General features: G+C 39.5%; 1 protein-coding gene across 3 annotated transcripts; it reads left to right on the top strand.

The window, feature by feature from the left end:
• The first annotated feature begins 22214 nt into the window (after nucleotides 1-22214).
• On the top strand, nucleotides 22215-125089 carry arid3a (AT-rich interactive domain 3A). 3 transcript variants are annotated; one of them, XM_072593923.1, is made up of 7 exons: nucleotides 22215-23129; nucleotides 93610-93682; nucleotides 102419-102602; nucleotides 103977-104221; nucleotides 105969-106235; nucleotides 116865-116951; nucleotides 122074-125089. In XM_072593923.1, exons 1-7 carry the CDS (start codon nucleotides 22416-22418, stop codon nucleotides 122223-122225), a joined length of 1722 nt encoding a protein of 573 aa, XP_072450024.1. In that variant the 5' UTR covers nucleotides 22215-22415; the 3' UTR covers nucleotides 122226-125089. The 3 variants fall into 3 exon arrangements, with proteins under 3 accessions (XP_072450024.1, XP_072450023.1, XP_072450025.1); XM_072593922.1 differs by having other exon boundaries at nucleotides 116862-116951; XM_072593924.1 differs by lacking the exon at nucleotides 105969-106235 and having other exon boundaries at nucleotides 116862-116951.
• Nucleotides 125090-127979: the final 2890 nt, after the last annotated feature.

Genomic DNA, 127979 nt, shown 5'->3' with positions numbered 1-127979 from the left:
TGGGTTGTAACCTCCAAAGGGGGCAAATGTGTCCAGCCCACAGTGAGCCCTCTCTCCACGGCCAGGTGGACCACCTGCTCAGTCTTCAGGAAAAACACGGCCTTCCCGTACATCCGGGCCGCAGCGACGATGGCCAGTGGGCCGAACACACTAGCCATGGCCTTGCTGCAGGCCTCGATGGACATATTGGGGTGGGGATAGGCCTTGACCCCCAGGCGTTTGGTTAGGTGCCTGAAAGGGGTTGAGGTTGCGGCTGGGATTGGGACAGCTGAACCTAAGGCAGCGGCTACCCTGGTGTAGGTGCGACTGGGCCCCACGACCTTTGGGCTCGCCATACTCTGCTGCTAGATGTTAGTAGGCCTCAGACAGTAGCAGTGGAGGAAATCTTGGGGATGTGCCCAAGGCGAGTCCCAGGCAGCGACGGTGGAGACCGGCCCCAGGCAACAGCAGCGGTGGAGGCAGGCCTCGGGCGAGTCCCAGGTAGGCCCTTGGTCGCAGCGGTGGGGGGGCAGACCTGTGGGGGAGGGTCCCCAAGGCAAGTCCCAGGCAGCCCCAAAATTGAGACCCAGGCAGCAGCAGTGTAGAGGTTGTGGGGAGGGGCCAAAGGCGAGTCCCAGGCAGTGGTAGTGGAGGTGGGCCTCTAGCAGTAGCAGTGGTGGAGGTCCTGGAGAGGGGCCCAAGGTGAGTCCCAGGCAGCGGTGGTGGAGGCGGGCTTCTGGCAACAGCAGCAGTGGAGGCAGGCCTCTGGCAAGACCTAGGCAGGTCCTCGGTCGCAGCGGTGGGGGAAAGACCCATTGGGGAGGGTCCCCAAGGCGAGTCCCAGGCAGCAGCAGTGGAGGTGGACCTCCAGCAGTGGCAGTGGTGGAGGGCCCAAGGCGAGCCCCAGGCAGCGGTGGTGGAGGCAGGCCTCAGGCAACAGCAGCAGTGGAGGCAGGCCTCTGGCAAGTCCCAGGCAGGCCCTTGGTCGCAGCGGTAGGGGCAGACCTGTTGGGGGAGGGTCCCCCAGGCAAGTCCCAGGCTGTCCCAAAATTGAGTCCCAGGCAGCAGCAATGGAGGTGGGCCTCTACCAGCAGCAGCAGTGGTGGAGGTCCTGGGAGGGGCCCCAAGGCAAGTCCCAGGCAGCAGCAGTGAGGCAGGCCCCAAGCAGCAACAGCTGAGGCAGGTCCAGGCGGGGCCCCAGGTTAACAGCAACACTCCCTTGACCTGGGTGAGGCCCAGGCTGCAGCTCCAAAAGTAGGCCCAGGACTCAAAACTGTCACCACCTTCTGCTTCTGCCTCTTCCGCTTCTTCCTTCCTTCCTTCCCTCCCTCAGCTCTCTGAATGTGGGGCAGCTGATCCAGGGACAGTCCCCTTCCTCTCAGGCCCCTTCAAGGAGGAGAGTCCTTGCATGTGCATGCACACACACTCACACTGAACCAACTCTCAAAAGGAAAACACACGAGTGGCCAGTGACAAGCAGTGCCTTTCACAAAGGGCAATGCTGTGTGATCAAACAGTGAAGGGGAAGAATCTCTGTTTTTTTTCTTTTTTATTAGCAGTGCCCTTCACAAAACAACTGATTATTTTTTTTTCATTTTCTTTTTTTCTTTCTGGGTTTATTTTTATAACCCCCACACTACCGCCTAACTGCGGTAGTGCTTATTTTTTTTCCCCAGCACCCATGGTGTGTGTGTGCAGGTGTGAGACACAGTGAGGAATCTGTTTATTTTTGTCAGCCAGGACTTCCTGATTGATGCTTTTAATTTGGGCCAATCAGGGAATTCATATTCATTAGATCCACCTGGCTGACCTCATTCGAATCCCTAACTTGCATTTATGCACAACCTTGCAGAATGTTTAAGCATGCATTATAACTAATTAAGTCATTTTGAAGTGTAGTCATTGTTGCAATGTAGAAAACCTGACAGCCAATATTTTTGTATTAAACGCTCCCACAAAGAAAATGCGATAATGACCAGATAATCATTTTTTTGTGATTGTGGTTGGGATAAATGTTGACCTGGATACTGGGGGGTAACCCTTCTGTTCCTCTTGAAATGGAGCCTTGATTTAATGTGACATGTAACAGTAAGCAACTCACTAGAACAGCAGTCTCTCAATATTATACTGGATTATCAGGGTTTTGATTTTCGTGCTCAAGTCCTGGAGTGAAATTTCAGCCAACAATTCAGAACCAAGAATGAAAACTGATCTGAGGCATAGTTAATTTGCAATGTCAGGGAGGTTGATTGGCAGCAATCAATTACTTCATATTTTTGAAGTGTGTTGAAACTTCAAGTAGCTAGACTTCACTTTCAGTTAGGAGATCAATTTGTATTTGCCATAGGTATACAGAATAAGCTGAGGCAGATGCCAGGATGCTTTTTTTGTGAGGCTAATGACAGTTCAAAGTTTGGTAGAAGATTTGTAGCTCGGGTGCTCGTTGTCGTGGTTCTGTTTGCCGAGCTGGGAATTTGTCTTGCAAACGTTTCGTCCCCTGTGAAGACACTTGGATAGTTATTTGAGCATAAAGGAAAAACCATGTTGAATCTAGTGTCAAACACAGAAATAAAAGCTGTATATTTATGATGTTTTATTTTGTAGCTAAATCTAAAGTTGAGTGAAGAATGATATCTGGTCTCCTCCTTTAACAACTGGTTATAAACAAACAGCACCATGTTCCTCTGTTCTTCCTTATTGCATCTCCATATCCCTTCTACCAAATGCACTATTTCACACTTTTCTGTATTAGATTCCACCAGCCACTTTCCTTCCATTCTGCAAGCCTATCTTTGTGCTCTTTGCAAGCAATGTGTACAATCTTTATTAATTGCCATTCCTCCAAGTTAGATATCATTGTAAATTTTTGAAGTTTTACTTATTCAGGTATATAGCAAATACAGCAATGAATCCTCTACTGACCCTTAATGAATACTTTTGTCCACCACCCTCCAGTCCAGAATCCATCAGTACTTGGTGCTCTGTGTCCTGAAATCTTTTTTTTTCCCCAAATTGGATTCTGACCCTACTTTTGTATAAGCCTCATATTTGTGAACCAAATTTTTGTTGTACGTTGACAGATGTTCCTTAAACTCTACATGGACAACATCCAATTCATCCCTTTCATCAGTTTTTTCCATGATTTGATCAAAACATTCAATTATGTTAGCCAAATACAATCTGCTCTTTACAAATCAGTGCAAGCTCTCCTCAATTAACTGAAACTTCTCCAAATGTCTATTGATTTGGATCCTTAATTATGGATTCAAAAGTATTAATGCTGACTAACTGCCACTTGTTTCTACTCTTTTGAAGTTTGGTGTTTCTAGGACTGCCCTATGCCTTTTCTTGAATAAGGATTTTAAACAATCCCACTATCTCCCTTCTACTTCCTTTGGTAACCTGGGATGCTGGCATTCTGACTGCATGACTTATCTATCCTAAACATAGCATTCCTTTCCAATACCTTCTCCCATCTTCAATTTGTACAGAATCTATTGTCTCCACCATTTTTGATTCTACTGATATTTGTCAGATTAGTCTTCTTTAGTAAACATCAAAATAACTTAACAGAGGTCAGTATTCCATCACCAAGTCACCCCTTATTTGCTTGTGCACAGTACCAGCTGGCCAGATCGGAGCCAGTCCCTGGCCTGAGGAGATTGTAACCCTCTGACTAATATATTTTATTAAACAATTCAGTTTACAAAACAATTAACATTTGCAGCTGTATACAGAGAAATAGCAATTTTACAAGGGAGAGGACTGGTAAAGCCAGGCCCCAGCCCCTGACATTCAACCGGTTTTCAGGGGAAATGAGGACAAACCTCAAATCCCACTTTCAATCATTACAAACAGTAACAATAACCCTCTGTTTAAATTGGATAGTCAGGGCTTCCTGATTGGCTAAGATTAACAATGCCAATCAAGGAGCTCATAGTCAATAAGATCCACCTGGTTCCAAACACTACAAGCACAAATTCAAACCTTATTAAGTTTTCCGGTCTTGTACTTCAAAGCATATAAAACACTCTTCCAGGAGGCTCAGATTCAAGTCTTGTTTTCTCCAAAGGTGTGTCATAACACACCTAAACAGGTTAATTAAAAATACCTATATCACCTTCACTGTACTGAATAGGAATGTTAGAACCCTTGCTGCTTTTAAAAAGTATTTTTGCTTTATTCTTTTATAAATTTTGGTTTGGAGCTGGGAACTATGAACTAAAGATGACTTTTGGGCTGTGAATAAAATCCTGTGTTAGAAGAGAAATAGACCAAATAAGTTTGTGAAGTCAAGCCTGGGAGCTAATTGCAAGTTAGTTCCTGATCAAGGTTCTGCAGACACTTGGTCATTGGAGAAGAGCATTAGGTTTAAACTGATGGCAGTAGCTGAATATTAATAAAGCACCGTACCTAGTAATTTGTTCCAGCAAGCCTGGAAAAGACCTTAAGCAAATCGTAGATGTTGAATGTGTGATGATGTTGCTGCATTTACAAAGTTATGTTGTCCTTGTTTTTTTTTTCTCAGGAGGTTGTAAAAACTGGGCTTGCATGGGTTTTTGGGCCAGTTTGATTATAGTTAACAGATACTACTTCAGGCAAAAGGCTGTCAACTTTTAAAAGAAACACTTGTACAATGAAAAGGGAGTGGCCAGTTCTCCCAGCTCAGCTTTTCTCTGGTTTGATTTGGTTTTTGGCAGTCTGGATATTCACTGAAAGCAGTCAAGGTGTTTTGAGGCTGCTGATCCATGAAACCACTGCATGGAAGAGGGTGTTCCATGCTGCCATCTCTCTCTCATCAGTAAGACTCTGTGTTTGATTTTACCTTTTGTGCCAAGGAGTGTTTATGTGGATTGTTGCAAGTATTGGGAACAACATCCTTAAATTGGTATGATCTGTTGGGTTTTCGGAGAGTTTAAGTTATTTTGTATTCTGTTCTCATTTGTTTGTGTTTCATTCCGTAATCTTGGAAATAAATTCTGTTTTGTTTAAAATTAAGTGGTTTGACCAGCTGTATCCTTCCTGGAATATTCATTTTACACCTGCTTAAACCAACCATCAAAGGTAGGGTCTGGGTTACTTCCTTGAAATGTTTTGAGGGGGGGTCTGGCCTGGTCCATAGCAAATTGGGGGCTCTTCGTGGGATTTGTTCTATAGTTCCAAATTGGGATTAGGCTTGCTGGGCTCCAGGGCAGCGAGTGGTAAGTCTTTTGTTCCGGGTGTTGAATTTGGTTGGTTTAAACAATGCTTGGGATAGTGATGGCTCTTTCAGTCACAGAGTGTTCTGGGGGTGGACTTTGGGGATGTTGCAAGAGGTGATTAAAGCCAAACTGCTGGAATTAGCAGACAAGCTGGAGCTGCCTCCTTCCATGAGGAAAGAAGAGATAATTACAGCAATAGCTTAGCATATAACTATGCTGGAAATGCCATCAGAATCTTTAGAGATCGCTAAAATTTAATTGAAACTGAAGTAGTTTGAGTTAAAGGCAAAAGACAAGGAAGGGGCAACAGAAATGAAACAGTTTGAATTATGATTAAAAGCAGAAGAGAGAGAAAAAAGGAGAGAAGAAAGAAAGACAAGGTTTTGAACTTCTGAAATTGGCACTTAGACAGTAAAGTCAGCTTAAAAGGATGGAGATGAAGACTGAAGGTAAGCTTAATGAGGAAGAGAGTGAGGATGAGCAAACCCATGGTAGCCAAAGGCCTGGTGAGAAACTGTTTAAATATATTCAAGCATTGTCTAAATTTGATGAGAAGAATGTGGAAGCCTTTTTCATCTCATTTGAAAAAGGTGGCTAAACAAATGCAGTGGCCAGTGAAAATATGGGTTTTGTGATCCAAACAAAACTTGTAAGTAGAGCTAGTGAGGTATTTGCATCTCTATCAGAGGAGGTATCTGGGGTGTATGAAGAAAGCTATCTTAAGTGCATATAAGCTTGTGTCAGAAGCCTTCAGACAATATTTCAGGAATCTATGGAGGGACGCTGTTCAAACCCACATTGAGTTTGAAAGGATCAAACAAAGTAATATTGATAGGTGGATAAGGCATTAAAAATAGAGCAAACCTATGACGCTCTCAGAGAGACAATTATTTTGGAGGAGTTCAAAAATTCACTTCCTGAAGTAGTGAGAACTCGTGTGGAAGAGCAGAGAGTTAAAATGGCAAGGTTAGCAGCTGAAATGGCTGAAGAGTTGGTCCATAAATCAAAGTTTGGCTTCCAAAATCAATTTTAACCTGTGAGGGATAGAAGTTGGGGAAAAGAGAAATCCTTGTGCAGAAAGAGAAAGGTAGATCTAAGTGAAGATAATAAGGATAACTTAGCACAAGGTAAAAAGAAAATCCTTGAAGGGGAAAGGGAAGTTAAAAAGCTCCGGTGTTTTCACTGTAATGAAGTAGGCCACATGAAATCAGTGTTGGTGGGTTAAGAAAGGCACTGCAACCCAAATGTAGGAAAATAGTGAATTTTATTGGAGTGGTAATGGAAAGCATGGTGGAGGTGAGAAAGCTGCATCAGAATGTATAAGCTGATCAGAGGTTGGTTAAGGAGGAAGTGCCAGATCTTCTTCTTAAACCATATACCTGTGAAGGTAAAGTTTATTCTCATAGGACAGGCGCAGCAGGCAAAAAGGTTACAATATAGTAAGAGATACAGGATTCTGTGCTGTTGAAAAACAAGGAGATATGCATCTCTGAACGACTACTGCCAGAAAAGGTGCTGCTAACGGGAATTCACGCTGAGACAAGAAGCACTCAGTTATGTAAAGTGAGGTTAGGATGTCCAATGAAGAGTGGTGAAGTTATGTTGGGAGTACTGGACAAACTCTCAGCTCCAGGAACACAACTTGTCCTTGCTAATGATATGTCTGGTTCACAGGTAGGAATGCTGCCTACTGTGGTTGAAAAGCCAGTGGAAACTCATGCAACTGAACTATTGGAGGACACATATCCTGGGATTTTTCCGGACTGAGTGGTATCAAGGTCACAAAGTCATCAGTTGAAATAGGAAGGATCAAAGATTACAGATGACAAAGTTGAAGTGGAATTAGCAGAGACCTTGTTTGATCAAATGTTTGACACAAACCAGGAGCAGATAGATGACAAAGCAAACATCTCTAGTTCAGGTAATTAGTTGAGTTACAGCAGAAAAATGAACGTTTGAAGCAACTGTATCAAAAGGCATACACAGAAGAAGAATCCAAATGTATCCCTGACTGTTATCTCAAAAATGATGTCTTAATGAGGAAAGAAGGTGTTGCGAGTGGCGCATGAGTTACCATTAGGGGGTCATTTAGGAGTGAGAAAAACTCAAGCTAAAATACAAAAATATTTTTTACTGGCCTGGACTGCACGAAGATGTAGTTGAATTTTGCCAGACATGTCATACATGTCAAATAACTGGAAAATCACAGCCAGTAATAATACCTATTCCTGCATTTGAGGAACCTTTTACAAGTCTTAATTGATTGCATAGGACCCCTACCTAAAATAAAAAGTGTGAATCAGTATTTGTTAAAAATAATGGAGGTCTCCACTAGATTTCTGGAGACCGTTCCGTTATGCAATATCACAACTAAAAGAATTGTAGAGAAGTCATTCAAATGTTTCACTAGATACGGACTACCCACGGAGATATAATCAGATCAAGGGTCAAACTTCACATCAAAATTATTTAAGGAAGTTATGGACTGTTTAGGAATAAAACAATTCAAATCTACTGCGCAGCATCCATAGTCACAGGTAGCGCTAGAAAGGTAGCGTCTGACATTAAAGACCACGTTGAAGGCTTATAGTCAAGACTATCCAGATGACTGGGATAAAGAAATTCCATTTGTACTTTTTGCGATCAGAGATGCAACAAATGAATTGACCAAACTTAGTCCATTTGAATTAGTTTTTGGGCATGAAATGAGAGGACTGCTAAAACTGATTAAAGAAAAATTGGTACGTCAAAATTCAGAGACCACATATTTGGACTTTATGTCAAATTTTCAGGAATGATTAAATAGAGCGGGGGAGTTGGCCAGACAACATTCAAAAGTATCACAGCAGACAAAGATACCAAATGAAACAGGAAACACAAGAAATTAAAAACTTGCAATTTTGCTATTGGAGATAAGGTGTTAGTTTTACTTCCGGTGATAATTAACCCTTTGAAACCAAGTTTATCAAGTCAAAAAGAAATTGAGTGAGGTGAACTACTTGGTAAGGACTCCAGACAGAAAGAAATCTGTGTGTAATGTGAATTTGCTCAAAAGGTATTTTGACAGGGAAGGAAAGCCACAGGAGACTGTTTTTGTTTGCAACATAGAGGGAATGATCATGTTCAGAGGATTCTGGATTGGACAGTCTTCAAATTAAGTTGGACAATGAGGAAGTTGTCAAAAATTGGGATAAATTATTGAGTTACCTTCCAGAGGAAAATTGAAATGACCTGAAAGAGTTATTGCTATCACAGGGGAGATATGTGGAAAGAGGCTGGGAAATACTAACCTAATTATGCATGATGTAGATATAGCAGATGCTGTTCTGATTAAGTAACATTCTATAGGCATAACTCTCTAAAGTTGGCACAGGTTGAACAGGAGATTGAATGCACGCTCCAAGACAACATAATTGAAGTGAGTTAGTGACTGGAACTCACCCAAAGTAATGGTGCCAAAACCAGATAGTCCACACATAACAGTTGGGTACCATCACAAGGTCAATGCAGTTACAAAGACTGATGCATATCCGATTTTGCATTTGGAAGACTGTGTTGAGAAGGTGGGACAAGAAACTTTATCTCTAAGTTGGACTTTCCCAGAGGACACTGGCAGGTATCTTTGTTAGAAAGAGCAAAGACAATTTCAGCTTTTATAACACCGAATGGACTGTGTCAGTTTAAAGTCATGTCATTTGGTATGAAAAATATGCCAGCCACATTTCAGAGACTAACCAATAAGGTCATTGCCAGGTTAGCCAATTGTGTCATATATATAGATGACCTGGTGATTTTCAGTCACATATGGAAGGAACATTTGCAACATTTATCAGACTTGTTCGATTGACTTTGGAAGGCGGGCTTGGTGATAAACCTAGCTAAAAATGAATTTGTCAAGTCACCTTCTTGGACCATGTTATTGGATGTGGACAAATGACCCCATGGAATGCAATTACAAAAGTAATATAATAAATTTTGCTATATGTGCCACGGACATTTTTAGATTACTTACAGTGTGGAAACAGGCCCTTCGGCCCAGCAAGTCCACACCGCCCCGCCGAAGCGCAACCCACCCATACCCCTACCTAACACTACGGGCAATTTAGCATAGCCAATTCACCTAACCTGCACATTTTTGGACTGTGGGAGGAAACCGGAGCACCCGGAGGAAACCAGACACGGAGACACGGAGAGAATGTGCAAACTCCACACAGTCAGTCGCCTGAGGCGGGAATCGAACCCAGGTCTCTGGCGCTGTGAGGCAGCAGTGCTAACCACTGTGCCACCGTGCCGCCCATGGGGAGTTTCCCATACCATCGACAATAGCAGTACTATGGTTCCTGGGATTGAGTGGATTTTATCGAAAATTTGTACCAAATTTTAGCAGTGTGGCTGCTCCACTCACTGGATTGCTAAAGAAAGGCAAGAAGTTTCAGTGGACAGCGGACTGTCAGAAGGCATCTGACAGTCTGAAAGCTGTGTTAACCATTGCCCTGGTATTAGCCATACCTAATTATGCAAAGACATTCATGGTGGCTATCGATGTAAGTGATGTGGGTGTTGGTGCTGTGCTCTTACAAGAAGACAACGAGAAGATAAAGACCTGTTGGGTATTTCTCCAGGAAATTGAACATTTATCAGCAGAAATATTTGACAGTTGAAAAGGAGACTTTGAGCTTAGAGTTGGGGTTACAACATTTCAATGTTTGTTATCAGTAATGTATCTGAGACAATCATATACACTAATTATAATCCATTGAGGTTTGTGAAGAAATTTAAGGACAAAAATGTCAGACTGTTTATATGGAGCTTGTTGTTACAGCCATTCAATTTGAAAATTGTGAATGTGGCAGGATGAGAAAATGTGATTGCTGACACATTGTTGAGACTTGATAAGAAACGGAGGTGTTCAGTGGCAGGAGTAAAACAGACTGAAACAAAATGTAGTAGTGCATGTTTGCATGATTATTGTCCATATAATATATATGTGTGTTGTAGAGTACTAACAGTTTATGATTAAGGGGTTTTAAAATGAAGCCATCTTTGGATATTGGTTTGTTTTTTTAAAGGGGGAGGTGTGATGATGCTACTCCTTTAACAAGGTTATGTTATCCTTGCTTTTTTTCTCTGGAGGTCGTAAAAGCACAGGTTCTGAAAAGTCGGGGCTTGCATGAGTTTTAGGGCTAATTTGATTATAACTAACAGATACTGCTTCGGGCAAAAGGCTTTCAAGTTTTAAACAAAAAGACAGGTACAATGAAAGGGGAGTAGCCAGTTCTCCCAGCTCCGCTCTACTCTGGTTTGATTTGGTTTTTGGCAGAGTGTTTTGAAGCTGCTGATCCAAGAAACAGCTACATGGAAGAGGGTGTTCCATGTTGCCATCTCCCTCTGTCTCTTGAAAGACCCTGTGTTTGATTTACCTTTTGTGCCAAGGGGCGTTTATGGGGATTGTTATAAGTATTAGGAACAACATCCTTAAGTTCGTATAATCTGGTGGGTTTTCAGATGGGTTTAAGTTGTTTTAGATTCTATTCTCTTTTGTGTATCATTTGTGTTAGAGATGAAATTAATTATGCAGTGGGTGACTCACTTGTAGCCGTCCAATTTAGGGGAACAATAAATTGCTCCATACAAACCTTGTGTTATTGGCTGTTTATTCGCGAGCTCACAAGGAGAGATATGCAGACCAAATGGTCACAAGTCGCTCTGAGAGATAGAGAGTTGCATGATTATATAGGTTACAATCATTTAACAATTAGCAAACTGTTAATTGCAGTATAATGAGCAGGTTAGGCACTTTGCCCAGTCACTAGTCTCAGTCATGTAGTGTCTGGACAGTGTTGGTTAGTAGCTGATAAGCAAGTGTCAGTATATAATAGGTTCTTTTAAAAGAAGAGCATTCCCATGCTGGGAAAGGATTCATTTATCAGGCATTAGTACAGCTGCAAGGCCAACCACCTCACAGAGCCTGGGAAAGTATGAGCTTAGCAAGCAATCACTAATGAGAATCAAATATGGTTTCCAGGCTTTTAATATGTGACAAAATGGCTGTTTCGGATGTAACAAATCTCCCACAATTTGATAGTTTTAAACAAAACAGATTTTTTTTAAGATTAAGTGGTTTGACCAGCTGCATCCCTTCTGGAACATCGGTGTTACACCTGCTTAAAACAACTAGCAAAGTTAGGGTCTGGGCTACTTTCTTGATATGTTTTGGGGGGGGTCTGGCCTGGTCTATAGCAAATGGTAACTGGGACCTCATGGAAGACACAGTCAATCTATCAGGTAGTGTTCAGAGTTTGAATTGGATTTTGGACTGTGAGAATGAGTCTGGTTATTGATGCAACAGCATGAAGATTTGAAAGCTCCCTCTTCAGTTTCTTGGAAGTTCAGAGAATAGAAAACTAAATTATAAGTATTACTGCCTTTAAGTGACCCTAATCGACATCTTCAGAAAATCAACCAAGATGTAACCATCTATGCTGATTAAACAATGCATTGTGAAAACCACTTAAGTAATATAGCCAGATCCGTTATTTTCTTTTATTAATCCATTAACTTGTGTTTTTTTTAACCTGTCTTTTCTATCAATTGGGCTGAAAAGCAAGATTTTTTGCATTTATAGCATAGAGTAGTTAGATTACTTTGTTGTGTAATTTTGCTCTACTAAATTTAGTATATTGTTAATAAAATGCTAAGTCTTTTGCTTAAGCTACAAATTGATTTTCTCAAAGTATGGGATTGGTTAATCAAAAGGTCTGGTGAGGAACCACTGGGGCAACTTAGGTTAAGAGTTTGGGCAATAGAGATGCAGTGACAAACATTTCTGGGGATATTCCATAAAGTACAGAATAGATATGTTTAAAAAAAATAAAATTTCTAAGGGATCCATCTGTGGTTAACTAAAAATGTCAATTATAGTATCAAACTCAAAGAGAGTACATACAATCCTGCAAAGATAGGTGACAGGTAAGAAATTTGGACAGGATATGAAAATCAGCAACGATTTACTAAAAAGTTAATAAGGAAGGGAGAAGAATAGAGTGCAACAGAAAGCTAGCTAAAAATAAAAAAAGGAAAAGTTTTTAAACAGCTGAAGAAAAGGAAGAGTTAACAAAGTAAGTGTTGATCCTACGGAAAATAAGTCTGGGGAATTAGTAATGGAGGATAAAGAAATAGCAGACAAACTGAACAGATATTTTATGTTAATCTTCGTTAGATAGCATACAAGTAGTATCTTAGAGATAAATCACAAAATCAAAGGGAGGAATAAACTCAAGAAAATTACAAATAGCATGGAGTAAATTGTTGTAATTGTGAATTGATAAGTCCCCATGTTCTGAAAGATTTCATCTTAGTGTCTTAAAAGAAATAGCCAGTGAAATAGTTGATGTTTTGTTTTTAATTTTCCAAATTCCATTAGATTCAGGGAAGGTTCAGTTAGAGTGAGTTTAAAAAAAAAACTAATGTTATTATTTTATTCAAAACGTGTGGGAGGCAGAAACCAGGAAATAACATTCCAATTAGCTCAGAGTCATAGAGATGTACAGCATGGAAACAGACCCTTCGGTCCAACTTGTCCAGGCCGACCAGATATTCCAACCTAATCTAGTCCCATTCGCCAGCACATGGCCCATATTCCTCTAAACCCGTCCTATTCACATACCCATCTAGATCTGGATGTAGGTTTGCTCGCTGAGCTGGAAGGTTCATTTTCAGACATTCCATCAACATACTAGTAACATCTTCAGTGAGTCTCTGGATGAAGCAGTGGTTGTGTAGCCCACTTTCTATTTATATGTTCGGGTTTCCTTGGGTTGGTGAAGTCATTTCCGGTGGTGACAGAATTTCCTGTGGTGATGTCATTCCTTGATCTTTTTCTCAGGGGGTGGTAAATGGGATCCAAGTCAATGTATTTGTTGATAAAGTTTCCGGTTGGAATGCCATGCTTCTAGGAAATCCCGCGTGTGTATCTATTTGGCTGGTCCTGGGATGGATGTGTTGTCCCAGTTGAAGTGGTATCCTTCCTCATCCGGATGTAACATATGAGGGAGAGTGGGTCATTGAGAATATGCCAGAATGTAGAGTTGAGGTTAAAATTAGATTAGCCAGGATAGGCTTGAAAGGCCAAGTGGCCTACTCATGTTCTTTGTTAGTATGTCCATAAGAAAAATGATAAACCATCAGGTATTTGAGAATCCATCAGAGATTTACATAAGCAGCACAAATTGCATGTTCCTGCCTGATGCAAAGTGACACATGATCCAATCTGCCTGATTTCCAATATACTTAAAATCCCCAGGAACATGATTCTAATTTTGAATTCAACCTTAAGCCCAACTATGAGAATATTTTCAAATTTGCTGCTCCCACCTCACAAAAAAAACTACATGCATAACCATGCTTGAAAGCTGTTCCTCATGGTTCCAGTAAAGCAGGGCAAGGTCAGCTTTTAACTGAAGACATTCCAACTTCAATAAAGCAGACCTTACTGAGAAGTACCAAAATCTAATGGCTATATACACTGGATGTAGGTTTGCTCGCTGAGCTGGTAGGTTCGTTTTCAGATGTTTCGTCACCTTACTAGGTAACATCTTCAGTGATGGTATAGCCCACTTTCTATTTATATGTTTGGGTTTCCTTGGGTTGGTGATGTCATTTCTGGTGGTGAAGTCATTTCCTGGTCCTTTTTCTCAGGGGGTGGTAAATGGGATTCTAGTCAATGTGTTTGTTGATAGAATTCCAGTTGGAATGCCATGTTTCTAGGAAATCTTGTGCGTGTGTCTGTTTGGTTTGTCCTAGGATGGATGTGTTGTCCCAGTCGAAGTAGTGTCCTTCCTCATCTATATGTAAGGATACTAGTGAGAGTGGGTCATGTCTTTTTGTGGCTGGTTGATGTTCCTGAAAGATATTGAATGCAAGTAGAGGCTGCACAGGGAGAGGAAGACTACAGAAGAGTCTTAAGCTATAACTAGAAGCAAAGGTCCTTAAGACTGTAAAGTTTAGTGGTTGCAAATAAACTGAAGGGTAAACTAGTAAGAGAAGCAAAGCAAAATGAATTATGTTTGGTAGGAATTCGAAATTAATCCTGAAGGAAGGTTGGTTGCTCAGGGTTTGGAAAAGAAATGGGAGATTCAGATGTTAGGATAGAAAACACCACAGTGGGAAATGGAATTGCAAATGTCTTTTAAATATTTTTAGCCACATTTTTATGCAAACATAGACCAATTTTCATTTCTGAAATTTTACGAGTGGTTTTCATGAAATTCCAATGGCAGGTCACTTAGGTATGAGGAACTTACAAAATCGAATACTATTTCATTTTTATTGGCTAGAATTTCATGAAGATTTGATCAGATTTACCACACACAAGGCATACATACATATGGTTTTGCTTTTCCTCAACAATTTTCAGCTTTAAGCATTGACACTTACTCTTCTGGAGGAAAGGAAGCTAATTATTTGGTGAGTATCTGGTAAGTGACTAAAATTTATTCTATTCCAAATGTTCAACAAAGTATTTGAAAACCTAATTAAATGTACAATCAAATAAAATAAGTAAACAGTTCCTTAGAACACATTATGTATGACATGACCCCAATGATGGGTCACAGTTGAAGCATGAGGGAGTTCACAGATGCCAGTTTGGTCTAGAGCAAACACATCCAAAACAAGTTTCTGAAGTTCAAGCAGCTTCAGGTCAGAGTTTATGAGCTATAATCACTGACGTACATTAAAGAGCGGGTAAAGCTACCTGGATTATTTGTACTAGGAGGCAGTTATACTTCTCAATGTTGGGTTACCTGATTTGGTCAGAGTTGAGGGGCAGGGAAAGGTACTCAGAGGACAGGACTCCCAGCTTTGCAACTACCCAACGGGTCTGAGCTGCTTTTAGCTCTAGTAAAGAATCATACTGGACTCCATATGTTCATTGTGTTTCTTGCCCTTAGATGCTGCCAAACTTGCTGCATTCCTCCAGAACCTTTGTTTTTTATTTGCATTTCTTTCAGTTTGTTTGGACGCAAATGAGAGTCATACAGATGTACAGCATGGAAACAGACCCTTCTGTACAACCGTCCACGCTGACCAGATATTCCAGAGCTGCAGGATGGATGAACCAACTGACCATGGCACTGTCGTACAGGAAGCCTTTCAAGAGGGAGATGGAAGAAGGAATGTATATTTGATCATACAAACTGGGAGCAGGAATAGGCCATTCGGAAGGGCCTGAGTCTTTCCAACTTTCTTCCTGAAAAGCTGGTGAAAAGAGTCCTGGAATATTTTTTAAGGCAGAGATAGATGGAATCTTGGTAAACAATGGGGTGAAAAGATATCCCAAGTAAGTAAGTATATTGATTTGTAGTTACAATTAGTCATTATCTTGCTGAATGGTGGAACAGGTTTGAAGGGCTGAGTGACTTAGTCCTGCTCTGAATTCATATGTTTTATGTATGTTGACTTAAAAGGGGACTGTCTGTGTGGAGTTTGCACATTCTCCACGTGTCTGCGAGGGATTCCTCTGGGTGCTCTGGTTTCCTCCCACAGTCCAAAGACGTGCAGGTCTGGTGAATTGGCTATGCTAAATTGCCCATAGTGTTAGGTGATTAGTCAGAGGGAAATGAGTCTGGGTGGGTTACTCTTCAGAGGGTCGGTGTGGACTGGTTGGGCCGAAGGGTCTGTTTCCACACTGAGGGAATCTAATCTATTCTAATCAAATCCTCACGAGGTCTGCTACTAGGAAACCAAATTTATATATCAGCCAGGATAGAGTCAGCAGTTTTCTGTAAAATTCCAGACCACATTTAACAGTGCCTTTGACATTTCAGTTAGCTTATACGGCAATTTATCTCTGGGCTAAATGGCTATCACCCCCTTTTATAGCCTCTGAAAAGCCAAAAATGAGCCTGTTTCAATTGAGTTGCAGTCATATACAAATGTCCTTCCTGGACTGTTGTAGTCATGTGACTTCTGGCTCTATTCTGCCCAGACTGCTGCTGTTTGAACACAGAACATCTGAGATTGTGTAGAAGAGTTGTACAAACAAAACTACTGACAGACTGACACAGGAAATTTCAGAGCTACAAACACTGCTAGAAGTAACTGAAATAAGCTAAAAAGGAACAAAGAAACAGGGCATAATGCTGAATTACTGGACAACAGAAAGTGGCTGCAGCTTTTCCCCTCAATTTCAGTCAAAATGAACAGTGATATGAACCAAAACTACACAACAGCAAAAGTTTTTAAAATAAAAACAATTCAGCTTAACAAGTCAGAACAGCTACACATTGATAAGAATATAGCACTATTGGGAAGGGACTGTTTCAAAGTGCATTTCTCCCTGAATCTCTCTGAAGAACCAAAAAAGCAAACTGCAGAAATGTTGAAAGCCTTGAAGGCACATACTGATGTCTAAATGAATGTAAAAGACAAACAGTAAGTGTCCAATAGCAGGACGTAAGGTGAAAAAGAATCCATTGATCCATATAATGACCTCATTAATTCAACTTGCATAATTTGCACAATTAAAAAACAATTGAAATCATGACTGTATTAGTATAGATGGTCCTGCAATGAGAACATAGCTACTGAGCGAAAAGAAGCTTATTTTCAGGAAAACAATTGATATTTGCAGGAGTGCTGAGTTTCAAATTATCAGCTAGAACATTTCATTGCTGAGCAGGCAAGCCTTGCATTAAACTAATAAATGTACCAGGCCCAAAGGACAGAACAATGATGGACAAAGGGCAGAATGCAAATACTACAGAGAATATCTCTCAAACAGGAAAGTATGCCCAGTGTGGTTAAAGCAGTGTTCTCAATGCATGAAGTTGAATTATTTTGCACACAAGGTGAGAAGGAAGCATCTTTGTGCAAAGCTGCCTCAAACTACTTGCAAATACTCAGTGCACAAACACCAGGTGTTACTAAACATGAGGTTTTACTTGTCCCTAATGTTATGAAGTAGAGGTCTGTTGACAGTGCTCCAGGTACTTGGGTTGTGTGCCTAAGAAAGGATATACATTGTAAAATAAAAGTATTGAAAACTTATCGAGGCACCTTAGAGTGAAATAATTGGGAGAGGAAAATTTTCTATCTCTTGCATTTTCCGTAATTTCCAATTTGAAATATTTTATCCTTAAGCTGTATACTGGATCTGGAATGTATTTTACAAATATGAAGACTATTACTATTATATAGGAGGAACATGCTGTATAGGGAGATGTAGAATTTTCTTGGACATTCACTAATGTCTGAGTCAAATATTGTGTAATCATTAAGTTAAATTTTATGAATAATGTATATGCTTGGAGAAAAGAAAATAACCAGAAACATACCCACATACTTGATGTAACTATAACACAGGTAGTGTCCAATATCTATAAGGTACACTTAGGGATGTGATGAAATACTCTCCTTTGCTTGCCTGTATGACTATAGCTTCAACAACACTCAAACAGCACACAATCCAGTTCAAAGCAGCCTACTAATCAGCACCCCATTCACCATCTTTAAATATTCATCATTTCCACTAGAGGCAGCAGTGTGTACGATAATATGAAATTCATAGCAGCAACTTACACTGGCTCCTTCCACAACGTCTTCCCAAACCTGTGAGTTTATCAGTCAGAGAAAGGGCAGCAGACACATGGCAAAACTTGCAACATCCCTTCAAAGTCACACAGTATACTGACTTGTACTCAGTTACTGGTTGGATCAAAATCCTGGAACTCCCGAACAGCATAACATGTGAACTCATAAAATAGACCGTCAGAGTTAAAGAAGTGGCTCACCACCATCATCTCCATGCCAATTATGGAAGAACTATACTCACCTCCTACAAATGTATATTATAGAAACATCACAGGTGCAAGAGGTCATTTGTGGCATCTCAGTTGCTGACTTCCTGAGATGAAATGCAGTCTGCTTCCCAAAATGAAAATAGTTTCGTGCAAACTTTAGAATAAATCAATGCTTTCTGCATTTAATTCCCACTTACTGTGTTACTTACATTACTAAAAGTGAATTATTGGATAATTCATCCTTTAAGAACAAAACTGGTTTTACATTATCAGGAACAATTCAGCATAAACCAGTGTTGGGGTAAATGGATTTCAAAATAATGAGTGCCTCTTACTGCCCAACAGATATTACAGGAAGTCATTTTTGTGTAACTTCAACCAAATTGTTGTAGATTTGTTGGGAAATGTTTGGCAGGCTGTCTTGAGACCTAAAGTGGAGATGTGCAAAGAGCACAAAAGCTATTTAACAAAAAAATGAATAAGTTATTGAATGAAATTTTTGGGTTCTGACTCGCCTTATTTTTCCTCTTTAATTCCTTTCCTTCACTGCTGACATACACCTTTACCTGGGAAAAGTGAGTCACAAAGAGTCGTGTCTCAGCACAAAAGATCTTTCATCTTGTTCAGTGTTCTGCTGCTGCGCAGGGCACCACCTAGTGATCCAACTAAGAATTGTTGGCATTTTTCAAACAACAGCTGATCATTAGCAGAAGACAGAAATCCATGAGGCTGGGGGTCAGTATGTTAGCTTTAAACGTTGTCGTAGAAAGACTTCATCTAATAATTTTTCAGTATTTAACTTCATAATTCAAATACTAACTTATCATTGATAACTATATTGCATCAGAACGGGTAGAAAACAAGAATCAAGGACTCTTATGATGCAGTGGCAGTGTCCTTATCTCTGAGCCAGAAGATGTGGGTTCAAGTCTCACGTGCTCCAGAGGTGTGTAATAACATCTCTGAACAGGTTACTAAAAAAAATCTAGTAAACAAGAATCTGGTAATTATTGAGTGGAAGACTTATGATTATAGTGGTAGCATCCATGCCTTTAAGCCAGAAGCTTTAGGTTTAAGTTCCACTCAGGACCTGACACCCAAGAAAAGTGAGTTAATAATCTGGCTAAAACAAGTTGAGTATCACTTTGGAGATGGTAAGAGTGAGAGAGATTTCTGGCCACCCATGTCATGGAAAGAAGTTGGAGATTCTACAATCACTATTCACAGTTCCAGGATTACAACACTTATCTAAAAATATGTTATTCTAGCAACTCTGACTATATGTTGGTTTGGTTTAGTTGGATAGATAGCCAATAAGGATCAGTTAGTACTAACAGCATGGGATATGATTCCTGATCCAGCTAGGGTGGATTTCTTGCCTTACCTGTGATGGAGGTTGAGGTGCTATGGGTCAGACTTGCCTATGGAGAGAGACATTAAAAAAAAACTTACTGATAATTCTTTCAGTTAATTCTTTCACAATTTTAAGGTGACAATTAAATTATTGGTATTATTGTGCCATGATATCTGCCACAATGTTAACTTGGGAAATATGAGTCCGCATTTCAGAGATCTTTCCTTCATCAGTATTCTTTGCCTATTTTTCCTGAAGGTGCTGACTGATGATGTGGTATTGTTCTATTGGTGCTGAATAACCTCTGACCTTTTTTAAACTTACAAAATGCTACTTTTCACATGAAACCTGACTGCATTTTGGTACAATATTTGATTATGTAAAGAATCCCAGCTAAAAGGTGTAAACAGATCTACAAGTCAGCAGTGTAATGTCTATGGAAAATAAATAATTTGTGAATTACATGTCAAATACTATCAATGGTCCACTCCAGAGATTTGAGCCCTATAAGCTAAGTTGACATACTGAACTGCTGGTGGAGTGCTGGACTGCCCTCTCAGGTGACTGTGAAAAAGCTTTTGTTTGAAAGCTCTTTGAAAAGTTTAGAATAATAAAAGCATTGAATGCTATTTATAGTCTCATTACATCTGCTGGCATGTTTATTCTATTTGCTGTAACAGAATATTTTTCTGCATTGTGCTTTGTTCAGCTGACCATTTAAAAACATCTTATGTATTAAGTAGTGTTAAATTTCACTTGTTGAGATAACTACAAAAATAACTTTAAAATGTTGCTTTTATTTGAAGAAAATCACACTCTTTTGATGTATTACATCACATGTTAAATATAATTATATTGAGAAAAATTGTGATAACAATCCGTCATGATGGTTTGTAGTTCATGACTTATGCGTTGAATATTAGAATAGATTCTCTACAGTATGGAAACAGGCCCTTTGGCCCAACAAGTCCACACTGACCTTCCGAAGAGTAACCCACCCAGACCCATTCCCCTGCCCTATATATACCCCTGACTAAAGCGCCTAACACTATGGGCAATTTAGCAAGGCCAATTCACCTAACCTGCACATCTTTGGACAGTGGGGGGAAACCCACGCAGACACAGGGAGAATGTGCAAACTCCACACAGACAGTTGCCTGAGGCAGGAATCGAACCCAGGCCTGGCGCTCTGAGGTAGCAGTGCTAACCACTGAGCCACCGTGTTCTCAAGTGGTTGGTTTTCTATAAACTATTTTAATGATTAGCTTATTTATAAACCATTAGATTCATTCATATTTTATGGGCCAAATATGATCAACTAACTTCTAGGAGAAACAGAAGACTTTTGACAGCTTAGATTGATTGTTGCTTTTATATTAAATAAAACAACAATTTATTTAGATGGCAAGCATTTGGCTTTACTTAGTTGACTAGAATAGAAATTCAGTTTAGGAAAAGATTGGCATTTATATAATGTCTTTCAGGACATCTCACAGCATTTGCAACAAATTAAATATCTTGAATTGTAGTTGCAATTGTAATGTAGGAAATGCAGCACTCAATTTGTGTCGAGTAAGCTCCGCGATCAGCAATATGATAATAGGTAACCTGTTTTATTTAGTGATGTGATCGGGGTGTTGATATTGGCAAGAAAATCAGGGATAATTTTGCTTCCCTCTTTGAAGTTTTGCCAAGGGATCTTTTACATTGTTTGACAGAGCAAGCCAGGTCTCATGTTATTTGAAAGGTAATACCTCTAGCTGATGTCAGTCTAGACTTTTGTGCATGGTAGACGGATCCTGTGCCCACAATCTTCGGTCTCAGAATTGAGAGTTCTATTTACTGAAACATAGCTGACTCAAATTTGGAGACAAAGTTGGTTTTATTTTCTCTGGACAAGCTTCCATTGTTTCTGACATTCACCAATCACCCTTTCACAGTCTTCAAGCTGAAGGCAAAATCATGTTTGCCTGTAATTCTACCACAGTCAAAAATATCTTTAGCAACATTCAACAGATAGAAATTGGTATAAAAGTAAACTACGACAGATATTTGAAATCTGAAATATAAACAAAACTTAGTAGGTCAAATAAAATTTCTGAAAATAATTTATGATTTGGATTGCAGTGACTTGTTTTTAAGGTAGAAACTGGACTTTCCTTGAACTGTGAAAACAGACAATTGAAAATTGAGTCTATTTTACATCAAAATCATTTTTCTTCAATTAAGTTAATGGAAACTAATCAGCTGTTGTGAAAAAAATATGCTGCAAATTTACTAATATCTACATCCATGCCATTGTTGAAGATCATTCGTACTCCCAATACTAGGTACATGTTGAAAGCATGACCAAAGTAATTGTAGTGAGCAAGTAGAACAGACTATTGTTCTGACAAGAATTATCACATTCTGGAAAGGAAAAATAACCAAAGAAATTCAAGATATGGGGTAAAATCGAAAAATGCTAGATATGAAATCCACGGGGAGATGGATTAAGTACAGAACCCTTTGCTTTTCCCGATCTGATAAGATCATAATCTCTACTTAATGTTAATGAACCTTGTATGTTGACATTTCGTTCTCATTTTTAACTTTGTATTTTCACCAGTTGCCGTTGTAACTTTATTTTATGCTGTGTTGTTTCCTACATTCAAATGTTATGTAGTATAGGTGATCATCTCAAGAAGCAAACTACAATTATGTTTCACCCTCAGTTTTTTTTCCCTACGCATTTTAAAAAAAAGTTAACGTTTATCTCTACCACGGATGTGTAATGTCTTACAACATTAATTCCAACGGCTTTTTCTGCCTCAGGGATAGATAAACACCTGAATGGCAATCTAGACGAAAAGTTGCGGAATCTCTCTGACCCCCGAACCCCTCCCCCTTCCAGTTGCAAAGAGTGGAGTTGAGTAGTGGCTGAGCAGATCAGTCCCCTCCGCCTGTTTCTTATTACTCTTTATCAATATCAGCCCCGTGCAAACAGATCGGCAGAACGTAAGCAAAGGATACTTACTGCGATTAGAGAGAGTGCGTGTGAGAGTGAGAGAGAGAGAGAGAGAGAGAGGGGCTGGGATAGCCATGAAGTTGCAGGCGGTGATGGAAAACCTGCAGAGGCAGCAGCGTGCGCGCCTCGAGCTCGAGGCCCGGCAACAGCAGAACGAGCAGCATCACCAGCAACAGCCCCAGTCCTCGCGTGCGCGCCTTCAGCTCCAGGCCCAACAACAACAACAACAGCAGCAGCAGCAGCAAATTCAAATGGAGCAGCGCGAGCCTCGCAGGCTAACGGCCGAGTTTTCCAACGACAACAAGATCCTGGTGATTGCGCAGCAGAGCATCGCTGCTCAGCAAACAGCAGCACTGGCCGCCATGAGAGCAGCGGCAGCAGCCGCAGGGGCTGACGTTTCAGCCCAACGAGTTCTCGACGAAGGAGACGAAGAGGAACTGGGTATGGAACGAGGCGATAGCCCGAGGCTTTCCGAAACCAGCGAGGCCTTATCTGGGGGAGATGAAATGGATCGGGGAGAAGAAGAGGAAGAGACCGCGGAGCCGCGTTATCCCGATCCTTTAGGGTCCGAGGAAGACATGGCTGCTGAGGAGGAAGAAGAATTCGAGGACGAGATGGCTGAGGAAGGAGGTAGCGGAGTAAAAGAGAGGGGAATGCACCACTCTGGTGAGGTGCATCGTTTGCCCGGGCAGCGGCGCCCTATAACCGGGCTCCCTTGCCAGCCACACCCGCAGATGCAGCAAGTCCAGGATCAGGCCGAGTGGACATATGAGGAACAGTTTAAACAGGTATTTACAAACTTGTAAAATCTAACATTTGCCAATTTAGTTTATTCAGTTCTGTCATGCGATTAGCGTCCTAAGTTCGCGCATATTAAAAATGGTTTTAACGTTAATTTCATATATGGGTTTAATTTTGAATTTAACTATCTGCACATTTTGCGAATCTTTCAATGTTAAACGCTGGGGAGAGGAGGAGGAGTTCGCAATTGACGTTTGACCCCAGGCATGTTAAGTCTGCAACAAATGCATACACGACGACGACCGGCATGTAATCCCTAGATGGCATTTGGTAATATGCTGAATGGCAACTGCTTTCGTCCCCTTGTTTGGATGAAATATTTATGACATAACCAGAGCAAATTTTTTTGGTTTGCAGAAATTTATCATTAAAATATTTAGGAAGGAACTGATAAATACTACAGTGAGATTTGATATTTGTATATAATTTTGTTTTTTAATACTTGTCATGTGGGTAATGTGAAAAAGTGGCAATAATTAGGTATGCACACATTTCACTTTGAAATACATTTTTCTTCAATTTTATAAACTGAAGACTTAGTCAAAATTTCTAAGTGCTTTGAAGCAGGTGATCCACTTGATTCTTGATATCTTTCTGTTCTACCTGCTTAATTAAACCAAAATAAACCTTTACTGAAGTGTAACTGAGAAATGTTGCGTATTCAGTTTTGTCTTGGATAATTACTGCTAAAAGCCTTTTAAATATGTTGAAAGTTTGAAATATTGTACAAGTTAGGTAACTGAAAACTTACAGTATGCAGAAGCTAAAATTATGCTTCAGTGAGAAATTTCAAAAGCTATTGGTTTTTGGCAAAAGATCAAAAATGAGTATGCTGGTTTGTTTGGATATCATCCAAACCATTTAGTGGTTTCTGTGTTTGGCAGCATTTAAGCAAATGTTACAGCATAAATTTAAGGCCTAGGAGATTATTATAATGACTGCAACAAAAATGTAAATACAGGGTGGACCCTTGCCAAATATTCAAAATAGTTTGCACTAATCTGAATCTAAAGTCATTAAACCCAGTGTAGTGGAATGTCTTCAGTTCAAAGATCTCAGCAATCCTAATGTTTTCAATTATTTCCTGTTGATTTTAAGTTAACATCTTGCATTTATGTCTGTAATTTTGGGTAAACGCTGCTAACGAAGGCAAAACCATGATGTGTACTGAAGTATGTCTTGTGTTTCATGATGTATACATTTTCACTTAACCATGGTACATATGAATGGAGATTAGAATGTTGATTTTAAAAACAATTGTATAACTGAGAAATTGAGATTTAAACATGAAATTTGTCAATTGTAATTAAATGCATAAAATAATTGAATTAGTGTAATCACTGAACTTTTAAGCAATGCCAGGAATTTGAGTTACTCGCTTTTAGTTTTGTTCTGTTATTTCAATTTAGTGCAGGAACATGTAATGAAAACTAAGCTTATACTGAATTTGTGACTGTCAACTGTTGATATACTTTTTTCTCTCTGAATTAATTTCTCACTGGCTGAGAACTGGTTTCCTGTCGTTCCATTACTTAAGATTGGAAGGAGGAAGAAATCGAGAAACTGTAGATCAATCTGTTTAAATATCAATTGTAGGGAAGTTCCCTGAGTCTATTATTGGTGTCCTGAGTAGCTGAGTACAGTATTTGAGCAGGTATGAACTAATCAAAGAGAGACAGCATGGATTTGTAACAGGTAGTTGTGATGAATTGATTCAGTCTTTTCAGGAGCTTCCTAACAAAATGGCCAGTCATTGTAATTTGCATTTAATGGCCTTTCAGAAGCTAATTGAGGCTTCATACTGAAAAATATAACTAAGTAAGCATAGAATAGTGGAATTTTGGAACTAAGATTAATTTCATATTGTCAAGCCTTTAAAACTATTGAGGAGCAAATTGGTTTGGTACCAATTTACCATATGAATGTCATAATGCACATGTTTAAAAATAATTATCAAAAAGGATAATAGAAAGTTTCCTTTAATCTTTAAAAGATTTGGAATACAGAAGGGAGGAAGTGATCCTTCAGTTGTAAGGAACCTTGGTCACTCCTCACCTGGCTACTGTGTCTCATGATATTTTCATTAATGAAAATGTAAAATGAGTTAAGTATTGAGGATAGTCTTTATAAAATTGGGTTGTATTTCGTTTAGCAGCTGCAAGTGTTGAATTTCATTTTTAAGTTGCATATAAGGCTCAGTTGCAATGCTGGATCGTGTTGATGCTTTGTGGCCACAGTTCACAAGGTATGTTAAGAGTGAGGATGACAATTTACTTCATCTTAATTCACAAAGAAAGAGATTCCAATTCTTCCATTTTGTTGTTTATTTTCCCTTCACTGTTCAAAATGTTAATCACGCTTTGTGTAAAAGATGTTTTGATATTTGTCCTAAACTTGCCTATTTTTAGTTTGCACCTGTTGAAATCTTATTCTATTCTTGATTGAATTTTTATTATTCCAGTTTTTCTCTCTCCCTCCTTTCATTCCCTTTTCACTGTCTTATATATCTCTCTTTATTAAATCCCTTCTTAGATGCCTATTTTTCAGCTTGGTAAGCCCAGGTTTCTCAAATATTATCAGAGCTGAAACTCCTGGCATAAGGATTCATATTTTCTCTACTGCTTAAATGTCTGTTGTTTCTCAGTGACCAGATCTGCACACTATACTCAAGGTGTGGTCTGACCAGTGCATTCTGCAAGGTTTGAACATTATTTCCTCTATTGTTTTTGTTTTAACTGCAGTTCTGATTTTATTTGCTGACCATTTGCAGATGGTATAGTTATTTCAACACTTCACTTAGGAAGGAGAAGTAGCAACTTATGAAGTACTTCCTGTTCTTTTTGCATAACTTATTCAATTGATTATCATTTGCAAATATTACCAGTTTACAAAGCTTTGAATCCAAATTAATGATGTCAAGGAAAACTCCTAGCAGAGTTTTTGTGCATCCTATTCAACATAGCAGCCAACTCCAAAATGATCTTCCAGCCAGTTTCTCATCCACTTCAAAATTTTATTGTCAAATCCCCTAAATGCAACCAAAAAAACCTTGTGGGGAGTTTTATTAAAGGCATTTTAGAAATCCAAGCACACCTGCTGTAAGGTAGTCCACTTAGATTGTCACATCCTTGAGCAAATAAATCAAGGAGTTGAATAGGAAAGATCTTCCGTTTATATAGAAATCTAACTGCTGCATTATTGCATGGGTAGACCTAAGTTCACACATAACTGATTTAATTAATCTTGGAACAAACAGAATATGCGAGTTGCCAATTTTTGGTTTTTGAATATGGCATTACTGCTTGCTTCAAGCTCCCCCGTTTTGATTCCTTCATACTAAAGTGACTCTCTTGTCTTCCAGCACTGAAGAAATACTATCAAACCCTGGTGAATTATTTGTTTTAAAGCTCTTCAGCTTGAGATTTTTTAATCTCATTTACATTGAAGACATGCATTTGTCTTTGATATTTTTGGAGAGAGAACTTATTTTTTCTTTTTGCCTTCTGCATGCTTTGAAGATTCATTTATTTAAAATAAATTTAGTATTTAACTTTCAGGAATATCTACATCCTTTTATTGCCCTTGTGATGTCAGCTGGTCCAGCCTCTGATCCACTTTGTGTCTCCCCTGATAATGGCAAAAAGGTATGGATTAAAATAAGCTCTGAAGTGTTGGTTCAACCTATGGAGTCTGGAGTCATTTGTCAGGCGAACAGAGTTCTCTTCTTCACCTACAACTTGAGATGGAGCACAACTTGATTGTTCGAAGATTTTCTCGCTCTGCATCTTTGTAGAGATTCTGCCCGTGCACATGCCCAGTTGGGCTTCAGTAGGGTAATTATGCTGCCAAAATGCACATCTGATAGTGGATCAAAGAAATGCTAAGCCAACAATACGGGAATGTGTGAGGTTATGCACTTTGGTTGGAAGAGTACAGGCATAGACTATTCTAAATGGATAAGAAGTCTGACTCACAAAGGGACTATGGAGTCCTAGGATAGTCTTAAGGTTAGCATGCAGGTTCAGTTGGTAGTTAGGAAGACAAAGGCAATATTAGCATTTGTTTCAAGAGGGCTAGAATGCAAGTGTTCAGGGATCTATTGCTGAGGCTGCATAAGTCACTGGTCAGTTTACATTTGAGATATTGAGAGCAACTTTGGACCCCGTATCTAAGGAAGGATGTGCAGGCTTGGAAGCGCCCACAGGAAGTTTACAAAAATGATCCTGACTATCAAGGGATAGTCATATGAGGAGCAGTTTTGCACTCTGGATCTGTACTCAGTAGAATTTAGAAGAATGAGTGAGGGAAATCTATTGAACCTTACAGAATAATGAGAGGTCTTGTGTAGAGTGGACATGGAGAGGATGTTTCTATTAGTAGAGAGGCCAGGACCTGAGTGAACACCTCAAGTGAAGGGACAACCCTTTAGAACTGAGATGACTCTTCAGCTAGAGGGTGGTGACTGTGTGGAACTCGTTGCTACAGAAAGCTGTGGAGGCCAAGTTATTGAATGTCTTTAATTCAGAGTGAAATAGGCTCTTGATTATTAAGGGGATCAGAGGTTACAGGGAGAAGGCAGGAAAATGCCTGATCTAATGGCAGAGCAGACTCAATGAGCCAAATGCTTAATACTCCTATTATTTTACAATCTTCTCTGGCGTGGATATGTGCAGCTTCAACAACAGTCAGAAAGCTCAACGCAGTCCAGGACAAAGCAGACCTGTTGATTGGCATGCAATCCATTGTCTTTTAACATTCACTCCCTTCACTATTGATGTACAGTGACAGGAGTGTGTACTGTCGACCAGATGCGATTAAGTAATTCACCAAGCCTTCTTAAACAGCACCTTCTAAATCTGCAACTTCAATCAGCTAGAAAGTGGAGGGCAGCAGGTGCTTGGGAACTTCGCCATTTGAAGTTTTCCTCTAAGCTACACACAATCCTGTCTTGGAGCTATATCACTGTGTTCCTTCTCTATCGCTCAGTCAAAATTGTGGGCACCCTTTCTAACAGTGCTGTGAGTGTGCCTCCAGTCCCAAGGATTGTAATGGAGAAAGCAGATAACCACCACTACCTTTGACAGGGCAATTAGGGAAAGGCTACAAATGTGTAAATCATGTGAAAGATTAATGTAGATTTTTGTGATCAAATCGTTTCTCTTTAGTTATGCTTTTCAAGTTTCCATGTTTTGTGTGGCATGTTTTGTGTGATCATTTATATGTCAATGAATTCATTCTCACTGCAGAATATGTGAAGGAAATTTTAATCCTTCATTTCATTGTTAATCAACTGATTACTCCCACCAATGTCTTTTTCCTAATCCTGACTCAAAATATCGATTAGTCTATATGCCTGCTGCTCCTTGGATGCTGCCTGACTTGCTATGCTTTTCCAGCTCCACGCTTTTCCAGCTCCACACTTTTCGACTGCCAATAGTAAGTGTTCTGCATGATAGATAATAATTTGAGCGATGCTAAAGGCATGTGAAAAAAGCAGTACATTAGCTCTGAGTGACTTTAATCTTCATGTAACTTGGGAAGTAAATTGGCAAAGGTAGCCAGAAAGATGAATTCAGACAGTATATTTGAAACCGTTTCCTAGAACAGTATATTGTGCATCTGACTAAGGATCAAGCTAATTTGGATCTTGCATTGACCAAAAAAAGGGTGAAAATAAACAAGGCAAGCTAGCAAGTAATATAAAAATGGGCAGTAAAAGCTTTTTAATATATTAAAAGGAACAATGAGGTCAAAGTGAATGTTGAGAACAAGGTTGGCAAAATAATAAGTAATCAAGATATGGCAGAGGTCTTTTGTAAAAAGTATCTTGCATTAGCCTTCATGGTGAAAAACGCTAATAGCATTCCAAGATACTAATAATCAAGGGACAAACTATCACTATTGGAGAAAGAACTCGAGAAAATAGTGGGGTTAAAAATATAAGCCCCTGGTCTTGATGGGTTGCGTCTAGGATTTTAAAGGAAGTAGCTACAGAGATGGTGGATGCATCTTTGAAAAATCCTTTTGATTCTGGAAAAGTCACAGAAAACTAGAAAACTGCAACCATAACATAATCAAGCAGAGTCAGCATGTCTTCATGCCTGACAAATTTACTACAGTTCTTTTGAAGAGGTAACAAGCAGAACAGATAGAGAAGCAGTAGACGCATTTGAATTTCCAAAAGGTGTTTGATTGGTTACTGCATAGGGACACTTAATGTTGAGAGTAATATATTAGTCTGGAAGATGTTTTACTACTCACAGACGTAGTTAGAATAAATGGGATATTTTTGAGGTTGATACTTTTCAACTAATGGAGTGCCTCTGGGATTAATGCTGGGCCAAAATAATTTACAGTGCATATTATAGATTCTGATCATGGAAGTGAAAGTGCTATCAGCAAGTTTGCAGAGGACACTAGAATTGGTGAGAAAGCAAATTAGGATGACGCAGGGAGTCTTCTGTGGGATATCAACAAACGTAGAAAAGTAGATGCAGAAGTAGACCCTTTGAGTCTGCACCATCACGCAATATGATCATGGCTTTCCGTATCCCATTCCAGCTTTCTCTCCATACCTCTTGATCTATTTAACTGCAAGGGCTACGTCCAGCTCCCTCTCGAATATATTTAATAAACTGGCCCCAACAGCTTTCTGTGGTAGAGAATTCCACAAGTGAAGAAATTCTTCCTTGTCTAAGTTCTGAATGGCCTACCCTTTATTCTTCGAGTGTGACCCCTAGTTCTTTACTTACCCTTCATTGGGAACATTCTTCGGCATTTACCTGTCCAGTCCCATCAGGATACTATCTGCTTCTGCGACCACCCCAAACCCCAATCCTTCTAAATTCCAGTGAGTACAAGCCCAATCCATCCAGTCTTTCTTCACATATCAGTTCTGCCAACCTGGAAATCAGTCTAGTGAACCTTTGATGGATTCCCTCAATAGCAAGAATGTCCTTGTTCAGACTAGGAAACCAACACTGCACACAGTACTGGAGGTGTGGCCCCTCCAAGGTTCTGCACAACTGCAGCAAGCTATCTCTACCCCTTAACTCAAATACCTTGCTATGAATACCTAGCCAGCTTGCCATTAGCTTTCCTTACCTCCTGCTGTGCCTGCATGCCAATCTTCAACGACTGTTCCACCATGATACCCAGTTCTTGTTGTACCTTTTCCTAAACTGGCGCCATTCAGATAATCTACTTTTCTGTTTTTGCCACCACTTTGGATAATCTTCCATTTATCCACATTTATATTGCATTTGCCAAGTTATTGCCCACTCAGCCAGCCTGTCCAAGTCATGCTGCAACTTCTTAGTGGCCTCCTTATAGCGCACATTGCCACCCAGCTCAATCTGCAAATTTGGAGTTAGTATTCAATTCCTTCATCCAAATCGTCAATGTATGTTGTGAAATGCTAGGGTCCCAGCACTGAATCCTACCCCACTTGTCACTGCCTGCCACTCTGAAAAAGGCCTGATTATGCCAACACACTGCTTCTTGTCCGTTCACCAGTTCTCTATTCACATCAATACATCACCTCTGTTATCATTTTGTTTACTAACCTTGTGGGATCTTTTGAAAGCCTTTTAAAGTTCAGGTACACAACATCCAATAATTCACCCTCTACTAATCTCCTCCTCAAAGAAATTCCAGATTCGTCAAGCATGATTAGTGAATCCTTGCTGACTGGGACCAATCCTGTTACTGCTTTCCAAATGTTTAGGTATTGCACCCTTATTAATTGAGTGCAGCTTTTTCCCCACCACCAATAGGCTAAGCAGCCTATAATTCTCTGTTTTCTCCCTTGCCCGAAACACCCCCACACTCCCTCCCTCTCGCGCACCACAGAGTGATGGAAGCGGATCACCATTGTGTCCACTATTTCCACAGCTACATCCTTAACTTCTCTGGGATGCAGAGGAAATCTCTGTGGACCTACTGGGTTTTCCCAATACCATTTCCTGACAAACAAGGATTTCCTACAGTTTGTCCTCCATGCTTGACATTGTGTTCCTAACGTTTCCTGAAGGTTATTTGTGTCCTCCTTTAGTGAAGATAGAGTTAAAGTATTTGTTCAACTGGTCTTCCATCTCCTTGTTGTCCATTATACGTTCACCTGATTCTAACTGTAAGGCACCTATGTTTGTCTTCACCAGTCTTTTCCTTTTCACAAGGTATGATAGTGGGCAAAGTCTTGGCAGATGCAATATAATGTAGGAAAATATGAGAGTATCCAGTTTGGCAGGCAGAATAGAGTAGCTTAATATTGTTAAGATGGAGAAAGCTGTAGCACAGAGGGATTTGGAGGGTCCTCGTGTATGAATCACAAAAAAGCTATCATCCAAATGTAGTGGGTAACAGGAAAGACAAAAGGATTGTTGGCCTTTGTTTCAAAGATAATGGAGTATTAAAAATAGGGAGACCTTGCTAAAACCAGACATTGCAAGCTGGAATACTGTGGATAGTTTTGAGTGTGATTTATTGTTGTCACATGTACCAAGACACAGTGAAAAGTGTTGTTTTGCAAGCCATACAAGCAGATCATACCAAACAAAGTGCATCAGGGTAGCAGAATAGAGTGCAGAATAATGTCCCCTCATTTAAGGAAAGATATACTGGCATTGGAGGCAGTCCAGAAATGTTCATTGGTTAATTCTGGCTGTGGAAGGATTTCTTATATAGAGAGGTTGAGTAGGTTAGGCTTATACATTGGAGTTTAGATTAGGAGGTGACCATATAAGATTTTTTAGGGGGCTTGATGGTATGGAGAAACTTTGTTTCCCCATTTGGGAGAACATATACAACCAGAGGACATGGTGTCCAGTGTACACAGTGGCCCATTTAAGCCATACGTGGAGGCATATTTTTCTCTGGGCATATGGAATCCATGGAATTTTTGTACTGCAGAAGACTGTTAAGGCTGGGACATTAAGTGTATTCAAGGCTGAGAAATTTTTAATCAGTAAGGGAATGAAGCTTTGGGGACAAAGGCAGGAAAGTAAAGCTGAGGATTAACGGATCAGGCTTAGTCTCATTGAATAGTGGATCAGACTTATTGTGCCAAATGGTCTATTTCTGCTCCTATATTTTGAAATTCTTACGATCAATAATCTTTTCATCTCCTGGTCAATGTTATTTTCTCATAAATATGTTTCACTCGTAATTTTTACTCCAACATTGGCAAGCTTTGGTAAAAAAAACTTTGCGAAAAACAACTTTTTTCCCCCTTAAATTCCTTTTACACTTTACTTACTGTTGTGCGGGGTGGGGTGTGGGGGGTGCCTATGAAAATGTCCTTTTATGGTATATCTAGCAAGAATTGATGTATGCGCACTAGGCATAAACCTTACATTTTTTTAGCCATGATGTTCATGTTGTTCCTATTCAAATGGGTGATGCTGACTCAAACCTTTATTCATAAATTTTTCATCTTAAAGTGAGTTTTTTTCCTCCTTTTCTGGGGTCACTAGATTATTCTTTTCTTGTGCTTTATCAAGGTTAGAAACATGCAGGACCATATACAGATATATTCAAAATTCAAAAAATAAGGTAGAAGTTGCCTTTCAGTATCTTGAGTACATTTACCTGCTGTCTAATTCTAACTGGAGTTAGAATTCTTCAATTTACTCCTCTTCACTTGTCATCAAACTTAAACTATATTCAAGGTTATCTAATTTCCTCTCAAATTGCTCTTTTGTTTTGCAAACGAAGCCTTTAACACTCGCCATTCATTTGGAAACCATTTTCTCTCTCACTTCATTTTCAAATCAGTGACTTCCTCCATTTATCATCCAGTCCTACTCAGTTCTGGTATTGGTTTTGTTCCTAATCTGTCAGTGTCTTTCAGGTTGTTCCTTTTTGCCAAACTTTCCAGTCTTTTTAAGGTCAAGAAGCTGAAACATTTTGCCTTTTGAAGTTCTTCATTACTTTTAATGAAGCTTTGAAAATCTTCTGTTTTTTTTAATGTCTTTTGTAAATCTGGCAGAGCTACCATTTCTTAACTTTGATTTTATGTTTAATCTTTTTTGTTCTTCGGATGTGAGCATCACTGGTGAGGCCAGTGGTGTCTTTTTAAATCTTTAGTGGGTTGACAGTTTTTTTTGAAACAGTAGGTTTATTATTATATGTCGTTTTTTACATATTTATAACATGCCTTTTTATGGTATATCCAGCATCACCTAATTGTCCTGAGTGCCCATGCAACTTTACATTTTTTAGCCACAGTGTACATTATAATGTTCGTACTTATTTGTGGGGGGGTGGTGGTGGTGGGAGTCCAATCCTAGAGGGCATAGGTGTAAGGTGAGAGAAAAAAAACTTAACAGGACCCAAAGGGCAACCTTTTCATGCAGAGGGTGGTGTGTGTATAGAATAAATTGCTGGAGGAAGTGGTAGAGGCTGGTACAATTGCATCATTTTAAAAGGCATCGGGATGGGTATAGTAGTAGAAAGGGTTTAGCAGGATATAGGCCACATGTTGGCAAATGGGACTAGATTAATTTCGGATATCTGATTGGCATGGATGAATTGAACCAAAGGGTCTGTTTCCGTGCTGTACATCCCTATGACTCTCTGAAGATTAGTTAAAAAGCTACAAATATTTTGAGTCAGTTGTGAGTGTAATTTGCTCCCGGATTTTTTTTGTTGTCGAATTTTTGTTGTCTCAATAAACTGTGGAACAGGGCTTTGCACATCACCTAAAACACGTATCCTTTTCAAAGTTTGGGAGAAGATTTGTAGCCCGGGTGCTCGTTGTTGTGGTACACCTACGGGCGAGAGACGCTAAGACAAGCCAGGAAATGGGAATCCTGTGCCAACCGCCTAAGCGCCACACATGAACAACTCCGGTTCCTGCACAAATGCCGAACAGAACCACAACATGTATCCTGGATTAGTGCCATGCAGAAACAGGCCATTTGGTTATTGAGTTTCTACCAGTTCTTTTGATAAACAATTCGAATAATCCCTTCCCCATATATCCAAATCCCTCTTGGAGGATCCTGTTGAATCCATACCCGTAATCCAATCAAATAGTGCATTCCAAACACTCACTACTTGTGTTTTTTTAAATTAAAAAATGTAGTTACTTATACCTTGGACAACCAATGGGACTAAGCAAATGTTTTATATAGGTGAGCATAATTATTTCACTTTTATATTATGTGCTAGCTTTATAAATCCTTTTTTAGTCTCTTCTATCACTTTCAACATTATGATGTAAAGGAATACTAGGAAGTAAGTTCTAAAGAAGAAAATTTCCGATTGCTGCAGATTATCCAAAGAAATAACCAAAATTCTTAACACCAATTGGAACTTCCAGTAGTGAACTTTTCAACTCCTAAACCTTGATTAGCATCTCTGGTATTTATTTAGGAGCATCTGAGTTTAAACAGATATAATGTTGTCCCTGTACTATTTCCATCTTGCAGTAGTGAGAGATGCGTGTCAAAGTGACCAAGTCGTGAGATTAGACTAATGGGGTGGAATCAAACAAAGTGTCCTTTAATATTTTACAATATTATTTGTGTGACTTCAGAAACTCGAATGAGAGAAAATGATACAGCATGGAAAGAGACCCTTCAGTCCAACTTCAAACTAAACTAGTCCTATTTGGTCATATCCTTGAAAACCTGTCTGATTCATGTACCTGCCCAATATCTTTTAAATGTTGTGACTGTACCCACCTCTACTACTTCCTCTCGCAGTTCATTCCACCCTCTGTGTAAAGTAGTTGCCCCTCTGGTGTCTTTTTAAATTTTTCTCCTTTCACCTTAAAGTTATGCTGTCTAGTTTTGAACTCTCCAAGCCTAGGGAAAACACCTTTGCTATTCACCTTATCTATGCCTCTCATGATTTTACAAGCCTCTATAAGGTTACCCTCGATCTCTTACGTTCCAGTGGAAAAATTCCAGCTTATTCAGCCTCTCCTTATAACAGACCTTCCACTCCCGGTAACATCCTTTTTAAATATTTTCTGCATCCTCTCCAATTTAATAATAATCTTCCTATAGCAGGGTGACCAAAACCGTACACAGTACTCCAAAAGTGGCCTCACCAATGTCTTGTAGAGCCACAGCATGATGTCCCAACTGCTATACTGAGCAATGAAGGCAAACATTTCAAATGCCTTCTTTACCACACTGTCTACCTGTAATGCAACTTGCAATGAGCTATGAATTTGAACCCCTGCATTTCTGTTCTTTAACGCGACCCAGGGCCCTAACATTAGTACTACAAGTTCTGCCCTTTTTCATCTTATCAAAATGCAACATTGTACATTTATCTAAATTAAACTCCATCTGCCACTCCTCCTCCCAAATCGCCCAATTAATCAAGATCCCTTTGTAATCTTAGATAACCTTCCTCACTGACAACTGTGCCACCAATTTTGATGTCTGATTAGGAGATCAGTGACAAACCATTTTGATAACAAAAAAAAGTTATGGCTTTTTAAAAAAAAAATTCCCTAATACCCTTCCCCCTCCCCACCCCCAGCAGCCATTTTATATTCTTTTAGCTGTTTTCCTCCAAGTAAGTGGGGTAATATCTTTTGTCTGTTGGAGTTGAATAAGTGAGGAAATGAACTTGCATCATCATTGTTATCAGTTATGATCTATTAGTTTGTAAAAAGTGTACAGTTTCTATTAGCATTTCATTTATCTCTTAGTTTTCACATTTTTAAACCATTTTTTGATGGCTGTTGCCATAAAATCCTCTTTCTGGCATTTTGTCAGCATTGTACCAAGACCAGAGTCTTTTAAATGTTTGGTAAAACTAACATTGTGTAATTCCAGAAATGTTCAATATTCTATTTGCACAAGAAGGCTGAGGTTGCTACAGTTTTATATGTTGAAATATGTGCAGACATTGTTTCAGTCGCTATACAGACAAAATGGAGAAAATAAAAAAAATTAAACCCACTCCAGACAGATGTTCCTACATGATCTCACGTGTGCCTGTTTAAAGACTTGACATGTTCACTTGCAATCTGAAGAAAGCTAAACTGAACATAAATCAGCATTTTAATTTTTCAATTGCATTAGTGTCTACTAATGGGTGTATAACTGTGTATTCTAATTTAGATTAAGTTAACAATGAGGCAACAGAAATGAAACTCTTTGAATATCAAAGTTTACAAAAATCAAATGTATCACACCATTGAGTAATTAATATAAATATGAGCTGAGCTGCTTTTCTTTTCAGTGAAGTTCTGAAGGCATAGAGACAAGCCTTTCAGCCTGTAGATTCTATGGCAGCAATTTTGTCATTCCCATTCACTTTCTGTATGCCAGGCATGCAGACTACTGTAAGGCTGAAACAGAGCTTCAGAGTCGATAGAGAGCAGGTCATGCTTGTTAGGCATTTATATTTGTTTCCCAGTGGATGTCGGTTTCTAGGTAGGGAAAGAGTCCAGATAAGAGAGAATCATAGAATCCCTATGAATCCAGAGAATCCATATCCCTGGGAAAACAAGTCATTCGGTCCAACAAGCCCACACCAAGCCTCTGAAGAGTATCCCACCCAGACTCATTCCTCTACCCTATTACTTCACATTTCCCCTGACTAATAGACCTAACCTACACATCTCTGAACACTGTGGGCAATTTAGCATGGCCAATTCCCCTAACCTGCACATCTTTGGACTGTGGGAGGAATCCAGAGCACCTAGAAGAAACCCATGCAGACATGGAGAGAATGTGCAAACTCCACACACAGTTGCCCAGGCTTGTAATCGAACCTGGGTCCCTGGCGCAGTGAGCCTTAAGTGTTAACCACGGAGCCACTGTGCTACACTATAGATTTACATTAAAACCTTTGCAAATCTTAGTCTTTTGTTGGCTAATTCTCCATATGGATATCAATTGTATAAAATATTCTTGTAGCCCTGCAGATTTTATTTCCTTCAAGTGTTCATCCCATTTAGTTTTGAAATAATTCATCATTTCCATCACCTTTTGAACAATTTCTTCACACCCATCCTCCATTCCTAGATCACTTACCTAGAACCTTAAATTAATGTCCCCTAATCCATGTACCATCAGATAATGAAAACATTTTTTCTTTGTCTATCTGATCTAAATCTGTCGTAACTTTTTGTACCTGTATCAAATCATCTTTGTTCCAGGGAAAACACCTGGATTCATTAAATTAACCTTATGACAAACATCTCACTTCCCTGGAACCATTCTGGTAAGTCTTCCCTACATCCTTTCGAGGTCCCACATAACTTGAGAGCTAAATATTTTTGAATCAGCCTGTTCAGAGATGTTATTACACATCTCTGGAGCAAGTAGGATTTCAACCAGGACTTCCTGGTCCATAGGTAGGAATGATACCAGAATGCTACATGAGCTTTAACTTGAGGACTAAGAAATATGGTATGTTGATTAGATGCACCTGCTTACACAACTTGCAGTCTTTTATTTTAAAGAACTATTGCTTACTGCACATGAGCAATTACAAAACAAAGTGTGATATAGGCCAAGTCTCTGAGAGCATCAGTAAAAACAAAATCAGAAAATAGTGATTAAATCAGGCACTATTTGGCTTGAAGATTGGCTTAGTTACATCACATGCTGAACTAAATTATATTCTGAAGGAAGAGATGAGGATTAGAAGGTCTGGTAATCTGTTCTGAAAATTGTTGGTGTAAGGTGTGTTTAAAGATTCTAATCAGCTAATTAAATCTCCGCCATAATGTAAAACGGTTTTAAACTATATTTCTTGTGAATAATTAATTTTTTAACAGCAGTGTCACTTGCCCATCCCTTATTTATTTTATATTGTTACGGTCTAAAACAACATTTTTATTTTGTAAGCCAGTAACAGTAAGCCATCACTCATGGCAGTAAGAATCGCTTGGAGCAGACCATCTACCTATATTGATATCTGATTTCCTTCCACAAAGGGTCTTAGTGTGTGAATTGAATTTTTATGGCCATCTGATTCTTTTGTCACTATGTAAATTTATTCCTCCATGAGAAGAATGAAGAATTTTGATGTTTGTCTTTTAATAGAAACTGAATATTGTATACTTGATATTAACATATTATTTACCTTCACATTGATAACTTTTTTGTTGAATCATGGTATCATTTTGCTAAATGGGACAAACTTTGAACAGATCTAACAACTCAAGGCATCCATGAGGCTCTGTGGGCGATCAACAGCTGCAGAATTATACTCTCAACGCAATCTACAACCACATATCCTGGCATATCCCCCACTGTACCATTGTCATCAAGCCAAGGAATCAGTCCTGGTTCATTGAAGCGTGAAGATGGCATGCAGGAGCAGGAACAGACATACCTAAAAATGTAGTGTTAGCCTGGTGAAGCCACCGAATGGGGGAACTTGCATGCCAATCGCAAGAATTGATAGGATACAAGCTCTGCAGTCCTGCCACATCATGATGGACGATTAATCAACTCACTGGAGGCAGACACTACACATTAGTGCTAAAGATAAGGCTGAAGCATTCACAACAACTTTCAACTAAAAGTACCAAATGAATAATTCATCTTGACCTCCTCCAGAGGTCCCCAATGTTACACATGCCAATCCTCAGGGGATCTATCCTGGTTCATTGAAGGGTGCAGGAGGGTATGCCAGGAACAGGAATAGGCATACCTGAAATGTAGTGTCAGTCTGGTGAAGCTACAGAATGGGGCAACTTGGTCCAATTTGATTCACTGCATATGATGTTAAGAAACGATTGGAGGCGGTGCTTGCTGGAAAGACTGTGGGCCCTGACAACACTCCAGCAAAAGTACTGAAGAGTTGTGCTCTAGATCTTAGCATTGCCAAACAGTTCCAGTATAGCTACTATACTGGATTCTATCTGACAATGTGGAAAAGTGTAGGCTTGCCTTGTATCCAAAACGCAGGACCAATCCAATTTGGCCAATTGCTGCCCCATCAGTCAACTCTCAATCATCAGCACGTTGATGGAAGGTGACATTAACAGTGCTATCAAGCAGTATCTGCTCAGCAATAACCTGCTCCCAACACATAGTTTGTTGTTTTGCTATGGTCATTCAGCTTCAAACCTCATTGCAGCCTGGTTCAAACATACACAAAAGAACTGAGCACCACAGCTGAAATAAGAATGACTGCCCCGACATCATATTTGCATTTGATCAAGCCTGGCATTATGAAGACCTAGCAAAACTGAAGGAGTTTTTGGAGATCACTCATCTCAGTTCTAGGACGTTTCCTCAGGAGTCCCTTAGGGTAGTGTCCTAGGCCAAACTATTTTGAGCTGCTTCATCTTCCCTCTAACATAATGTTAGACTTAGGGATGTTCACTTTGAGCAGTGTTCAGCACCATTTGCTGCACTTCAGACACTGTTCAAATGTAGCAAGATCTGGACATTATCCAGGCCTGATAGATGGCAAAAACAAATGTCACCCAAGTGCTAGGCAATGACCAAGAGACAATCTAATCACCAACCTTTGACATTCAGTGGCATTACCATCACTGAACCTCCCCACTATCAGCATGCTTGGGATACCAATGATCAAAAACTGAATAGGACTTGCCATATCAACACTGGCTACAAGAGCATTTCAGAAACTAGAAATACTGACTTCCCAAAGCCAATCCACTATCTATAAGGCATAAGTGAGGAGTGTGAGGAAATACTTCCCCACATGTTTGAGTGAGTGCAGTGCTAGCAACTCGCAAGCTTGATACCAGCCAGGGCAAAGCGCCCACATAATTGGCACCACAACTGCAAATATCCATTCTGTCCACCAGCAAAGCTAAGTAGCAGTAGTATACTATCTCTACAAGACGTATTGCAGAAATTCACCAAAGGTCCTTAGCACCTTCTAACCTCACTACCACTACACCTCAAAAGCCAAAGGCAGCAGATACATGGGAGCACAACCCACTTGCAATTTCTGCCCTAAGCTACTCATCCTTCTTTACTTAGAAATATATTGTTGTTCCTTAAGTGGTGTTGGGTCAAAATCCTACAATACCTTCCCCAACATCATTGTGGGTCTACCTGCAGTACTTGTTCATCCAAGTAAGTTTGAGAGGTTGGTCCCCTCAATGACCTTTCCAGGCAGTGCATTCCTGACCCCCACCACAGTCTGGGTGAAAACAATGGATTTGAGATGTTAGGCTTACTGGTCTATAATTCTTCAGTTTCTCTCTACCTCCCTTTTTGAATACTGGAATAACATTTGCTACCCTCTAGTCTGGAGGGTCTCTTCCAGAGTCTATAGAATCCTGGAAGATGACCACCAATGCATCCACTATTTCTAGACCACTTCCTTAAGTACCTGGAATGTAGATTATCAGGCTCTGTGGAGTTATCTGCCTTCAATCCCCTCAATTTTCCCAGCATCATTTCTCTACTAATATTGATCTTCCTCAGTTTTTCCCTCTCACTAAATCTTGCATTCTTCAACGTTTTTGGTATCTTTTTTGTGAAGACAGAGCCAAAATATGTATCAGTTGCTCAGCCATTTCTTTGTCCCCTATTATACATTACCCCTGTTTTCTGTCTGTAAGAGACCTACATTTGTCTCTCTAATCTCTTCCTGCACCTTTAGAAACTCTTAGTGTCAGTCTTTATGTTCCTTGCAAGTTTACTTTTGTGTAATATTTTCTCCTCCTTAATCAACCTCTTGGTCCTTTGCTGAATTTTAAGCTGATTCCAATCCTCAGACGTTTTGTTTTACTTTGCCAATCTGTATACTGCTTCCTTGGATTGGATGCAATCTCTAATTTCCTTAAATTCAGGTTGAGAGTGATTTTTAAAATTACTATTACGTTATGGTTGCTTATCCCCAAAGGGTTTCTCACAGCTAGATTGGTAATTATTCCCTTCTCGTTACACAGTACCCAGTCTAAGATGTGTAGTTGGTTTCTCCATATATTGGTCAAGAAAACAATCCCTTAGACAAGAATTCCTCCTCCACGGCATTGTGGCTAATTTGATTTGCCCAATCTATGTGTAGATTAGAATCACCTATGATCACCAAAATTCTGTTATCACATGCACCTCTAATTTCCTGTTCAATGCGCTCCCAACATCACCACTGCAGTTTGGGAGTCTGAAAGTTGTGTTTTCTGTATTTGCATGTTAAAAAGGCAAATGGAATGTTCGCATTTATTACAAGAGGACTTGCCTACTTCTTTTGTGTTCATATGTTTATGTAGGACTCTATTGAGGCCCTTCTGGAAATACATATAAGAGCATATCAATTGATGTTTCCCTTTTCTATTACTTTAATTATTCCTCAAAAATTAAGTCACTTGTATGAAACATCTACACATGTTTGTTCTTTATAATCAGCTCAAATTTCTAAATAGTCCATTTGCCTTTAATAAATTTCTATAACTTTCCCACAACAGCTATCATACAAATAGGTCTATAGCTTGGTAGTGTCGCTCTCTCTCGCATGCACCATGCTCCTCACAGACTTGCAACTTTCTTAAATGTTACAGTTACATTTGTTCAGTTCTTTGCAATTGCTTTTAATTCCAGCGAAGCTTTTGATTTTAAGTTGGTTCATGTACTGGGCTGTTTTTAAAAAATCATTTCATTGATCTTTTGTACTTCAGCCTGTAAAATTCCATTTAGTGATTTTCTGATTCGATTCTTCTTTTATAGGTGACTTAATTGACCTTAGTATGACGCGTGGACTCCTATATTTGATCTCAGTTCCCCACGGTTAAAAAGAGAACAAAGAAACCACCTTTCTGCACTTACCCGATCTAATATTTCGGGCGAAAAAAATTAGAAATGTTGAGTATTGTATCTTGATGGAACATGTTGGGATAAATACCAGGGAAAATATTATTATTGGATTTAGTCTTTTTTAGTTAAATATGATCTCATGGTCACAATTCTGTCCCATTGGATATCGGTGATCATTGTGTCATCAGAATTCAGTTGATTAATTTGATTATTCCTGTAGTATAAGGTAGTACAGTACCATATTTCAGGAATGTCCAATTTTTTCAAATGTATGAGAAGATTGTGGAGAGAGATTTTTGGAACATATAGCTAGGTGGAAGTAATTTGCCTATGGGGATAAAATGAATATTTAAGACTATATTTGTAAACAGAATTTGTTTATATTCTCTCAAAGAAATGGGAATTGCATGGTAAAGTGAAATCTAAAGTACTGAACAGAGATATTATACTGAACAGAAATTAAGAAATATTACACCAGATATTGCAGAATATCTCAAATATTCTGTATTATTATTTGAGACTCATGGTTGTCTAAGATAACTACCCAAAGTGATATAAAGGCTAGAAATAATTTATGGTGAATGTGGGTGGTGGTATGCTAATTTTCCCCCCCATTATATCAAAAGCGAGAAAATGAGGATGACAGTCGATCTTTGAATCTAGAAGATTTAGTTTTGACAACATGAATATGGCTAATTTGACATTTGTTTTATGATTTAAGTGATACTAGGGTGTTTCGGAAGCTGGGATAAGGGTTCCCCTAAAATCACTTCAGTAGAAATAAATGTGGTAACTATCTTTATCTTCAATTAAGTAAACCCATTCAAATTGAGCCACTTGAATAATATGCCATTTACTGTAACTTGTTGAAGAAAGTGGGATGTAAGTGTGTTATGAAAGTCATAAAGCTCAAATATGCAATAGATCTTTGAGGTCTGAATTAGTTCCAGTAGACTGGAGGGAAATTAAACGAGTCAGAAATTTAAGAAAAGGGGAACAGCTGGATTATAGACCTATTAATTTGAGGAATTTAAGAAAGATTCTGGAAAACATTTTAAACACCTGAGGTTTCACAGTTATCCAGAGAGGCTTGTTATTGTCAAAGAATTCTAACATAGCTTGGAGACCTTGTTTTACTAACCTGGTTGACTTCTTTAAAGAAGTGTCCAAATTAGTATGAGGCAACTGTCTAGTATCTTGATTTCTGGAAAGCTTTTGATGAAGTGTCATGTCTTTTTATTATGTCTTCGGTAAGATGATATTGTGTGGGACTGTCAGTTAGATATTAGCATTTTCCTGGATAGACTATGCATATTTTTCATAACATTTGAGATGTTTGAGTCCATATTATCTATAGATGGTATGAATTAATACTTATTTTGCAGTTAGAACTTAACAAACTTAATTTTTGGAAGGAATTATCAAGGAGCTGCTGTAAGATTTTTCTGAAGTTTTACATTTATAGAAATCTTGCAATGTTATGTCTGAACTGTTGACCTCAAAATAGTTTGTGCAGCTCTTCTATTTCCTTGTTTCCTCTTTCGTCTAAGGAAATACCTTCACTGGAGATATCATCCCTTCCTTGCCATACACCTCAGCAGATCTATCATTCTAGAGCATGTTGTCTTCCAAACCAGCCATAATGTTGTGAAATAACACTTGAAGCCACACTGGATCAGGGATGCATAAACTGCATCCATGGCTTATTTGATTCATTTGAGCAATGAGGCAACTGGTCTAGTTTATTCTGCTTACCCAATTGTATACGCAGATGTGCTGCAGAGGATAGCCACTTTAAATTGGTGGTTATAGCTGGCACCTGTCACTTTCAACTGGCTTGTTGTGCCATCCAGTTTAATGGCAGGTTCTGACTGAGCATTTTTAGCTCTGATGAAATATCAAGGATCAGCGTAAAGTTTTTGAGGGACCACTTTGTACCATATGCTATACATTGTTTTTAGTCAAACCTCATCTAGCCTTTTACTGCCCACTGGTAATCATACCTTTTGAGTCATGTAATATTCATTGGCTAAGGTATGAAATTTAAGATATTATAGAAACATCTTTGTCCCGTGTCCTTATGACTGGACCATGACATTGAAGCAATTCCTTCCACTACTAGTTGTCCTTGAAGTGGTCAGTCTTCTTTGATAGCCATGTTTTGATTGAAATGTATGCCAAGCATGAAGGGTATCTGATCTGTCTTTGCAAGCTGCATAAGCAACACCATAACATAAAGTTAGTAGTCATACCTTGTCTGCAAAATCATCAGGTATGTGTAGTGCATTGATATATAACAAAAGGCAGTACAATTCTGGAGAAGTTTTAAAGGTGCTCTTGGTGTCTAAAGCTTTTGTAATACAATAGACTTTTTTTGTACTGAAAAAACGTATTTTTTTTACAAAATTACAAAACTAATATAAAATAGTGCAACCGCTTTACAATATAATAACTATATAAATAAAGGAAACAGGCTACTAATCTACTCTACAAACTACTAAAACACAAAAGAGGATATATAAAAAAGAAGAAAGCTCTAATATATAAATTAGAAGCTACAGTACAGTAAATAGCTAACAAAAAAAGAAAAATAAATAAACTCGATGCACTCACATCGCAACTCCCCATCAGTGGGAGCAATAGTGAGTAGACCCGTATTTATAAGGGATTCTTCCTCCCAGGGGTCTCCGAACCGACAGACATCATCCTCACGGTTAGACAAAGGCCCTAGATAATATGACTGATACATCTACATCGATATAACTCCAGAAGTGCTGGCATGTTCTATAAAACGATTCCATTTTCTGGTGCACCATATTCGTATGGGAATGCAGGGGAATATGTTCCATGACTATCCTATGCCAGTTCGAGAGTCCTGGGGGATTTTCCGGTATCCAACTCAATAAACTGCTTTTCCTCGCACAAAAAGAGAGGATCGTAAACAGTTTCTTCCCAGGTACATCTAGAGAGGGAAAATTTTGGAAAACCCAAAAGGAGAGACATTGGATCCAACCCAGTCTCTGTTCCCAAGATCTTTGCCAAGGCATTCGCTACACTGTCCCAGTACCTGCGGATCTTGTGACCTGTCCACAAACAATGAGCGAGAGTACCGACTTCTATTTTGTACTTAGGGGACGTTCTTATCTTAAACTTTGCAAGCCATTCTGGTGCCATGTGGGCCCTATGATGTGTCGTCAATTGAATAGCTTGAGTCCTATTATAAATAGAGCTCTTTCTAGCATTTTCCCAGATGTCCTCCCACATCTGAGGAAATTTCTGCCCCTAATTCTTGAGTCCAGGTTTTATATAGTCATTCCATGTCTTTTCACACATTATTACCTAGCAAGTTATATAGAGTACAGACCAAGGGTGCACCCACTGGCCGAAGCACTTTCCCCTCCATATCCAATTTATAAGGATTAACAGTTTACGATCCTCTCTTTTTGTGCGAGGAAAAGCAGTTTATTGAGTTGGATACCGGAAAATCCCCCAGGACTCTCGAACTGGCATAGGATAGTCATGGACAAAATCTCGTTTGTGAAAATATCAGGTGCCCGAACGTCTGACGCAACTGTTTGAAAGTCATCATGACCTTCCCATCAAATAAATCTCCCAAACAGGAGACTCCTCTGGACTCCCAAAGTTTAAAACCAGCCTCTATCAAACCTGGCTGAAATCCCAACATTCCCATTATAGGAGTGAGGAGGGAGATTTTTTTGTAAATTACCCTCCCTCGTCGCATCATCTGTGTTTAGGACGATCGGGCTTTTACAATGATCCGTGACAATTCTCATCTTGTCCATAAACAACAGGTTGATGAGGGGGTATTTTGCCTGGGAAGCCTCTCTGTCCGACCAAATTGGGCCCCTCATGATCCACGATCAATCAGGCATGTATGATAGCAAGGAGCTCAGTTGGTACTTTCTAAAGTCTGGGAAATCTAGGCCCCATCCCCTTTCTTGTGAGAGCTGCAGTCTATGATGCCAAATAAAAGATCAGAGCCAGGCATAAAGCCTACGCAGCGCCTGCCTTGACAATATCAAAGGAAGCATTCTCATGGGGTGTAATAGGCGAGGGAGAACATTCATCTTGACCAGAGCTATTCTTCCCTACCAGGATATTGGAAGATCTTCCCAGCGCCGAAGGTCCTGCCTTATTTTCTCTAACAACTGCTTTATATCGCTGATCGAAAGCCGGGATGATAAAGATACCTAAGCACAGAAAACTTCCCTGTGACCACCGAAAGGGGAAATGAGTTCCATCCCCAAAGTTGGATATGCTGGTTAAGACCTCCCATCGGCATGGCTTCTGATTTCATGAAATTAATTTTGTACCAGGAAAACACACCAAATAAGTTAACCACTTGTATTAAGCGGGGCATAGATGTCAATGGATCAAGTTAAGAAAAGAAGGACGTTACTCGCACAAAGAGTAATTTTATGCTTGCCTGATCCTACCTCTGGGGTTGTTATGCTGAAGTCTGCCCGAATGGCTTCCGCCAGCAGTTCAATCACTAGTGTGAATAATAGTGGCGAAAGAGGGCACTCTTGGCAACAACCTCTGCCAACACTAAAACTATCTGATCTCATACCATTAGTAAGTACCACTGCTTTCGGGTCACTATATAGCACTTCGACCCATTTGGTGAAAACCTCTCCAAGGCCAAACTGTTCCATAATATAAAAAAGGTATGGCCATTCCACCTGATTGAATGAATGCTTTCTCTGCGTCTAGGGAAACAATCAAGCCTGGTCTTGCTCTCTGCTGGCATACTTGCACGATATTTAGAACTCTTCTAGTATTATTAGTAGACCTATGACCCTTAATAAACCCTGTCTGGTCCTCTTTTATGATAAATGACAATACCCTCTCCAGTCTTAATGCCAGCATTTTCAACAGGATTTTTAAGTCCACATTCAATAAGGATATAGGCTTGTACGAAGTACAGTCTTCTGGGGCTTTCACTTTCTTGAGAATGAGACAGATATTTGCTTCCCTCAAAGAGGACTGGAGACTACCCTGACTGAATGAATAGTTGTACATGTCCAAAAGCAGTCCAGCCGGTTCATCTATAAACTCCTTATAGAACTCAGTTTGAAATCCACCTGACCCAGGCGCTTTACTGCTCTGGAGCAGCCTCACCACCTTCTGCACTTCCTGAGTTGTCAAGGGGGCACTCAGAAAGGACACCTGCTCCAAGGTTACACCCGAGAGCTCCAAGTTCTTAAAAAAGAACTCCATCATCTTCATTATATCCTCATGGTCCTCTGGCTGATGCTCAAAATAGAACTTTCAAAATGCTGCATTGATCTTTTTAGGATCACAGATCAAAGTGCCAACTTGCTCTCTCACAGATGTAATAGATTGGAGCCACTGCTTTCTGGTAAGGTATGTTAAATACCTGCCTGGTTTATCGCCATACTCGAATAGTCTCTGTTTCACAAATAATGTCTCCTTCTTTGCTGTTTGAGTAAGTGCAGCATTCAGAGTAGCCCTGAGGGCTGTAATCCGCTGCAATTTGGTTATGGACGGCATATCAACATATGCTGACTCAGCTGCCATCAGGCGAGCCTCGAGCAGACTTTGTTGCTCTCCCTTCTGTCGTTCCCAGGTCACAGAATATGAGATAATTAAGCCCTGCACATAAGCCTTGGCAGTCTCCCATATCATTGAAAGGTTGCTGGCCAGACTTAAGTTAATATCCCAGAAAGCTTTAAATTCCTGCAAAAAGTATTCTATAAACTTTTACTACCTTTTCAGTAGGAAAGGGTCTGTAAGCCAGTGCCGGGAGTCCATCTTATCACCACCAGCCTTAACCTCTATATACACTGCCGCGTGGTCAGAAACAGCTATATTCACTATTTTGCAGGACAGTACTGAATTCAAAAAGATCGAAGGGACAAAAAATGTCAATTCTGGTATGGCACTTCTGTGGGTTAGTAAAATCTCTATCCTCCGGGTGAAGACATCTCCACACATCTTCTAGTCCCAACTCCCTATTCAAATTCACCAACTGTCTAGATTGCAGAGATATACTCGCAGAGCCCCTAGACATCCTGTCCACCTCGAGGTCAATGATACAGTTGAAATCTCCACCTATAATTGTATGACGTGCGCCAAGGGCCATCAATCTGGAGAGTGCACCCATTATGAATTTAAAAGGATATGCCTGAGGGCAATATACATTCAGGATCCTGTACTCCTCGCCATATATTAGAGCTTTAAGTATTATAAATTGCCCAGACTCATCCTTCACTTGGCTTAACATTTGAAACGGAAGATTCTTCTGGATGAGAATGGCCATTCCTCTACTTTTTAGAGTTAAAAGATGAGAAGAATACCTGGCCAAATTCACCCTGTTGCAGTTTCAAATGCTGCTTGTCAGTTAGGTGCGTTTCCTGTAATAGGGCTACATTGACCGTCTCTCTTTTCTTAAAGACATAATAGTATCTTTTTCCTTTTAATTGGTGAGTGACTCCCTTTAACATTCCAGGTGCACCACTTAAATGAATGCCTAGCCATGATCGTCCAAGAGAATCGGAGAACCCCCCCCCCCCCCTGCCGAATGAAGAACCCCACTCATAGAGTACTGAGTAAAGACTGTAAACAATTCACGTAGATTTAAAAATACAACCTTTAAAGCTACTATATCAAAACTGCTAAAAAAAAACTCTCCCTAAGAAGTACCAACGTAAAACATAACTAAAAGGAGACTTCCTCCTTGTCCACAGGAGACAGACGCTCCTACTATCCAATAATCCCACCATGACTCTTTCCCTCGCCTCAGGCAACACAAAGTAAGATAAGCAAATACCAATACTTATTATAAGGAAGTTAGAGGTGGGTACCCAACCCATCCCTTCCATACTACTACCCTAGGGATTCTTGGCAAAGCAGCAACATGAGGTAAAATATATAAAATTATAGTCCTGACATATATTAAAGAAAAAGTCAAAAAACACCCCTCCAACAACCCGGTAAACCAAACCGATTACAAATAAAAATAAGAAAATGAAAGGAAAAAAAAGGCTGGGGGTGTGAAGAAGGGTAAAATAGAATAATTGTCCATGTAATTCAGGCCATTCAGTGTATTTTAGAACGTCCAAAAATTCTTTTGGCCATCCAAAGTTAAGCACAGACCCTCCGTGGCTGAAGCGTAGTGTTGCCAGATATCTCATGGAGTTCTGAATATTCAGATACCTCTGACGCTTCTTTACCTCATCAAATGCCTTCCTCTTGCGGATCACGACCGGGGAGAAGTCCTGAAAGAGCGTTATTCTTAATCCCTGGTACACCATAGCCTGGGGATCCTTCCCCAGTGCTCTGGACGCCGCCAGCAGCATTTGTTTATCTCTCTAGTGCTGGAGTTGCACTAGGACTGGGCAGAGACGCTGGTCTAATCCGGACCTGCGCACTGTGATCAGGTGGGCCCGCTTGACCTGCACTCTGCCTACCTCAGACTCCAGCCTTAGTTGGTGGAGCCATTGCTCCAGGAAGTTAACGAGCTTGTCGTCTTCCTCCTGTCCAGCAACCGGGTATTCTTCTGATGACCTCGATTTTCAAGGTCGTCTACCTGATCTTCCAAGGCCCGTACTCGGCGCTCCAGGGCCTGGACCTGACTCATGGGAGATTCAGCCGCGGTCTCGGTGGCCGTGGCCTGTTGCACTGCCCTTTTGACACGCTGCCTGAGAGTCTGGATCTCCAGTTCATGCTTTTGCAGCATGACTGAGATCGACTCCCACCTTTCCTGGGTTTCCTCCATTGATGCTTCGATCCTCTCTCGGAGTTTTACAAACTTCGAGACCAAGCTCGCCTCTGTAGGTAAGTCCCCGGGGGTGGGGAGGGGGCCGCGGATGCATCTGTTGCTGCTGGGGTTGCTGTCATCTTGAATACCCCCATAATGGACTTTCAAACAAATATTAACATGGCTGACTGCACGATAACTTTATTGACATTAGTGAATATATTCCAAAAGTTGTTTTAGCTTTGGATATTGATCCCTTCTTCCAAATCCAGAGACTTTAGTGTACTTGGCCTTTAACTTGCCCTTTGAGTTCTATCAAAGCCTTACCATTGAATGCTATGCTACACTGTTAGAACAGTTTTCTGAAACTCTGATCACTTAAGTTTGAAGGCCTCTGTGCTTTCTCTGCCATGTTAACAGTTGGTAGAAATAATCCAGTCTTATGCAGCCACAAGATACATTTGGTCAATCAAACATGTGGGAGTTGACAAACTGAAGTGGAAATGGGTCCTGTTTGGTTATGGCTCTCATTCTACATATTGGACTTGCATATTTCAATTCAGTAGTGTTTATTTTACCTTTTATTACTGTTTTTAATTGCAGGATGAACAAAAAAGAAAACTTCAATGCATTTCTTTCTGATTATGGATATAATTGGATATGCTTCATCAAAACAATAATTCAATCAGAATTCTATGAAATATGTATAATGGATGAGAGAGCCAAAAATAGGGAGGGGAAGACAACTTTAATTTAAAATTAATCTGTTACATTTGTTGTCTTTTTATATTTAATGCAGAGGCTTAATCGGGTTTGCTCTTTGGTTTTTGTCAATTATACTTTGACCAGAATGTTGCAACAGTCTAATTGCATTTTATACCTGTACATGGTAATGATGTAATTTTGACCTTTCATTTCATGATAGTCTAGGAGCATGTTATTTGAGTGTGCGTTAAGTCTGAAATTTTGATATCTTAGATTGCAAGTTGTTTACCATCTGGCAAGCAGAGAATGTTGTTATTAATAGGAGTAAGATTTAAGTAGACTTGTAAGGCTTCATTCCAATGCCAATGCTCTATGAATGAAAAATTGTTTGAGTAGATTAGTAGAACTTTTCATAAGTTTGCAAATTACAAAATTGTGCATAACCTGGGAGGTTTAGATTAGGCAATTTGTAGCTTGGTTTTAGGTAAATTAGGGTAATAGTTTCTTTTATGGCAAACACCCTTCAATGTTGACATGCACTTTAAGTCTGGGAATCTCCAGTGAGTGAGTTTAATATAAAGACACTAAGTAATGGTTGCATAGCAGAAAAGGAACCTGGATCCTTTGGTGAAGCCATTTGAGGGACATTTAATGAAGTACTGGGAAAATTTATTTAAAATGAAGTGCTATACTTCGTATGAAGCTTTGGCATTTTGTGCTTGATCCCCATACATATTACACAATATACAGGCCTTGGACAAAGTGGCTGGGTAAGCAATTCAAAATTATCCCATGTCTTAGATATGAAGGTAGGTTTGAAGAGTTAACTAATTTCATAAAAGATGCATGGCTTTAGAGAAAATATGATTGAAGCTTTGAAAATCACGTAGCTATTTGGGATAGGGATTTGAGAACTTCATGAAACAATAGATCAGTGAATTTAAAATCAGCGGTGGGGGTGTCAACTGAAAATATGGATGTAGTCCAGAACATGTGTGGTACTCAACTTCTGCTTTTGAAAGCTTTATTATGTTTGAGAAATCTGATCAAGTTCATGTTGACCAAGTCTCTGAATCATTGGGTCAGGGAAATCCAGGAGACCATATCTGATTTGGAGTTCTGAAAAATACATTGATAAGGGACATCACAACGAACTTCTCAAAAGTTTAGACCTCGTGATCTAAGAAATGAAATATGAAATGTGGATCATAAATTTTGAACTGGATGTAATAAAGAATGGTTGATTGATTGAAAAATTAGTAGGATATTGTTGGTATTTAGGTTGAAGAGCATTTGTCGGGATGAACTAGGGATTATCCATTTTAGACTAAGGGATTCGTGTTTATGGTTGGATGTTTAGATGTTTTGCTTCATTAGAACTGTACTGCAGGATTTGGAAACCTGTAAAGAGGACTGAATCTTAGACATTTTGAAAATATCATAGGAGGGTAAAGAGTATTTCTTCTAGGAAATCATAACAGGTTTATTGTGTTATGGGGAACATTGGTAAGTCAAACAAAAATGTTTGGTGAGAGTTCTTGACGATGAGGGAGAATAATGCCAAAAAAGCTGAACAGTTGTGGCTATGTATAAAATTTGACATAACTGTGCTTTCAGTTTTTGTTAACTTTGTAATAAAAGATTTTTGTTCCACATAAGTATTGTCCTCTGCAGCAGTTTAAAGAAACATGCAGATTCTCTGCAGTCCTTAAAGTTAATGACAGAAGAGTATAATTTATGAAGGATCTTCTATGGAAAACTTGCATCCTTTTGAAACTTGCTTAATTTGGCTTTAGTGGTCATAGAATGAGTTCTTCAGGTTTCCTTAGATGTTACTGTGTTTTCTTCTTTTTGCAGTGTTTGTCAGTTGGCCAGTGAGTTGCATTATCAGTCAATGCAGTGGAGGGAGGGTGGGACTCATGACAATACTCATAACAGCAGCCTATTTTACAGCAAACACATTCTATTTGCTTATCAAACAAAGACTATTTTAATGGTGCCCCAGAACAAACTGTACATACAGTAGTCTATTTTAAAAAGGTCTGCACAACATTCAACAGACAGAACTACAGCAAAGTTTGATTATAAAAGAAAGTGTTATTTTTCCAGTAAAATGTAGCAACTGAAAGGAGCTACCAAATATTGTATGTAAAATCATTCCAATATTAACAAAGGTGTTATTGATGTGGGAATAAGCCAAATTCTTGCATTCTCACTAAATCTTGACATTTTACGTAGACCTTTTTGCCACTTCCAGTTCTTTAAAATTCAGCTTTATTGTCACATGTACTCAAGTACAAGGATACAGAAGTGCAGTGAAAAGTTTACTATGTCACCATTCACGGGGCTATCTTAGTTTCAAGGTACCTGGATACAAAATCTTAGGTAAAAAGTAGAAAAATAATGAAATAAGTTACAAGTTCAACATTTTCAGCTCTTCTCAATATAGAAATAAAGTTTAAAGATCCAAATTATAATCCTTCTTTAGCCATGCTTAGTTCGTGCTGGGCTTTCCCAACAAGGGCTTGGTCCTTTATCCACCCTGCCTGGCTTGGGCTTGCTCTGTCCTCCCACCCGCACTGGACTTGATCTCCATGCTGCTGTCCCACCGTTACCTGCTATCTGGGCTCACCAACTGCTTCACCATAGGCTGCCAGAGTCCCACTGCGGGCACCCAGCCACTTCCATGATGCTGCTAATCTGCAGACTAATTGCCTCATGGCAGACTACCAAATCCCTGCTCTGAGTCCCCAGCCACTGCTGTTGCCTCCATGACTCAGCTCTGTCAGAAGGTAAGTGGAGGAAAAAAAAGCAATCCGAGCAGACAAAGCTCCAGCTCAGGAGACCTGCTCTACCGCCATCTTGGATACCTACTAAGACAGAGATTGATTGTATTTGGAACAACGTTGTGTCATTTTGGAATGTGCTTGATAGAGTCTGATCTTCTGTTGTAATTCTTATTCATACACGTTTATGGATGTTAGTTGAGGAGAGGATTGATACTGTTGTAATGTCTAATTGTGAAATACTGTTGACACCAATTATCTTGATTTGTAGCTCACTAGCATGTAGTAAAATTATCCAAACATAAAAACATCAATAACGCCTTTTCATGTTGCTCTTCAACATCAAGTTTTTTTTTAAACCTACTGAGTGGGTGTCGGTAGCAAAGCTTACATTTATTGCCCATTTAACTTGTACTTGAGATCATAGAATACATAGAATCTTTACAGTGTGGAAGAGACTGTTTAGCCCATAGAGTTCATACCAACCCTCGGAAAAGCATCTCACCCAGACCCAGCTTTCTACCCTGTCCGTGTAACCCTGCATTACCATGGTCAATCCAAGTAACCGATCTTTGGACTGTGGGAGGAAACTGGACCACCTGGAGGAAACCCATGCAGACATTGGGAGAATAGGCAAACTCCACAGAGAGAGTCATCCAAGGGTTGAATTGAACCTGGGTCCCTGATGCTGTGAGGCAGCAGTGCTAATTACTGACCTACTGTGCTGCCCCAATGATGGTGTTCAGCCATCTACTTGGAACCAATGGTGTCTCTTTTGGTGACGATGCTCCCATTGTGCTGTTTGATTTGACACCCTGAAACTTGCTACCTATGACAATAAAGGAATGGTAATATATTTCCAAGTTGGGCTTTTTAAAAATTCTGTCACGTGTGCGTCACTGGCTAGGCCAGCACTTGTTAACCATCCGTAATTTCCTTTGAGAATATGATGGTGAGTTGCCTTTTCGCACTGCTTCAGTCCTTGTGGTGTGGGAAAATCCACAGTGCTGTTAGGGAAAAAGTTTCGGGATTTTTGAGCCAGTGACATTGGAATTTAGAGGTGACATTTTGATGTGCCTGCTATGTTTGCCTTTCTATTTAGTAAATGTCATGGGTTTGGATAATACTGTTGAAGATGCTTTGGTAGTTGCTGTGGTGTACGTTTTGAAGATATCGCTCCGAGCAAGATGATGGTTGAGGAAGTGAATGCTTTAAGGTCGTGGTAAGGCAGGTGCTTTGTCTTGGTTAGCATTGAGCTTCTTGAATGTTGCTGAGATTATATTCATCCTGACTGACTGAATATTCCATCACATTCCTGACTTGTGCCTTGTAGAAAATGGAAAGGCTTTGGAGAGTCTGGAAGTGAGTGACAAACTCAGTTTAAGCAGTCTCTGACCTTGTTTAGCAGCTGCAGAATTGATGTGACTGGTGTAGTAATGGTTCTGTTTATTCGTATTTCTTAGAATAATGATAGTGTGGATTCACTCATAATATCAAGGTGAAACGATGAGAAACTCTGGTTGGAAATTGCCATTAACTGCACTTAAAAATATGTTGCTGGAAAAGCACAGCAGGTCAGGCAGCATCAAAGAAACAGGAGAATCGACGTTTCGGGCATAAGCACTTGTATGGCTTGAATGTTACTTGTTGTTTATCATCCCAAGCCTGGTTATTTCGCAGGTTTTGTTGTATCTGTTCAAAAATGCTTCATTATCTGAGGAATTATGTTTGGAACTGAATGGTTGCATAGTCAGTGAGAACTGCCACATCTGAATTTTATCAAAAGAAGGTTATTGATGAAGCAGCTGAAGATGGTTTTTACTATGTTATATGTGTGGATAAAATTCTCTGCCCCTGAATCAAGTGGCCCAGGTTCAGGTCCCATCTGCTCCAGATATGCATCATGACCTAGCTGAACAGGTTGATTACAAGTATCTCAATTAGGATTAAAATTAGAGTTCTTGTGGCATTGTGGTAATATCTCAGCCCCTGGAGGCTCATGTTCAATTCTCATCTGCTGTAGTGGTGTGATATAACCTTTCTGAACAGTTTTTGATAAAAATATCTCTGGGATAAAATACTTTCCTAAGTTTCATTGTGACATAAATTATTATTGTTGGTGCATAGAAATGCACATTTACACTTTTGACCTTGCATGGGTTTTTCTGATGAACCAAGTGTTTTTGCAGCTTTTCCAAATAAGTAAACAGGAGCATACCATTTCTGCTGAAATGAATCTGCTGTTTGGGTGGCATGGTGGCTCAGTGGTTATTACTCCTGTCTCTCAATGCCAAGGACATGGGCTCAATTCCAGCTTTGGGTGACTGTACAGCATTTGCGCATTCCCCTCATGTCAGTGTGGGTTTCCTCCCACAGTCCAAAGATGTGCAGGTTAGGTGAATTGGCCATGTTAAATTGCTCAGGAAGTGAAATAGTCATGCTAATATGTGCGCTGGGCCTGGGTTGGATGCTCTTTGGAGGATCAGTGTGAACTTGATGGGCCGATTGGCCTCTCTGCACACTGTAGGGATTCTATAATTTTGTGTAATGTGTTGTATAGAGAGGAAAGTACAGATCCTGTATTTCTAAAAGAATGCCGTAGTTCTTATGGAATTATACCAAAGCTGGTAGTACTGCACTTTAATTTGCGACAGTATTTTTCTCATGCTTTGCGACTGAGGGAAGATATTAAACAAAAGGCATGTTTTGAAGTAGCAATTTACTTCAGCTGTCCTTGCATGCCTTTAGGAGAAGTAGCAGAGTGGAGGCACAGAGGTTGTTCACAGCTCTTTTATACATAGGATAGGGCGAGGGGTCACTAATGAGTGAAGGGAAAAAAGATCACATCTTGAAGAAAACAAAATCAACTTGAGTTCGTAAGTTTTGTGTCTGTTATAATGTATATGTCAATATCTTCATTTTGGTTTTCATTCTAAGTACTACTGGCAGGCAACATCTGTTGGGTATTTTTAGAACTAAAATTTTCATTTTGCATTATTATCTTATTATCTGCTTAGGGGGATTTTCGGTCGCACAAAAATAGCCGAGAATACTGATTTTAAGATCATTTTGTTTTTTACAAAATGAGTATCATAACTGTGGATAATCACTGGAGTGTGCTTTGTGTTTTGCAACTGAGTAATTTGATTTTCTTTTAGTTATGTCTCTCGACATCTAAAATTTAACCTATTTATTTAACCTTTTGCTACCTTAACTTAGTATATATACAAACTCAGTTTTATTATCTGACTTTTTAAAAATACTATATGTCTGAAATATATGTTCTCATCGAAAATTATTGGTATTCTCCAAAATGAAGTTGGGCTGAGAGACAGCATTATCAATTCACAAGGTTACATGCTTTCTTTACTTCTATATTTAAATTTACGTCTGAATTTCCAAGCATCTGATAGAAACTCATTAAACACCTTTTTGTGTAAAATTCACTTTAAGTGGAGTGGAAGGAAATGAAAATTGATTGGGTAGACTGCCCACATATGTAAACATTTCCTGTGATTGCATGCAGGACATGTGACCAACATATAAAATGAATGTATCTGTAAAGGCTTTTCAATGTACAGTAGCACCTCGACTTATAAGCTTAATCCATTCCAGGACCCAGTTCGCGAACCGAAAAGTTCGCAAACTGAATCAATTTTTCCCATTGCTTGGATAGCATAAGAATGCTTGGTCGGCTGTTCACCGCGCACGCATCAAAGACGAACTGAATGAGATCACGTGGGGCCCAAGAGCTTTTGCGTTCAACAAGGGCGTAGCAAAGCAGAACAATGAAACCACGTGGTTGCACACGGGCTTTTTGCGTTCGTACCTTGAATTTCGTACGTACGTTGAAGCAAAATTTTATGTACAATCCTGTTCGTAAACCGATCTGTTCGTGAACGGGGTCGTTCGTATGTCGAGGCGCTACTGTATCAGATCCTGGGTGATTTTTGTTGGGATTGGCAGGCAGCCATTCTTGCAGTTGCAAGGCTCTAAGTGACAGGGTATGCTTACTCAAAGTTTCCAAATGCCTGAGAACCTGTTTTCTCTTGGACTGCTGAAAAGGCTTGAGTGGAAATGAACAGGAGGAGGAAAGAAAAGTTAGTCAACTTAGTGCAGATTATTTGCCAAATGTCAGCTTTGCTTGTTTGGTAGCATTTCTGCTTGATTTAGAAGCTAGTAGGTTTAAACTACCCTTTCATGATTTGAGCACATAATTTAAACAGGCATTTCAATGTTGTATTTAAGGAGTGATGCAGTTTTGGAGATGTTAGACAAGATTTTATTATCATCAGTGAATAAAAAGTGTCTGCCACTCAGCACATTTACATTTGCCCATGGACTTCAGGAATTTTGTGATGAGAGTTTGCTGTGATAAGAAAGCCAGGTTGGTGCAGTATCCTCTGTAGGTAAATGGGCCATATAGTTGGGTATCTCTCTTTACGCTCAGATCGAAGAATTGTTAACTGCAGTGCAAAGTCTAAACCAGAAAATGTCAGAATATTTAAATGGAATAGCAATGAGAACTAAAAGCCAGAAGGTGAAAATAATTTAGTTTCTTTTAAACCTCATCACTAATAAATATTTAAGAGGAAAAACTCTACACATATTAATATTCAGTGCCAGAAAGGTTGCTTGGCACTAATAAATGCACTCTGATGCAGTTAAAAATGATCTTGCGCTAAAAGGGACAATCATTTCTTTTCGTATGTTTAGATTATAACACAAGTACAGCAAATTCATGCCATTCCAATTTTTTTCAATCTTCAGAGTCTCAGCAAGATACCCACGATGTTTTTGCACAAGCAGAGCTGTTCTGACACTGCTGCTTTATTCAACCGCAATTTTTTGGGGTTGCCACAAGACTGTTGGGCGATCTTTTTCTGTCTCCTGTTAGTCATGGATTTCTCATTCAATCCTGCTGCCTGTAAGTCTTTTGCCACCACATCCTTTCATCGGATCGTAGGCCTTTTCTCTTTTTAATAGTTAAACGTTCAGTTTGGATAATTTTTCTTTCTTCAGTACTCTCAAATGCTTCATTGATTCCTTGATCTGCTGGATGCTGATTTTTGACTTATTTTTCATCAGCATTTCATTTGTGTTCAGTCATTGTACCTCCTTTTTGATTTCTTTTAAAAGTTCATTCATGGGATTACTGGCTCACAGCACTATTGCCCATCCTTAGTCGCTCAATGTAGTTAAGAGCCAACCACATTGCTGTGGGCCTGAAGTCACATGTAGGCCAGGCCAGACCAGGTAAGAATGGCAGTTTCCTCCCCTAAAGGACATTAGTGAACCAGATGGATTTTGCTGGTAATTGGCACTGGATTCCTGGTCATCATCAGACTCTTAATTCTAGATTTTTAAAAAAATTGAATTCAAATTCCACCATCTGCCATGGCAGAATTCAATCCTGGATCCACAGAACGTTACCTGGGTCTCTGGATTAATAGTCCAGTGATAATACCACTATGCTTCCCTACTGCCCAAACTTCTGCACTATATAAGACCACTTCAAAGCTACCATATAGATTCTTCCTTTTAATTTTCAGCAATAATTTTCTATCACACAAAGCTGCACTCCAAATAAAGCTAATCTGTTTATTTTTCTTCTCCATACTGAACCAAGATACTTGAAACTCCTCACTTTTTTTTTCTCAAAGTTTTCAACTCTCAATCCTCTTGCCTAATTTAAATTTGGCGGGCTAGCTCAGACAGCAGCATCCTGGTTTAGCCTTTTGAAATGTGCAGGTTGTTACCCAAGGTGATTGTTAAAACTGCACTCAAATAACTGTGTGTTGATATCCTTGCCATTATCGTTAACATTCAGCTGTTGTCTTTCTGCTGAGATGTTTAGGTGACAATTCTGCTTGCTTACATCAAAGGAGTCAAAACGTGTGGTATTGGAAAAGCACAGCAGGTCAAGCAGCATCTGAGGAGCAGGGGAGTCGACATTTCAAGCATAAGCCTATCAAAGGCAAGCAGTTACTCCCAGTGTCTGACTACCACAAATAGCTGGCTATTAATCTTATTTATTATTGATGGGACTTCTCTGTCTGTTTGCGAGTTGGTTGCTGTAATTGCATACCTTACATTACCTGTACTTCTAAAGCTGTTTCAAAGAATTTCAATGAAAGATCACAATTAAAACTTCAGTTCTTTCTCTGTTTCCACATGCTGCCATGCCTGCTAAATATTCACATCATGAAATGTTTCCAACAACAAAAAATGGTTGTGAACTGCTGAGGTGTGACATGAAAAAAAGCACCGTGGAAGTGCGGGTTCAGTTTATTTTCCTACTGTTAAGATTCAAGATAAAACTAGCAGAAGAATTGATTATCTGCATGCTGACTGAATGGGGAGTGGACAAAGATGATGGAGTTACAAACATTGTAAACTTAAAATTGGGCCAGAGATGTGAAAAGCTGTAATGTATAGAGACACAACAAATCCTGTTTACATTAGTAACTACGCCCTCAACCTTTTAAAAGAATCTACATTTCAGCAAGTAGATGGTAATGAAAGTATTGCTTCAGTTTGATGTCCTACAGCATAGAGACAGGCGCTTTTGTGCAAACTGGTCCATGCCGAACAAAATGTCCATCCACACCCACCCCATTTTGCGACACTTGGCCCATACTCTTCTAAACCTTTCCTACCCATGTATTTGTCCAAATGCCTTTTAAATGTTGTTAATGTACACGCCTCAACCACATCTGCTGGCAGCTTATTCCATACGCGTACAACTCTGTGTAAAAAAAAAATTGCCCCTTGGATTCCCTTTTATTCTTTCCCTTCTAATCTTAAACTAATACCCTTTAGTCTTCAATTCCCCAACCCTTGGAAAAAGACTGAGTGCATTCGCCCTATCCATGCCTCTCATGATCTTATACGCTTTGTTTTTATTGAAAAGGTTTTTTAGTTTTTACAAAATCATAAAAATACAAAAGCTAGTATATCAATCTTATATTACAAAAACATTAATGATAAACTACTAACTACTATACAAAACAAATCAAAACCATCTCAAAGGTATGGAACAATCTTTTTATGTTATAATTTGATAACTAATTGAACTGAGTAAATTAGTTTAAATTAGCTTCACTTAATCTAGGCTAAAATTAGGTTAATTTAGTATAAATCAAACGAGACAAAATCAATTTAAATTTGGTTTGACTTGATTAACTTAAATTACACCACCCTGTGCACCTCCAGGAAAGCTCCCGTCCACGGGAGCATCAACTATTATACCCATATTTAATCAAGCCTCCTCCATCCCCAAGACCCCCAGACCACCAAACCTGGCCCTCACAATTATGTAAAGGCCCTGGTTAATATGGCTGACAAGTCCGTGTCTATGTAATTTAAAAAGGGCCGCCAAGCCTTTTAGATTAGTTCTGTTTTCTGGTGCACCGCATTTGTAAGAAAATCAGGGGAACATGCACCATCACTAATCTATGCAACCCAATTAGACCTGGGGGCTTTTCTGAGGTTCAGCTCATTAAAATGTTCTTCTTAGCGCAATACGTAAGAATGTTGAATAATCTCTTCCCATATTCATCTAGTGAAGGCAAATTCGGCCATCCCAAAAGGAGGGATACCGGATCCACCCTAACTTCAATTCCCAGGGTCTCTTCTACCTCATTCACTATGGCATCCCAGTACCGCCAAATCTTATGGCACAACCACAGGCAATGTGTCAGGGTCTCAGTGCTCACTTTACATTTACAGCACCCTGTAGATGCTCCTTTCTTGAATTTTGCTAACCGTTCTGGGGCCATATGGGCTCTGCAGAGAATTTTAAATTGCATAGCCTGCGCTTTATTGCATATAGAGATCTTTTTTCACGTTCCCCCATATGTCCTCCCATGCTTCGGATGAATCTATACGTAGTTCCTGATTCCAGACTCCATTTCTTCCAGGGTTCCTCCTCTCTGTAAATGATATGGAGTACTGACCGAAAAGTTTTCTGTGCAGCAGAGCAGTCTTCTCTGTGTCGGACTGGTAGGGCTGAGTTAAAAGCATGGTCTTTCTCTGTACATAATCCCTGATCTGAAAATAATGGATGAGGTCCCTACTGGGTAGCTCATACTTGTGACTTAACTGGTCATAAGACATCAGGATTTCTCCTTCAAATAGCTCTTCCAGACAAGAAACTTACTTGACCTCCCATGTTTTAAAGCCAGAACCCCCCCCCCCCCGCCGGCCCTGCCGCCAATACCCTATGCAAGTTGCCCTTGGTAAATTTAATAAGAGGGTGCCTATGACGTCAAATGAAGGATCCAAGCCAACCATTGAGCCTCCGCAGCATTTGTCTGGGCAACAATAACAGGCGCATTCTCATGGGATATAGTAGCCGAGGAAGAATATGAATTTTAATCGGGGCTATTCAGCCTAACCGTGATATTGGTAACTCCTCCCATCGCTGAAGATCTTGTTTTATCGTTTCAAACAATTGCACAAAGTTAGCTCTATACAGTTGGTGGAAAGATGGGTAGTAAAAATACCCAAATAAAGAAAACCTTTTTGCGACTACTGGAAAGGGAATTGTGATCCATCGTTCAGGTCAGGCACTCCCAACAAGACCCCCACAGGTGTGATTTCCAATTTTGTTAAATTAATCTAATATCCCGAGAACATGCCGAATAAGTTAATCTTCTGTATTAACTGCAATACAGACTTTTCTGGGTGAGCCAGAAAGAGAAAAACATCGTCAGCATAAAGAGTAATTTTGTGCTCTCCCATTCCTACTTTTTGAGGCAACAATTTGAGAGTCCTTCCGAATAGTCTCCGCCGGTGGTTTGATTACTAAAGTGAATAGCAATGGCGAGAGAGTGCACTTCCTGACTATAGCCCCAGAGAAGTCTTGGTTGCTTCTCTCAATGCTAAAATTATCTGAGTTTACACAGTTTGTCATGACTGCCGCCATATGGTCGTTATACAGCACCACCACCCACTTAGCAACCCCCTTCTCTCTTCCCCCCCCCCCCCCCCAAAGGCCAAAGTGTTCCAGGGCACCAGAAAGATATGGCCACTCCACCTGGTCAAATGCCTTTTTTGTATTCAAGGAGACCACCAACCTGGAGTTGACCTCTACTGACATACCTGTACTATACTCAGCATGCTTCTGATATTCAGGGTCGTAACTCTTCTAATAATAAAACCTGTTTGGTCTTCCTTTATGATAGTGGGCAACACCTTCTCCAAAGTCAAAACTAACATTTTAAACAGGATTTTGAAATTTACATTCAGCAATGCGATAGGTCAATACAAGGCACAGTCCTCTGGATCTTTCCCTCCCTTTAAAGTAAGGCACATATTGGCTTCTCTTAGAGTGTGCAGAAAGCAACCATGGCTGTATGAATGATTGTACATACCCAATTTTGCTGAGTCACAATTGTAAACAGGTCTTCCATGGTTAAAGCGCAATACTGCTGGGTACCTCGCAGAGTATTGGATATTCAGATCTCTCGACCACGTCCTGACTTCATCATCAAAAGATTTCCTCTTTTTGACTATAGCCCCAGAGAAGTCTTGGGAAAACTTAACTTTTGACCCCTTGTACACCAGAGCCTGAGAGTCATTTAACTTGGGTTATGGTGCAGAGCCCAGCACAGCAGACCTGTCAGATTGCCGCCATCTTGGATCCCCCCATCTTATATACTTCTGTAAGATTCCCCCTCAGTCTCCTCCTCGCTAAAGAAAAAGTCCTAGCTTGTCCAAGCTTTCCCTATAACTCAGACCATTGAGTCCTGGCAACATCCGTATAGATTTCTTCTGTACTCTTTCCAGTTTAATGACATCCTTCCTAAAGCAAGGTGACCAAAACTGAACACAACACTCCAAGTGCAGCCTCACCAAAGTCATGTACAACTGCAACATAACTTCCCAACTTCTAGACTCTCTGCCCTGTCTGATGAAGGCCACTGTGCCAAAAGCCGCCTTCACTGCCCTGTCTACCTGTGATTCTACTTTCAGCAAACTGTGCACCTGAACTCCAAGGTCCCTCTGTTCCACTGCAATCCTTAAGGCCCTCCCATTCACCAGGAAACTCCTACCTGATCTGATTTTCCAAAATGCAAGACCTCACACTTATCTATATTAAACTGCATTTGCCATTTCCCAGCTGGTCAAAGTCCTACTGCAATTTCTGATAACCTTCCTCACTACCAACGATACCATTTACTTGTGTCATCTACAAACTTACTAATCATGCCTTGTATATTCTCATCCAGATAATTAAAGAGATAACAAACAGTAATGGGCCCAGCACTAACCCTTGCGACACTCCACTAGTCATAGGGTTCCAGTCTGACAAGCATCCTTCTTCTATTATCCTCTGCTTCCTACCACCAGGCCAATTGTGTGTCCAGTTTGCAAGCTTGCCCTAGAATCCATGCAATCTAACCTTCCAGAGCAGCCTACCATGTGGAACCTTATCATAGGCCTTGCTGAAATCCATATAGACTATGTCTACCGCCCTGCCTTCATCAACCTTCCTGGTCCCTTCTTTGAAGAACTCTAACAAATTTTAGAGGCATGGTTCCCACTCAGAACCATACTGACTACTCCAAATCAAGCCCCATCTTTCCAAATGCATGTATATCTTATCTCAGAATCTTCTCAAGTAACTTACTTCCATAGATGTTAGCCTTACTGGTCCATAATTCCCAGATTTTTCTTGTAGCCCTTCCTGAATAAGGTCACAACATTCACTACCTTCCAGTCTTCTAGGACCTCACCCGTGACTAACGGTGATGCAAAAATATCAGCAATTTCCTCTCCAATCTCTTGCAGTGTTCTTGGATACATCTGGTCAGGACCAGGAGATTTACCCACCTTCATACATTTTAATATGTCCAACACCACCTCTACTGTGATATGGACTGTCCCCAGCATGTCACTACTAACTTCCCCAAGTTTCCAAATCTTCATGCCTTTCTCCACGGTACATTTCTCCAGAGGAGAAATATTCTTAGGGCACCTTGCCTATCTCCTGCGATACTACACATACATGTCCAGTTTGGTCCATGAGGGGTCCTATTTTTTCTGTGTCTCTGTCGCCCCCCTCCCCCCCCCCCCCCCCCCCCCCCCCCGCCCCCTGCTCTGTTGCTCCCCCCCATCTCTGTCACACACACCCCCCCCCCCCCCCCCGCCTCTCCGTCGCGCGCTCAATATTCTTTTTTCCTTTTAATATACTTAAAGAACCTCTTTGAATTGATCTAGATTTTCTCAGCCAAGGCTATATCATGCTCCATTTTCACCCTCCTGATTTCCTCCTTCAGTAAACTCCTGTATCCCTTATATACTTTCAGGGATTCCCTTGATCCCATTGTCTGTACCTGAGCCGTACCGCCTACCTTTTTCAGGTCAAAGCCTCATTATCTCTTGTCATCCAGGGTTCCCTATTCCTATGAACATTGCCCTTCACCGTCACAAGAACATTTTGACCTTGAACTCCAGCTATCTCACTTGTAAAGGCCTCCCTGTTGCCAGAGATCCCTTTGCCTGCAAACAAACTACTCCAGTTGGTTTTAATGCCATTAATGCTGATGAGAAGTTTCATTTACTGTGCTGCTATACTGTGGTTTTTTTTTCGAACTGCATGCAAAATTGTCAGTTTTTCAGCACTTGTTATACACTAGCTATCAACCATTGAAAACTTGTAAAGAGAAATCCAATTGCTACTTTTTTTTGGTTTCTTATTATTGAAGACAGCACAAATTATTCTATCCTGATGAAGGGCTCTTGCCCAAAATGGCTCTCCTACACACTCCCCCACCGACACACGCCCATGCTGATTCTCCTGCTCCTCGGATGCTGCCTGACCTGCTGTGCTTTTTCAGCACCACACTCTCTATTTTGATCTCCAGCATCTGTAGTCCTCACTTTCTCCATAAATATTATTCTATGTTATGTGAGTTTAATAGTTGTAGCAGATCCCTGACAAAGGCACTTGCAGGGGAGGTAGAGATCATGTCATAATGGCAAGCTAGCCAGATGCAGCCCCAATTGCATATCTTGGTAAACTGAAGGTAACATTGGGTGAAATGTTCCCAGGACCTGAATGACATGGATGACCGTGAGAAATATGGGAGAATCTCATCAGAGCTCAAGCAGTACCTTTCCTGACATCGAGAGCAACAAGTCAAATTTCCCAATTCAGCTTTTTTCTTTTTTCTTCATGGGAATCAGCCATCGCTAGCTGGGCCAGCATTTATTAGTTGTCCCCTTGAGAAGGTGGGGGTGAGTTTCTTGAACAGCTGCAGTTGACCCACAATGCCTTTCGGGAGGGAAATCCAGAATTTTGACCCAGTGACCGTGAAGGAATGGTGATATATTTCCAGGTCAGGATGGTGGTTGGATCGGAAGAGAATCTGCAGGTGGTGGTGTTCCCATTTGTCTGCTGCCCTTGTCCTTCGAGATGGAAGCAGTTGTGGGTTTGGAAGCACCTGTCACAGGATCTTTGGTGAATTTCTGCAGTGCACCTTGTAGATGGTACACACTGCTGCAGCTGGGTGTTAGTGGTGGAAGGAGTGAATGCTTGTGGACGTGGTGCCAATCAAGTGCACTCGGGTGCAGAAACATGAACTGGTATTGATAATTGGCCCTCAGTCCCACTTACAGAACAAAGGCTTTTAGCTCTCAAAGCTCAAAATGCTAAAACCAATGTGGGTTGATATTTGAATTACCACATATTGTTAAATAATGTAAAAGTTGACCCCCTATTTTTGGCCAAAAAATCTGGAAATTTTCCATATAACTTGCGTAAAAGTCGATCTTCGTTCTTCACAGATAACAGATCAACATTTGTGAGTCGAGGTATTATCCTGTACATATTCATTTCCTCATCGCAATGTTTAAGTTTTTCATGCTATTATGTGATTTGACTGTACAATTCACACTAATTTGGTGTGAAAGGATCAGGTGACAACCACCCTGCTGAAATTGAAATTTCCTCATTTTGTGTAAAAATACACTCCAGAAAATACAAAAAATATACAGTAGTGTTTAAACCGAAAGTTATTGAAGCTGCAGAGAAGACAAATAACTGTGTAGAAGCAAGAGAATTTTGAGTTTCAGAGAAACTTGAGAGACTGTAGAAAGATATCAAACCATCTTCAGACAATACTAAAACGAAAGTGTGCCAACAGAGGTAAACCTAGCAAGTAGCCACATTGGGGGAAAACAGTTGCTGAGTGGGTACTTGAAAATCTTCTTCAAAATGACACTATTTTCAAATCATTCAAGAAATGTGGAATTTTGAATGCACTGGATGATACAGAGAATGATTATCTGTGGGATGACATGGATGAAGGGAAAGAAGCGGACGATATGCTATCACTAACTATGGATGAAGAGGATCCATATGATATCATTCGTTCCGATGATTATGAAGCTTTATTTCATGCTAAAATGTTGAACAGTGTGATTTTGCAGGATTTTGATCAACTTTTGCATTTGGCGTGTTTAATTTAAGATGTAATGTACCAGTAATTGTGATTTAAATCTGTATGATATTTCAACTTCAGTTTCTGTATGTATAAATAAAAGATTACTATTGGTAATTACATTTTTGTTTCGTTGTCTTTATCTGGTATTTATCGTAATTTGTTTATTTTTCTTTTCAGTTAGAGATCAGTTGGACTTCTGCTGATTATGGTATGAATTTTGATGGACACGAATTTCACCCCCTCAAAAATAGTATCCATGTAACAGTAGACCCCATAAATTTAACCTTAAAAAGTAATCTAAAAATTTTGACTATTACCCGAGTATATACAGTAAGTGCCAAAAATGCACCATTTCTGCATTGCCAGCATTGAAAAATTTAGTATTATTACGAAGGGCCAAAACAATGTAAGGAAGAAGTTTACGTCAGTATCTTCCTTAAATCTCATGGGTTTGAATTCAGAGGAATGTTTCAATCTTCTTGATTATCCTGGGCATGGTGAAGGGTAACCATTTCTAAAATTAAGTAGATCACATAAGATATTTTCAGAGCTTAGTCTATGCATTAACTTAGTGTGTGCTGGGTTAAAATGTTCCCATTGCTGAAAGAATTGAGAAGCATAATGTATTTATTTCAGGTAATTGACAAAAAAGCAATGGCAACATGTAGAAAGTATTCCATGCATCAAATGGTCAGGATCTGGAATGCGTTGCCTGACAGTGTGGCGAGGTAGGTTCAAATAAGGCATTCAAGACTACAATGGATTATTTTCTGGAAAGCAAAATTTGCAAGGTGACGTCAAGAAGGGGGACAAATGGAACTACGTAGGTGTCTTTGAGAAATTTTTGACACATTTGCTGATTGGCCTCCTTATTTGCAGTAACCACTGTGGTTGTAATGATAACCAGTTCAATGATGCAAATGATGTTGTTCAAATATTAATCTGCAATTGTAGCCACCCAGTTGTTAGAACTGAATGTCAAATACTTACCTCAGTGTCTGTGTTTTAAAGTCTGGGTTCCCCAGAGCCATAGTTCCACTTCTGAATCTCCCAGTTTATTATTGCTCAGGTTCAGAAATGTTAGTGACTGATTTGTAGTGAGAGCACGGACAAGATCCTGTGCACCAATCCATGAGACCAATATTTGTGTGATAGCTATAGGACAGATGTCAGAGGTAGTTTCTTTACTCAGAGTTGTAGGGGTGTGGAATGCACTGCCTGCAGCAGTAGTAGGCTCGCCGACTTTAAAGGTGTTTAAATGGTCATTGGATAGACATATGGGTGAAAATGGAATTGTGTAGGGTAAATGGGCTTCAGTTTGGTTTCACAGGTCTGCGCAACATCGAGGGCCAAAGAGCCTGTACTGTGCAGTAATGTAATGTTCTATGCTTAGAGTCAGAAAGAGAAAGGAATATATAATGGGAATTAGTGAAGCAGGTGTGAAATTTGACATGAGCACCCTGATACTAATAAAAATGTTCATTTTGGATGGCAGAACAAAAAAAATTATTTAAATAGAAAAAACAGCAAAAAGTTGCAACAAAAAGGGACTTGGGAAAACCTGTGCATGAAACATTGGCACAGCAGGTAATCAGGAAGGCTAACAGAATTTTGGCCCTTTTAAGAAATTTGGAGTATAAGAGTAGGGAAGTTTTATTGCAAATGGTCAAGGCGCTCATGAGATCACATTTGGACTACTGTAAGCAGCTTTGCTCTCCTTATTTAAGGAAAGATTTCATTTCATTTGGAGGCTGTTCAGAGAAGGTGTACTAAAATGATCTACGGTATCAAGGGTTTGTATTATGAACCAAGTTTAAGTAGGCTGGGACACTGGGGTTTAAAAGAATAAGAGATGATCCAGTTGAAATATATAGGATTCTAAAGGGGCTTGACAGGGTGTTTATCCTCTTGGGAGAGTCTAGGACCATAGAACAAAGTCTTCGAATAAAGGAGCACCAATTTAAGACTGAGATGAGTAGGAATTTCCTCTGTGAGGGTTGAGAGACTTTAAAATTCCTTGCCTTACATAGCTGTGAGATGCAGGGCTTTTGCCCGAAACGTCGATTTTCCTGCTTTTCGGATGCTGGCTGAACTGCTGTGTTTTTCCAGCACCACTCTAATCTAAACTCTGGTTTCCAGCATCTGCAGTCATTGTTTTTACCACAGATGTGAGGGCAGAGTCCTTGCATCTATTTGAGGATGAGATAGATTCTTTATCAGACGGGGAATTGAGGATTACAGAAAGAGGCAGAAAAGTGGAAATGAGGATTGTCAGATCAGCCATGATCCTATTGAATAGCAGAGGTGTCTTGAGGAGCCAAATGGCCTGCTCCTGTTTCTATTTCTATTGGACTTGTATCGTAATAATAATTTACAATGTGGCACAATCTAATGTACAGTTATTTTAATATGGGATATTTAAAATTTTGTTTTAATTGCATGAATATTATGGTATTTATGAACACTACTGATGTATTGATTAATTTCTTTAACATAGATATTAGCAATAATGTACAAAGCGATTATTGATGACACTTCTGATAAACATTATAATGTACAGTGTTTATACCATTATTACTTCTGTTCATTTTTTTCTAATTACGCTATCACTGTTACAAACAGCATGCACCTTTATTAATGAAAGCCATTCCTGACACTGAAAATAATGTACAGCATTATTAATGATATGATTACTGAGACTCGACATCACATATAGTGTCAACTATCCAGTTCTTATAATCACAGTCACGCACATCTGGTACTTGCCTTAGTTTCTGTGTTTTACAGTTCAGGCTTCCCAGAGCCACAGTCAGTTGTTTCACTCCCAGATCTCAATCCAACACTGACCAATGTGCAGTGAGAGCAGAAATGTCCGGGATCCCAGAATCTGAGAGATTGACATTATTCAGGCTAGGAATTGGGTCAGACGAGAAATAATGGACAGCAGAAATTGGACCATGTTTAAATTCAATACGGACAAGAATACTGCAGATATCAATGGTACTGTACAATGTTTATAAAGGACAGTGTTACTGATGGAATTAGTGTAGGGTATATCAGAGCCACAGACTCTGATTTCTCTCCGAAATCTCTCAGGCCCTTGTTCTGGAAACTAAACAAAAATAGTGAGAAACACATTTAGCCAAAACAAAATTTATGCAAAATTTGTTTCTCCAATATTATGGAAACATGAAGTCAAATGAGAACTTCTTTTATGTAAAAATACAATTAAGAGGACAAATTGGAACTTTCTATTACACTTAATAAATGACAAAATAAAACCAATGCTCAATTACACATTACTGGAGGTATACCTCACCTGGTTTCATTTTCAATGGAAATTCAATATCCCAAGTCAATGGAAAAGAGAAACAAGACCAACTGGACTGGCTGTCAGTTCACTATCACTAGTCTTACGCTGTGGTGCAGTCTAATATCACTCAGAACCACAGAGATGCAATGGTGCAGAAAGAGGCCATTTGGCCCATCATGTCTGTGCTGGCTTGAAAATGAGCATCAATACCAGTGCTAATCTCCTGCTTTTTCCCCATACCATTGTCCAGTATTTTTATCCAAATGATCATCCAATGCCCTCTTGAATGTCTCAATTGATCCTGCCTCCTCCATACTCCTTGTTAGCGTATTCCAAATGCCAACTATTTGCTAAGTGAAAAATGCTGGCTTGGATCTTCCACAAGCAACAATCTATGGACTGTCAACTGCTCAAATCTTTCCGTACCCTGGTGTATTTGGTATTTCTTGTAGTATCTTTTGAGCCTGATGTCTTCAGAAGTGACAAGTGTAGCATCCGTCAGACATCTTTGTTGTTATTTTGTAGTTTCAAAGGAAACCAAAGACAGACCTTTTTGCACTAGCTACTAGTGTTTGTGTATGTGTCTGTGGATGAATGAATGAATGAATAATTGGACTGCAAAAGTTCAAAAAGGCAGAACACTAAAAACTTCTTGAAGGCAGTTAGGAATGGGCAATAAATCTTGGTCTAGTTAGTAAAGCCCACATCCTGTGAATGAATTCAGAAAAGGGAAGGGTGGGCACGTGGGTGAGACGAGTGGCAGGTTTGGTAATATGATGGATGTGGAGATGCAGGTTCCTGAGGCAAGTCATAGCTGGTCAGGAGATGGTCAGTTCAAAGGCTAGTCAAGTCTGGAAAAGGGGTGCAGTCAGATTGAGGATTAGTTCTTTTGTTTTGGGCGTAGGCCCCATTATCTAGAAGTTTGTTCACGTTTTCGTCCATACTGGTCTTCCTCTAACTGGTGTAAAGCTCAGTAAAACTGGGGAGAATAAAATAATCAATGCTTGGGATCTTCCCTGACGGGACTCATCAGTCCCTATTCCTGTTAGCTTCCCTCAGCCGTTTCCTGTGGTTCCCAGAGCCCCACTTTAGTCGTGATTTGTTTCAGCACATTGACACGTTCCTGCTGGAATTCCTCTGATAAACAATGGCTCTGCTCTGGGAATGAATAACATCACACCTCCTGCTGCTAGCCTGTGTGCGGGGATGCTCTTTGTCAGGGATGTTTGTGTGGGTGCTAGTTGTAGACACTGGGGCATGCCCACTTAAACGGTGTTGGTGTAAGAACCTTTGAGTCCTGGTTATGCTGCCTTTCTGCATTTGTCTTTGTTCCAATCTTATTCAGCTACCTTGCTGGTACTGTGATGACTGTCTTTGCACCATTCCAATTGATCAGCTCTGTGGAATAACTTCATCACTTTTTTGTTTCAAGTTTCCACCAATGCTTTTTATCCAATGGACCTTTTTCTTTGCTACTTTTCTCCTGTCTTCAATTTCTCTGATAGTGGTTCATGTATAAGCTCACAGACTCTGGCACCTATTATGTTCCTCACCCAATGCCCATTCCTTTGTCCTATTGATACTACTGTCCATGCCAGTGCTTCAGAAATATTCTCAGCCCCTTACTTACTCTTTGGTATAGTCGACAGGGTGATGAGCATTATCTAAGATTACAAAGGGATCTTGATCAATTGGAACAATGAGGAGTGTCAGATGGAGTTTATTGCATTTTGGTAAAATAAAGAAGAGCAGGGCTTATACAGTTAATGATTGGGCTCTGAATGGTGTTGCTGGGCAGACAACTCTGGTTTAGGCACATAATTTGAAAGTTGTGTCACAGGTGGACAGTGTTGAAGAAAGCGTTTAGCATGTTTGTTTTCATTGCTCAGACCATTGAGTGTAGGAGTTGGCATGTCATGTTGAGGGTGTACAGAAAATAGGTGGGCCACTTTTGGAGTATTGTGTACAGTTCTGGTTGCCCTGCTAAAGGAAGGACATTATTAAATTGGTGCTGGTTCCGAACAGATTTACCAGGATGTTGCCGAGAGTGGAGGGTTTGAGTTATAAACATAGGCAGGATAGGCTGGGAATCTTTTTCACTGGAGTGTCGGAGGTTGGGGGGTGACCTTATTGAAGTTTATGAAATCATGAGGGGCATAGATCAGGTGACTAGCCAAAGTCTTCTCCCTAGGGTGGGGGTGTTCAAAACTGGAAGGCATATTTTCAAAGTGAGGAGTGAAGGATTTAAAAGGGACCTTATTTGTCTTAAAAAGATGAATAATGTTTATTTGTAAATATATTTATTAGCAATTTTTTTACTTTACAAACACAAAATGAAAAATACAATCAATAACAAATATCAGTATAATAAAAAGAAAAAAAACACAAATTACAATACAACTACTGTCTCCTAACTATTAAGCTACCCTCTAATACAAAACAAACCCTAACACTGTGCAAAGCAACACCAAAAACAAAAGAAAGAAAAGCAAAAAAAGCCCACAAAATACAGAACAGCTATGCTTGGCGCAAAGCTCCCAAACAAAGGAATGGGAGCATTGTATATATGCCCGTATTAACTCGGGAGACCCCCTTCAGGGCCCAGGGCTTGACAAATCTAACCATCCTGGTTAAATGCCCGAGTTAAGACAACTGACAAATCTATTTCCAAATAAACTCAAGTAGGGATGCCATGTCTTATAAACATTGTCTGTTGTCTGGTGCACCATGTTTGTTAAAAAAAAAAGTCCAAGGGAATGTGCTCCATAATTAATTTCTGCCATCCCAGCAAGCCTGGCGGGTTCTCGGACACCCAATTCATCAGAATATCCTTCCGTGCACAGTATGCAAGAATATTAAATAGTTTCTTCCCATGCCTGTCTAAAGATGGTAAATTTGTAAACCTAAGAGGAGAGATATTGGGTCGACTTTGACTTCAGTCCTCAATACCCTCCCTATCTCTCCTGCCACAGCGCTCCAGTAAACACTGAGCCTGTGGCATGTCCAGAAGCAGTTGATTTACAGTGCCTACACTTATTTTACATTTGGGGCACACTGAAGATGCCCCTTTTTTAAACTTCGCCAGACAGTCTGGTGCCAGATGAGCTCTGTGCAGAACTTTTAACTGCGTAGGATGACCTATTACAGATTGAGATCTTTCAAGTGTTCCCCCATCTTTCAGAAGAGATCTCCACTCCTAGCTCTTGCTCCCAGACCGCACATAACCGGTTAATATCCTGCCAGGCCCTGTCACCCAGCAGGCGATAGAGAGCACTAACAGAAAGGGTGCTTGTGGAACGTAACAACAACTTCTCTGTATCAGGCTTATAGGGCTTAGTGAGAAGCGTAGTTGTCCTCTGGATGAAATCCCTAACCTGTTAAAAAAAAAACAGAAAAGATCTCTGCTGGGTAACCCGTATTTGTAGCTCAGTTGCTCAAAAGACAAGTCTCAAACAAGTCTCCCAAATTAGAAACTCCTCTTGCTACCCATAGTTTGAACCCTGAGTCGATCATCCCTGGTTGGAATCCTGGCATGCCAACTGTAGGTGTAACTGGTGAAGTCTTGGATAAACAACCATCACTCTGACGCATCATCCTTCATGCCTTGACTGTACTAATGACAATGGGGTTCCGGCAGTGGTCCATAACTATCCTCATCTTATCCATGAACAACAGGTTAATAAGAGGGCACTTTGCTTGGGAAGCCTCAATATTCAGCCATATTGAGTTTGGATTGTTACCGACCCAATTGCAGACAAAGGACAGCAGGGAACTTGATTGATACCTTCTGATGTCTGGGAAATCAACTCCTCCCCCTCCTTGAGGCAACTGCAATTTAGTAAGTTTGATGAGGGGCCGCCCACGATGCTAAAGGAACCAAATCACCCTATAAGTTTCCGCAGTGTTGACCTGCGAAACATAGGGAGCATACACATGGGATAAAGCAAATGAGGAAGAACGTTCATCTTAATGAGAGCTATTCGGCCCAGCTATGAAATTGGAAGAGCCTCCCATCTCTGGAGATCTCGCCTAATATTGTCGAACAAGTGAGCAAAGTTAGTCCGAAATAACAGATCAGACTTTGGGTGGGTGGGGGGGGTGGGGGGTAATAAAAATGCCTAGGTATTGGAACCCTGCCCGTGACCACTTTAAAAGGGAACTTTGTGTCAGAAGTTGAAGGTGGCCCTATCTTACGTTTCTCCAAAGGCATAGCCTCCGATTTTGCAAAGTTAATCTTATATCCTGAAATAGCCCCAAATGAATTAATACATTGTATCAAATGGAGTACGGAGGCCATCGGGTTTGATAAAAACAGAAGGACATCATCCGCATGCAATGTAATCTTGTGTGACCTCGATCCCACTTCCGGAGCGGTTATGTGGACGTTCTGAAGAATGGCCTCTGCCAGCGGCTATATCACCGATGTAAACAACAATGGTGAGAGGGGGCAGCCTTGCCGACTGCCCCTACCAATCGTAAAATTCTCTGACTTCTCCCCGTTGGTGATGACTGCGGCCAGAGGGTGGCAATATAAAACCTCCACCCACCTAGCAAAGGCTCCACCGAACCCAAACTGTTCTAAGACATAAAAAAGATACGGCCATTCCATCAGGTCAACTGCTTTCTCTGCATCTAAGGAAATCACCAACCCCTGAATTGATTGTTGCTGACGAACGTGGACCACATTCAGCAACCTTCTAATATTATTAGAGGACCTACGGCCCCCTATAAAGCCTGTCTGGTCCTTTTTAATAATATGGGGCAACACCCTTTCCAATCTCAGTACCAGGATCTTGGACAGAATCTTGAAATCTGAATTAATCGAGGGATGGGCCTGTATGAGGCACAATCCTCAAGAACATTCCCCCTTCTTAAGAATTAAGAAAATATTAGCTTCTCTCAAAGATGGTGGTAGGCATTCATGTATATAGGAGTGATTGTACATCTCCAACATCGGCCCTGACAGAATCCCTATAAACTCCTTATAAAACTCACCTGGAAGACCGTCAGGGCCAGGCGCTTTCCCACTCTGAAGTTGCCTAGCTACCTCCTGTATTTCCTGAACTATCAAGGGGGCATTAAAGAGAGGCCTGTTCCAAGGTTACCCCGGGAGGTCCAGGTTCTTAAGAAAGGTCTCCATTTTAGCCCTCCTGTCTTCGCAACCTTCAGACTGATACAATTCAGAGTAAAAGCTCCGAAAAGCCTCATTAATCTTTTTAGCATCGTATGTAAGGACCCCGGTGCTGTCTCTGATTGCATTAATAGAGTGGGGAGCATGCTTTTTCCCAGTCACGTATGTTAAATACTTCCCTGGCCTATCCCCATATTTGAACAGCCTTTGTCTAGCAAAAGCAAGTTCGTTCTTTGAGTTTTATGTCAGTATTGAATTCAAGGCAGCCCGAAGGGCTGTGATCTGCTGTAGCTTAGTCACTGAAGGCCGCGCAAAATGTGCCGCTTCCATGGCTTTCAACCACGTCTCAAGTAGACTCTGCTGTTGCTCCTTCTGTCGTTTCTGGCTAGCCGAATAGGAAATAAATAGCCAATCCCCTAGTGCAAAGGCTTTTGCAGTCTCCCATAGTACAGACGGACTACTAAGCATGCCTGAGGGGATAGTCAAGAATTCGTGAAACTCCTTCAAAACGTATTCCACAAATTTGGAATCCTTAAGGAGAAAAGGGTCCAAACATCAGTGCTGCAAACCAGTGCCCCTTCACTCTTGGCCTTAACCTCCAAATGTACTGCTACGTGATCAGAGATAGCTATATTCCCAATTTTACAATCCATAATCGAATCCACAAGGGCTGAGGGAGGTAGAAAGAGGTCAGTCCTCTTGTGACATTTATGTGGGTTTGGAAAAAAAAGGTGAAATCCCTGCCAGTAGGGTGAAGATATCTCCAAATATCCACCAGCCCTAACTCCTCGCATAAGTCAACCACCTGCTTGGCCTGCGAAGAAATAGTTGGGGGCCCACAAGGCATCTTCCACTGTCTGAACCAATAGACAATTAAACCCCCCCCCCCCCCCCCCCCCCAATAATAATGTGCCGTGTTCCAAAAGCACTCAACTTAGAGAAAGCACTAATCAAAAATTTGAGGGGATGCACTGGAGGACAGTAGACATTTAAAATGCCATATTCCTCCCCATGTGTAAGGGCCTTAAATACCACAAACCGTCCCTGCTCCTCTTTCACCTGCTCTAATAGATTAGATTACTTAGTGTGGAAACAGGCCCTTCAGCCCAACAAATCCACACCAACCCACCGAAGCGTGACCCACCCAGACCCATTCCCCTACACCTAACACTATGGGCAATTTAGTGTGGCCAATTCACCTAACCTGCACATTTTTGGATTGTGGGAGGAAACCGGAGCACCCGGAGGATGCCCACGCAGACACAGGGAGAATGTGCAAACTCCACACACAAAGTCGCCTGAGGTGGGAATTGAACCCGGGTCCCTGGCGCTGTGAGGCAGCAGTGCTAACCACTGTGCCACCGTGCTGTGAATGGAAGATTTTTCTGGATAAGTACCGCCACTCCCCTACATTTAGTAGTAAAGGATGAAAAGAATACCCGGTCATAACCCCCCTGTTGTAATTTCAGGTGTTCCCCATCATTAAGATGGGTTTCCTGCAACAAAACAGTATCAACCATTTCCCTCTTAAGGCTAGAAAGCACTTTCTTCCTTTTAACAGGCGAATGACTTCCCTTAATGTTCCAGGTGCACCATTTAATAAAACACTTAGCCATATCCCCTTTCACACACCTTTGATCCCCTCGGAGGGAGAACCCTGCTTACAAAGTGCCGAGCATAAGTAAATCAAGACTTTATAGAATTGAAAAACTATATAACTATAAACAACTATTACTACCAAAAAACTGCAAAGAAAACCAACTATAAAACCTTGAATGGAAGACTCTTTCCCCCTGCCCATACGGGGCACTCACCCTACCCATCCCCTCCTTCACAGCTCCTTCAAACCCAGACTATGCCCCAGCCTTAGGCCAGAAAATAAACAAGGAGATGATCCTTAAATCAACATAAAAAAAGACAAAGTCAGGATGAGCACTCCACCCATCCCTGGCTTCATGTCACCCTACTTGTCACTAAAAGAGAAGTAAAACAAACAAAACAAAGGGGAGAGACAACAAAGAACATTCACAAAATTTCCCATCAGAAAATCCAGTCATTAAAAAAAAGGAACAACTTATTCCAAAGTCTTTTCCCCTCTTTCCAAAAAGGAAATTATTAGGGAGAAAGAAAGGAATTAAAAAAGGAAGAGAAAACATGGGGAAAGATAGAAAAAAGAACAAACATTAACCGTATTCTTCAGGCCAATCCGTCTATTTTAAAGTGCCCACAAAGTTTTTAGCTTTATCCGCTGAGTCAAATGTATAAACTGAGTCTTCGTGGCTGAAACAGTACTGCGGGGTATCTTAATCTCTCAGGTTCCTCAACCCCTTTTTTTTTAACTTCATTGAAGGAAATCCTCTTTCGAATTATAGCTGCTGAGAAATCCTGGAAAACATGACTTGTTTTACCCCTTGTACAGCTGTGCCTGCGGATTTTTCCCAGGGATCTGGAAGCTTCTATGATGTTTTGCTTGTCCTTATATGAATGGAAGTGCACTAGGACCAAGCGGGGGTGCTGCAATGGGCTTGACCTATCCACTGTAACCTGATACACCCTTTCAATCTGCAGCCTGCTGGACTCCATGTGAAGACCCAAAAACTTTGGCAGCCAGTTTTCAAAGAAACTGGCTGCTCACCTTCAGGGAGCCCGACAATTCGGAGATTTATCCTCCGATCTTGATTTTCGAGGTTGTCAATATGGTCTCGGGGTCCGCACCTCTCGCTCCAGCACCTGGATCCAACTGGATGAGAACTCCATCACAGCTTCCAAGGCCTTAGTTCGACCCTCCACCACCTCCAGCCTCTCCCCGAGACCCTGGATCTCCTGCTCGTGCTTCTGCAGCATGGATGTGATAGGTTGGACCTGGGCACGAATCTCCCCATGGATTTCCTCAATCGCAGCCCATTACTGTGAGTCTGTCAGGTCCCTGGGGGTATCAGGAGAGGCTGCTGCTGCTGCAGTCTCTGGTATGCCTGGTGCTACACGGGAATGCCCTCCCTGCTGCTGTTTGCTTGTTCCTTTTCCCTTTGGTATCCTTCCCACTCCCAAATATTAACAAATAAGTGTTCTGTTCTGTAAGGTTTTAAACTAATAATTCCACCACATAAGTTGGCCAGGGATGGCAAAAAACACCAGTATGCCTCAGCAGTTCTATAGAGTTGCCGCCATCTTGCTGAGTCACGAATAATGTTTTAACAGAGAGGATGGTTCGTCTGTAGAATGAACTGCCAGAGGAAGTGGTAGATGCAGGTACAATTACAACATTTAAAAGATGTTTGAATAGGTACATGAATTGAAAAGGTTGAGGGATGTGGGCCAAACAGGTAGGTGGGACTAGTTTAGTTTGGAAAACCTGGCCCAGGTTTGGAAAACCTGGACCGATGCTGTATGACTCTATTTCCTTTTGCAGAAGAAAAATTTTTTAAAAACATGCACTATCACTTCTGTTATACAAGTTATACAATATATAGAGTCATAGAGATATACAGTCCCTTCGGTCCAACCTGTCCATGCCGATCAGATATCCCAACCCAATCTCGTCCCACCTGCCAGCACCTGGCCCATATCCCTCCAAACCCTTCCTATTCATATACCCATCCAAAAGCCTCTTAAATGTTGCAATTGCACCAGCCTTTACCACATCCTCTGGCAGCTCATTCCATACATGTACCACCCTGTGTGTGAAAACGTTGCCCCTTAGGTCTCTTTTATATCTTGCCCCTTGCACCATGAACCTATGCCCTCTAGTTCTGGACTCACCGACCCCAGGGAAAAGACTTTGTCTATTTATCCTAACCATGTCCCTCATAATTTTATAAACCTCTATAAGGTCACCCCTCAGCCTCCGACGCTCCAGGGAAAACAGCCCCAGCCTGTTCAGCCTCTCCCAATAGCTCTCATCCTCCAACCCTGATAACATCCTTGTAAATCTTTTCTGAACCCTTTCAAGTTTCACAACATCTTTCCGATAGGAAGGAAACCAGAATTGCATGCAATATTCCAACAGTGGTCTAACCAATGTCCTGTACAGCCGCAACTTCTCTTCACATGTATTGGGTACATTGTCTGTAAAATGTGCAGGACTCCTAATGGTACGTTTGCAAGCTGATGTTTGGTATCTAGAGTCGAGAGTGTGGTACTGGAAAAGCACAGCAGGTCAAGCAGCATCCGAGGAGCAGGAGAATCGACGTTTTGGGCAAAAGACTTTCTGATATCTGTTTATTCCTAGGCCACTGGTCCTTCTCTAAGGATTGTCATTCCTATGTGTTGCTGCTGCCATGCTAATTTGATGATGCCTTCTGTTGCTGTGGAATAGTGGATCTCTGGGACTGAAGGTTATTCTGTAGTCTGTGTCGAGGTCATTTCTTTCTGATTTTTCTTTCCTAACTGTTTGTAGATGTCTGAAGTTGTGAAAATGTATCTGATCATTCACCTTCACCACACCTGACTTAGGTGACAACTGCTCTACACCAATCCCAAGTTGCCATTTGGTTTGACTTTTGTTTGGTGTCGAATAATTGCACTTTGCCTTGCCTTTTTGCTGCTCTAATCATGACTTGGCAGTTTTATCAAAGTGAAATTTTACTTTTGGTCATTGCAACTTCATCTTGTCATTCTCACCTGTTACAACTTTACTTTTTTTTTCTTCAGAGAATAGTTTGGGTGTGGTTATGTCAATACTCTTTTGGATGGACTACTTGTTCCATGCCTTCAGTAGTGTGTTTCTTCTCTGGCCTCCTGCAAATCTGATCTGGATTTTTATAGTCCCTTTGATTTCCTTTGGGGATAATATTGAAATGATGTACAGTGTTGAAATTCCAAATCCTTAATGAAGTAGCTAGATTTTTCACTTGTGAACTTAGACCCACTGTTATGTCAATGTCTGGAATAACATGAAAGTGAAGTTTCAGGCATTCTTCAGTCTCACTTTGTTGACGTCAGCTAGACTAACACTCTGGTCAGAATAGTAGTTGATGGTGACAAGGTAATTCGTTCCAGTGAAGAGGTTTGCTCTAACCTTCATCTCTGCTCTATCTAGGATGTCATGATTCATGAGCTGCTTGTATTTTTAAAAACGATTATAATATCTTTGTCAAATCAAGTTAAATCTGACCAAAATAAAACAAAGAACTGCAGATGCTAAAGATGTAAAACAAACAAAAAACGTTGATGGGAATTCTCAGTAGATCTGACCCCTCATTGAACTTAACATAAACTCTGTCTTCTATCCACAGATGCTGCTAGACCTGTTGAGTTTCTCCAGCAATTTCTTATTTTGATTGATTTAAATCTGACTGATTTATTGTGTCTAATGTTAAGATATTTTTTAATCAGTCTGTTCAGATGTGTTACCTCTGGATTAGGTGGGACTTGAACCCAGACCTTCTGGATCAGAGAAGTAGAGAGCACTTCACTATGAACCCCACCATGAGCCATTTTTGTTTTTAGCTTGGTCTTTGTTGTTAAGTACTGCATTAGCGAATGTGATCTTTAATATCATTGCTGTTGTTTGGCCAGTGATAGGTCAAGTAAGTGGGCAGAAAGTTGGCAAATGGAATATCATATAGGAAAATGCTAAATTGTTATTCTTGGAAGGGAGAACAAAAGAATAGGACATTATTTTTAAATGAAGAAAACTGGCAGAGCGAAAGCTGCAACACCAAGGGTGCTGTGTATAAAACACAGAAAGCTTAGCACATGGTGTGGCAGGTAGTCGGGAAAGCTAATGAAATGTTGGCCCATATTTCAAGGTGTTGGAATATAAGAGTTAGTCTTACTGCAACTGCACAAGGTTGTGAGTAGACCATATCTGGAGTACTGTCAGCTGTTTTAGTCCTCTTATTTAAGGAAAGATATAATTTCTTTGGAGACAGTTCAGGGAAGGTTCACGAGGGATTATTTTATGAGCAAAAGCTAAAAGAGTTTAGAATGAGAAGTGATCTCATTGAAACATTTAGGATTTGTAAAGGACTTGACAGTGTAAATGCTGAGAGGATGTCCACCCTGATGGGCAGGTCCGTGACTAGGTGGCATTGTCTCAGAATAAAGAGTGCTGTTAAGTCGATTCTCCTACTCCTCAGATGCTGCCTGACCTGCTGTGCTTTTCCAGGACCCCACTCTCGACTCGACTCTTGAGCAGATAGAAGTGGGTTTGAGAAAGATGTTTTTGAAATTTACTTGTTTTTTTTTGTTGGGCTCTTCTATCAGTTTGTGCCTCCCAAACAAATATTGAGTGCAATGTTCACAAGCAAAGAGAATAGCTTGGTACTTTTTCTCCATTTGAGTATTGCATTGCTCAGTAATATTAGTGCCCTGGATACTAATGGAATTGGATACCCTTGGTGTTTAAGGGTTCCTCCTAAGTCCTGTCTCTGCCATTACACTGCAATATGACTTCATCATGGACACTAGTATCCTAGTCACTAGTTGTTAGATTCTGCTGAAAGCTGCTAACAACATGAAGCACAGAACACACAGCAATGAGCTTGTATGGAGTTGCATTCTCTTGTGACAAATTAGGCAAGAATTTTGCTAAATAATTAACAGATCCAACAAATCATAGTGCTACATTCATATCAGATGTTGTAGCCTTGCTACAGCTTTCACTTTGTCATGATCTAGGTGAAGTCCTTTTGAAGTCTTGATACAGAGGTACTCTCACTGTAGGATCTAAGATGATCCTATCTTTGACAAGATCATCTTTCATTTGTCCACAAGCTCAAGGATTCAACTCTGTTGTTTAATGTTAAAAATCACATGACACCAGGTTATGGTCCAACAGGTTTATTTGAAAGTACAGCTTTAGGAGCACTGCTCCTTCGTCAGGTAGCTAATGAAGTAGGATCATAGGACACAGAATTTATAGCAAACCATCACAGTGTCATACACTGATGCAATATATTGAACAAACCTAGGTTGCTGTTAAGTCTTTCATCTTCAGAATGGGTTGCAGGTTTTGATTCATTAATATGTAAATCTCAGAACTACTTTCAAGTCCCATTCCTGAGGTATCTTAAGGTTTTATAAAAAAAAAGTGACATCTTAGTTCAGACATTGTATTAAAGATATGAAGTTAGAGTCTGTATGTATTCCAATCTTGAGTCAGACTTGTTCTCTTTCCAAAGTAGGAATTTATAAAATGTTACATGGATTATTAAAAATATTGACTGCCTACAGATTGTGCTTTGTGAACAAAATGTCTGAAAATGATCCTTGCAGCTCAGCAAGCAAACTTACATCCAGAACCTCAGCCTGAGCCACAAACCTTCTCAAAACTCACTGAAATGGAATGTATCTGCATTAACAGTTCTGCAAATTCACCCCATAGACTTGTGTGTGCATGCATGCGCATGTGATTGTGTGTGTGCTTGATAGAATTTGTGCATGTGTGAATGAGTATATGCCTATGAGAGAGAGAATGTGCGTGTGTGTGAGAGAGTGGGGGGGGGGGATCTGCATGAGTATGGAAATGTGTGTGTCTGTGTCTGTGTCTGTGTTTGCTTATGTGTGTGTGTGTGTACAATGTAGTGGGGTGACCTGTAGTGTAAAATTAACCCAAGGTCCCGGTTGAGGCCTTCCACGTGGGTACCAGACTTGGCTATCAGCCTCTGCTTCACCACTCTGTTGTTGCATATCCCAAAGTTCGCCTTGGAGGATGGTCACCTGAAGATCCGAGGCCGAATATCCCTGGCGGCTGAAATATTCCCCAACTGGGAGACAACATCTCTGTCTGGCGATTGTTGCGGTGTCCATTCATCTGTTGTCATTGCGTCTCTTTGGTCTTGCCAATGAACTATGCCTCAGGGCATCCATGCCTGCAGCGCATGAGATGGGCAATGTTGGCCCAGTCAAATGAGTACCTGCCATGTGTAATGGTAGTATCCATGTCAACACTCTGATACGTCTTGCAGTGGTTGCCATGACACGGTTATGTGGTATTGTGGTCGATGTTGTCCTGAAGGCTGGGCAGTTTATTGTGAACAATGGTCTGTTTAAGGTTTGGCAGTTGTTTCAAGGCGAGAGGTGGAGGTGTAGGGAAGGTCTTGGTAAAGTGGTCGTCCTCGATAATGTGTTACAGACTCTGAAGAATGTGGCATAGTTTCTGTGCTCCTGGGAAGTATTGGACTGCAAAGGGTACCTATTGGCCGCATCCTGTGTCTGTCTCCTGAGGAGGTCATTATGGCTTCTCACTGTGGCATATTGGAACAGGCGATCGATGAGTTGAGCATCCATCAGCATCTTTAAGAGTCAGTTGTGAATCTCTGTTTTCCATGGCACGGTGGCTCAATGGTTAGCACTGCTGCCTCACAGCCCCAGGGACCCAGGTTCAATTCCCGCCTCAGGCAACTGTCTATTTAGTGTTTGCACGTTCTCCCCGTGTCTCCGTGGGTTTCCTCCCACAGTCCAAAGATGTGCAGGTTAGATGAATTGGCCAACCTAAATTGCCCGTAGTGTTAGGTGTAGGGGAATGAGTCTGGGTGGGTTGCTCTTCGGAGGGTTAGTGTGGACTGGTTGGGCCAAAGGGCCTGTTTCCACACTGTAGGGAATCTAATCTCATCATCTGAACAGATTCTCTGTATGTGTAGGGCTTGTCTGTAGGGGATGGCTGTTCTAATATGTTTAGGGTGAAAGCTAGAGAAGTGCAGCATTGAGATTATCTGTGGGTTTGTGGTAGAGGTGAGGTATTGTGGTACTTGATGGAGATACATGTGTTCTAGAATGAGATAGATACAAAGGAGTAGTCCGTGGTGAGTATGATGGTGGGATGAAACTTGCTGATATCACTGTGTAGTTGTTTCAGTGACTCCTTGCCATGGGTCTAGAGGAAGAAAATGTCATCAATATATCTGGTGTATAATGTTGGTTGGATGTCCTGCGCAGAAGAAGTCTTGTTTGAACTTGTGCATGAGAATGTTAGCGTATTGAGGTGCAGATTTGGTCCCCATTTGAGCAAAGCTGATAGCTAAGTTAGGTACCCATGAGGATGGCATCAAACGGGACTTTGGGTTCATGTCACACTACAGGTGACCCCAACACACTATACACTCTCGCACATGTACACACACCCTCTTACATACTCACATACTCGCACAGGCCATGTACCATACAACGCTCTCTCTTAGATGCACACACACACACACACCCCCAACATTCAAACCCATGCGCACACCCTCTCACAGGCGTATACTCAAACTCATAGAGATGTACAGCATGGAAACAGATGCTTCGGTCCAACTCGTCCATGCCAACCAGCTATCCTAACCTAATCTAGTCCCATTTGCCAGCACTTGGCCCAAATCCTCCTAAATACTTCCTATTCATTTACCCATCCAGATACCTTTTAAATGTTATAATTGTACCAGCCTCCACCACTTGCTCTGGCAGCTCATTCCATACATACACCACCCTCTGCATGACAAAGTTGCCCCTTGGGTCTGTTTAAATTTTTTCTCTCTCTCCCTAAACCTATGCCCTGTAATTCTGCATTCCCCCACCCCAGGGAAAAGACCTTGACTATTTGTCCTGTCCATGCTCCTCATGATTTTATAACCTCTATCGGTTCACCTCTCAGCCTCCTACACTCCAGGAAAACAGCCCCAACCTGTTCGGCCTCCCTCTATAGTGCAAATTCTCCAGCTCTGGCAACATCCTTGTAAATCTTTCTGAACCCTTTCAAGTTTCACAGCATCCTTTCGATAGGAGTGAGACCAGAATTGCATGCAATATTCCAACAGTGGCCGAACAAATGTCCTGTACAGCCGCAACATGACCTCCCAACTCCGATACTCCAATGCAGTGACCAATAAAGGAATGCATATCTAACATTGCCTTCACTATCCTATCTACCTGCAACTCTCCTTTGAAGGAACTATGAAACTGCACTCAAAGGTCTCTTTGTTCAGCAACACTTCCTAGAACCTCTAGCATTAAGTGTATAAGTCCTGCTAAGATTTGCCTTTACAAAATGCAGCACCTCACATTTATCTAAATTAAACTTCATATTAGATTAGATTACCTACAGTGTGGAAACAGGCCCTTCGGCCCAACAAGTCCACACCGCCCCGCCGAAGCGCAACCCACCCATACCCCTACAACTACCCCTTACCTAACACTACGGGCAATTTAGCATGGCCAGTTCACCTGACCTGCACATCTTTGGACTGTGGGAAGAAACTGGAGCACCCGGAGGAAACCCACACAGACACTGGGAGAATGTGCAAACTCCACACAGTCAGTCGCCTGAGGTGGGAAGTGAACCCGGGTGTCTGGCGCTGTGAGGCAGCAGTGCTAACCACTGTGCCACCGTGCCGCCCACTTCTCGGCCTGTTTGGCTCATCTGGTCAAGATCCCGTTTGTACTGTAATGTAGCCTCCTTTTGCTGTGCATTCCACCTCCCAGTTTTGGTGTCAACTGCGAATTTACTAATTATACCTCCCTATATTCACATCCAGATCATTTATATAAATGACGAAAAGCAGTGGACCCAGCACCAATCGTTGTGGTACTCCACTGGTCCCAGGCCTCCAGTCTGAAAAGCAACGCTCCATTACCACCCTCTGTCTTCTACATTCACACCAGTTCTGTATTCAAATGGCTAGTTCTTGCTGTGTTTCATGAGACCTATCCTTACTAAACAGTCAACCATGAGGAACCTTGTCGAATGCCGTACTGTATTCCCCGCCCCTTCTCCCCACCTCTTCCCACCCCCCCTCTCTCTCTCTCTCTCTCTCTCTCTCTCTCTCTCTCTTCCCCCCCCCCCACATGCACGCGCACACACAAATCTACAGGGTGAATTTGCATTTGCAGATACGTTCTATTTTGTTCAAAAAACACACAATCTGTCGGCAGTCAATATTTTTTATAAATTCCTACTTTGGAAATAGAACCAGTCTGACTCAAGATTGGAATACATACAGATTTTAACCTCCTAACTTTAATGTATTGTCAGATCTGGGATGTCACCTTTTTCAAATAAAACCTTAAGGTATCTTGGGAAATGTGACTTCAAAGTAGTTCTGGGGTTTACATCTTAATGAATCGAAACCTGCAACCCATTCTAAAAGATGAAAGACTTAACAGTAATCTAGATTTTGTTCAATATATCACAATAGTGTATGACACTGTGTGGTTTGCTATAAATTCAGTGTTCTATGATCCTACTCCAATAGCTACCTGACGAAGGAGCATCAATCCAAAAGCTTGTGCTTCCAAATAAGCCTGTTAGACTATAACCTGTGTTGTGTAATTTTTAACTTTATCCACCCCAGTCCAACACCATCACCTCCACATCATGTGTTTAATGGACAGCACTTGTACACATAGGCACTTACAGCAGAAGTACAAGTCATTAGACTTCTAAAGATGTATAGCACGGAAACACATCCTTCAGTTCAACTCATCCATCCTGACCAAATATCTTAAATTAGTCCCATCCCATTTGGCACATATCTCTCTAAACTATTTTTATTTGTGTATTGATCCAGATGGCTTTTTCTAAATGTTGGCATTTTACCAACTTCCATCACTTCTGACATGCACCACCCTCTGTGTGTAAAAAAAAAAGTTACACACAGTAGGTCCTTTTTAAATCTTTTCCTTCTCGCTTTAAACCTATGCTCTCCTAATTGGACTCCCCTACCCTGTTTTGAGTTGATCAATGCAGTCCTTTACTGTTCGATAAATAACCTTTCTATCCTCCACGCTCTGATTGCAAACCGATATTGTTCATACATAATGTCAATACAGAGTTAAAAACTTTAATCATTTCTGCATTCTGGTTTTTCTGCTCCTCTGGGAGATTTAGGTTGCAACTCTTACACACTGATTTTTAAAAAAATATTTTGTGTCTATATTTCATCGTCTTGCCATTGACAATGGTAGAAGTTCCAAATCTGCTCTTTTCACAGCAGCCAGAAATGGAAATACACAGCCATTTTAACTTCTCCAATAATCTGAAGTTGCAAACTTCTTTTTTACTATTTGCTCTCTCTTTCTATAACTTGCTGTCCTACAGCTCTGAAACAAGTTTACAGTTCCATAATTCCTGACGCCATATTCCAAGTGATGTGTGGATAATGGATGACACTTGTACACATAGGCACTTATAGTCGAAGTAGAAGCCACATAACAACAGCAAGCCAACTAGTATGCTATGGATTAGATGTATTTCACTATATGTATGCACTTACTTTAAAAATATCAGTAATAAAATGTTCTTGAAAAAAATGTGTTCAACAGCAGTTTCTCTTTGCAGGTGCAATATGACTGGATACATGTTTGAGTAACTGAGTACAAACAAAATGTGTGAAGCTCCTAATTAGTTTCAATGGCTAATATCCCTGCTTGTCATCTGGGAGGCCATGTTTCAGTTCCATCACAGGGATTGGTTGTTATCTCTCCACGCCCGAGATTCCCAGCCTCATTCCTGATGGGCTCTGGCCTGAAACGTCGATTCTCCTGCTCCTTGGATGCTGCCTGACCTGCTGTGCTTTTCCAGCAACACACACTCGAAATAAAAAAAGGGTGTGTTTCTTTGTGGAGCAGACCTGGTGTACTGAAAGGCCTGCTTCTGCTCTTGCATCTTATGGTCTTTTGAAGTAGACTGTGTGGCTTCCTAGGCCATTTCAGAGGGCAAGTGAGACATATTGAGTCTGGAATCATGTGTAGGCCAGGTATTTAAAGATTTCCTTCTCTAAGTGGCATTAGAGAACAACATGGGTTTTCCTGACAATCTGCAATAGTTTAATGATCTTAATTCCTGACATTTATGGAATTCACATTCCACCATTGCCGTAGCTGGACTAGCACGCGGGTCCCCAGTACATTACCTGAATTTCTGAAATCATACCTTAGCCATAATACCACAAGGCCATTGCCTGTCCACCTGTCACACTCAAATTTGTTTAATTTGTTTTAACATTCATTCCTTACATTGCTGCAAATGTGTGTGGAGGCAATGTGTATTATATGCACTATATACTGCAGCAACCCACCAAGTTGTCTTCTACACATCTGTCAAATCCATGATCTCTGCAGTAAGAAACATGGGAACATCATCATGTGCAAATTCCCCTCTAAGCCACATACTATCCTGATTTGAAACTGTTATCACTATTCCTTTACTGTTGTTGTGCCAATGTCCTGGACTCCCTTCTTGGTAGCATACCTTCACCTCATTGAGTGGAAGTTCGAGAAGGCAGTTGGGGATGGTTATCAAATGCTGACCTAGCCAGTCAGGCCCACACATGTGAGTGTAATCTCTGGGCCATTATTGTTATCCTTCTTCTCCTCCCCTGCACCCCTTAAAAGAAACAAGTTGTTGGTTAGTTGGCAATATGGACAATGCTTCAATGCTCTGTTTACAGAAGACATTAAATAATTAAAAACAGCCAGCGTAGATTTTTAAAAGGCAAGTTATGCATGACCTATTTAATAGAGCTGTTTGAGGAAATATTAGATTTTATTAGCATAGAACCATGGAAAATAGGAGCAGGAATAAGCTATTCAGCCCTTCAAACCTGCTCCACCATTCATTATTATTATGGCTGATCGTCTAACTCCATACCCTGTTCCTCCTTTCTCCCTATACTCTTTGATCCATGTAACCACCTTCTTGTTGAAAACACATAATGTTTTGGCCTCAATTGCTTTCTGTGGCAGTAAATTTTACAGGTTCCTGGAATGTATGCATTGCCTTATGCGGAAAGGCTAGACATACTAAGCCTGTAACCTTTGAAGTTTAGAAGAATCAGGTGACTTAATTGAAACATTCAAGATTCTGTGGTGACTTGAGTGGGTAGATGCTGAAAGGACTTTTCTCTCTTATGGAAAAATATGTAACTAGGGATCATGGTTTCAAAATTTAAAACTGAGATGAGGAAATTTTCTTTTGAGGGTTGAGATCGCTGGAATTCCTTTTGTCAAAAAGAAGTGGATGCAGAACCCTTCATCTTTTAAAGACAGAAGCAGGTCCTTTGGTTACCAAAGGGATGAAAAATTATTAGGGATGTTCATGAATGTCGAATAGAGGTTAAAATCAGATCAGCCACGGTATTATTTAATGATGGAGTAGCCTCAAAGGCTGAGAGACCCACCATTATTCATTGCTATAGGCTTGCTAGTTCCAGGGTGAAGGAATTTCTCATCTCAATCTTAAAATGGCTTATTTTATAAATCCCATATCTTTAGACTGTGACTCCTCGTTTTGGATTCCCCAGATTTTAAGAACATCATTCCTGAATTTACTGTGTCTAGTCCTGTTTAAATTTTATAGCTGTCCATGAGAGACACCATCATTTTTCTAAGCTCCAGTCATAACCAATCCAGTTCTCAAAACAGAACTGGTCTGGTAACTTTTTGTTGCGCACTCTCCATAGCCAGAAGATCCATCCATAGATAAACAGATTAAAACTATACATTGTATTCTGGTCTCAACAAGTTCCAGTGCAGTTGCATCAAGACACACATGCTCCTGCATCAGAATCCTCTAGTTACGAAGGTCAACATGCCATTTGCTGCCTTCACTGCTTGCTTCACCTGCACACTTTCTTTCAGTGACTGGTGAACAAGGACACCCAGGTCTTGTTGCACCTTCCCCTTTTCTGACCTGTTGCCACTCAGACAGGTTGTCTTGCTGATTTTGCTACCAAATTGGCTATCTTTGTATCCTCCTTATAATTCATCTGTCATGCATTTGAACATTGTTTATTCCTACTAGTTTTCGGTCTGCCAAACTCTAAATCACACTGAAACATCTCTGCATTCACCTCAGTTCACCTTCTCATCTAGCTTTGTGACATCTGCAAACTTGGAAATAATACATTTCATTTTCATCCAAATCATTAACATATATTGTGAGTAAGGTGGGGTTCAAGCACTGGTCCCTACAGTACCCCACTACTCACTGGCTGCGCTCGGAAAAAGACCAGTTTATTCCTAGTGTTTGTTTTCTGTCTAACATCCTGCCGGTCTCTGTCCCAATCCCATATGCTTTGATTTTACAAACTAATCTCTTCTGTGGGCCCTTAGCGAAAGCCTTTTGAAAGTCCCAATAAACACATCCAGTTATGTTCTAGTTATATATTAGTTATGTTCTGTCAACATTCCAGAAGACATGAGTTCCCCTTTGTAAATCCATACTGACTGCATCTGATCCTGTCACTATCTTCCAAGAGCTCTATTAATGAATCTTTGTACAGTAATGGACTCTTTCACAACTGCCAAAGTCTGGCTAACCAATCTATAATACCTTGCTTCCTCTCTGCCTTCTTTTATGAATTACCTCCAATTACATTACCTCCAATCCATAAGAACTGTTTCAAGGTTTATAGAATCTTGAAAGATGACAACAATTCCTCTATTTCAAGAGCCACATTAAGAACTCTCGGAAGTAGATTTAATAATATATAATTTAATATATAATATAATAATAATAATATATTATTTTAATAATAATATAGCCCTGGGGATTTATAAGCTTTTAACCCCATCAATTTCCCCAATGCTGCTTGCTTACTAATACTGATTTCCTTCAGTTCCTCCCTCTTGGTAAACCCTGTGATCTGAAAAATGTGTTGCTGGAAAAGCACAGCAGGTCAGGCAGCATCCAAGGAGCAGGAGAATCGACGTTTCGGGCATAAACCCTTCTTCATAACTAATATATAATAACTAGAACATATGTGGATGTGTTTACTGGGACTTTCAAAAGGCTTTTGCTAAGGGCCCACAGAAGAGATTAGTTTGTAAAATCAAAGCATATGGGATTGGGACAGAGACCGGCAGGATGTTAGACAGAAAACAAACACTAGGAATAAACTGGTCTTTTTCCGAGCGCAGCCAGTGAGTAGTGGGGTACTGTAGGGACCAGTGCTTGAACCCCACCTTACTCACAATATATGTTAATGATTTGGATGAAAATGAAATGTATTATGTCCAAGTTTGCAGATGTCACAAAGCTAGATGAGAAGGTGAACTGAGGTGAAGAAGGGCTTATGCCTGAAACGTCGATTCTCCAGCTCTTTGGATGCTGCCTGACCTGCTGTGCTTTTCCAGCAACACATTTTTCAGCTCTGATCTCCAGCATCTGCAGTCCTCACTTTCTCTTCAACCCTGAGATCCCCAACATTCTTGGCGTGATTCTTCTGTTCCCCCTTTGTGAAGACAGAACCAAAATATGCAATTAGTTGATCTTTTGTTCTCCGTTATAATTGCTCCTGTTTTAAGACTGTAAGAGGCCTATGTTTGTCTAAACTAATTTTTATTTTTATTATTAGAACACTCTGTTATTTTTAAATTATTTTTATATTTATAATTTTTGGTATTGAGCTGAGTTAAACCTTTGAGCTATGGGCAGCAACTTTTTTTTAAGAACAAACAAGCTGATATTTGTTTGAGGCCAGGCCTGAAAGTTAATTGGACATTGATTCTTGTTAAAAGTGTTCTTTTGATCCTTCGGCTCGTGTGAGGTATTATGACCAAAGAAATGGTAGATGTTTGAATGGTAACGGGAACCTCAGATCGAGAGAGAGAGCCAACCAGTCTAACTAGGGGAAGTCAAAGTTTGAGCTGGTTTTTGAACTCCATTTCAGGAAGAAAGATTGTGCCGGTGCCCGAAGGTTTGATTGCTCCCTGCGTTGTTGTACCATTGTCAAATTATTGAAAGTTCAGATAATAAAATCTCAGTTATAAGAATTAAATGAATAATCCTCAAAACCTACTGGAGGCTACCTGCGTACATTGGTGTCTTCGTGAACCAAACAAGATACAATCCCCTGTGCCTGAAATGTTATGGATCGTGGAGTTTGCTTAAGTAAACCAGCCAGTCACTCATGTATTCTTTCTTCCTTTTGATTTATCTCAACTGTGTTTGTTTGTCTGTCTTTGAAATTGGGGTCGAGAATCGAAGAAGATTGGGCTTAAATCCTAGACATTAATTAGATTACCTTGTGGTGTAACTTCGTTCTGCTAAAGCTATTGTATTTTTCCAGCAACCGTTTTTTAAACTAGCACCTTACCAATCAGTGCTCTTGCTAAATTGGCAAGAATTATATGTCTCAAACGCCTCGGGTTATTGTGATGTCAGAGTATTTATGCTGTAAATAAAGTATATCAGTGATGTGTATATCCCCTGCACTGTGTATTTTTATATCAAGTTTGGTTAGATTCCCTATAGTGTGGAAACTGGCCCTTTGGCCCAACCAGTGCACACCGACCCTCTGAAGAGCAATCCACCCACGCCCATTTCCCTCTGATTAATGCACCTCACGCTATGGGCAATTTAGCATGGCCAATTCACCTGACCTGCACGTCGTTTGGATTGTGGGAGGAAACCGGAGCACCCAGGGGAGACCCACGCAGACACAGGTAGAATGTGCAAACTCCACACAGACAGTTGCCCAAGGCTGGAATCAAACCTGGGATCCTGGTGCTGTGAGGCAACCGTGCTAACCACCGTGCAGCCCTACGTTTGGGAGATGTGTTGATTTACATAATTTTTTAAGGGATGTTGATGTCTGTTATCTGTGTCACTGATGTTACTCTATCTCTGTGAATAACACTCTATCTCTGACCCTGGTAATCCCAACATTTATATGACTTGTCCAGTTCTGTTTCTAGTAGCCCCGTGATGTTGATATTGCCATTGAACATGAAGAGGTGATGGTTAGAATTGCTCTCTTGTTGGAGATGATCATTGCCAGGCACTCACTTAGTATGAATGTTATTTGCCTTTTATCAGCCCTTGCCTAGATATTGTCCCATTAGACAGGGACTGTCTTAGAATTTGAGGAGTTGCAAAAGGTGCTAAATGTTATGCAAGTATTTGTGAAGATCCCCACTTCTGACCTTAATGATTGGAGGATAACCAATGATTATATGTCTGAAAACACCTGGGCACAGGATACAATCCTGAGGAATTCTTGTAGTGATGCCCTGGAATGGAGATGATTCACCTCCAGCAGCCATGGTTGAAGCTTTATCCTGTCGCGATGGATGAAGGTGCTCTCACAAATTGCAAAGACTTGTCTGATTCTATTTTTAAAATGTAGATTTTATAATTTGGGAAAAAGGTAAAGAAAACAATTAGTTTAAATAATTGTTGTTGAGCTGGTGCTAATGCAAAGCACAATGGTGGAACAGCTCCTGGCTTGTTACTTATTTGTTTCTGGTTTACTGTCCAGAGCCAGGGAATATAATTGCTATTAAAAATCATTATTCATGGGACGTGTATAAAAATTGTGTTCTTTATTTGTTCAGTGTATTTGCAAGTTACTTGCTGTTGCTTGATGATGAGTGCTTTTTTGAAGTGGCTAGCCAAGAACAATGAATGTGTTTTTTTGAAATGTCCAGATGCACGCTCAAGGCTATCTTTACTCGACCTACTAGGACATGATTTTGGAGGTGCTGCTGTTAACCTGGGGTGTACAAAGTTAAAAATCACACAACACCAGGTTAATGTCCAACAGGCTTATTTGGAAGCACTAGCTTTTGAAGTGTTGCTCCTTCATCAGGTGGTTGTGGAGTGGTGTGTGATTTTTTTTTTACTGGGACGTGGATGACATATTTGTGGTTTCCTGTTTGTGTGCCATTATCAAGAACTGTATTGTGTTTTTTTTCCAGCTCTATGAGCTAGACAATGATCCAAGAAGGAAAGAATTTTTGGATGACCTTTTCAGTTTCATGCAGAAGCGAGGTAAAGGTGTCATTTTTCTGTTTTCTCTCTCACTTTCCGAAAGGCACTGATTCCTGATTGTTTCAAATCTGCTAATAACTTCTGTTTTTTCTCTGTGGGAGCCCACCTAGTAAGCAATGGCTAATTAATTGTGATTGGATGGGTTGGTGATGAGAGAGGAAAAAACTGATTGATTGGTTGATTGTATCCTTGTGCAGAGTACATGAATGAACTTTCTGCATTTTTCTCTGCATCTGAGACAAATGACAACTCTTGCTGCCTTTTGCTATCCTCACTTAAGTTCTGTGAAGCTAAGGCCAATTGTAGCACCAAACCACAGTCATGGATGAATTGAATCACACCCAAGTTATAGATTGAACCACAATGTCAGTTTTAAGCAGTTTTCTCTGTAATTAGATAATGTCTTGAAAACTATTGACATTTGAAACATTTATCTTAAAGCTTATATGATGTGCTGCATACAGTGCTTCTTTTTGTATGTTTAATTGAGTGATAAATATTCCCAAGTATTATTGTTTTGTTCCATTTTGTAACGAGGAGTTATCTTAAGAATAACTGGCCAATGCAAATAATTTATGTAATCTAGTTGCAGTAGAATAGAACATAGAACATTACAGCGCAGTACAGGCCCTTCGGCCCTCTATTTTGCATCAACCTTTCATACCAATCTGAAGCCCATCTGACCTACACTATTCCATGTACGTCCATATGCTTGTCCAATGACGACTTAAATGCACTTAAAGTTGGTGAATCTACTACCGTTGCAGGCAAAGCATTCCATACCCTAACTACTCTGAGTAAAGAAACTACCTCTGACATCTGTCCTATATCTATGACCCCTCAATTTAAAGCTATGCCCCCTCATGCTCGCCGTCACCATACTTGGAAAAAGGCTCTCCCTGTCCACCCTGTCTAACCCTCTGATTATCTTATATGTCTCTATTAAGTCATCTCTCAACCTTCTTCTCTCCAATTAAAACAGCCTCAAGTACCTCAGCCTTTCCTCGTAAGACCTTCCCTCCATACCAGGCAACATCCTAGTAAATCTCCCCTGCACCCTTTCCAAAACTTCCACATCCTTCTTATGTGGTGACCAGACCTGTACACAATACTCCAAGTGCGGCCGCACCAGAGTTTTGTACAGCTGTAGCATAACCTCATGGTTCCTGAACTCGATCCCTCTGTTAATAAAAGCTAAAACACTGTATGCCTTCTTAACGACCCTGTCAACCTGGGTGGCAACTTTCAAGGATCTGTGTACCTGGACACCGAGATCTCTCTGCTCATCTACACTATCAAGAATCTTACCATTAGCCCAATACTTAGCATTCCAGTTACTCCGACCAAATTGAATCACCTCACACTTGTCCGCATTAAACTCCATTTACCACCTCTCAGCCCAGCTCTGCAGTTTATCTATATTTTTTTGTTTTGAAAACAAACCCATAGTTAAGTGTGTCTTATAACCAATCTGATGAAAATAAAAGGGCAATCAAACATTTATAAAGTAACCTTGTTCCAGTGATGTGACCCTTCCCTTTCAAGACTGAATATCCAGGACAAAAGTTGCTTTTAAGTTTTAATTTAAATTGGAGAAACCCCTTGGAAATGTGAGCTAATTCCTGGTATTTACACAATTAATTTTTTTGTCTGGTGACAGATGGATTAAACTCAGTTTTACTTCATAACTACAGTGTGCCGCTGCACATGCATATAACCACATGAACACAGAGAAAATACATGGACCTCAAGTTTCTGAAATTCACATTAGAACTGTTATAGACAAGCTGCTATTCAAAAACAAACTCAGACCAAGTCTGGCAAAATATTAAACTACATTGAGTAGTCTGTTAAGTTAAAACTCTAGAATTTTACAGTTCCATTGTAAAATCCTGGTGAAGTTGAATTTGTTCTTTTGGTACTACATAATGCAACATTAACAGTTACTATCCTTTACCCTCAATTAGAAATATTTTCATAACCATTTTTTTGGCGCAAGTGTCTTGAATGGGAAAATTCGAATTCAAAATCTGTTTGATGTTAAACTTTGTAGCAGTACTAATTTCATGACACATTGAAACAACCTACTATAATCACACTTCTGCCAGAATTTATTTTTAACAGTTAGTATCTTATGATTTTTTTTCCTGTTTGAAATTACCAAGTATATAGTCTAGATCGACGTTCAACCAATAATAAATGTTGTTAGCAGTCTTCAATTGTTAATTCCAAAATGAATAGTGGGATATACTTTAAAGAGTCAGTGGAAATCAACATCTCTAAAGCTGAAGAATTTGTATTCTGCCTCCAAATTAAATAATAGTTGTCAATAGTTATCTTATAATTTGAATTCTCCTTATAATTGGAATCAAACTATGCTTATTTCCTTGGAAAAGTTATTGTCAGATATGAAAATCTTGGATATTGTGACTTTAAGTGTGTGATTGCTAGTGTCTCTGGTAAATTTTGGGTTTTAACTCTTTTGCCACAAAAACTGTAAAGTTTTTAAAACATAGACTAGAAATCCATGCATTAGTTTGAGGAAAAATATTTGAAATGCAACAGCAAGTATGGAGAAAAACGCAACTGTTTATTTGAGGATTAGTATTGGATAAAATGATAAATTGAAGATCACACTTCATTGAAAATAAGTGGAGAATTTTCTTTTCATAATGTGTATTTTTTTTCTGATAATATGGACATTATCATTCATAATTTGTGATGATTAAACATAGTTATTGTTCTTGATCAGTCCATAATATTCCTTTGGGAGTTTTGAATGAGCAGGAATTTGCCTAGTAGGATTAATTTTATTTGTTCAAGTAGCCTGACAACAGTAAATGCCTAGACTTATCCATGAAAATAACCTCTTGGGTGTGGGAGTAGACATGGCTAAATGCTAATAATATTTAATGTCTTCAGAATAAGAGAGGAGGAAATGTGCAAGGCCTGCTTTATTAACATTTATAGAATAAGAAATGGTATTTTTATTTTCCTCTGTTTATTTTTGCTAGACATTTTTATTCTGATGTGTAGTTGCATAAAGTAGCATTGGAGGTTGGAGTTGTACCGAGCCCAAAGGAATATGGTTACGATTTTTAGAGACTAATCATTGTTAGTCCCAGGAGATAGATGCAGGTGTTTCTCTGGATAGTTAGTGATCTAGGCAAACTGAAGTACAATTTTCTGTATTCTGACCATTCACCACTCTTTAAGATATTGAAGTAGTCCTTTCCTACTTGCAGCAAGACCTTGTCACCTTGTTAGTGTTCAGACTTGAGCTAATAAGTGACGAGTAATATTCAGTATTGTGGTGGTTGTGGAGTGGGGTCGTTGGAATGTCACCCGAAACACATCTAGACCAGTCATACAAATACTGTGATTACAAGAGCAGATGCAGGGCTGGGAATTCTGCAACAAGGGAATCCTCTTGATTGTATCCTGCACCTTGACCAAGGGTTTTTCCATCATCTACTAAGTATAAGTCAGGAACATGATGGAATACTCTCCATTTGCCGCACACCCATGAAGCTGAATATTATCACAGGACAGAGCAACCTACTTGATTGACACCACTTAAAGATGCATTGACAACAAGATCCCCTGCAGCAATTTGCCAGGTTTGTTTTCTAACAAACATTCTAAACCCATAATTTCAGTCTTCATTGTCAATATAGAAGTGTAGTATGGTTGCCATTAAAAAAGAGAAAGTGCTAGAAAAGCTAAAAGGTCTTAAAATTGATAAATCTCCTGGCCCCGATGGGCTACATCCTAGAGTTCTGAGGGAGGTGGCTGAGGAAATAGCGGAGGCATTGGTTGAGATCTTTCAAAAGTCAGTGGAGTCAGGGAAAGTCCTGGATGTTTGGAAGATCGCTGTTGTAACCCCCTTGTTCAAGAAAGGATCAAGACAAAAGCTGGAAAATTATATGCCAATTAGCCTAACCTCGGTTGGTAAAATTCTAGAATCCATCATTAAGGATGAGGTTTCTAAATTCTTGGAAGAGCAGGGTCGGATTAGAACAAGTCAACATGGATTTAGTAAGGGGAGTTCATGCCTGACAAACCTGTTGGAGTTCTTTGAAGAGGTGACAAGTAGGTTAGACTGGGGAAACCCAGTGGATGTGGTCTATCTAGACTTCCAAAAGGCCTTTGATAAGGTGCCACACGGGAGGCTGCTGAGCAAGGTGAGGGCCCATGGTGTTCGAGGTGAGCTACTGGTATGGATTGAGGATTGGCTGTCTGACAGAAGGCAGAGAGTTGGGATAAATTGTTCTTTTTCGGAATGGCAGCCGGTGATAAACGGTGTCCCGCAGGGTTCAGTGTTGGGGCCACAGCTGTTCACATTATATATTAATGATCTGGATGAAGGGACTGGGGGCATTCTAGCTAAGTTTGCTGATGATATGAAGTTAGGTGGACATGCAGGTAGTACTAAGGAAGTGGGGAGGCTGGAGAAGGATCTAGACAGTTTGGGAGAGTGGTCCAGGAAATGGCTGATGGAATTCAATGTGAGCAAATGCGAGGTCTTGCACTTTGGAAAAAAGAATACAAGCATGGACTACTTTCTAAACGGTGAGAAAATTCGTAAAGCCAAAGTACAGAGGGATCTGGGAGTGCTAGTTGAGGATTCTCTAAAGGTAAACATGCAGGTTGAGTCCGTGATTAAGAAAGCGAATGCAATGTTGTCATTTATCTCAAGAGGGTTGGAATATAAAAGCACCGTTGTGCTACTGAGAATTTATAAAGCTCTGGTTAGGCCCCATTTGGAGTACTGTGTCCAGTTTTGGTCCCCACACCTCAGGAAGGACATACTGGCACTGGAGTGTGTCCGGCAGAGATTCACACGATGATCCCTGGAATGGTAGGTCTAACATATGAGGAACGGCTGAGGATCCTGGGATTGTATTCATTGGAGTTTAGAAGATTAAGGGGAGATCTAAGAGAAACTTACAAGATAATACATGGCTTGGAGAGAGTGGAAATTGTTTCCGTTAGGTGAGGAGACTAGGACCCGTGGACACAGCCTTAGAATTAGAGGGGGTAAATTCAGAACAGAAATGCGGAGGCATTTCTTCAGCCAGAGAGTGGTGGGCCTGTGGAATTCATTGCCACAGAGTGCAGTGGAGGCTGGAACGCTAAATGTCTTCAAGGCAGAAATTGATAAATTCTTAATGTCACAAGGAATTAAGGGCTACGGGGAGAATGCGGGTAAGTGGAGTTGAAATGCCCATCAGCCATAATTGAATGGCGGAGTGGACTCGATGGGCCAAATGGCCTTACTTCCGCTCCTATGTCTTTTGGTCATGGGAGATGGCACGGTGCAGGGTGACACTAAGCACACAGACACACACACGGCCGCCTGGCCACAATATGGAGAGAGACAGCAGAGCAAATACTGCCTGGGGCCGCTAGAATGCCAGCACAATGAACTCACAACCTAGTTGATTTGTTTGAGGGTGGGGGAGAGAATATACATGCCCACCGAGGTGTCTGGGTCCAGCCAACACCTTTAATAGGAATGCTCACAGTTTGATATGGACTCAATACAGAGTGATAATAGCCAGGGTTGCAGTAATTGCCCTTCTCAGGAAGAGTGATTAGCGCCCATTACTACAGCAATGGACTTCCGTAGACATTGAAACTGACAGTGACCATGCTGAAATTAACAAAGGCTGTGCTGGAACTGACAATGACTGCACCAAAGCTATTAAAGATTCTGCAATGTTTTCCATAAACAAGCCATGTTACAGATAATAACCTCATCACTGACCTATTATTATTATTAAATGTATCATGACGTGTTCCAGATTGAGAGAAGAATCGCAGCTGACCACTGTGCAATTGGTGTCTTTCTCTCTCTGGAGCTCCGGTATTTCCTTGTACAGTAAACTCTGTCGTTGAACCCTGACTCTGACTCCAAGGCTGGTGATTTTCCCCACAACAATGTGATAGTCGGCACATGGGAATGCCACCACCTAGAAGTTCTCCAGGTTGCTCAATATCTCTAGTTTAAAAGCTTTTCATCATTCCTTCAATTTTGCTAGTTCAAAATCTGGGACTGTAATCCATATCAGCACTGTGGATGTATCTACATCAAATAAGCAACAGTTCAAAAGATAGCTCGCCATTCCCTTCTTGAGGACAATTCAGAATTGGCAACAAATGCTGGCCTGCCCGTGGCATTCACGTTCCTGGTGTAGAAATTTGGGCAATAAATTGGATTAAATAAAAGTGAAAGCTATTCTGAAAATGCATTCACTTCATGATTAACATGTGAAATAAGGGCAAAATACATATTATATAACTTCAAATAATAGTGAATCTTAAGTGCAATGTGAATGGAATTGAGTCCTTGCTTTACAAGTTTACAGATTTTATAATAGGTTAAAGGTTTAGGTTAAAGTATCTGATGGGAACATAGAACTGGATGCAGGACTAGACTATTCTGCATTTCAAATCAGTTCTGTTATTTCATAAGACCATGGCTTATCTCGTTTTGGTCTCAACTTCACTTTCTGGTCTGCCTTTCATAACCCTTGACTCCTTGCCTATCAAAAGTGTGTTTTGCTTAGCCATGAATAGTTTCAATTGCCAGACCGCTCCTGCTTCCTGGTGTAGAGATTTGAATACCGAACAACCTTAATTATCCGAAAATCCATTATTTGAATTTCGGATTATCAGAACAAGATCTCAAGGTCCCGTAAAAACACTATCCAATATCCGAACAATCTGTTATCCGAGCAAAATACTCCTTGCCCATCTCATTCAAATAATCGAGGTGGTTCTGTATACTAATACGAGAAAAGTAGTCTGATTTCTGTGCCTTACAGGGGAGATAATATGTTCTTAAATAGTGTCCCTTAGTTCTAGCCTTTATCATAAGGGGAAACATTCCGTCTGCATTCATCCTGTGAATTTCCTCAGAATCTCCTGTTTCAATTGGCTGATCTTTCATTCTTTGAAACTCATATAACCTGATGCCCTTTGGAAATCCAAGTCCACCATTCGCCACTGGTTCTTTTATTCACCTTGCTTGTTCCTTTCTCAAAAATTTCTAACAAATTAGTTAAGCACGGTTTCCCTTTAACAAAATTATGTTGACTCTGTCTGATCCTGTAATAATTTTCTAAGTATCCTGCTATAACCTTTTTAATTGTAATTCCAACAGTACCCCTATGACAGATGTTGGGCTAATTAGTCAATAGTTTCCTTTGATCTATTTCCTGGCTTTTTTGGATAACAGTGTGATATTTGCTACTTTCTAATCTGCTGGACTCTTCCAGAATATAAGGAATTTTGGAAGATTATTAACAGTGCCTCTACTGTCTTTCTGACCACTTCTTTAAGGACCCTGGGGTATAGGCTGTCTGGTCTTGGCGACTTATCAATCTTTAGTTTTCTTATCCTTTAACACCTTTTCCCTGTTGATGGTAATTGTTTTTAGTAATTCTCTCTTTCTTGCACTTATTGATTTTCAAGAAGTTTCTGAAGTCTTTCATAGTGAAGCTGAATACAAAGTACATGTTCAGTACCTCTGCCATTTTTTATTTTCCATTATCAATTCTTAAGGTCCTCATTCTAGAGGATCAGCACAAGTTTCAGTTTTAGATAGTCCTTTCCTTGCAAAGGAAGCTTGTTACTGTCAGTGTATATATTGTGATCTAGCTTTCTCATCTACTTTATTTTCTCCCTTTTTTGTAATCATATTTTGCTGATTCATAACTGTTCAATTTTCTGACTCGCCACTAATATTTGTAGATTTGTCTAACATTTCCTTCATTTATATACAAAATTAACTTAATATTTTACCTTAACTTTCTTATTAACAATGGATGTTGCCTCTTTCTCAATGTTTTTCTCACTGGGATAACCTTTTGCTGAGATTATTAAATATTTTCCTAAAAATTTACACTGTAAATTTACACTGTAAATTTTTACCTAATTCTTCTGCCTAATTTCCCAGCTCCTGTTAGCCACTTTTGCCTTAATAGACTTGTGGTTCTCTTTATTTAGATATGTTTAAAAAATTAACCTTGGACCCACACTTCTCTCTTCAAACTGAATGGAAAATCAGTTTGATTGCTATCGTCTAGATGCTCCTTCACATGAGGTTATTGATTAATCTTTCACATTATACATTGACCTCTAGGATAGTTTGCTCCTTTTTAGCTCTGGAACATAGCACAGTTGGAAAATGTCTTGAATACACTCACTACAAAATTATGAGGGGCATGGATAGGGTAAATAGGCAAAGTCTTTTCCCTGGGGTCAGGGAGTCCAGAACTAGAGGGCATAGGTTTAGGGTGAGAGGGGAAAGATATAAAAGAGACCTAAGGGGCAACCTTTTCACACACAGGGTAGTATGTGTATGGAAGTGGTGGAGGCTGATTCAATTGCAACATTTAGAAGGTACTTGGATGGGTATATGAATAGGAAGGGTTTGGAGAGATATGGGCCGGGTGCTGGCAGGTGAGACTAGATTGGGTTGGAATATCTGGTCGGCATGGACAAGTTGGACCGAAGGGTCTGTTTCCATGCTGTACATCTCCATGACTATAACTAGTTTTCCAAGCTGCATCTGCCAAACTCCATGTAGCTTAATAATGTACATGATTTAGAATGGTGCAGGTTAATTAATGTAAAAAAAATAATTTTGATGAGTTTGGAAGTCATGTGATGTGAATCATTTGATTTTTATTGCATGAAGCTCTTTTTAAATATGCATCTTGTTTTTAGGAACTCCAGTTAATCGGATTCCCATTATGGCTAAGCAGGTTCTGGACCTCTATATGCTCTACGCATTGGTCACTGAGAAAGGAGGCCTAGTGGAAGTCATTAATAAGAAGCTTTGGAGGGAGATTACCAAAGGTCTCAACCTACCCACCTCGATCACAAGTGCTGCCTTTACACTCAGAACTCAGTGAGTTTAAAAATTAAGCTTTAAACTGTCTGTGTTTGCTGGAACAGCTCAGTGCTATTTTAAAACTTAGCAAGCAACTGGATTATGTCTATTTATAAACGAAAATGTCTGTCTGGTATTTCATCACAAATCTTGAATCGTCAGTAATCTTTACCATAATGGTCAGTTGTCAATTGTGACAACTTTCAGATGACTTGACCCAAGTCCTCCATAGTTTTCTGGATAAGATATTAAACAGAGATCCTGTTTTTTCTCTCTCCATCTATTGGAAATAAAAATTCCACGATGTAATTTCAAAAACAAGATGTCCCGTGACCTGGTCAATATCTCTTAGCAGTTATTATTAACACGGATTACCCTTGTTTAATACCATTGCCTTTCTTTGCATTATAGAATGATCAAAAGTAATTCAATTTATTTTGGGTTGACCACAAGTCGTCAACAGCATTATATAAATGCACCATTGTTCATTCTTAACAAATTTATATCTTCTGAATTTAAAGCAACATTATAAAATATTGGGCTTTTAATATTTCCACTTATTTATGCTCTGTTTTACATTCTTATTGATACATGCTATTATGATGAACTAGAATAGGAAAAATATTTTTGTAGTTCCTAGTTTTGTCTTTGTGCTGTGCAAATATAAGCTGTTGTTAATTAAGTTCTATACAGTCAAAACCCAATTCACCTTGTATAAATTAGTTCAAGAGCTGATTTGGAATGTTTGGACTCTGAAAACCTATCAAGTGAGTATGGTTTCTGATTAACCCCCGAGGTCCCGTTTCTACTGTATTTATGGACATTACAGCTCTGAATTTTGTCATTCAAAATGACATGCACAGGTGATGTGATTATAGTCACCTGTTATGTTTGTAAAAATTAATCTGATAGTGCAGTACAATCAGGATAATATAGTTTTGTGTGCAATTTGACTATAATATTTATTTATCGAAAGCTCTTTCCTTCTTTCAGCCTGGCATATCAAATATCACCTTATTCTGAGTGAAGATCATATTTTAAAATTAAATATACTATAAAGTTGTTCACTTGGCTTAATTTCCAGTTTCAAAAAACAAGTCAATGTAATAATATTATCCTTCCAGCATGCAGGTGAAAATTTTAAAATATTTACATCTTTCCATAATTTGCCCATCTGAGAATTTCATTTAACTGTAATCTGTTGTCCACCACTTATGCAAGAAACAGAACTTCATACTTAAATATGTTTGTAATTGGTATAGCTGTTGCTGATTATAGTTGCCCTGCTCTGAAGATTTGCCTGATATTGACCATTGTACCTGTAATGTTAATTTCCCCATAATTTTAAATCTCATGTTCATATATAACATATTTGTGCCTACATTTTTGCAGATATATGAAATACCTTTATCCATATGAATGTGAGAAGAGAGGACTGAGCTCTCCAAATGAACTGCAGGTTGCTATTGATAGCAATCGACGAGAGGGTCGAAGACATGGCTTTGGCTCATCACTTTATAGCTATTCTCCTAGTGGAACGTCATCAGTGTTATCCTCTCCCAAATTGCAAGTGCCTACACTAAATTTGGCAACAACTAATGGCAGCCCTATAAATCAGCTGGTAAAAATAAAGAAAGGTATTTCATTCAATTTGTTATATGATTTATAAGATTTAGAACTGCTAAAGTTGAACCTATTGCAATCTTGTCTTTTGCTTTTGGAAAGTACTATTTATATTGAAGCATTTCAGCTTCCTAATTATTACATACATAGAATTTCATGGAGTGTGTAGGTCACTGACTTCAACAGGCCTAGACCAATGTTTCCCAAGGCCCTGCAAATCTTAAGGTTTCTGCTGTGCTCATTCTGACTTCTCACCCTCGTATTCTAAATGCTCCATTACTGCCTTGTCCTTGACATCTCAGCTTCTTTTATCTCTCACAGATTTCCTTTCTTAAAATCTGGCTCTTTGTTAAAAACTTGTCTCATTTGTCTTTCTGCAACCCTCTTTTTATTAATCTTATTCATGGCAACTCATCAAATTTTAATAAGTTAAATTTGCCTTGTAAATGGAAAATCCTAGAGGAAATTTATTCTTGAACAAATTATAACTTCACTCATGACCAACGCAAATTTCCATCAGAGTTTCAGTGACAAAGATTTGGTGTGAGGGCAGATTTTTCCCTTCTCCAGCCCAAGTGCATTGAAGTTGATGGTTGTACCCACTTCTGCCAATAACTAATTCTTAATGTTGGTTATTCCCGAAGCTGAGTAACATGCTCCTGGGCCTAAGAATTACATTTCTCTTGTCATGGAGGATTTTCAGAATTTAGAAATTTCTTTCCAATCTCTACCTCCTCTTGAGTAGTCAAAGAGTTGCTAAACAAATGTCTCAGCTCTGGGTTATGGATCATCATGCATTTTCCCAATACTCACTGTTCCTCCAATGAGATGTGATTTCCCTCCCACACTTACTGCTAATAGGCACACTAATGGCATGCAGTTAGACATACTAGCAGCAAGAATAGGAGAGAGGAAACCTGTGACTGAAGGAGCAGCTAGCTGCAGGAAAGTGAGCACTAGGGCAACGAGAAGAGAACTTCTGCCCTAAATTCTGAGTGAGATAGGTGCTTACTTTATCATAGGTAAGAAAACTGCTGGGTGTACTAAACTGACTGGAACTTTAGTTGATCCATCTATCAAAGGTACAAAGGAGTGAGTTTGATAAGGAGGACGAGTTGTGAAGAAGGGCTCTGGGTGAGTGAGAAGTGGAGGTTGCAAAGACAGGCTGCTGATGGGGTGTCCAGATGGAGAAGATGGAGTTGGCATGCGGTAGCTGAGTAAGTGAGTTTGTGAAGATGGGCTATTGATTGAGTCTTTTTGGTGGGATTTACAAAAGTGCTTATTAGAGGAATAGTAAAAATAGATTAATTATCATGGGCATAGATGGTTACCTGTGATGTGTAATTATATTGATTTGCAAAACATGTAGTAAAAAGTGGGGCAAAAGCTGCCTGTAAGGATACATGAAAATTTGGTAACACCTAAGGAGAAGTATTTGATCATAAAAGGTTTTGGAACCATGGCTTTATGATTTGGCACTTTTCTGTTTTTACAGAATTTATTAGACACAAGGAACCATAATATTTTGACAAAATTGTAAGTGATTAACAAATGATGGAAATTTCATCCTTTTATTCTTCTTAAATGGTGCAGAACTTGTACCATAACAAAAATGGTGGACTGTTGGTACTATGCTAAGAAAAAGTAACAGACACAGCAAAAAAATTTGGAATTGCTTTTTCTTGTTATAGGCCTTGTAATTCCTTCTCGTATACTTCTTACTGACATTTATGAATATTCTGGTCTCACTTTGTTTTGCAGAGGAGGATTCAATTATTCCACTGTCTTTGGGAGGTAGACTACCTGTGTCACTGACTGGTCACCAGGTAGCTGCAGCACAGGCTGTAGTTGCTGCGCAAGCTACAGCATTAGATCAATTGAGAGAGAAATTGGAGTCTGGAGAGCCTCCAGAGAAGAAGATGGTAGTTGGGGTGGATGAGCAGCAACGGTTGATGCAACGTGCTATCCAACAGAATCTACTTGCCATGACAGCTCAGATACCAATGAACATCAGAATCAACAGTCAAGGTATAATAATGTTCTGAACTGCTAGATCAGAATGGCTTTCCTTTCTAGTAAGCCTATATCTTGACATTGATGCCAATGATATTTTAGAGAAACTGTGCTGGAAATAGTGGTGTTACTATTTAAATTTGTCTTTGTTGATCTGCTGAACACTGAATTCTGTGCATCTCAAGCTGGTAGCATTGATTTCTGGATTGAGCTCTCCCTGGGTCAGGGCTTAGATTAACAAAAAAAAACAAAGTCCTGTTTATTAAATAATCATTTCTACCGCAAAAAGTAGTTGAGACTAAAACATTGAATGTTTTCAAGAAGGAGTTAGGTATAGTTTAAGGGCCAAAAAGATGAAATGGTATGGGGAGAAAGCAGGAACAGGATATTGATTGGATGATTGGCCATCATGATATTGGATGGTGAAGCAGGTTTTATGTCTATTTTCTCTGTTACAAGTGGAAATATTCTAGAATGCACAAATTAATATTTTGTTGGTATTTTTCTCAGAAGACTTTTGGGTGGGAGACTTGATTGGTCTGATTGTCAGCTATACATCATTAAACTACAACCCTGCAGTTTGGTGTGTTATGAATGCAAGGTCATAAGATTAAGTTTAATTTGTCTCTTTTAAGAGAAAGTAGAATTAATTGAAAAGAAAATATGTTGTGAAATTGTACTGTACCTGGCAGCAGGCTGATGATTGCAATAGGGACAGAAGGCCCATGTTAAGACTTACTGACTCTGCATTCTATGTTCCATACTCATGCACAAAGCGAGGCATGCCTTGTGCTGATTTGTAGCTCTTGGGCAGTCTAGAAAAATTCAATACAGTGAGAGCAAGAGAGACCAGACCAGCAGTTGCTACAGTATGCAAAGAGGAAGACATTAGTTAGTTACTAGACAAAATGCTGAGGAAAGCTTGTCTATTGGTTGAAGAGAAGGAATGTATCACACTTTAAAGATATTGGAAGATTTGCACTGGTGAGGCCTGGAAAAAAATCATTGGAGTCAATCTTGCAGTTAAAAGTTGATTTGAAATTCTTGGAGAATTAAGGGAGGGGATCTTCTGTCACTGGACATTGATTTGGCAACTTGGAGAGACATGAACCATGCTGAAAGCTGCGCATGACTGTATACTATTTCCTGAGAAACCCATGCTGTGGAGAGCATGCACATAAACATGCAAAAAAGCAAGTACGTAAGCAGTACATGGTTATTTGTTGCAATAAGACATCAATGAGCGTTATCTTTTCTGCTTTTTAGTTGATTTTTTTAGCTTTTTTGGTGACAATAAAAATCATAAAACTTCTAATCTTGTCAAGTGCTTCCTTTAAGTTTGGAAATTCAGATTTTGTTTTGCAAATAGTTGTTAGTCTCTACAGGGCTTGTTATAAATAGGGGTCTCTTGAAGGCTATGAATCCACAGTTGGGAGCAAATACAGTGGAATTTGCCAGAGTTGAGTGCAAAAGATTGCACAGTTATTTTTGCTGTATTCATTGAATGAGCAGAATGATTGTCTCTCTCTGTTGCTTACACATTTCTAGAAGGAATTGAATAGTACAAATCTGAATTTGAAAGACATGAGAAAGGGAAAATCTTGACTCCAGGGAAAGAAAGGAAATTAGTGAACTTGAACTCAATATGAAGGAAAGCTTGGATTACACAAAGAGGTGTTAACATGAAGAATTAGATCAGATTTAACTTGTTTTGGTTTGGCAAGGAACATTACCTAGTGCCAACATTCAACAAGTTAAAATATATTTTGTCATTTGAGAAAATTGCTACAAAGTTAGAATGTTGTAAGAAAGTTGGGCTGCCTTCTTGCAAAGCACATTCCTGGGGAAGTGTTAAAGAGTTCGAGGAGTAAGTGAGGACTGCAGATGCTGGAGATCAGAGCTGAAAATGTGTTGCTGGAAAAGCGCAGCAGGTCAGGCAGCATCCAAGGAACAGGAGAATCGACGTTTCGGGCATCAGCCCTTCTTCGGGCTAATGCCCGAAACGTCGATTCTCCTGTTCCTTGGATGCTGCTTGATCTGCGCTTTTCCAGCAACACATTTTCAGAAGTGTTAAAGTGTGCTAATCCTTTTCAGACATTAAAATCGATTAACAATGATACTGTGAAGTTTGATACTTGCATTGTATGTGAATTAGTGTCAGAGGTTTACAGACAAGTTAGAATTCCAAGGCAAGGAACAGAATCAGACATTTGTAGAATTTGGTGGAGGAAAGAAAGACAGAGATATTTCCTATCTCTTGGTCAACATTTACCCCTTAATACTGAAAAGTGTTTAAATGCTAAATATTATTTTCTGTTTGTGGACCTTTCTATACACACAACTGCTGTCATTCTTGCTTACAGGTAACAGCCCACGACTTGACAGGATAAAAGTAGTACTTTGGCCCCTCATTCATTGTGAAAGACGCAGTACAAGTTAACAGTCTTTGAGTTGTTTCAAATAATTAGAAAATATTTAGTATACAATGTTTACATTATAGTGTTAAGTAAATTCATCTTGTGTTTTCGTCAATATTGTGATGACTTTGACTTTGATTTGGAGTAGTATAGCAAGGAAAGTTTGTAAATTCTTTAAAATGTCTTTCATGTTATTAAGATATTTTGTAAAGTACTTTTAAGATTTTGCATGAATTGCTAATTGCAATTTCATTGGGTAATAAACAGTGGTCTGAAGCTGTCAGCTATCAGACAGTAACGATAGCTGCAGCTGTAGAGAACAGAGAAGGCACATTTGCAAGGAGTTGTGTGCATGTGTCTGTATGTATATAGTTTAAACAGGACTTGGAAGTCAAAGTTAGGGCTTCAGCCAGGATTGTGAATTGGACAGCTTTACTGCTGCCATTTCAGTTTTGCCAGGGCCAACCAGACTGTTTAGCAGGATTTATTGAAGAGGTTAGGTAAAAGAGCCTGTGTGGGATCAGTGCCATCAAGATTGTATAAGAGAAGAAGGTTCTGAAGTAGTGTCCCATTTAGGTGAGAACTGTTTCCAGCCACTTCAGTTCAATGAGGGCAAAATTATTGAGTGGGAAGGTGTGATTTCCCAAAAACCAGAGACTTGAGTTAGAGAACTTTGGAACTGCATATGATTTAATATTGTGAGAATTGGTGGGGCTGCTTAAAGTGTTAATAAGGTGTATCTTTGTCAATTTTTTTTTCTCTCTTGAAATATCATTTTCCTGTTAATTCATATTTAATTAGTGGTGTTAAATTCCTCCCACAATCTAAAGCTGTACAGGTTAGATGAATTGGCCATGCTAAATTACCCATAGTGTTCAGGGGTGTGTGGGTTAGGTGTATTAATCAGGGGTAAATATGGAGTAATAGGGTAGGGGAATGGGTCTGGGTGGCTTATTCTTTGATGGATCTGTGTGAACTTGTTGGGCCAAATGGCCTGTTGCCACACTGTAGGGACTCTATGATGATGAAAAGTGAAATTTTTTTGGTAAGTTTGTTTGGGGGCCATTTGGTATATTTATTCAGTTCACTTTGATTCCATCCACAGCAGTTGTAACAAAGTACATGTTCTGAAATCTGCATGTGCTCCTTTTTGCATGTTAAGCGCTGAGGTTTCTTTTAAGTGAAATTGCCTGCAGTGCTGAAAATGTAGATGAATTGTTCGTGATGAAACAGAGTTTGCCATTAAGTAGTTCCCCAGTTAGATTGTGATCTAATTTTTGTCACAAATAGTTTTATAAGAACTAAATTTTGGACCAGCCTCATAAGTCAATGCAGTGACTATAGCGACTCTTACCCCATACCTTGGCTAGAGGATTGCCTACATTACCAAGATAGATTTACTCAAGTACTGGCAGATTCTTTTGACTACCCTTGCAAAGAAATTGGTCTTTGTAACACTAGGTTATACTAGCATAAGTCATGCCATTTGAACCTCCACTTGACCTCTGAAATGCCCCAGCCACCTTTCAAAGGCTGATCCGAGGAGCAGGAAAATTGACGTTTTGGGTGTTGTGATTTTTAACTTTGTACACCCCACTCTAACACCGGCATCTCCAAATCACTCTAATCTTGACTCTGATCTCCAGCATCTGCCATCCTCACTTTCGCCTATTTGTGACCACAGTACGTGAATTTTTGTGGAAATGTTTAAGACCCAGAATACCAATTTATTCCATTAGATTTTGCTCCTTCACCTGTACCACCTGAAAATCTCCCATGTTGCTGGAAAATCCAGCATTATTGCTGATGTCCCCTCGAGGATGTAGACTTGTGGTTAGAACTGAAAAGATAATGTTGAGGTTAAAAGAATAAATGTCTGAGTGTGTTATTCATTTTTAAATTACTTTTCTTCCTTTTGTAATGAAGCTAGTCTTGTAGGTAAGATATCATGATAACTGATCAGAAACCTAAAATATTTATCGATAATTGAACTTTTAATTACAACTTTTTTTTTGAAAGTTGAGCTTGGGGTCAAACGATGACTGTGGATATAAAGTTTTAGTTTCTTTCTGGAGAGGCACGCTGTCACAACTGAAGATGCCAGAAGAACTTCAAACAACAAACCAACAACCCACTGGACAGTGATATCCTGTGGCTACAGAGAGGAAAAAGGGGTTGACAACACTGTACTGCACCCTTGCAACAGACCGTACCAAACTGCAGAACTGTTTGTGTTTCCCCTTTCAAAGTATACAAGAATGGATTAAAAGATGGTAGCTGTTTTTGTGGTGGTGATTGTGATAACTATTGGCCAGTGCAGTGGGATAAGTGTTAATTGCGTTTCAATTTTTAATTATTTGCAGATGGGGTAGGCTTTAACTAGAGATTCACTTGTGCTGTCATGATGGCAACCAATTGAAATGGAGGTGGTTCAATTCGAACACGCATGTCTTGTATATCTTTGTAAATGAAAGTTTATAACAGTGTATAAAGACGGGCTCAAGTTTTCATATCAGCTTCAGATAGTAGATGAGGTCTTGTTTCAATGTCTTATTTAAAAGTTGGCAGCATTGGAGTGCCAGCACCAGTTTATGTTCTCGAATCCTAGATGGTGACTTGAACCCACAACACTTTTAACTCAGAGGTAAGAGTGTGAATAACTGATACAGAAGACCATAAAGGAGGTTGGACTTGTTGACTGTGTTTGATCATACAAGAGCTGTCCAGGAAGATGGAAGGATAGTGATGAGAAGAAAGGAGGAACATTTATATAGAAGCTTTCATGTTGTCAGGGCATTCTATGAAGTGCTTCAACAACTGCGTTACTTTTTAAGTGTAGTCCCCAAAGAGCAAATAATGGATTAACTATTTATGGCTCTGTTGATTGAGGCTTAAATGTATATCAGGACACTGGGAGAGCTCCACCCCTCTTTGAAAAGTACAATGGCAGCCTTTTCTCTCTTTCTTACTTTTCATGACAAATTTAACCATCATTTGTGGGGTTTCATAAAGTTCTGAGCATGTGGGTGACTACAAAAGCCAATAATTACAAATTAATGGAAAGTTTGCGTAATTCTGAATATTCCCTAATTGTGTTATGGTGCAGAATGCGCAGGTCTCCTTATTTTGCAGAATAAAAACTAAAGGTCTAATGTGCTCTGCATTTTAAGCCCATAGCCCATATGTTGTCAGGTTGAATTCATTAAAGTCTCAGTTATTTACCTACTATTTGAGTTTTGTAAAACAGGATTGGGCTGTCTCATAGTTTCTTATTTGTGGAGTTGCTTTTTTTTAACTTGTTCAAGGCCATTAATTGCCCATTCTTAATTGTCTATGAGAAGGTGGAATTGAGCCGTCTCTTTAAACCTTTACAGTCCTTGTGGAGCAAGTACACCCACCGTGCTGTTAGGGAGGAAGTTTTAGGAATTTGACCCAGCAACAGTGGAGGAACAGTCATGTAGTTCCATGCTAGGATAGGATGTGGCTTGGATGGAACCTTGGAGGTGGTGGTGTTCTTGTGCTTTTGCTACCTTGTCCTTTTGGATGGCAGAGATTGCAGGTTTGGAAGGAGCTTTGCTGAGCTGTTGGAGTGCATTAGCTACATATCATACCCGTATCTTTGGTAAAGTGAGTGCAAGTTTAAGGTGTTAGTGAGTTGCCAGTCAAGCAGGCTATTTCACCATGAATCGTGTTGAGCATCTTGGATGTTGTTTGAGCTGCATTCATCCAAACAATTACTGAGAATTCTAGTGCTTGTTGATTTGTGCTTTTGGACCTCATAGACAAGCTTTCAAGAGTCACAGGTGATGATGTATCCACCACAGAATTCCCAGCCTTTCATGTGCCCTGGCAGCCACAGTATTTCTATGGGTTAGTTCACTTCAGTTTCTGGTCAGTGCTGCCCCCAAGATGTTAGTGGGAGATTCAATGATGATATTGCCCATTGAATTTGATGGCGCTGGTTGGATTCTGTATTCTTAGACATGGTTATTGCCTGGCACATAAGTGAAAGTTGCTTGCTAGTTATCAGGCTAGGCCTGAATGTTGTCCAGGTCTTGCTGTGTTTAGATACTTAAGTGCTTCAGTGTCTGAGAAACCTGAATCCACTATGATGGTGGATACTGTGGACAGTTGACATTTGAATGAATTGCTGGCTTGGATTTTTTTTTCCTTCTCTTTTTTTTTCTCTCACTCTCTGTATGCATTTGCTTCCAAAGAGAGCTGTTTAATTTTTAAAAATTTGTTTGTACTAGTAACACGATCCTGGCAAGCCTCTCTGAGGATTTAAGTTTATATCAAACTCCATGAAACCTTCAGAGATCTTCTAGTGCTTTCTTCGGTCAACATGAGAATGTACACCAGTGTCAAGCTCTGCAAAGAAAACTTGCTTTGGTAAATGATTGATGGGTGTTTTGGCCGTATGAACAGCTCAACTCGGTTGTGACTGACTATATGTTGTGCATGCTTGACATGTCAGCTCGGTGAACATTTCACTGGTACTTTTTTTCCCTGCCATCTCATCTTCAAAGGTTTTGATTGTAGCTCAAGTGAATGTAGTTGAGCTTCTTGGATTCCTACATGGTCTCATTGGCAATATGGGCAGTTGAGTATATGCTGGTGAGAGCAATGAACTCATCCACTACTAACATGTTTGGTGGTGGATGGAAACTTTGGATCTAAGAAGGCCTTTTCTGGCATAATTTGGTACATTCATTTGGTTTACTTTTTGTTGACTGTAAGGCTCATGTTGTTCTCTCCAATGCATGCAAAAAATCCATGCTGCATTGCATTTCCACCTCTGAAACAGCAACCAGTGCACAATATCCTTGGAAACTTTGGTCTTTGTCTAGAGTTGTCTCAGATTAAGCAAATCCTGGTTGTTATGATATCTGGTTTTGATGTTAGTATTGCTAACTTAGAAGGCATTAGAGAAGAAAATCAAAGAGGGTGTACGCTAGCATGCAGTTACATTTAACTTCTTTAGCAACTGGAAATCGATCAGAAGATTCACGGGCATTTAAGGTATGCATTGATATGCTGTCATTAAACTGCTGTGCAATTATGATGAATTTCCAAGGGTAGCCAAACTTTTGCATTACCTTCCAAAAGCCTTCATGGCTAATTCTGTCAAATGTCTTGGTCAAGGCAACTAACATGGTCTAGAGGTCTGTGTTCTGTTTTTCACATTTTTCCTGGATCTGTTTAACTGCAAACATTATATCAGCCCTTTTTATTCTTGACCTTTTTTGAAATTGCACTGATCTTCTAAAGGAGATGCTAGTATTGATGTTGTGTTAAGTAGATCAGAGGGATTCCTGTGAAGATTCTGGCAGCAATGGGGAGGAGTGGAATTCCTCTAATGACTGATAAAATTGGTGTTATTTCTGCCTATGCTATTTGTTACGATAAGGGGTAAACCCTCCTGCTTAATTTAAACCAGCAACACACAAAAGATTTATCCCATGTAGTAATCTATGAAAATTTAAAAGGCCAAGAACTGGATAAAATGAAAGTAACAACTGTATTTCTTAAAGTATTACAGGGAATAATTAACTAACAACTATTTACAACTCTTCCTCTAACTAATTGTTTACCTTCCCCTTCTACAATAGTATAAAACCCCCCGATTAAGATTTACTAAAATTCAACTTTTCAAAAACCAGCTAAATGTCGGATCTTCTTTCCTTTTTCTTAGGGATTTCTGCATCACAGGTTACTGATTGATAGAGGTACCTTTTAAGAGAACTATTCTCTGGGCAGTCTGCAGATGTCATTGGCTTGGTAGTTCTCCTCTCAATTGTCTGAATTTCCCTGGTCTTATTACCCCCCCCCCCCCCCCCCCCCCCCACCGAGCATCAGATTGTGTCATTGGCTTTTAAGATTATTGTCTGTATATCAAATTCAAACTTGATTGTAGTTTGGTATTTTTTTTGGAGTATAATTTAAACTGATTGGCCTAATTCAAATCTGATTTGTCATTTCCAGGCAACCCAGTTAATCTAGCTTTCAACCAAATGTTACATTGTTACCTTATTCAGAACACTTGGTGCTGCCAGGTAGTTCTGCTAGCTTTTAACTCCAAAAGGTACAGTACACCCACATCTTCATAATAAGTTCAAGTATGGAGAAGTTCTTACAGAATACTTCTTTGTCCTCGTAAACTGAGAGCTCAGTGACTATTGCATTGATTTCTAATTTTTAGACCTCCACTGGGACAGCATGTGCTTCTGTAAATTTGTCATTAGGCAGAAGTGTGGTTGCATTCTTCACATAACAATGGGAGATTCCTCAAGGGGGCAGTTGATGTTAACCCTGTTGATTGTGTCTTCATAATTTGAGGATGTAATTAAATGTTCTGCTCACCATTTTATTAATTGGACTTTTTCTGTCAGAACTTTCTACTCCTCAGCACTAAAGATTGAAATGAGCCAGTAAACTGGTGTCAATAGGCAGATGTCAGAGCATCATAGAATTTCTTCTAGTCTTTGGGTCTGCATATAACTAATAACTATAATTTATAACATATAACTATATGTTATAATTTATAACATATAACTATATGTTATATAACATATAACCTATAATTTTGGAAGAACAAATAAGAATGCGGAATACAGGGTTAATGGTAGGGTTCTTAGTCAGGTGGAGGAACAGAGGGATCTTGGGGTCTATGTACATAGATCTTTGAAAGTTGCCACTCAGGTGGATAGAGTTTGTAAGAAGGCCTATGGTGTATTATCGTTCATTAGCAGAGGGATTGAATTCAAGAGTCGTGAAGTGATGTTGCAGCTGTACAGGACTTTGGTTAGGCCACAGTTGGAGTACTGTGTGCAGTTCTGGTCGCCTCACTTTAGGAGAGATGTGGAAGCTTTGGAGAGGGTGCAGAGAAGATTTACCAGGATGTTGCCTGGAATGGAGAATAGGTCGTACGAGGATAGGTTGAGAGTTCTCGGCCTTTTCTTGTTGGAACGGCGAAGGATGAGGGGTGACTTGATAGAGGTTTATAAGATGATCAGGGGAATAGATAGAGTAGACAGTCAGAAACTTTCTCCCCGGGTACAACAGGGTGTTACAAGGGGACATAAATTTAAGGTGAAGGGTGGAAGGTATAGGGGAGATGTCAGGGGTGGGTTCTTTACCCAGAGAGTGGTGGGGGCATGCAATGCGCTGCCCGTGGGAGTGGTAGAGTCAGAATCATTGGCGACCTTTAAGCGGCATTTGGATAGGTACATGGATGGGTGCTTAATCTAGGATAGAAGTTCGGCACAACATCGTGGGCCGAAGGGCCTGTTCTGTGCTGTATTGTTCTATGTTCTATGTTCTATAACTGAAGATTGGTCAGCTTTCTGATTCAACCAAGTGTTTTGCATCTCTGAGCTTGTATTGGATAGTCCTGAAAATGGTAGGCATTGTATTTTGATAGGGGTGATTTGTCAAAGAGTCATATAGCATGGAAACAGACCTTTTGGTCCAACTAATCCATGCCAAATATAATCCCAAAGTAAACTATTCCCACCTGCCTGCTCTTGGCCCATATCCCTCCAAACGTTTCCTATTTGTGTACTTATCCAAATGTATTTTAAACTTTGTACTGACATCCATCACTTCCTCAGGAAGCTCATTCCATATGTGAAGTACCTTGGTGTAAAAACTTTGCCCCTTATGTCTTTTTAAAATTTCTCTCCTCACCTTTAAAAGTGTGCTCCCTAGTCTTGAAATCCCCCATCCTGGGGAAAAGACAATTACCATTAACCTTATTTATATCCTTCATTATTTAATAAATTTCGGTAAGGTCACCCGTGAGAGATATTCAATTTCTCCTTGCATCCTTTATGTAAACCTAAAGCTGGTGATGCTTCTGATTAGTTTAATCTGATAAAGAGGCAGTGCAGAACAGAACTGGAGACGAAACTGGTCTTTATTTATTTGCAAAAGATGTTATTTGCAGGGACATGTGTAGACCTCTATTCAACAATGCCTTTTTAAACCTATTTCAATATTTAAGAGCAATGGTGCTGGTCCAGTTAATACCTGAATACAATTAAAACACTCAATTGATATCTAAATAATACTTTGTACTGCACTGAAAGTATTCACTTAGATTTTGTACGGAAGTTCTGAAGTGGGACATTAATATATTTTGATCCAGGTCCGACTTCTAACACTTAATTTCTTGTAACCATTTTCCATGGTGAATTGTTAACATAATTTGTTTGTTTCCCAGCAGACCGCCAAGAATCAGCATTGAACCTTACAACAAATGGCATGAGCAGTATCAGTATGTCAGTGGAGATCAATGGGGTTGTTTACACAGGTGAATCTGAAGTTTCATGTTGAACAAGTGGGGTATTTCAAATATAATTTGTCAAATAGACTAGAGAAAATACCTTTTTGATCTGCGTTCTTTAATGAAAAGTTGGATTCCCTTTCTATTACATGCAAAATCCTAAGATTTATTACATTTCAGGGTATTCCAATAAGAGCTCTAAATTAAGAGTACCTGGAATGTACAAAACAAAGAAGCCATTCAATCCAATCAGTCCACGCTGGGGTATTCATGGTTCAATTGAGCCTGCTCCTATCCAAATCAATTACTGCAACCATTGATTTGCTTTTTCTTCTGAAATGCTTGTCTATCTTCTCCATTTAAATGCTTTTGTATTACTTGCACCAACCACTCCCTTTGGCAACAAGTTCCACATTCTTATCACTGTGGATGAAGATGTTTCTTCTGAATTCCCTGTGGAACTTTTGTCACCATCTTATATATATGGTCTCTAGTTAGGTTGTTCCCCACAAAAGGAAATATTCTCTCTTTCTATACTACCCTTCATAATTTTAAACACCTTTATTAGCTGTTTTTCAAGAGAAAAGAGACCCAGCCTGTCAATTCTTTTCTGACATGCATCTTTTTAAATCTTCTCCTTGTTTTCTTCAATGCTACTATATATCTTTTTTATAATGTGACAAAAACTGCATTATGTTCTTTAACCAAGGTACATTTTAGATTTGATATCACTTCATTACTTCTAAATTCTATGCTTATAAACATGAAGCTTTTTCTTTAAGTGATCTTGCTAACCTGTGGCAGATCTTTTAGTGATTAGTGTATTTTAATTCCAAGATCACAGTGTTTTTCTACTATCTACTAGATCTTTGAGAAGGTGACCAAACAGGTGGATGTGGGTAAAGTGGTTGATGTGTATATGGATTTCAGTAAGGTGTTTGATAAGGCTCCCTATGGTAGGCTGTTGCACAAAATATGAAGGCATGCTATTGAGGGTGATTTAGTGGTTTGGATCAGAAATTGGCTAGCTGAAAGAAGACAGAGGGTGGTGGTTGTTGGGAAATATTCATCTTGGAGTTCAGTTACTAGTGGTGTACTGCAAGGATCTGTTTTGGGACCGCTGCTGTTTGTCCTTTTTATAAATGACCTGGAGGAGGGCATAGAAGGATAGGTTAGTAAATTTGCGGGTGATACTAAGGTTGGTAGAGTTGTGGATAATGACGAAGAATGTTGTAGGTTACAGAGGGACATAGATAAGTTGCAGAGTTGGGCTGAGATTTGGCAAATGGAGATTAATGCAGAAAGTGTAAGATGATTCACCTTGGATAGCATAACAGGAATAAAGAGTACTGGGCTAATGGTAAGATTCTTGGTAGTGTAGATGAGCAGAGAGATCTCTGTGTCCATGTACATAGATCCTTGAAAGTTGCCACCCAGGTTGATAGGGTTGTTAAGAAGGTGTGTTAGGTTTTATTGGCAGGGTGATTGAGTTTCAGAACCATGAAGTCATGCTACAGATGTACAAAACTCTGGTGCCGCCACATTATAGGAAGGATATGGAAGCTTTGGAAAAGGTTCACAGGAGATTTACCAGGATGTTGCCTGGTTATGGAGGGAAGGTCTTACGAGGAAAGGCTGAGGGACTTGAGGCTGTTTTTGTTCGAGAGAAGAAGGTTGAGAGGTGACTTAATTGAGACATAAGATAATCAGAGGATTAGTTAGGGTGAACAGTGAGAGCCTTTTTCCTCGGATGGCAATGGCTAGCATGAGGGCACATATCTTCAAATTGAGGGGTGATAGATATAGAACAGATGTCAGAGGTAATTTCTTTATTCAGAGAGTAGTAGGGGTGTGGAATGCATTGCCTGCAACAGTAGTAGACTTGCCAACTTTAAGCTAATTTAAGTGGTCATTGCAGAGGCATATGAACGAGAATGGAATAGTGTAGGTTAGATGGGCTTCAGATTAGTTTCACAGGTCGGCGCAACATGGAGAGCCGAAAGGCCTGTACTGCACCGTAATGTTCTATGTTCTTCTCCAGTAATAAGCTATTCCCTGTTCTTCCTACCAAAATATACAATCTCACATTTATCTGTGGTAGATTTCAAAAGCCAATTATTCACTTGTTCACAAGTTTAATAAAGTGTTCCTGTAAATTGTTCAGGTCCTAGGCATTCAGCATCTTCCACCTCCCATTGGCCCACCCCATCTGAATTTGGTGTCATAGATTGATTTCATAGATCAAATTATTAATGTAAATCTTGAACAACAATAGGCCAAGCACGTGTCGTGGTGGAATACTACATTCCACCCTGCACTTGAAATACCGACTCTGTATTCCTACACTCTGCTTTCTAATTCAAAGTCAATTAACAAATAGTTTTGCCATATGTAGTCTGACTTCGTATTGACTAATCTTATTACTCTGTTCTGAGGACCTTCTGAAAATGTCTGTTATATCTACGGTATAACTACTCTCTGTTCTCTCTGTTACATCCTCGAAAAACTCAAGAAGGTTGGCCAAACAAGATTTTCCCCATTTGAAATCCATTCTGATTATTGCTCTTAATGCTCATTTGCAGATGTACTTCTATTGTCACCTTCAGTATGAATTCCATTATTCTTCCCACAACTGATGTTAAGATGGCTGGCATACACCTTCCTGAATGAGGTCTGCCTCTCTGCAGCCCACCGAAAAAAAAACAAATTGGACTTATGCTAGCTATCTGTTGGTCCTTTTAACACCTAGTCTTTTCTAGCAAATAATTAAATATGAGTCATAATACCTTTGCTATCTCTTCCCTGGATTCTTCTAAAATATATGAATGCAATCTGTCGAAATAACGGGCCTTGGCCTGTTTAATTTGTTCAATAGATCTTTCTTTTTTTAATTTTAAGCGCATTTATGTCATTGCTGTCCACTTATCTTTCAATTTCATATCTTTAATGGTCCTATTCTCGTTCAAGCTTCTTTATTGATGTGCAAGTAAAACATTTCACTATTTTGTTTATGTTCCTTAATAAGTTGATACTATAGTTTCTCCTTTAAAAATGTATATACTTTTTTTAACTTCTACTCCCTGTTACCTGCCATTCTACTATTTATATGCCTCTTTCACTTGTTGCCTTATATCTTTAATCAACCATGCCTTTTCACATGGTTTGTTTAAATTTCTTTTTGCTTTTACTACCCTTTTCTGTTCTGGTTCTTCTCACTTCTAGATCAAAAAAATAAGTCTTCCCTTGTTGGATTTTTTTTTACACATTGGTTTAGAAAGTAATTCTGCACATTGTAACAAACCATTCTCTAACCACCCTTACCATTCTTCATCTAGTTAGTATTGATGTACAGGTAGCTGAATTCCCTTATTATTCAATTGTTAAAAAATTCCATTCCCTAGATCTCCTTTAGATTTTGATTACTTTGAAACAAAGTATCTATTCAAAAGATGGAGGGTAAAAATCAAGGCAGCAATGTTCTTGCCATATCCTGATTGTTTTGGAGCCTTAGTTAGAAGTGGTGGAGATGACTTTCCTTCAGATGTACTGTTGTCCTCTGTCATTTGTAGCATGCGTAATTTTCACAATTGTCAACTATTGAAAGAATTCCCAAGTCTTTACTGCTATGTGTTCTTGTACTTGGAAGAATTTTTCTATCTTGACTTCAGCAACATTCATTTTAGGTTAGCACATGAATTCATATTAACTGAATCATAAAATTCTATTATTTTGTCCACCTAAGAGTATGATTTTGCTGTTTGCATCGTGAAGGCTGTACATCACATTCATAGCATAGCATGGTCTTTAGACTCTGCATTAAACATATTTCACTCTTAACTTCTTCACACCACCTAGCCATTTTATTCTATTCCTATTTATTCTCTTCCACTTATCTACCTTTTCCTAAATTCATTCATGCCATTCATGTCAACCACTTCATATGGTAGCAAGTGTCATATTCTGAACACAGAGTAAAGTTTCTTGGGGATTCCCCATTGGATTTCTGTTGCTATCATGTATTTATGGAACTTGGATTTAGACACCCTCACAAAACATTTCTACGTTTTCTGCATCAAATCTTTTTGTAATATTGAAGACCGCCTCTTCCAGATCACCTCTTAAAATGCACCAAACATTTTGCACCTCTTCAATTCTGGTATCAATTGTACATTCTCCGGTAGTTCCAAACCCATTTTTTCCCAGAATTGTCTGCTTAAGCATAGTCAGACTGTGACTGTATTAAAGTTTAATGTACACTTTATAATTTTAAGTCTGTTTGCTTTTCACATCATATAGTTTTGTAAAAATTTGCATTGCTATTCTTAGTATATCTGTCCCTCATAGACCCCTTTGTATCTCCATTCTTGAAGTCTAATTTTCCAAGTCCAGGTGGCCTCCTTATTCCTAGTAAGAAAGTCCACACCTGATACTGTCTATATTGAGATTATTTTGCTGTTAATATATCAATTTTGTCATAATCTCCTTATTAACTCCTTTCCCCAATTTAATGGCATCCATAAATTTTGAAATTGTGCTCCTGATTCCAGAGTCCAAATCATTTATCTTAATGGTCAATAATAGTGGTCACAGCAACAATCCCCATCAAACATTGTCACAATTTTCACCAGTCTGTGAAACCACTTTTACCCCCACTGTTTTTTTTTCTGCTTTGTAGTCAGTTTGTTAATTGTCCCTGACTCCACATAGTTGCTGACTGTGGTTATGAAGAATGCCTTCTGAAAGCCTTTTGAATGTTAATTTATATCACATCCTCCTGTACTCTTTCAGTATTTCTTAAAAAATTGTTCTATAATTCCCATATACATTAAATACTTGTCATTTGAAGGTTTTCAATTTTTCAAACATTTTGTTTTAAGTATCCTCTAAAGGCTGTCAGCAGTTCAAGCTTTGTTTCTCATGATATGAGAACTTCTCCCCTTTCCAGATCTTGCTAGATGAAAACTAATCTGATTACAATGTCTCTTTTGTGCTTGAGTTTGTATGTATAGTTGGTTTGGTAATGATTGTTATAATTAGTTTACTCAAATAAGTATTAGCTCTAATTGAGTTGCAAATTTAATGACAATTTCCAGTGTTTTAAAATGGCATTCTAAATTAAACATATTAAACGATATTTTGTTTCAAATAGGTGTTCTGTTTGGTCAAGGACCTGGTATATCTGGTGCTTCGAGCATCAAAGGAAATAACAAGAATAACAATTCTCAGGGTACACCTAGCCTGCCTGTACCTCGCACACCTACCTCCTCCTCATCACATACTTCAAACAACTCTTCACCATGAGGCTGCAGCTGTAATAATGCCAACTTCAGCATAGTGCATCACCACCAACACTTTAAAAGGAGTTCTCAGGCTTTTAACTCTCAAGGAAAGTAACTTTTGATGACCAGAGGTTTCAATTGAATGGCTAAAATGGCCAACAGTTAAGCATAATACATACTCTGCTTATAAACTTTCTTGGGTCACTGAATGAGATCCAGGAGCAGCTAAAAACTACTAATACCTCATAAATCTACTTAATCTTTAATCAAGATTTATCATTGGTTACATTTTTCTTTTCAGCCAAATTCAGCATTTAAAGAATATATGTGTATTTCCATGATGTGCTATTTTAATTGAGATTTATAAGTGAATATTGATATTTTTTGAAGGAAAAGAAAATTTGACTACATCTATGATATTGCTTCTTAGATTTTGGTATGTTCAGTTACTGCAGAACAAGAAAGGGATAAGCTATTTCAATGTTTATCCATTTATATCGATCATTCTTCTACATGTAGCAATACACAAACTTTTACAGTTCAGATATTTATTATATACAGTACTTTTTAATATATTTTAATTTCACAACACAGGACTCTAATACAGTGGAGCTATCCTGAGATCATTTTTCCTGGCAAATGTAATTGGATCGTGAGGAGCATTCCATTCTAATGAAGATCTGGACCATTGTACATAGCTGTTTGGGGCAGGGGTTTAGGAAATAGTGAATTTTAAATGCTGCTGTTCTACAGTTTCCTTTAGTTCAGATGTCATATGTTTGCACAAAAATTCAAAGTGCTCACATTTCTCTCTTAAATGCATCATTTTGACTACTACTTCAGCAGCGCTGAGATGACAAGTTCTTCATATATTATTCATTAAATTTCCTTAAAATGACAAAATAACTGATCTGACATTTTTAGCTCTCATTTTTGGCTTGACATGCTGAATTATTAGTGTGTTCATTTTTAAAATTGCATTTTGATAAGGCAGGATAGAATTCTGCTTGCTGATCTCCCTATGTTTTGCCACGGAAGTGAAAGCAAAATAATTTACTGTCTGCCACTAAATACAGGTGATTTTTTTAAAAAGATAAATGTGATGACTGTTTTCAAAATGTATTAAGGACATCTTAAGTAAAGTCTGGGTATAACTTTAGTTGTGAAACATACCTCAATTAAAGCATTAGATAACAATAAACATTATAACATTAAAAATATATAATATCTGTCATCACCAGCTTTTTGCAGACATTGATTAATAAGTTGGACCTTAAGTGTTCATGAATAGTATTTCATTTGCTAGGCATTGATCTTCATTGAGCTCCACTGCATTTATTATAGTATTTAATGTGACATTTGAAGTAAAATTTTTATACAGAATCAACTTTGTGTTCATACTGTGAAAATACACAATTTTAGAGTGTAAATTGATGCATCACCATTGAAACAAGTATTTTGGAAAAACTATTCTGTTTGAAGTTATGTAGGTCTACGTCTCATATCTATCTCTCTCTATCTATCAATCACAGGATTCTAAGGTTGCTGTAATGATGAGAGTGAAAACCTATCTAATGGAAATATATCTTTGAGAGAATGTAATTAACAGGTTCAGTTTTGGATTTGTAGATTTTCAGTTAAGTGCTGTTACTCCACTGCCTCAAAGAAATTGTTCAATGAGCAGCAAGGTTTCCTTTTTTCCTCCATTTACAATTACACTATTGTTTATCAGTAACCAAATGTGATGGTGTACTGCCATCATCATGTCTTTAGTGTGCTAGAGGTAACAGCATGTTAAAATTAATTTTGTAACATCGCATTGAAATGAATGAAAAGCAAAAATTGCTAGAGACAATATGTTTACATTTGGCAAATGTTATTGTGTTTTGTTGGCGTGTTTGGTGAGTGGGGTGATTTGGGTAAAGTCAGAATGTAGGATTATTGAAAAATGGCATCAACTCCTTGAGAAGCATTTACCATTGAAACAAATAGAAAATTAAGTAATTAGTTGCAACATATTACATTGATAGCATTCTCTATTAAAATGTGCTTTATTACTTAGTTTCCCAAAGTGTATGGAGGTAGAATTCCATTACCTTGTCCTACCTCTGATTATTAGAATTCAAAATATAATTTTGCAAGAAAGTCCTGCACTGCAAGAAAGTCCTTTTGGTGATGGTTATTTTGTGCCAACACTTAACATAATTTGGTTTAAATCAATTTAAACGTTAGAAGAAATATGATAAGGCTTTATAATAAGGCTGGCTGTTTTAAGGATGCTGCATAATGTCAAAATACTTAACCATCATATCATCTGTGGCATTTAAGGTACAAGTAAAACCACATGGAGCATGCATGTTAATTTTTTTTTGTCGATTTTTCTCCCCATCCTTTCTCCTTTTCCGAAGGCCTTCTCTCTTGTTAAGTATGATTTGATAGGTGACCATTGCCTGAGGCACCAATATGTATGCCGTATTGGCAGGCTATTGTATAGTACTAAGCATCATAGTGAAACTTGATTCAATACAATCTGTACACATGGACTTCTACTTTCCAGGAGTTGCTGGTTAGTGATTAGTAATGCAAGTGCTGGTCAACCCTAACTTAGAGCATCAAAGGCCATTGTAATTGAGGAATTGTGACTGTACTATCTTGGGCTTTTATTAAGAAAGCTGATATGTCTAGAGTCATCTGTTTACAAGACCTAGACCTGTTTTGTAAAGAAAGGACTTGCATTGATATAGCAGTTTGACATCCTCAGGTAATCCCAGAGCACTTTATTGTCAATAACTTCTTTTGAAACATATTTATATTGTACAGTCAAATGCAAAAGCTAATTTACACAAGATCTTCCAAACAGAGAAAATAAAATGGATGTGGACATCATTGACAAAATAAGCATTTATTTCCTAGGTCTAATTACCCTTACAAATTAATGGTGGTAGTCCACTTTCTTTGACTAAAATGAAATGACTTGGTGGACAATTTCAGAGGACAGTTAAGAGTCAACTATATTGTCATGTCTGGAGTTGCAGATAAACCATACAGTAGGAGAGCAGATATACTTCACTAAAAGACATACTGAACCAGATGGATTTTTATAACAAAACAATAGTTTTTTAATCCCCCAGTTTGTTTTATTACTTAATGTAAATTTCATATCTCATCAGATTATTACTTCTGGCTGCTGGACTTTTGTTAATTTAATGTTTTCCAATATGCTCTAAATTATGATTGCTTGATTGTGATTCTTGAAGGAAGAATGTTGGCTGCTACACTGGCAGAACTCCTTGCTGTTGAAATAGTGTTATGGAATTTTCAATTTGGCTAAGTGGCCAGAGCCTTCATTTAATAACACACCAATATACAGCACTTCCAACATTGCAGCACCTCTTCAGTACGGCACAGAAATGTTAGTTAAATTATTTGCTTAATTTCTAAAATGGGATTTAAACCTGATTCCTCTCATTATTGAACTATTCAGCATTTCAGTCAACCTTTTGTTTGCTTCCAGGTAACAATTCTGTAGCTAGATAATGTCAGGTGTTACGAAAATAGGAGACACTGAACACTGGGGTGCAGTGGCATTGCTTAAATAGATGTGTTCTTTAGGGTAGTTGTCTGGTTTTCTTTTATCATAAATGTTTCCAGCATTCTCCATGATCACACAAAAGAGGACATAAAATGTTAGAATAGTTCATTTTCTGTAATATTTTCTCCAGATTTACATAATTAAAATAATAATGAAATTAAATCTATTGCTGTTGATTCTGAGATATAAAGGTATGTTTCTTCATAAATTTTGTCTTTTAACACTGGCACTAAAATTAGTTGCAGAAAACTACCTCATTATGTTTCTAAGATGATCAGATTCTATTTGTGAGTAAAAAGATTTCACTGAATGCATTGAGACCAGAACCTGCCTGTCCTTGGGATCTTGACCTTTTTACATTATAACAAATGACAGTCGGAAATAATCTATTAAATATGCAATTTCCTGTCCCTCATAATAAAGCTTTGCTACTCTTAGCTTTCAATTCTGGGATAAAATGATAATTTATGTTCAGAGATAATAGCACAAGGAGGTTATATTGGCTTTTTAAAAAATCGATATGTTGTTGTAGTTGACCCAGTGACCTAAGCCTTTTGGGGATATGATGGATACTCAATTGTTGCTGGCAAATGTAGTTCTTGCTTTTGTATGGCGACAAGCTGTGCCAAATTGATTTCTTCTTGTTGTACAGCATATCAGAAATAGTGATAAATTAGTAGACTAAATTGTATCTCAGTCTTTGCCTAGTTGTATTTGCAGTTAGCTGCACTTTTGACATTTTTGACCTAATTCTGCTATTAAGTATAATAAATTACATAGAACATAACAGCATAAATTGTACCTCCGTCTTCACCTATTGGTATGTTTAGAGAACTGTAGCTGTAACATTTTTAGAAATTATTCTGCTATTGGGTTTAACAGGGTTATATTGGTTTAGTTCAATTATTCCAGAACAGAGCTTAATTTAATAACTATCCAATTTCTAGTTTAGTGGCCAATTTTTAATGTGTCCCTCAACCTTTTACTTAATGATGCAATCTTTCTGATCTCTTTGGATTATATTTACTTCTACCATTTTAACTTCCCCAGAAAGTTTTAAAAAAAGACTTGATCTGCATATCTTGAAGGTTTGTTGTGGTTCCTGTATGTTAATGATGTGGTAAATACAGTAGAAAATTTTCTGATAGCTATATCTAAAGAAATTTCTTTATTTTAATTTCGCTAGAAATACTTATTTAGAGGGAACATTACTCATTCATAATATTAACAGTGATTAGAGGAAGTTTAGGCTGTCGGTAACTAGCTGCTTGTGGACTGTGTGACTGAAAAAACTGAAGGAGACATAACAGACTCCATGCTTTACACAAAAGATATCTCTTCCTTTTCTACAGGTATACTGCCAATTAAGTGTTGAGAAACATAAGCTTCAGATTTTTGATTTGATGCTGTTATTTTAAAAGCCAACAGCTGTTAATTTTAAACTCAAAAGCAATTGCTGCTACTTTTAAGAGCTTTAAACATTACAACCCAATGTTTAATTCACTGTATTGTGCTAACATTATCTACTATTCAAGTAATGGAAAATAAATTTTATAGATGTGAGTTGGCTAAGTTGAGCTTGATAGCAATGGAAGTTCATTAAATCCTATAAATGAGGTTTTGACATCTGAATAATAGACCTTCCCAAAATGAAGTTAGATTTCAAGTTGTCCCTTGTAGTGAAACTGTCGTTACTCCAATTGGTTACAACTATTTTAATAACAATGTGTTATAAGCACTTTCATTTAAACTCTTCTTTGGTTTTGATATTTTACTATGTTCAAATGTGTCCTGCTCGGCATGTTCATGGGTCAAAATTTATATTTTGTTTAAGCATTCAAGAATTTAGTATGATATTAGAGCTATGTTCTGATGTTCTACTGCAACTTCTTAAAAAAAAGTATGTATCAGTGGTACCATGTCATTGACACCAGAAGCTTAATTTTGCCAGGGTGGCATTTGGGGCACAGTTTGTTTTTGCTGACCCTAGGCTTGGGATCAGAAAAATTCATAAGATAATACCACCAAAATAGGAGGAATGAAAATTGTTTTTTGAATTATTAGTATACATAGTTTCAGGTGAACTAAAGGAAATTGCAAATTGCTGCATCATATAAATTACTTTGCAGTATGGACCCAGTACTCAAACTAAATCTTGTGATTTAAGAAATGCGAGTATTGCTT

This window comes from Chiloscyllium punctatum, chromosome 24 (assembly GCF_047496795.1).
Source record: "Chiloscyllium punctatum isolate Juve2018m chromosome 24, sChiPun1.3, whole genome shotgun sequence".
Taxonomy (NCBI): Eukaryota; Metazoa; Chordata; class Chondrichthyes; order Orectolobiformes; family Hemiscylliidae; genus Chiloscyllium; species Chiloscyllium punctatum.
This window is presented reverse-complemented; position numbering and strand designations above follow the sequence as displayed.

Excerpts from the sequence above, each read along its gene's own strand:
- arid3a (XM_072593922.1), top strand. The coding sequence starts at position 22,416 with ATGAAGTTGCAGGCGGTGATGGAAAACCTGCAGAGGCAGCAGCGTGCG. Across the intron at positions 106,236-116,861 it reads CATCAGAATCAACAGTCAAG|CAGACCGCCAAGAATCAGCA; the intron begins GTATAATAATGT and ends TTTGTTTCCCAG. Across the intron at positions 116,952-122,073 it reads CAATGGGGTTGTTTACACAG|GTGTTCTGTTTGGTCAAGGA; the intron begins GTGAATCTGAAG and ends TGTTTCAAATAG.